The sequence below is a fragment of the Molothrus ater genome, chromosome 5 (genome assembly GCF_012460135.2).
Source record: "Molothrus ater isolate BHLD 08-10-18 breed brown headed cowbird chromosome 5, BPBGC_Mater_1.1, whole genome shotgun sequence".
NCBI classification, from domain to species: domain Eukaryota; kingdom Metazoa; phylum Chordata; class Aves; order Passeriformes; family Icteridae; genus Molothrus; species Molothrus ater.
In genome coordinates this window covers 48656789-48769922 of record NC_050482.2, presented here as the reverse complement: position 1 = coordinate 48769922, position 113134 = coordinate 48656789, and the positions used below count along the sequence as shown (strand labels likewise).

Sequence of the window (113134 nt, the reverse complement as noted above, 5' to 3'; positions counted from 1 at the left end):
GCCTGTCCTCAGGAGCCATGCCTTACCTGCCACACCACAGGGGACAGGCTGAGGGTCTCACATGGGATGAAGCACTCTGTCATCATCCTCCCTGTGCATCATGGCAATCTGATATTTCAGGCTGGAGCTTTGCACAAAAAGCTTCCCACCCCATCGAGGGTGAAACACTTGTGTGTTTTTCTGGGGGATGGATTTAGAGGATAAAATATCCTTTCCCTGTTCACCAAGCCTGAGCCCTGCAGGCCCCCGGTTGCTTCCATCTGGAGTCTGGCAAAAGTCAAAGACATTGAAAGCATGGATGAGGAGAGCAGCTGGAGCCCGGGACGTGTCCATGGGTCCCAAGTGCCTCAGCCTAATAGAGATCCATTAGGTAAGGTAGCTTGTAGCCTCCAGAGCTTCCTGAAAGAGATAAAAATCTAGTGAGGCGGAAAAGCCACACTTTCCCTGCATCTCGGAGGACTCTCTGATGAAAGGCCCCATCGCCTGGAAGTTGCAGACATGGGGGTCGTTACCACTAATAGCCGAAAGCAGCATCGGCCTTGAGAGAAGCTGCGCAAGCAAAGTTTGCGGCTGCCCAGGTAACGCCAGCAGTCGTTTCCCAGGCACCGGCTGATCGCTCCCGACGTGTGTGCGAGCAGAGTCGCCCCGGGGGCCCGCAGGGTTTAACAGACTGTTAACAGTCAGAGCGAAAAACTGGCCAAAATCGGGGAGTTTGCTGGAAAATGGTTGCCTGGCATGACCTGGGAGAAAGGGAACGGTTTTAAGGAGCGGGGGAGGGTGTTTACTGAGTGTGAAGCAACCGATTTAAAGGGTCTCTGGGAGCGAGAAGGAGGGAGGAAGAGCCGCTCGCAGGCGTTAGCTGCGTGCATCAACCCAGAAGGAAACCAAAGCCAAGGGCATGGTTCGGAGGAGCATCCTCCCGGCACGTCCCCGGCGCGCAGGGCCGGCCGAGGCTGGCTCCGTGCAGTGCTGGCACCAGGGGCTGCAGCCCGCAGCCCCGCTGAGCCGTCAGCTCATCTTTGTCAAATAAGTGACCCAGCCTCTAGCTGCATCCCCAAAGGGAGGGGGTTGTGAGAGGGAAATCCTGCAGCTTGGCACCTACACTCTCACATCACCGGGAAGCAGCGGCAGGACCCGCAGGAAAATTCAGGTCAGCAGGGACCACTGGAGAAAAATCAAAGAACATGCTTGCAACGTCCATGGACACTTCTAGGGACGGGGATTTGGGAGAAGAGCTCCGTTAGACTTTGACCACCAGCCTTGGAGGATGTCACAGAAATATTCCCTGTAGTGACAATGCCACCCGGACTACAGAAGGGTGTCTCTGTGCCTGCAGAAATAGGATATTCGGGCGGTTCAACACCGAGTGGGGAGGGATGCGCCGAGCACTGACACTGTAAACAGATTGTTTCTGGCAGGGCACGGTGATCTGGAGAAGATCCTTTCTGTCACAGCCAGAGAGCCCGACAGACCCAGATCCCTGCTGATCATGGGGGTGCAAGCCTAGCAGAGCTGCCAGGCCCTTGCCCGAGGAGCAGGAGGAGGAGGGAGCCATCACCATCATCAGTGTGAAGTAAAGCCCTGGGAGCCTCCCTGAATGTGGAAGGATTTGGGGTGCAGTCAGCTCCTGAGAAAAGCTGGCAGTGGATGTTTGGAGCCCCAAAGCTACCCAGCCAGCTCCCCCTCCCTCCCACCCAGAGAATCAGAGACACTTTCCTCTCCCAGAAAAGTGATTTTTACCATGTAGAACTGAGCCGGGCTCAGGGCCAAGGGGTGAATGAGGGAAAGGGTGCTGCTGTGGGATGATGCCCCATCTTGAAGGGCTGTGCTGCAATAGGAGGGCTCCAGCACCTCATGTTTGTGTGCTGAGGAGTGCTGCCAGAGTGGGTTTTGCTGCTTGCAAATCAGCAGCAACACCCGACATCATCATCTAGGAAGAGCTGAAGGCGAAGGAAGGCTGTCAGGAAGAGCTTCCAGCATGCGCTGCGACACTGTCCCCTGCCTGGAGGCAGAGGAGAGGCAGAGCTCCTGCTACTATCCCTGGGGGTACACGGGGTGTGTGCATCCCCCCACACCTCCCACCATTCCCCAGGATACATCCGAGAAACGTGGTTCTCTCGAAACTTTAGCTACTGAAGCTGGTTCTGTTCCAGCCAGGGCTAGAGCCAGGGAAAAGTCTCCCCTTGCCTTTGTCTCTGTGAGGGAAATTTCTTTGGCCTGTTCGTAAGTCCTGAGTTTTCTAGATCCATTGTCTAGGACTGGGATAAGGGACCCCTGGACTGTGATTAGGGATCCCTGGGCTTGAGTGCTGGCCTAATGTGCAATAAGATGCTACTCCCCTCCTCACATTATCATAGGCTCAATGGATTAGGGAAACCAAAGCAGATCCTTGGCTACTGGCATTGGAAAACTAAAGCAGGGAAAAGTTAAATGCACTGGGGCAGGCACAGAGATGAGGTGGCTGAGCCCAGAGCAGCCACCATCCACCCTATTTCCAGCACAATGTGCACAAGGATTTTATTTTCCTGCCTGTGCTTGATGCTCTGGCTGTAAAATGGCTGTAAAAGAACAACTGTGCCTCATAACGGCTTATAGAGAATACAGAAGCATATGTGCTTTACCATTACCATCATAACTGCAAACATTCAAAAGTTGAGATTTGCGAGCTTCCAGCTTCCCAAACACGGCTGGATTCGAATCCAAATGACATCCAGAAGAACGAGGAGAAAATCAGCTCAAAGCAAGGGCTTATTTTTAATTTATGTTGCCGTATGGGCAAGCAGGATCTGGGCTGGAAGCCCGAGCTCCCTCAGCTGCCACTGTTAGAGGGCAGCCATGCCTCCACATACAGCACAAAGGTCCATGAGCATCAGCTGTGACCCCCCAGGCCCCCAGGCTGTCTGCATATGGACTTCGCATTTAGGATTAAATTGGGAGATGCTGCTGGTAAATGCTCCCCCTTTGCAGGCACTCGGTACCCATCAGCTCGGTACCCATCAGCTCGTTAGCCCAGGGGTTTTGCTGGAGCAGTCTGGAGGTTGTGTTGGGGATGGCTCCAGAGCCTTTGCAGCCCTGTTTACACTCATCTGGGCTTCAGGGCAGTCAGTTGGACATTGACCCAAAACTGTCCCCTCACTGGTGCCTGCAGGCTGAGCAGGAGCACCCCAGCCACAAACCTCCTTCTGTGTTGGGCTTGTGTGGCAGGTCCCTGCTGCTATCCTGGGTGGAGCCCGAGTATTTTCTCCTTTCCTCTTCAAAATAAGTTTCTACTAGTTTTTCAAGCATTAAAAAGCCATATAACACCTGGAAGCAGTAATGCACAGCCCAGCTTACTCAGCAGTGCAGTGGCATCTCTGGCTATGCTCCCTCTCTTCACCCCCTCCCCTCTCACCCCTGACCACCCTTCCTGATTCAAACCACATTCATTTAGGGCAAAACACACCCAAAGAGAGAAAGAATGAGAGCAGCCATTGCAGCACAGGGCATCCTCAGGGCTCAGTGTAACAGCTGTGTGTGAAGGGGGTCTGCTGCAGGGAGGATGGGAGGCAGCAGGGCCAGCCCCAGGCTGCTTTAGCCAACTGTGGAGCAATAAAAACCGGACCGTGGTGGCAAAAGGGACCCAGCGCTTCCCCTCCCGTGCTTGAGCACCTGAGGTGGTGGTGGTGGTGGTGGTGGCAGTGAGCTGTTGGGGTTTGCTGGGATGGGGGATTTAGGGTGCCTGTTCCGGCGGCCGAGGCAGGGTGTGCAGGAGGAGGCCATATGGCCGGGAGCAGCGTGCTGCGTGCTGCCCCGGCGTCAGACCGGCAGCAGCGGGCACAGCCTCTCCTCGGGAAGGGCGGCCGTGCCAAGCGCAGACTCTGGCACAGGTGCCGGCCGGCTGCCAGGTACACTCAGGTGCTGCGGGCAGCTCAGAGCCTGCAGGGCAGCACGGCATGGCCAGCAGGGCAGGATGCCTCTGTGCAAACCAGCTGTCCCTCCTCATCTCCTCATCCCCTGGAACCAGGAGACGTGTAGGGGCTCACGACCCCCACACAGCAGAAGTTTGGGTCAGGTGGATGTGACTGCGTGTGGTTGTGGTGGGGTATGAATGTTGATGAAATCTTTGCTTCTACAAGACCAACATTTTGATGTGGAAACAGAGGATGGATGACTGGTGGAATGTCGGCAGCAGGAGCACATCCACCTCACCCTCTGCTAGCTCTTTGTGCAGGGGGACAGTCTCTTCCAGCAGAGACTTGAAGGGTCTCAGCACACTCCTCCTCTCATGATAACCCTTTTCCAGTATTAAATATTAAGCCCCGAATGTTTCAGGGTGTGTCCTGCCTGGCTTCATCTGGCCTTGCTGCTGGACCAAAGGCGGCAGCTGTGGCGTTTTTCACCCCAGAGATACCTTTGGCTGGCTAGGTGCTGCAGCTGGGCGCTCAGAACAAGTCCAGGCAAAATAGGAACTCAGTTTACCTTTGGTGGAAAAGATTCAGGCAACGGTGAAGAGAAAAGGAGCGGGTTCTGCCGTGTAGCTTAGATCCAGAGTTTATTGTAGCATGGTAGATTTCTGAATCTGGCAACAGCTCCAGACAGCCAGAGACGGCAGAGCCAGAGACACGGCAGAGACCCCGCCTGCATGGTCTCGTGTCTTTTTTAGCCCCGGGGACAGGGGGAGGGGACGGACAGGTGAGGGCCAACCAGGTGTGAGCAGGGGAAGGGTCAGGGGATGTGGACACTAGGACAAACCAATGAGCCCAGGCCTGGGGGCATCTGCCAATCACACAACGCCTTGCTGGAAGGTGCCAGGCAGGAGGGCAAAAGGGGAGGGTGAAAGGTTGGCACACCTGAGGGGGATGGCATAGGTGAGACAGGAAATGGCGACACACTGCAACATTCCAGCAAAGGCTGGCTCTACAAAAGGCTCCCAGTCCACTGGGCTCCTGCCCTTTCTTGAGATGCTAAGGGGAGAAAAAAAATCAGGGATGTGTCCTGAGAAAGAGGAGCTTCAGGTAGATACCAGGAAAGGCTTCTGAGCAGAATGGGACAGGGAAGACCTTTAATTAAACCCAGGGAAGGCCCAGAGAGTCAGTTTTGCTTTTCCAATGGAAGAGAACAAGGGTGAGAAGGTAAAGAGAACACAGAGGTGTGGATGTGCAATGCCCATGCACCACCTCTGCACAGAGCAGCGTGCTGTGCTGCCTTTGGGACCATCACTTTCCTCCACCTGCCCTTCCACAGGCACTGGTATGTGCCAAGCTGCCTCTTCCCCTCTGTAGCAGCAAACTGCTGGCTCTCTGTGCCCTTGGCTTCCCAAGAGTGTCCCAGGATGGATGTACTTGTCCTTTGATGTCTCTTTTCAGTGGATTACAGAGGAAGGAGAGGGCTTTGCTATCAGAGGGCTGGCTGTGAGCAGAGCTCCCTTTCCCGCCGGGATCCTTGGGCTTTTGAGCCAACCTCATTTTGGCATGATCCGCCTTTGCGAGTGAGACCTGCTGAAGATGGCCCAATCCTATTAGCGGCAGGGATTTGCTTCAGGTCTCCTACCATTACCCTGATGACATTTTGTTGTGCAATAAGCCTCTGTCTTTTGGGAGACTAAATATCAAGCGTGCCTCTTTCCCACATAGGAACTCTCCCTCTGCCACGCCAGCAGCAGCCTTGCTGCAGCAAGCAGGAGTCACCTTGGTGCTCCTACTAGCAATGTCATTTTCCTTCTGCCTCCCAAATCCCAGCCCAAGGACAGGACAGATGCCACCAGCAGCAGAGCTTTAGGTGAAACAAGTCCTGTGTTTTCTACACAGGAAGAGCAAGTTAGTGAGTACCTTTGAGACTAATACAAGGACACATGGTGGGTGCACCCACCAGTTCCCCCAAGGGGAACAAGGGACCAGGGCGCACTGAAAACTCCTGTGACCAGGGATGCAGGAGGATCTGTGGCAAATCTTGGGGAAAAGAAGGGAAAGGGAAAAAGGCAAAATATTAGCTCCCAACAAATAATTTCTGAAGGTCTGTGGGAGGTTTGCAAAGTGCTGAGGCTGGATGAGAGGCTCAGTAACTACCTGCAGCTCCACAAAGGACAGGGTAAGGGGCATAGTATACCATGAGGGGAATAGGAGTAAATTAAGCAGAAGAGGAGAAAAACTGAAAATCCAGACAGAGAGATGTATGTGGCTATAGACAGGCCTCGGACTGGAGCAAGAGAAACACCATTAAAAACATGCCAAAAGCAGGAGAGAGGGATTGGGGTGGGGGATGTGACAGGTCTGCTCTCACCTCTGCCGCTGTCTGAGTGCGGCACCAGGGTGCAGGTGGAGGGGACTGTGAAAACTCCTGTGAGTTGGCTGATACTGTGGGCAGGGAAGGCGTGTGACCGAGTGAGGAGAGCTGTGTTCAAGCCTCCCAGGTACTAATCCTCACTCATCACTCCTCTTGGAGGACCAGTTCACAGTCTCAGTTCCTGCAGAGGCAGATGCCCCTGATGTCCCCCAACTGGAGCTCTCACTGCTGGACATTCATCTTGTCACAAGAGCCCTTGTGACACACTGTGTGGTTGCCCTCTGGTGCTGCTCTTGGCCTCATCCTTTGCTTTCTGCCCCTCATGTTCTGTTTCAATATGTACCATCAGCCTTTTGCAGTCAGAGAATGATGATGGCCCTGCCCTGGCTGGAGATGGGATGTGGCTGCTGGAGCAAGGGAGGTAAATGCAGGGATGTGGCTGCCCCGATCATTTTTAAAACTTGCCAATATTTCTAACAACTAGTGGAGGTAATTGCAAATATGAGGAGAAAAATAAACTCTCGGCATCTACCAGCAAGTGGGTTTCTGCTCTACCAATGGCAGCATGGAGAGCCCAGCAGGCTTGGGCCATGTCCAAATTAAGTGCAAAAACTCCCATCCACCATCTTTTTTAAGGATGGAGTGGCTGGCAGGCACGGGGTAGATGCTCCTGACACCACTGGAAAAGGGAAGCCATGTGCTGATCTGGGAGCTGGGAGAAGAGTTTGGCCAGGGGACCCCTTCCCCAGGGTCCTGCCTGGAGCATGGGAAGAGGGAACCACACCCTGGCAGAAACCAAGCTGACTCAGGAAGCTGCTTCCCAGCCTGCCCCAGAGATTCCACGTTAGCACAGATGTGTCACTGAGCACAGCATGACCAAAAGATCTCCTGATTTCTGCTCCCTTAGCATCTAGGAGATGAGACCAGACCCTGGGCCTCTAATTTTGGGAGGCATGAAGGATGCAGAGTGATAAAGATTCGCAAACATGGGAGCTCTCTTACCTCAGTTTGTCCCTCTTGAGTGAAGGCTGGAGCCCCTGTTTCATGGGGAAGACTGACAGCTCAAGGCTGCTCTAGGTAAAGTACTTCCAACACTTCAGGAGAAGGAGAAAAGCCCAGACATTTGCACCTCCTGCAGTGTGAAGGTAGTACGTGCATCAGAGATACCAAACGGCTCTTTGGAGGGGCAGGGGATGTTTTAGTATTGATCTCACATTTAGATGTTTAGCTCACATTTCCAGATTGTCCTTCAGCTCTGAATAGGAGCTTGCTGGCTGCGTGGTGACAGTGGCCACCACCAGCCTGCCCTCATCAGGCAGCAGGACCAGTGGGAGAAGGGGTGGCTGCGTTGGTGGTGGCAGGGAAATGTCATGCCTTGCTGAGCAACAGAACTGCTAAGACAAAAAAAGCTCGGTCTTGAAAATTAGCAACACCTGAGTGGCCCTTCTGCTGTCTTCCACATCATCGCCAGAGACATTTCCCCATTGCACCAGCTTTACCTCAGGGGATGGATGCCACTGCAGGCCATGCTGCCCTCACTGCCACTCTCATGCCACTTTCCCCTCCCTGACCTGCTAGTCAGGCTCTGTAGCTTTGGAAATCAAAAGGGCTGGAGCTCCAAAGGCTCTGCCAGGTTCCCCACCCACCAAAGTGCCTGTGGGGCTCTGCCTTCATCAGCAAGGTGTGGGTTTCTAGTCATCCTTCTCACAGAGAAAAGACTTGAAAAGGTAAAATGAGTGTAGCCTAGAGGCTCAGGAGCCTGAGATGAAATAAGAAAAGTTCCAAATCTTCACTTTTTTCCTTCTTTCTGTTCCACTCTCACAATCTTTATGCCAGTTTTTGGCTTTCTGCAGGCCTGGCTCCTGCCCTGAGGTGCCTGAGGGTAACACTGTGTCAGGGCCCTTGAGAGAGCTGCTGGTATACTGGGAGGGCTTTGCAGTCTCTTCCTGCAGCAAAGATGCTTTGCCCCTGGAGTGGGAGAGGTGGCTGCTGGCACCCACCCCACTCCCCCTGCATGTGCTGGGGGTCCCAGGCAGGCTGCCAGCCCCTCACTCTCCATCTGGCTCACACCAGGGTGAGCAATCCCTTGTGCACAGTGAGCCTGGAGCTGCGGCTCCTCTCTGGGACATCTCCCGATGAGCAGGTCCCCCTCCCTTCGCCTCTTCCCCAGGGCAGCCAAGCCGCGTGGCTCTGTGCAAGTGCAGCAGGAGGACAGATCTGAGGAGACAGGAGGAAAACGAACTCCCTTAAATGTGATGGAGGCGACTGCCTGGTTCTGTCAGCCATTGCCCCCTCTGCCCCCCTCCTCCCCACACCCAGCTTGTCTCCTGCTGTTTTTCTCTCTCTCTGGCTATAAGATGTCACAAGGATTAGGCCCAAATCTCCCTGGGTGCTGCACTCACCCCATGCTCATCTCTTGAGGTCACCTTGAAGTTGAGTGCTGTCCCCTCTAAGCCGGGAGTTGGCCACAAAGGCGGCTGCAGTGGAAATCTCACCCTTGAAACGCCGGGCAGGAGGGAGCAGATGTGAAGTTCTGTTGTCACCCTTCAGGAACAAACCATTTTAAATGGTTTAAATGGTGGCCAGCTAGATTTGCTTCTGGAAGAGGGGATCACTGGTCCCTCTGCCCAGAATCAGCTGAGCTGCACCAGCACAGTGGGGCTGGAGACAGCAGAGTGCTCAGGCAGAGCCCTGGTTCTAAACCCTTCAAGTTTTGCTCCAGTTCCCAGGATGGTCACCAAATGGGAGTTTGTGAACCATGATGCTGGCACAATGATTGCGAGGTGCACAGATGTGTGAGGCAGTGAGCACTGGGAGTCACAGCAGTGGCTGGCACTGTCCAGGCAGATCACCATGGCTTTGGGGTCATTGCTGTCAAATGATGTCATCGAGTGTCACATCTGCTCCAAGACCTTGCTGGCAGCAGATACAAACCTTTTGGACTCTCCTAATGAACCTCATCTCCTTCACAAAATGGCTCAGAGGGGCCATACCTGCGCCCAATGCCCCAAAGCCATCCCTGCCACACTGTACCCATGCATCTGGGGCACGTGAGATGGATGCAGTTTTCCTGCTGCCTCTTTCTGCTGCACATCTGTCCACCCCAACACACTGCCTCTGCCACCATCAGGGCAGCCACTGTCCTGGGAGACAGCCCTTGCTGTCCTGGCACGCAGCAGCTCTGCAGTGGGGCTGCCTTTTAATGAGGAGTTAATTGCAGCTGACAATGCCTGGGCCAGGGAGTTCTCTCCTGGGTCTCCATAACACTTGCCCAGGATGGAGTGCAAGAGGAGGAAGAGTCAGTGCTGCCAGTAAATGTGCTCCAAGACAGACAGCGAGGGAGCAAGGGCTGCTGCATCTTTATTCCCTGTTGACCCATTTAAAGCAAGCACCGGTGACTAAGGGAGCTGGCAGGAGGATAAAAATACCTCCCACATGTTCCCTAGGAGGCCAGGGACAGAAATAGGGGTGCCATCACCTCTCTGGTGAGTGGCTGGGGTCACACAGTGTTTTGCAATCCCAAAAGTGGAGTCTCCAGCGTCTCTCACAGCAAACACAATCACAGTGGGGTCTCCTCTGCTCAGAGCATCCTGTCACACACTATCCCAAGAGTCAGTTCCCTGGCAACCTCCCTTTCCTTTCTTGGGGCTGAAGCAATCAGAAGAAAAACAAGCAAACAAACAAGAAAAACCCCAGAAGCAGAGGTTCTCCCTCACTTCCAGCAAAAAGAGGAAAACATCACACAAGGAAATCTTCCCTGCAGACCTCAGCCATGCAGGTCACTGCACTGCTGCCAAAATATCTGTGTCACTGTACTGCTCACTCTGTTGGGGTCACATCCCCGTGGAGCTATGTCCCACTGCAGCCAGAGCAAACAGATCCTGGAGTCCTCCTTACCTCCCTGGCATAAACTCCTCCAGACACTGTATTGCCACCTCATGGGAAAACACACACGATTTTCTGGGTTGGCAGCAGGGATCCAGTGCTGCCTTCCTGGCCCCTCCACACTGGCACACCTGGGAGCTTTTGCACTTGAAGTGGGCTCAGTACACAGTCGTTTTGCTAGCAAGATGCTGGAGACCAGCAACCACACCTGGTACCTGGTATTTTATTTGGTCTTCTTCAGGTCACGCAGCTGCCTGCTGCTTTATTAAACCTTGAAAGACATCTTTTGCAGGCAGAAGAATATTGAATCAACCTGGTTTATTAGCAGACCAAAATGTCTCAAACCAAGCAAGTGGACTACAGCAGATAACCCATCCACTTGACTGCATTTAACAATTCAGCAAGGAAGAAGAACCCATGCAGGAGAGTGCTGTGCCTGGGCTCACAGAGGGCACCAGATCTCCTCACATGGGATAGCACAGAGAGGTGTCACAGGGAGGTATCAGCCACCTTCCCTACCTGATGGGCACAAAGCCCACTGGCCAGGCATGGGAACAAGGGTGGATATGGGCCAGGCATGGGTTCAAACTTGTGGAGTTTGCTAATAATTTGTTCATAAAAAGATGGGGGCTTGGGGTGAGTTACAGCACAGAGCTGGCAAGCTCTGGCCTTCTCCCTCTTCACTCATCCCAAACTCCCTGTCAGGGATGGAGAAGGCTTGCAAAACAGCAAGCAAAAAAGTCTCTCTTGCCTATGGGTTTCATGGACTGATATATCCCCAAAATCTGGGTGAGCATTAGCAGGAGATGGGCAGAGGTTGAGGCAGAGGTTTATGAGCACCAGCCAGTTGCACAGCATGCTGAGTGGGCAGCACCAGAACCCAAACAATGCTGTCCCTGAAGGACTTGCTTGCTGAATTTATCCACCCATATATATAAGTAGACTGTGTAGGGCAATGCCTTAATGCTAGTGAGGGTGTAAATTGGTCCCCTGTAGAGTTACAGTCATTGGGAGAAGCAGTATATGCTGAAATAGGCAGTCCTGCTTACTAAATCTGTAATTCCAGCTCTGGCTATATTTTCATCTTTCTAATAATATGTGCAAATATAGTAAGGATGAATCACAGGCTGCAGGCTTCAGGGTTTTTTTCCCATCCTTTCTCTGCAAATCCATCATGTGGGGGAGAGGGGCTGATGGAGAAAAGGAGCTCAGACCCAGGGGAGATCCTGTCCCAGCCAAGCCTAAATCCATCCCCTTGTACATCTCTGTGCTGTCAATCCCAGCCAGGAGCAAGCGGTCCCTCCCACTCTGATTGCCTCCACCATTTCAACCCTGCAGCGTAACATTCCTTCCCAGGACACTCCTGAATCATTCCCAAACCAGTGGACCTGTCCCATCCCTGTCTGCGTCCCAGGGCTCGTACATCCCCACATCTGGATTTGCCTGCTGGGAATTTGTTGCTTTGTTGCAAGGACCTTTTGCAAATGTTAATGCTTTCCTTGCGCTGGAGAGCTCTTCGGCTGATCTGCCAGAACACATTTCACACGCTTCTCCTAAAATTATGCCCTTTGCTTTTCCCGGCGTTCAAGCTGCAGCAGAGCCCGGTGCGCCAGCGGCATGCAGGGAGCGCAGCGAGTCGGCCGTGCCGGGCTGCGGGGGCAGCAGAGCGAGGGGTTAAGCGCTGCCCAAGCGAGCGTTTGCTGCCTGCTGGCTCCTGGGCAGAGCGGGGACAGCAGGGGTCCGCACGGACCCACCCTGCTGCTTGGGCTTCCTGAGTGCCAGCTGGATCACAGGATGCCTTGAAGCGAGGCAGGCTTCAGCATTGCCCCTGTGACAGCGCACACAAGCCTGGGCTCGAAGCACGTCACAATTTAGGCATGGGCATTTTAGCTGTGGAGGCTCTGGATTTGGGCAGAAAGCAAGGGATGAGCTAAAGACAAGCTCCTCTTAACACCTCCAAGGCCAGGAGTTCCCCCACAGTTTGTCTCTGCTGGAGCCCACCCATGCTCGGGTGTACACACTCCCTGCACAGCATTTAGCCATCTCCTGCATTGCCACTGCTGCTCTTTGGGCCAGGAGCAGGAGAACTGGATGTGCCCCAGCAGGTCCCTGTGGCTGAGGAGCAGAGGGGACTTGCCATGATGTGAGAGGCAGCAGGTGGAGAGGTCAAGGAGGTCTCTCCTGAGCATGGGGTCAGTGCTCAATTGGCTGCAGTGGACACTCACTGGCACAGGGATGTGGTGTTTAGGGGGCTCTTTCCCTGCTGCTCCCGTGGCCATTTGGCATCACAGCTGGAATGGGGCTCAGGGGGGCAGGGGAGTGCTGGGGCAGAGGGTTCCCAGCAGCCCGCTGGCACAATCTGCCCATGTAGATGGAGATCCCTCTACACTCCCTGCATCCTCCCAGTCCCCTCTATCTTCTTCATCCCTGCGTCTGTTGTATTCCTCTGTGTGCTCTGCATCCCTCACCTTCGACCACATTCCTAACCTTTTATCACATCCCCCACATTGCTCTGCATCCCTCAATTGCTCCCGCATTCTTCCATCCCCTGCATCCCACCACAGTTTCTATAACTTCCCACATCCCCTACATCCCCCACATCCTCTGCATCACCTCATTCTGCCACCCCAGAACATATGAAACTTACAGGGAGCTTGCAATTACCTTAGACTGTAAATGAGGACATTTAGTGTTTACTGTCCACCAGCAGGGTTCCCCCCAAACATCCCTGTTGGGAAATGCCATGCGGGGATCCGGATTCTGTCCTGCCCCTGGCCCTCTCCAACCAATGCTGGCTGTAAACAGTTAGTCATGACTGTCGTCTCTGTGGTTGGAGCTGCTTAAGTGCCTCTTAAATGACTCACTGGGGAATTTTTATTATATTTTTTAATAACTCATGGTGTCACTACAGGGCATGAAGTTTGCTTTGCTGAGTTTGTTTTCCTGTTCCCTTGCAGAGATAAATAATTGAGGAGCTGAAGAGCAAACCCAGAGAGACCACTCCTGGGAATACACTGGGAAATGTGTCACCCCAGAAGCATTAATAGATTTAATTTTTATATTAGTGGTGAGGGACAGGAAGAAAGACAAAAGGGAATTCATCAGGAGTGTATTAAGGGGGTAGAGAGGCTGGGGCTGTGGCTCTGAAAGGGGTTTGGGAGGGAGTTAACAGGTCTCTCCTTCCCCCTCATCTCAATCCACTGCTCCAGTTCTTTCTGACTGTCCATGACAGGATTGTCGAGTGACAAAATGATGCTCCCTCTTATTTGGGGAAGGAAATGTTTTTATCAGCTCACATTGCAAATAAACTAGGGCCACCATCAAGGGAGGGCAGTGGTGGCCATGAAAGGCCAGCGAGGGTGACCAGCTGCAGCCTCCCTCATGTGCTCATTCTTCTCCAGGAAAGGAGACTGGATCCCTTCTACGAGGGTTGAGGTCCTTGTCACAGAATCATCCAATCAATGAGGTTGGAAAAGACCTCTGAGATCATCGAGTCCAACCTGTGACCGAATGCCACCATGGCCAGATCATGGCACTGAGTGCCACCTGCAGTCTTTCCTTAAACACCTCCAGGGAGGGTGACTCCACCACCTCCCTGGGCAGCCCATTCCAATGCCCAATCACCTTTTTTTCTGAAGAAATTCCACTTAATGTCCAACCTAAACCTCCTCTGGTGAAGCTTGAGACTGTGTCTTCTTGTTTTGTTGCTGGTTGCCTGGGAGAAGAGACCGACCCTCACGTGGCCACAGCCTTCTTTCAGGTATTTGAAGAGAGTGATCAGGTCACCCCTGAGCATTCTCCTCTCCAGGACAAACAATCCCACCTCCCTCAGCTGCTCCTCACAGAACTTGTGCTCCAGCCCCTTCTCCAGCTTCATTGCCCTTCTCTGGACACGCTCCAGCATCTCAGTATTGTTTCTAAATTAAGGGGCCCAAAACTGGACACAGGACTCAAGCTATGGCCTAACTAGTGCCAAGTACAGGGGAAGAATCACTTCCCTAGTCCTGCTGGCCACACTATTCCTGATACAGGCCAGGATGTCATTTGCCTTCTTGGCTACTCAGACATCTGAATATTCAACCAGAACCCCCAGGTCCCTTTCTGTCTGGCTGCTGTCCAGCCACTCTGTCCCAGCCTGTAGTGCACAGGGAGTTGTTGTGGCCAAAGTTCAGGATCCAGCACTTGGTTTTGTTCAACCTCATATTGTTGGATTCAGCCTCTCTATCCAGTCTGTCCATGTCCCTTTGCAGAATCCTCCTGCCCTCCAGCAGACTGATATTCCCCTCCAACTTGGTATCATCTGCAAATTTGCTAATGGGAGATTATTGGACATCACTGGAAATGCTAATGGAGAAGGCAAACCTTTCAGTTAAGGAAAACAGCTTTTTTTTTTTTTTAATTATCCAAAAACTTTTGCAGTGCTGAATTTAAATCACCAGCTTTAAAATTATCCTCACTTCACAAAGAATTAACAGCCTTACCAAATATTATTATTGTCACAGAATAAGAATGGCAATTATTTTTGGCGGAGGAGGAAGATGATCTTTTGTGTGTCACCCCCACTATAAAACCCTATTTAAATTGCCATCCTGAGCTCAGTCTTGGCCACAGTTTTTGGCTGCAGGTGCCTTCATCCTGGAGTTTTGCTACTCCACAAAATGCCGGCACTTCTCGAATCAGGAAGTGACATCTGGGTAGTGGGACCCAGTCAGACTGCAACCCCCCGTAGGGAAGGAAATGAGAAAGACATCTGCATCACTGAAACCTTACAGGACAGCAGAGTGTGTGTCTTGGGGGGGGGTAGATGGGGGAATCTCCTGAGAAATCCCACCTGCTCTTCCCTGCCTGCAGCCCTCCTCCCAACATGCCTCCCATGGCTGTCACCCAAACCCCCACACTTGCCCATTGATCCAGGCTCAGAATAGCTCCTGTCAGCAGCAAGGGAGCTGTGGCCAGCTGACACTGGAGACAGCAGTGAAGGACATGGGGCTCCATCTCCATAGCACCCCACTGCTGGTGACCTCCTCCCTCTGCACCCCTGCGGCTGCACCCTGGGCTCTCATCACAGCCCCATGCTCAGAAAAAGAGGGAAAAAAGAAGAAATAACATACGGCAGGAGAGGGAGGGGAGGATGCAATGCAGCTTGGAGCAGGGCAGTCTGCACCATGTGTTTTAGCTCTGGCACCAGCCACCTTGCTGCCCAGATGACCCTTTTGAGGGGGGTCCAAAACTGGATCCTTACTTTTGGGGTTCTTCCACATCCTGTGTCCACTTCCACAGCCCTTTGGGAATGCCAGTTTCCCAGCATGAGGAGAGCCCTGCATTCCTTGGAGGTGTCCCTGTGAGAGAGAGGGGTCAGTCCCTGTCACAGCGGCACCTTGAAAGGAGTGCAGAGGCTCTCCCTGCACAATCTGCCTGTCACCACCGATCACTTCAGGTGTCACATGAGGTTTGTGTCACTCGGCAAGGTTCTACTCGCCTTGCTAGCTGTGGCCAGGATGCAGAATGGGTTTTAGATTACCCCATTTGCTGTGGGAGAAGGAGAAGTTGCCCCCCCAAAGCCCAGGGGATGTGCAGGTTTGCCCTATGCCTGCCTTGGGCCTTTCCTTGGAACATCCCCTGAATGGGGCCAGGCTGATGCCATAGTGCAGGGCTGAGCATCCTCCTCCATGAGGCTGAGTGTCTTCCCTACCTAGCATAACTCTGACCCTGCATCCCCAGGGTGCTCTGGGGAATGAAGGTCCTGGGCATCCTGAGAGCATTTGGGACAGCTGCTAAGGGGCAGGAGGGGGGGTTTCCCTCACAGCCCAGTATCATCTCTGTGCACAGGTGCAGCTGCAGTCTGGCAGGTAGCTCTGGAGGCAGGTGGCATCACCCCAGGACTTGGGCAGAAGGGGCTGTGTGAAAGGGTTTGGAGGGGGTTTTCTGCAGGTGGAGTTTCCTGCAGGTGGGGTTTCTCCAGGCAGGTAAAGCTGAGTGCATTGCAGTCCCTGTCCAGCTGCTCTGGTTGCTGAGGTACAGTTTTGGGTGCTCCCTGGAAAGCCCAGTGTTGTGTCTTCACTTCACAGTGATGGGGAGAATGTGGGGCTGTCCCTTGGCCAGCTCTTTCTGCCAGGAGAGCTTCTGTCTGCTCACCACAGCTACTCAGGTGGTTTTGGGCCGTTCCCTCACTTGATACCCTTGGGAAGCTGCTCACTGATCACAGCCAGCAAAGCCGGGAGCCGTGGGGGCGGCCCCAGGGGAGAGCGCCAGCCCACAAAAGCAGTGAGGAAATCCCCTCCGTGCCAGGTACCCAGGCAGGCACTGCGCCCCCTCCCACAGCTGCCTCGGCACTCGAAAATACCGGCGGTTCTGAGTGTGTGTGTGTGTGTGTGTGTGCAGATACTGTGTCTGAAAATGACCAGGGCAACTTCTCTGCCTCTCCCTGGTGTGTCTGTGGACTGAAGTGATCCTGACACTAAGCAAAGGAAAAGGAGGCTGATCGAAGCTGAGTGGAAATTTTTTTCAATCTTTCTTTAAGTGCGAACACCATCTGTCTCCCCCAACTCCGTCAGCGCTTCCAGTCCCCAGGCAGCTTCGTTCTTCCTAATTACTGTCATTAGGCACTGGGTAGCAATTAGGGAGGGATGCTGATGAGCAGCATCAGGAAGGCTGTGGTCTCCTGACAGCATTGCACAGGGAGCTGGCCAGCCCTTTCTCTCCAGCCCTGGCCTTTTCCACCTGAGGAGCTTGTGGCTAGCACCGTATTTTCCTTTTTGGCAGGGACTGACAGGGAGGGGATAGAGAAGAGAGGTGCTGGGTGGCAGGTCTGTGTCCTGGAGAATGCTCAGAAAGGTCTGACAGCACTGGGAATGGGCTGCTCAGGGAGCAGGGCGATGGTCGAGGTGCTCAGTGCTGTTGCGGGATGGAGCAGCAGCTCTCTGTGCCTCTGGTTGCCCCACAGATGTCCAGCCACCAGCGACCATTTCTCCTGGGCAGCCCAGAGGCTGTGTGGTCGCACAGAGCCAGACCCCGCTGTCACCCTTCCGTCTGGCCCAAGTGGCGCTGGCCACAAGCCTGCCTGGCTGTCCCTGGTCCCCCGGCAGTCCTGGGGCACAGGCCCTGCGGCCTCTCCCTGCGGTGTGTGGTGTCAGTGCCACCTCGTGGCGGGCGCCCCGGGACCGCTGGCCTCTCCTCTCCTCCCGCAGCCTCCCACGGGTGCCCCCCGAGCATTGCAGGGGCACCCACGTGTGGCTGTGCCATGGCTGGCGCTGGGAATGAGCGATGGGAAAGGTTCCTGGGGATGGGATGAGATCCATGTTCCTCAAGCAGACGATGGGGTGGCCCCACAGCCCAGTCCTTGCAGCAAGGAGGAGATCAGAGGCTGCACCCAGAGACAGACGGACCCTGTTGGACGTTTGCCATCGGGGCATTACTTTGTGTATGGGATGAAATGGTGCCCACCTGCCCTGCCTGCCCTGCCTGCTGTCAAGGACTGCCCAGGGAGGGGCAAGCTGGGTCTGCAGGGGCCTGAGGGGGATTTAGGCTGGAGTAGTTTGGCCTGTGGGTGAACCATCAGGAATCTACACTGCTGGGTAAACCAGTAATGGGAATGGAGAGGAGCAAGTGAGGGAGGAAAGCCTCACTTTGGAGTCTGGGGAGCCTATGGGATTGAGAAGGGTTTGGCAGACATGAAGGGTTTGGCTGCAGAAGACCTTTGGCCAGGTGTTCCCTCTCCTCAAAGGGAGAACACTGCCATGTTCTGTTGGCCAAGCTGGCTCCTGCCTCTAGGACCATGGACAAAACCAAACCCATGTCCATAGGGACACCAAGGCTTCTTTACCACCAGCATTTTTGGTGAAACTTGCAGGAGGTCAGATATGCTCATGACCTCAGGGGAGGTTGTGGAGTTGAAATGTCTAGGGAGATACTGAGGTGATTCTGCAGTGAGGAGGGTTTTAGCCTCAATTACTTTCTCTTGCCCAGGGGTTTCCTCAGACTTTCCCCTGGCTCCCTCTGAAGCCTCATGGCCCTGCGTGCAGCCAGGTGAAGCCCAGCTTCACCAGCCTTTCAAGGCAGTTGGGCGGGCGCTGGGGTGAGTGCCAGGCTGAGGAGGAAGCACAGCTCCTGCCTCACAGAGGGAAGTGAGAAACTGCTATGGAAAGTTAAAGACAGGCAACATCCCCACACCACCCCCCAAATAAAAGACTTTCCCCAGTCCTTGTCCTCATGGCCAGCTCCTGGCATGGCTGTGGGGAAATGCAGGTGGCCATGCAGGTGGCCATGGATAGGGGATGTGTTGATAAAGCCACTGCCAGGGGAGCCTCTTCAACTCAAATCCCTGCTGTACCCCAAGGACCTGTCATGCTGGAGACCCCTAAAGCCAGGAAAATGGGGACCCCAATCAGAACTCTGAGCATGCATTGACAATGGATTCACTTTATTCTTTAATTTTCACTGCCATATTGTTAATCTCTATTCCCTTGGCTTTCCATGCAGACAAAATGGACAACCCTGTGCCCTGTACGTAAGGGTGGAGAAGTGCACAGAGCAGGTTACAGATCCCTCCTGGGCAGAAAAGGAGCACTGCCCCACCACACCTGGCAGTCAGGCAGACATGATGCAGGGAAGACACCTCACATGTCATAACAGAGAGGAGATCCAAGGGCACTCACTGGTTGAGGAATACAGTGTGGATCCAATTGTCACTCTGCGTGCTGCAAATGCCAGTGGCATCCCGTACAGGGAGATGTCCATAGGGCTTAAGCTCCAGCAGAAATGAGAACAGAAATCCTTATCTGAGTAGAAAGAGGAGCTTTTTCAATAGGATTTGTATGGGGTTTCTTTTTTAAATTCCTAGATCATCTGGGGTGGGCAGTGCATCCACAGGGCTGGGCTGCTGCTGTCACTGGGAAGGAAGTGGTAGTGGCTTCTGACAGTTCTGCTCAATTTCTGTATCACCCCCATCTCCCCTGAAACAGGTTGCTCTGTCTCCCAAAAGCAATCCTCTAGTGACAAATCTAGTCCTTCTAGTGACAAAACATCTCCCAAGCTGGCTTCGGCTCTTTTCCCCACTCCAGATACACAAAGGTTGTTTGAAGTTACTTCACAGGGTTGGGTGTGGAGCATGGATGAGGAGATGAGGATGAGGATAAGGAGATGTCTGATTCACGCCGTGGCAATAGCTCCTCTGCAAAGGGCAGGATGGCTGGTGTGGTAGTGGGAACACCAGCCTTTGAGCCTCCAGTTTCTGCCACAGGTGTCTGGAGCCCCAGGAGACAGTCACTGGGCACGTAGACCACCTCATCCACCATCCTCAGCCCCAAGGCTGAGATGGGGATCCATCCCACCCTGGATCATTCAGAGCCTCAGTCAGATGAGGGTTCACCTCTGCCAGTCTGTTAAGATCTGGGAGAGGAATTGTGGTGAGGAATTTTGGCCTTGGCACTTGTGGCAGTGCCTGTGGTTGCCCTTATGGGACAGATGCCATGAGTCTGGCAGTGGTGCAGAAAGGGGAGAAGAGAGGTGGTCCCCCTTCAACAGTAGCATCTGTCCTGCAGCCCCAGAGAGAACTCAGGCTTGGGCAGGGAGTCACCTTCCCATCATCAGAGGGATATCCCCTCCACACAGTACCTCCAACTGACCCTACTGGGAATATGGCATTCGGTGGCCCATTAGTGCCTGGTGTCAGTGCCCCCACACCTTGCTTGTCCAGCTCTGTTCAGTGTCCAAAACTTCCCAGACAAGGAAGCCACCTCATCTAAGGAAGAGCAGACCCAGAGATGGTGCTTCATGTAAATAACCCCTCAAAGCACTTCTAAGTGACTAATCACCTTCTCCAGGGGCTCCTCACCCAACCCAGAGTCTCTGTTCAGCCAGTGGGCATCAGCTGCTGTAATTACTCAGAATCAGCAATCCCACACTAACGAGTTCATTTCCCAAAGAGAGCCCTTCCCGTGCAGTAAAGCCACTTACAGGCGGGTGAAGAAACCCACCTACGGGGAAATGCCTGGGATCAGCAGCGCCGGCCAGCTCTGGCACACAGGCAAAGCCTCGAGGACACTGTCATATATTAAGTCATCCTGCCTACGCTCACATCCCTCCCTGACTGCTTTTGTGCAGTGTGGAAGCATTGATCCCAAGTGACACACGGTATTTCTGCAGCGACAGTGAGCTGGAGTGACGATTGTCTGGGGCTGTAATGACACATTCAGGGAGCTCCTCTGGACTAGCTGTCTCCACTGCCTGCCCCTGGTCCTCCCTAACTTCAGGGACTACAGGTCAGAGCAAGGACAGATTTTTTCCCCTCTTCACTGCTTGGGAAGATGAACTTTTTTCCTATCCCCAGGGTACCTGGCTGTGGAGGGGGTTCCCATGAATGCCGGTGGATGCCTGCCACCATGTGAGAGAGCCCAGAGGGTGGGAAGACCTGAGTATCACAGAGTGCAGAAGAGAGGGTGGCAGGACTGTAAATGGAGTAGTTGCTGAGTGTGTCTTGCTTTGTACGGCCTGAGGTGTCCTTTTATTGAGGTCAGCAAAAATCAAGCTACTGCTGTGTGGGATTTGGTCCTAAAGTAACTCCCTGCTTCCATTTCCCCTGCAGTTTCTGGTGTTCCAGCCCCATGTTCCCAGCAATTACCCATCCAGCAGGAGACCTGTCCAGGCACAATGGCTGCCTTACAAATGGCACAGCAGTCCCTGCCACACTCCATCCTCACAGGTTGTGTCTCTGCCACCTCCCAATGGCTCAGCCATGGCAGCTGTCAACAGTTCATTGTAACTCAGCATGATCCACTTTGGCTTCCTCCAGCATTTATAGGTGTAACTTGGGACTCAGCACAAAAAGGACAGTCATCTTAAATGGCTGATCTTAGTCCTCACAGAGCTCAAACCCATGGAAGGCTTCACTTGTCCCAGGAACAGACAGTCAGTGTCCACAGGAATTGGCCAGAGCACTCCAGCTGCATTGCCCTTGCCCTCAGACTGTCTCCTCTCTGGCACAGTTCTGGGTGGTTTTGGTGGTGACCAGTGCTGTGGCCCCCAGCTCAGTGGCGGGCAGCGGGAAGCTGTGGTTGCATTCCTCAGGCCGGGGGTACACAGCAGAGAGCAGAATAATGTCACCATCAGCATCGCCCTGGCAGCACGGCCCCTGCTTTGCCCTGGCTTTCCTGGGTGGCCCCGGCATCTTCAGGCTCCCAGCAAGATGCAGGCATGGGGCTGGGTTCAGGGCTCCATCTCCCTCTGGCATGGCAGAGTCCTGGCTGGGCAGGGGGCTGGTAGTGTCTATGTTTTCTGGGAAGGGACAAGAAAAGGGGTTACTGGGCTCATGGAGTGGCTTCAGGCAGGTCCCAGGGAGATGGTCCTGTCCCTAGGGGAGAAGATGGATCTGGAACAGGAGGAGTCTGCAAGGTTCCCACATCTCTTGCTGCAGAATTTCTCCTGCTTACAACCAATGGGCTTTCCCCCCCACTAAAAGGCAAGAGGGAAGGGCCGAAACTTGCACTTCCACTTCGAGTCCTCTCTCTCAACCCTGCTGGCAGCAGAAGAGCCCAGCCCGTGGCAGCTTGCCCTCCCCGACTCCCTCCCACTTAAAAATAGATTTGTTTACACACTTTGAAAGCAGGCGTGTGCCTCCAGCCCCAAGCCTCCTGCCACTTCCCACACATCCAGTGCCACAGTGCTGGCCTGCTGTGGTGCAGCCTTGGGGGACATGGGGGATGTGGACCAGGGTATGCAACAGGAGACTGAGTAGTGCCTCCGACACTCTCCATAGTGGCCAGATCTCTCTCACTGCTGGATTTCTCCCTTCTCTTTCGCTTTTGGTATTTTTCCTAGGCATGTGCGTCACAGGCTGTCGCAGAGGACAAAGGCCCCGGGTAATGTCCCCCTGCTCTGAGTCACCATCCGGCAGTGCCAGAAGGGTGCAGGCAAGCCCGGGCACAAGGACCAGCTGCCCCATTGTGGACACCACCCGGGTGGTAAGGCAGTGGTGAATGCCAGCATCCCTATGTGGCAGCCCCTCTTGGGGGTCCTGGGCAGCCATACCCCCTCCTTGGGAATGGGGAGGGGTGAAGCCAGGCAAGACCACTTTGGAGAAGATTGTTCAAGGCTGAATCAGTGCCAGCGCAGGGGCTGCCAACAGAGGAAAGAGCCACCCCAACAAAATGGGCCATCATGGAGCACTGTGGCCTTACTCTCCTGGAAGTACCCTGCTAGGAAAGGCTCAGGCCCATTCCTTGAATGCCAGCCCTAATTTTGATGCACCAGATAACCCTGTGCAGTGCTGCAGTGTACTGTCAATGGGGCTGACCTTGACATCCCACTGGGGTCTTTGGGATGCATGTTGGAGGATGCTGGGCAGCTCAAGCACAAGAAGCAAGCTGGGTGGTTCACATGGGAACCCACTGCAGCACCACAGGGAGAGGCTGGCTGCCTCTGGAGCCATCCCCAGGTGTCCACCACTGCCCCCACTACTCTCTATCCATGCTCCTCTGGCTAGTGGGAGGAGAGGGCTCTCACCAGTGAGCTCACAAAGCTCCTACTTACCAGTGCCCCATAGGTGTCCCCTGTGAAGAGGGCATGGTGCCAGGACATGCTTTAAGCAAACAAAGGCACAGGGAGATCCAGCAAAGGGAGGGATGGCTCAGCAGGGTTGCACTGGCAGTCAGGTACAAGCATAGGTTCCCAGGGAATGCAGGACACTGTCACTCAGGCAGTGATTCAGATGCCCCAAAATGCCATGGGATGCCTGTGGAGCTGATGTTGAGTTGGAGGAGCTAGCCTGGGCTGTGCCTCAGTGGAGCCAGCAGTAAGTGATCCCACCTACCCCAGGGTCCTGAGGGTGTTGTGAGAGGGAGAGGAAGAGGAACAGGTCTCCTACCTTTGTCCTCTTCATCTGTTGCCTTCCTCTTTCTCCTCTGCTTTCCCTCCTTACAGGCCAGGAAGACACAGACGGCAGCCAGAACCAGGATGAGCCCCACCACCACCGGGACCCCGAAGATCAGGAAGGTGCTGCTCAGGGTGGGTGCCAGGGTAGGCTCTGCTGTGGGGTGAGACGCCGGTAGTGTCAGGAGGGGGAAAGCTGAAGGAGGAAGGAGGGCAGCAGCATTTTTCACCTGGCTGGCTGGCCTGCCAGCTGCGGTCGCAGGGAAGAAGTGTGGCACTTAACTGTGACCCACCTGCCACCAGTAACAAAATATCCCCCTGCTTTATGAGATCCCTAGGGTGGATCATCCAACTTCTCCCTACACCATGTTCCTCTCACTGGAACTGGCTGCCCTCTTCCCCTCTGCTTTAGGTGAAGGTGGTGCTCCATCCTCCATTGCCACTTCCATAGCCATCCTCAGGAGAAGGTGCCTTCCACCTGCCCACCCCTGGGGCACCCTCAGCCTCCTTGGCCCGCCACCACCCCGCCCTGGGGAGCTCAGACTGCAGCTGCCCTTGTCCTCTTACTTGTGTTGTCCTGGAACAGGTCGGAGCACTTGATGCACGACTTGGTCAGGGTGTCGAAGCACTCGAAGGAGAGGCAGGAGGGGGCAATGGCCGCTTTTCCTGATGAGGACATGGCAGAGTGGGAGTGAGAGCCCAGCTCTTGCAGGGCGTAGCAGTGACAGGGCCGCCGGAGTGTGAAATCGCAGTGCCCCAGGCCCCGTGGCAGAGGGAGATACAGTCTGTCAAGCTGCGTCTCTCCCTTGGGGCTCGCAATCACTGTGCTTGGCCTGGGGCGGATCTTCACCAGGGAGGAGGAGAGCAAGCAACCAAGCCCTTCCCCTGCCTGCCTTTGCAATGTGCCCTCAAACTACCCCTCTCCTCCAAAATATGCTGCCGAAATCCCTGCTGGCCCCTGTGTGCCTCAGCCTTATACCCAGGGGTATTGTGTCCCAGCCTGACCTCCTTGATCCTCACTCCTCCCCTGCCCACCTGTGTGCTGCCCCCAGCCCAGGCATGTCCCCCAGCCTGCCCCCTCCTTTGCTTACACTGAAATGACCCCTCCAATGTCTACAGGAGACTCCTGTGCACAGATCTTTACAAGACTCCATCCCAGGGGCACAGATCTGGCTTGGATTGAAAATGCAAAGGACCAGAGGAGAAAAGGAGTGAAAGGGCACTGATGTTTTTCCCCTTTTAAAAGCTCCCACTGCCCTGAGAACACATCCTGCCAGTGACTGCTCTGCAATCAGGCCAGCTGTTGTATGTTCTCCACCCCTACTGATGGTGCTCTCCATCACCTTGCTCTCTCCATCCTCTCCAACGCAGACCTAGACCTGTGGCTCCTCAGCCATGTCTCATTCTCTGGGGTTCAAATCTGGTTCTGCTCAGTAAATGTGCAGGGCACGGGCAAAGCAGGTCACACCAAGCAAGCCTGGTCCTCAAACCATTGGAAGGGACTAAAAAAACCCTTTAATAGTCTTGGGTATTCCTGATCAGGAGCAGGTGAACTATTCTGCCACCAATACCCACACATCAAAGCCTGATGGTTGAGACCCAAAGAGATGGATTTCAGTGCTGTAGGTGAATCTCTTCCATTTCTACTGAACAAAAGTCACATACTCTTTTTCTTCACTCCATAGGAAAGAAAGAGGCCAGCCAGAGTTGTTTGCTGGCTCTCAGCTGAGGGAAGCAACACTGGTAACCTGCCCTTTCCAGGAGATCCCTAATAGGGCTTTTTTGGAGTCCCATCCTTCCAGCAGCTACAGCATCTGGACTCCTGATAAGGCCTCTACTGCCCACTGTCCTGGATCAAGGCTGGGAGGGGAGGAGGAAAAATCTAAAGGGTGCTCTGGCTCAAGGTGACTGTTGGACAAACTGAGCCCACAGGCTCCACATCCCACCTCCTGAAGTTCTGAGCAGGATGCAGTCACCAGCTCCCCATGCTAGATCTCAGCCCAAGTGCAGTTCTTTGGTACCCCATTCCCTGCAGGGGAGGAGCTGCTCTACAGCACATCTCCCTCCCTGCCACTGGCATTTCCAGGGGATAGTTTGCATCATAGCAATGTCAAAGCAGCCCCAACACACTCTCAGCCCCACCATGGGCACTGTAGGACTCCAGGCAAGCCAAAGTCCCAAAAAAAACCTGGTCACTGCCCACCAGTTCCAAACCTGCCATGATTCCACATCCCCTTCCAGTCAGTGTGCCCAGGTGCTTGATCCCTCACCCCTGTGCCATGCCAGCAGGAATGGCTGCCAGAGGAGCTGTGAGAGGCTGGCCATTCTTGTTTGTGCCTGTGGCTCAGTTATTCCCACTCCATCTTAGTCAAAACTCCCCAGTCGAGTGGGGGCATGCCAAGCACTTCGCTCTCTCAGCAGAGCCCTGAGGCACAAATGGCACAGAGAGCTCAGCAGCCTCTGCCTCGATGCTTGCCGTGAGCAGGCTCTGCCCTGCTCGTACCTGCTGGGGGAGCTGGGTCAAGCAGCAGCACATCTCTCCATATCCCACTGCAGCTGACCCTCCACCTCTCACACAACCCAGGTGAGGACCAGGGCTGGGCTGCAGGCATGGGAGTTGGAGAGTCAAGTGTCCAACAGTGGGAAGGGATGGAAAGCTGTGATGCAGAGCCATGACCCACAGTAGGGGGGAAAATAAAATAAAAGCCAAGGCTCACTCCAGTCAACATCTGAGCTCCACAGTGGAGAGACCTGGCAAGGAGAGGGCACCTGAATCTTCACTGTCCCCAGTAGGCAGCTCTCAGAAGTGCAAGTTAGGGTCTAGGGCAAAGAAAATACCTTGCCTTGTGGGCTGGTGGGACTGGGGACATGCGTGTAGGCAGAGGATCCCCACAAAACATCTGGTGCTCTGTCAGGATACCTATCCCCAAACCACGTCCCTGCTCCAAAGGCTTTGCTGTTCCTCTTGCCCTGGGGTGTTTCCATCTGCTAATCTCCTTTTCCCAGAGGCATGCTTCTCCATCATCCCTGTTTTCCTCACCTCTCAAATGCCCCCACTGTACTTTCCCCATGTCAATCATCTCTCAGGAACCCCCAGCCCCTATTTCTGTGGGTCCCACCACAGGACTGTCACCGTGCCCCTCTTCCTCCTGTCTCTCCTCCCTGCTTGGCTTAAAGTGCGGGGTGAGAAGTGGTTCCTAGCATCTGCTGTACCATACTTACAGATTAACTCTGTGAGCCCAGTCAAACATACACGCTGGGGAAAGCCCAAACCAAGTAACCTACACAGGGCTTTCAACATGGAGGGCAAGATTTACATCAAAGCGCAGGAGCCAGCAGATCCCATTTCATGGAAAGAAAACTTGAAGTTTCAAACTCATGGTGAGGAGCCCAGGGATGGCAGCTGTCATGCTCCCAGGTCCTATTACATGGAAGGAGGTTGCAGCCTCATTGCTGCCACTGACGTTACCCTATTCCCCTCCATTTCTCATCCCTCTTTATCAGGCTCTACAGGTCTTCCCTGCCCTGCCCTCGTCCTGGCTTGTCCACCTCCTCCTGGGCCAAGAAGATATTTTTGAATTTACACATGATAATGCTTACTCAAGGAGAGAACCAGTGCTGACTATGCCAGCAGCACTCACATGTGGGCCTGCCCATGAGCACGGCCTGGGTTCTGGGCATCAGTTGTCCCCCTTTTCATCTCCCCCATCTTTGCCTCCCCTACCTTTCATAACTGTGGTTGATTGCTTTTGGAATAGCAAAAGTTAAAGCTTGGTGAGTAGTTCGAGCTGTTTGCATCTCAGCTGAATACGCTTGATAATCGCACAAATGCATAATTAAAGAGCAGAAAAAATGACTCACTGGATAAGGAAATGCGCTTTTCTTATCTCCTCTGCAGAGAAATGAAAACCCCAGGAGCCTGGGTCTCTGGCTAAGTCCTTTTATTAAACAAATAAACCAGAAAAGATATCAAATGAGCGATTCAAGAATTACGTCTTCATCTCAGAGTCAGACAGTTTGATTTCCAGTGCCATTTGCTCCCATCCCACACCTGGAGGGCTGCCTTTGGCTGAGGTCAGCTGAGATCCTTGGGACAGGTGGGGGACAGGGCAGTGCTGGTGCTCCAGGTGCGTGGAGGGCTGGCAATGGCCTGTGAGGGTTCATGCACACATGAGTGACTGGACTCGTGTGAGCAGTTCCTCTGGTGTCAGGGGGAGGTGAAGTGACTCACGCACGCACTTGCAAAACCGCGTGTAGCAGAAAATATCCCCCGAAAGTTCACCTTGTGCTCGTGCACACCGGAAACCCAAAGGCTTGTCGATCAGAGAAGCTGTGAGGTGTTTACTGAGCAGACCCAGTTACCTCAGGACAAACCTCTGACAGGATGCACCCAGCGCCCCGGGAACATCTCGGCACAGCCTGACACCTGCACCCTGTTCAGATGGTCCAGTAGAATGCCTTGGCTGGAGCCAATTCCCAAAGCCCATTCAGCACCTCATCCCAGCACCCTTTCACAACACTCCTTTGCTGGCTGGTAGGAGACATCCCTTCCCAAAAAGTACCACTATGGCTATTAGGACAGCTCCAGCATAAGCCTTCTCCTTGGGATCCACTGGGATCCTTCCTAAAGCCAGATGGGCTTAGGGACAAAATCTGGGAAGATTTTAGGAATAATATGGGAAAACAAAGGTTTAAAGAGATTCACAGTCACTCTAAATCTCAGATTCCTCTGTAGGTGCTTCCTATCAAGGGGGTTTGTGACACTGCTCAGCCACCTGCATGGGGTGTTTGGTGTGGGGCAGTGCCCCACCCTGTTGAGTGGAATTTGTCTCCCTGCTCCTTCTTTATATGTCCCTGGAGCTCTGCTTGTCTGCAAGGCTGAAAAAAAAAGGTGTCCTTGCCTCCCTCTGCAAAGGGACCGTGATAATGCTGAACACCCAAATTAGCCTTCTCAGTGCGCTGCCTGTTGAAGAACCCTCTGGGGTTACAGAAGGGTGAGTCAACCCTTCCTGAGCTCAAACTCCCTCTGCCCATGCCCCCTCCCTGATCCATGGAGCCCAAGAGGGACACAGCAGCACAGAGTACATGGGAAAAACCTCCCTTGTCTGATCCAGCCCAGAGGGGTTGAGCCCTTGATCTCCCCTGGTGGGGAGGAGTGAGGGCTGTTTCCAGCTGCTGTACTGGCTGCTTTTGCTGCTCTGCAGAGTTTAGGGGGGGACTCAGCGAGGTTTGGGTCCCTGGCACTGCCCTGGCTCTTGCAAGGCCCTCCCCCCTCCCCCATCATGAGCAACACAGCATTAGCTGAGCCTGGCTCTTCTGCCTGAATGTGAACAAACAGTACTCAAACTCTCTGCCCACTCTGCCTTGCAGCAGGGATGCTGTCCCCACCCCCATCCTGAGGAGAGCTGGCATCTTGCTCTGTCTCCCTTGGGCAACTGGGAACAGGGGGCAAGTGCCCCCCGAGTTTGTCCTGTGGCTGTTCATAGGGAGTGTTCACATACTGCAACAGGGCCAGGCAGCACCTCCAGCACCAAAACAGAAACCAGTGGCTGAGGGTGATGTGCTGCCACAGGACAAAACCTTAGGTTTTTCACAGGAAAAACCACAGGTGGGTTCAGCCAGGTCAGGCATCCTTTATGCTGAGGCAGAAATCTCCCCAGTACTCACAGTGGGAAGCCCTACCACTTCACTCTCAAGGCATGAACCTCCAGCAGATTACTCCAGAGCCAAAAACCAAAGCCACACTTTGCCCAGCACCTCTACAATATTCTCCAGCTTCCCACAGACCTTTAGGTTCAGCCTGGTGTAAAAAGGCCAGAGTGATTTTACTTGTACAGGCTTGAGTGCAGAGTAATGCTATGAATTTCCACGAGTGTATTAAGGATGCAATGTTACAAGAGAACTGACAGGTGGATTTGGCCTGTGCACCTCCTCTCCTGGCTAGCACCTGGGCACAATGCCTTGGCCATCCTGCCAAAGTCAGAGAAGAAACAGGAGTGCAACACACAGAGTAGGGAAGGAGATAAAGGGGAGGATGAAAAGCTGCTGCAGCTGCAGGGCTGAGGAGGTGGAGAGTGACTGCCAGCAGCCCTGTGCCATATCCACCATCCCTGAGGATGAACTCCAAGGAACCTGTGGGCAATCTCCTTTCAAGGGGAGAGCCCTCCTCACAGCTCGCAGGCATTCCCTCTGTAACAGCCACACCAGCTTCTGAGCCTTCGGGGCTTCAAGGCTCTAGCTGGAGGAAGGATGAGTTGCTTTGGCACAGGCTGTCACAAGAAGGGAGATGCCGTGGGGAGTGAACGGTTCTGCCAGGGCAGGCGGATAAAATCCCCCCTCCCAAGATCCCTTCCCCACTTCCTATCACAGTGTAAGCACCTGTATGGGAGCTGGTGCCCTTTGCCACAGTGCCCAGGGAAGGCTGCCTGTCCATCCCCTGGAAGATCTCCTGGCCAGCCCTGCAGAGGGCTAGACCACCAGAGGATGGAGGCAGGCTTCCGAGGGGCTGTGCAGCAACTCAGCGTTTCCCATCACCCAGCCTAAAAATGCACATTAGAGGCTGAGGGCAGGAACAGCTTTATACCCCCTAATAATCTTGTCTCTAAGCTAGATAACTAGGACTGCAAATCCCTGGTGATAATCACAGCCACCATGCCTGCAAGCTCTCCCCCAGACCATTCATCTGGCTTGATGATGCTTTAAAGAGACATCTAATGAGGATAATCTGATTCAAATCCCCTCCTGCTTTTGGGCAGCAGAGCAATTCAGGCCCCCTCAAACTCCTTCTTCCTCCATGACCGTCTTTATTTCCCCTTCTTATATGAATCACTGTGGGGTTTCCTTTGCTTTTTGCATTACTATTTAAAATCTTTGATATGACCACTGCAATCAAGCTTCAGTCCCTTTAGAACCTAATTAACATGAAATCAGACTCAGTTTTACTCATCGCCTTATAATGGGATGCTGGCCGCTGCTTCAGCTCTCACTTTGGGTGCAGAGAACATTGCAGCCTGCTTAAAAAATTCCCTCTTTACCTGATTCAATCAGAACCACTTACAGGAGATACACACACACATTTCAAGCTCAGCAAGAGTCAAGCTCTGGGAAGTGGGGAAGATCTCAATCACAGTCAGCTTTCAGTACAGAGCAGATGGTGAACATGCCGGCTATATAATTTATAGGACACCATCAATATGTATTAGTCCCATACAGTAGCTGAGCTCAGCCAAACCACAGCTCATGCACACTCAGGGGCTCTCTCACAGGTGATGCTCCACATGCAACCTGGGTAAGACCCAGGTTTGGAAGAAAGCACACGCTTCATGTTTCATCTCCTTTATAACACAGAGCAGAAGATGCAGCGCAGCAGCCCTTGTCCCAGAGGGTCCTCCTCTTCCCCCTAGACTGGGCAAAGGCTTCCCAGCCTGCAAACTTGTGTTTGAACTAGGTCTGTATTACACAACATCTGCGTGCAAGCAGCTCCCCTTGCCTTCCCTGTGAGCAGCTCACACAGCAGCATGATGGATGCCAGGGCAGCCCAAGGCCAGGTGTAGGGGCTTGTTTGCACTTCTTCAGGGCTGCCCAAGGCCAGGTGTAGGGGCTTGTTTGCACTTCTTCAGGGCTGCCCAAGGCCAGGTGTAGGGGCTTGTTTGCACTTCTTCAGGGCTGCCCAGCCATGCTGGCACAGCCTGGAATGCAGCGTGCTGGGGGTCACAATGCCCAAGAGAGACGTGCATCACCACCACAGCTCGATGTCGGCAGTGCCTAAGCCTCCCTTTCACCCAGACAGATACACAGTGTGTGCAGTAAGGGACCTGTAGGTCAGGAGGGAGAATTGCTCAGGGTGGCCAAGCTGGGTTGCAATGAAAAGGTAAAAAGGCAACCTCAGGTAGGGAAAACACTCCATCTGGAGCAAGGTGAGGGCAGCTCCAGCCTTGTCTCTAAGGCTGCAGAGTTTTCAATCCCCTGCATGGCTAAAAAAAGTCCTGGAGATAAGTGCACAAGATTGAGCCTTTACAGATGCCTGTGACACTGTGCTATCCCAGGGCTTCCCCAGCTCCAATGCCTTTGATCCTCTGCTGTTCAGCATCCTCAAGCTGCCTCAGCTCGAGGCACTGAGTCACCCCTCAGTCCCACAGGGGAATGAGGGTTAATTAGTTGATTCTGGCACCTGTCTTTAAAGAGAGATACTCCACCACCACACGAGCCACAGGTTGTTTCTGAGCTGAGGCAAAAGCAGCCCTGGCTTCACATCTGTGATCTCTGGAACAGCAAGAAAAAGAAACAGCAATGGGGGGAAAAATTGAATATTCACATTGGGGCAATGCCAATGCTGCTATCAAAACTAGGAGAGTGGCCAGCATGGAGGTTCAGGAGAGCTTTGAGCTGACCAGTGCAGACAACGATAGTGCCTCAAGGACTGCCAGCCCTCAACAAACACCCAAGATGTTCCAATAGTCCAAGCACAGGGCAGGAGCCAGGCAGGCTCAGTCACAACATGGCACTGTCACCTTGTCACTGCACAGTGAGCACATAGCAGGACCAGAGAGCTTTCATGGGAAGATAGTAAAGCAGTACTTCATGCTGAAAGAAAATGGGAAAAGACTCCTTAGCTTAATGCTGGCGGGGCTTTTTAGTTTTTTTTCCAGCACGCCTGAGCACAGGTGCTTCAGCTGGCCCTGGCACAGCTTGTTGTAGTGCCAAGAGGGTGTTGGGGTCCAGAGGCTGGAGCAGACCCTGCTCACCAGGGTCGTGTTTCCCAAGGGGAGGTGTTCTCTCTCGTTGTTTTTGTCCTTGCCCCACCTCGGTGCTCCCTCCCGTGACACGCAGAGCCCACGGGGCTGTGGTACCCAGCCCGCAGCTGCACCTGGGCCGGCGGGGAGGCTGCCTGCACGGATGTAAAACACGGGCTGCTGTCACACACCGCTGGCTCCCCCGGCAGAGGAGGCGGCGGGGCGGGGCACAGGGGCACCGTGCCTTGCCTGGCTCCTCTCAAAGTGCCCAGCGCACGGTAAGCTCCGGGGAACGAGGGATGCGACACGGCAGCACGTGGCAGCTCCTGCAAAAGGAGCCTGTGGCAAAGGAAACGTGGCCCAGCACGGGCTGGGAGCCCATGCTGCTCAGCTGCCAAGGAGTCTGAGCAAGTCACATCACTCCAGAGTCCCCCGTGCCCGACCTCTCTTGCAGGTCGGTTCTTCACAGCCAAGACAGCCCCTCCTGCACAGAGCTGACCCGAGGGGATGCCTTCCTGCCTGGCATCGCCGTGCCGTATTAATATTTAACAGCGAGGAACAGATCCAGAGACTTTGATTTCCCCGCTGGCCAATTCAAGGATAATTGAACTGTGCAGGGAATTTCAGCATTTCAGAGGGTGGTTTCGTTCCAGTTCACACCAAAACCTAACCATGCCGCAATGCCTTCTGAGAAGGATTGCAGCCAGTTTCAGGCAGCCTCCCTGCAGTGGAGCCAGGCATGTGAGCAGCACAAAACCAGCTGATCTCAGGAGGTGCCCAACCAGCAGGCCCCACTAAACCCTCCCCCAAAGAACTTGGGTAAAAGTCAAACTCCGCTAAAGAAGAAAAAAATAGTTTTCTTCGGAATTCCACCTTTTTTTTCGGTTTCCACTCAATTCCAATTTGCAACTCCAGAGTAATGTCAATTTGCCCTCCTTACACACCCCCAGTGGAGGCAGATCCTGCTGTAGAAGCAGAGCAAGCGAGGCACAGTGAATTTTCACTCGAGGCACAGTGAATTTTCACTTGCGTGCCCAGGGTGATGCAAGAAATCAGCCACAGAAGTGAAACGAATCCAGTGGTTTTGGCTCCTGCCTCTGGGCTGTACCAGCTCTTGCCTTCTCTTGCATATAAATCACTTTTCCCCACCAGGGAAGGACAGCTGGCCACTGAATGGAAAGTGGCCGTGGTTCAGCAGCCCACAGCAACACTGCACACCGGCTTAGGATGGGGAGTGGAGAACACCCAGAGTGCAGAGGGGACTGCCAGGGGATCTGGGCCAGCTGAATAGAAACAGAGCAGCTGGAAACCAGCCAGGGCTCCTGCAAAATCAAGACAAGTTAAAAACCCCACATGAGGAAGCCTCTTCTTTGCTTTTGGCAGCAGAGCAGAGCTGACTTCTGCCACAGCTCTGGCAGTCAGCTCCAGGCAGCAGAGCAGGAGTCCCTTCTTGTGCACCACTGCTGTGATGGTCATGATGAGAGCAACCAAGGAGCTCTTGCAGCTTGAGCACAGCTGCTAAGCACCACTGCTGACCCAAGCCAGCCACTCCCTTCACACTACAGGTCTTGGCAAGCAGGACATCCAGTTCTAACGAGTTCCAAAAGCAAATATCAGAGGTGGCCTTGAATCTAAAACTCTAGCACCAGTTTCAAGGTTTGGAAGGGACAGATACATCCCCAGGGTTGGATTTATCTCTGATCTTTATTCCAGGAACAGTGAGATCTTTTACTACAGGTGCCATTTCAGTGTGCAGACTTTCTCTCCCATTGGTATAGACTGAACATACAATGTTTTATCATGCTTAAAAGTTGGTCTGATTTAACTGCTGGTGCAGCAGAGTTAGTCTTAGAAAACCTGGCACAGCAGAGGGCTGTAATCCCACCAGGTAATGGCAAGCAAACTGATTTGTGCCGAATCTCTCACAGATCACCTCTGTGAGCTGTTCAGCTAGCACACTGAGGATGCAAAATCTCCTTCAAGGGACTGGATTGAAAATGAAATCCTGTGGGTCAACCTGCCATAGCAGAGGAGACCATATTACAACCTCATTTAGTTCCATCCCCCTCAAAAAGGCACTGTGAAGCCAAAGCTTACACCAGTGCAACTGGTATGAGCTCTTCTATACTAATTAAACTGCTTTTATTCTGATTTTGCTGACCTAACTGACAGAGACACATCCACAAACTGAAACAGTCAAACCAGCAAAGCTCACAGGTACTTTCACCACAGAGAGGGGGATTCCTCTTTGAAAATCTCCACAGGGATAGGGAACTGAAGCAAGAGAGAAGAGAAAGCAAGTAACTTCAAAATGTTTCGGTTAGTTTAGACTTCAGTCAGCTTGGCAAGCTCTTTCAGGAGGTTTGAACACAACAGAACCTGAGTAACTAGCCTTAACTCAGCTTCAGGCCTTCCACGCCTCTGATCCCAATTTTCACAAGACCTTTATCAAACATTAGCCCTGGCTACTCCATCCAGATGAAAGATATCCTCAGTTGCCTTGTCTCCTCTGGTAGTAAGGGCAGTGTTATGGCCTGTCTAAACTAATAGCTGACAGCTCCTAGAGGTATTTACTTAGTTGAAGATGTAGCTTCAGATGTGTCCCAACTACTTTGGGTTGTAAAACATGATGGACCTGAGACACAGTGTCATATTCTTAGATACGCTCCGCTTCCCCTGCCAGTTCTAGTAAATACTTTCTCCTAAGAGTAAGAAAAATATTTGCCCCAAGGTGAAGCAAGATGCTGCTCTTAAGGAACTAGATTTTATTATGTACCAGCTGAGATTCAGCCACCTGTAGGAAGCAAAACCAGCATCTTTCTTCTTTGAAAGTAGTAGAAGGAAAGAAATACCACATCTGAAACATAACAGTGGAAAAAAACCCTGCTTGAAGGTGCAGGAGTGGACAGTAGCACATGTGGGTTACTCCAAAGCATTCTGGGTGGACCAAAAAAAAGTTTCATTTTCACTAGTTAAAAAAAGCACAGTGAAATTACTCTTGAGGCCAAAGGGATTTAACCTGAGTCCATCTGTTATTTGAGTGAATTGGAGAGCAACCTAGGATATGGAAAAGTCTCCTTGCCCTATAGGAGTTGCAGAGGACACAAAAGAGTGGCTCATCTTACGCCACTTCCTTTCCTCCCACAGACTGCACCTGCACATCGAGAGCAAATTGAAACCAGCCTATTCTAAGCTATGGTCTCCTTTATTTTGAGGGACTCAAAGCAAGAGCAGGGCTGAGACAGCATAACCAACACAGAAACTTGTTTCTCAGCATGATTTTCCCCTCTCTGGTGGCCAAGTCCTGGTTAGTACCTTCAGGATGGCAAAGCTAGCCGAAAGTAGGGCATGCCCATTAAGCTTCCAATCCTCCTTACACAGCCATGACAGTTTGCACATGTCTTTCTCCTTTGGGTTTTAGCCAGAGTCCAGCCCTTTTGGGCATCATAACACAGCTGAATGGTTTAGCTCCTTTTGTTTCAGCTGACAAACACCCTAGCCCTCCCCCATCAGCAACAATACAACTGGAGCTGGGATTTGTGTGTCCTCTGAGCAAGGATACAGGCTTTGTGCCTTGCTGAGCTGTCTTTGCAAGGACTGCCAACACTCACAGCTGATTAAGCCTGCAGTGCTGCTTTCTGCTTTTCCTGCTCACAGACAGATGTCAGAAACAAGCTAACCGAAACAGTGCACACAGCTAGAGCTCTGCACCTAGGAACATTAAAGCAGACTATTAGGGATTAGATAAATTAAACCAGAGGGGAGCTTAACACATTCTCTCTAGGCTTAATTTCTGGGTAAGAAACGTCCCAGCATTTCCGAAAGCACTGTATTCTGGCAGGTGGCTCAACTCAATGAACAGAAAGGGCTGTATTTGAAAAGCTTTTGCCACCACCACATGGTTGAAGCCACGAGTGCAGCAAGACAACTAAGTGGGAGTTGGAGCTACCAGAAAGGACCAGCCTGCCAGGGCAAGCATTTGCAGGGTTTAGAGCCCATGTCACATGGCTAATAAAGAGCATACAACTATTACATATCACTTGTTTTATTAAATTAGAACTCTCAAACCTCAATGACTTGCAGTAAGCACAAGGCACAACTTACAGCTGGTCAGAACCTGTTAGTAAAGGGATTATACACAGCATATGCCAAACCAGCTGAGACAACCTATTTTCTGTGTGCTGCTATGGTCCTGGCTGCTGGGTTTCACCTCTGGTCAGCCCCAGAGGCTGCACTACTGGGGCTCTCTTTGGGCTTGACAGGTGGAGTCTTTTTTTTTTTGAGGATTTAAATGAAAGCTAAAGTGCTAGATTGTTTATCTTTAGTCCCTTCCTTCCCAATTAGGGACAGACATGGAAATAGTGAGTCCTTTGCTGGGCAGATGCTCACACAGCTGGATCATTAATTGGCAAGTGCAGTCTACCTAGAAGCTGCAGGCCAGCCTTCCTTCCCCATTCTTCTCTTGGTGGACAGACAAAACCTGGCAGCAAGATTTCACATTAGACTAAGGTGCTGCATTTCAATTGAAAGAAGGAGCCTGCTGCCTCTTCTCTGGTGCTTTGGAGACAGTAGCCTGTTCTTCTAATATTCTCTCAGAAAAACATGTAGCTCCTGGCCACTGGCCAAGTGGAAAAAACTCAAACTTGATCATGAAATGGGATTCAGATGTAATAATGGATCAGAATCCCCAATTCAAACTACCTTCCCTATCTGTTATCCATGGAATAGGAATCAAACTTTTATTGAGAGGTAAGCAACTAGGAACAGTTCTGGATGAGTGGTCATGACAAGTCACTCAAAAAAAGCTTCCCAATGTGATTCCAACTGCAGCAGCTTGAATGCCTGACGTGAAAAAAAAACCTGATGAATGTGTGTGAAGTATCACAATGAGAAGCTAATCATCATCAGACTTCCTCATCAGCGAGACAAAGGACAAGGCAGAAACTCCCGGTATGTGACCAGCACAGATCGCTAACATTCGCACAAGTCGTTGAGCAGTAGCAGCTCGAACGCCTTCCAACTGGAAACAAAATGGAGACATTATTTAATCAATACAAAAGAAGAAAAGCAACGGTAAGCTTTGATAAAAGAAAGAACCAGAGCAGGCATCAAGTGGCTACCTGCAGAAAACCCCAAACAGGCCCGTTTACTTCCCTAACGTTAAGGAAGGTACAGTGTTGCCAGGTAGAAGTGCTGAAGGGCTTGCCAAAGGCACAGATTCTACCTGCTGGTAGGGAAACAGTCTGTGAGCATGCAGAGACAAGTACACAGAAAAGTGAAGTGTGCTGCTGCTGAATGCCAAACTCTCCCTCCAGCTTTTTAGACCATGCAGGTAATTGGAAAGAGTGGCATATCAGATGGCAAAATCGTCAGAGAAGCCACAAAGTTTGGCTGACACAAAACATTACATGGGCAAGGGGGTCACATGGCAAATAACAGCTCAGGGGCTCCCAGGAAGAGAAAATGCAGCAAGGAACAAGTGTACCAATGCTTTGCATATCAAAGATGGTTTTTGTTAGCTTAGGCTTGGCTTCGTGAAGTTTTGAAGTTGCACAGGAAGGACCAGATTACTAGAAGACTCATTTCAAGGACAGCCAGACTCCTGTACCTCTACTGTTCTTGTAGACAGTCTGGTCTCTGACACTTATGAAGGCCAGCAGCATATGTATTTATTGTTACATGTATTTATTGCTAATATAATGTTTCTAACAATCCAGTTTCTAACAATCACAGAGCAGTGGAATTCAGAAATCCCATGAGATGTCAAATAAGCACCTTACCTCCAGCTCACAGAATAGCACAGGGCTGCAGTAGGTTTCTCCTAATTTACAGACAGCATTCGTCTCAATGCTGCAAGCATTCACCCTGCCAACTAAAAAAAAACATTTTCCCACATTACAAGCCTCATAATCAGCAAAGAAAAGTTTTAGGAAATTCCACATCCACAGAACAATCCAGAGCTGAGGATTGGATTGAGCTAATTTTGAGAGCATAATAGAAGGTAAGGCAACAGTGAGCAGTGCAAACAGAATGGTACAAGATTTGAAATGGAATTAGCACAGAAGTCTTTCATAATACTAACAGCAGGAATAGTACCACATCATTCTTCTTGTAACATTAACACTCTGCATAAGGGATCAGCACACCATCAGCTTCCACTCACTCACAAAAAAGGCCTCCTGACTCATTTGGTATCACAGAGTGGTCTGGTCTCCACGGAATTCACTTCAGCAAGAGAGCCATAATACAAGACAATGCTAAGACTGCTCTACTTCAGAATTAGGCCTCCAGACCCCCAAACTCCAGGGACACAGCACCTATATTCCAACACTGAGCAGTACAGTCTGGCCCCTCCAGTTCCTCAGAGCTGAAGCAGAGAGGGTGCACAGGAAAGCACAGGGAGACAGTAAGATTAGAGGCACAACACGGCCTCAGTACACAGCAGGGATTCTAGTCTTGTATTAAGACTATACTTGATAGTTTTGTAGCTCATCCACTTAGATTCACTTTATTACCACAGTATCATATGCTTCTCACTGCTCATTAGGATTATCATTAAGACAGATCTGCAAGAGCAGATAGAACAGACTTCTGGAGTGCCACACACACACACAAAAAAAAAAAAAAAACAGTAACACAAATAATATTCAGGGATTAGGGACAGAGAAGAGAGGTCTGACTGACAACAATAAAAAGGAAAGAGCAAATGAGCATGAGAGAACCGTGTTTTATCTAGGAAAATAATAACAAAGGCAGAGGAGTTCAGAAATAATTTAAACAAAGTTGCAACAAAGCCACTGGTTTCCTTTAGTTTGTTTCAAGTTAAGTCAGTGCCCTGTTTTAAGAAAACCAACAGAGCTGTGCTGCTTGAAGAGGAGGAAGAGGTGCCATACGTACCCCCGGTGACAAGAAAGCACACTTTCCCCAGGAAGAAGCGGGCATCCACATGAGCCAGGGAAGTTTCAACATTCTTCAAGCTGTCAGAAAAGTACAGGCAATCCAGTTGGACAGGGAGGTTAAATCAGTGCAGCATAAGGATAACAGGAATAATTTTCAGAAGCACAATTAGAAAAACAATGATGTTAACATCTGCTGATTTGTGAGCTCACAAAGTTCTGCTTTATGCTAAAAGCATGACATCAGAGACCTCTGTAATACCCACAGCTGTTTAATAACCCATAACATATCCTTTCTACTCAAGACTCAACAGTTAGAGTTAGTTTGAACAGTGTCCTCCATGATTTACAGACACTAAGCATCTGAATTCATTAATATCCAATGAAACTTCAGCACCACTTTGGCTCTTTCAGGAAGCGCTTGCCCACACATTTCTGCAGCACCATCTGTGCTCTAAGTATGCAGCTGGGCCTGTCATTTTTGGTAAATGAGAGCCCAGGATCATCAGTCACAAGTTAAGTAAGCAATAAAATGCTGACTTCTGTGCCATAGCAAGTCTTTACTTGTGGCTTGGGGAAACAAGTATCATTTCTACAAAGTTGAGCACAAGATGATAGAAAAAGGGATCCATCCCTGCAGACCTTTCTCTTTTGCCTAGAGATATCCATAGTGCTGATCCCACTTGACCAGGAGTGTCAGTGAACTGAGGACACAGACACAGCCACTTGCTTGTTGTTGGGAGGCACTGCCCAGTGCACATCAGACTTCTGCATATTATAGAAGTTCACAGCACCACCAGCACCTCCATCCAATTCTACAGACAGCATCTTTCCAAAGCTCAGTTTGTACTGTCACACATCCAGATCCAGAAATAAATTCTGCCTTCTCTGCTATGGCAACTTAATGCACAACAGGCATGTTATTGGACAGAGCAGTTCAGTCCTAATCCACTGCTGGAGGCCAGAAAGCCACTGTATACATTACTGAGTTCTTCCACCACAGCAAATCTTGGGTTTGAAACCCACTATTCAGCAATTCCAATACAGTAAAAATGCAGATTTAGCCATCAAAACAAGAAAGAATATTAGTCCCCCCCTCTCATCTTTTTGCCCTTCTCTTACCTGTACTTGCTCTTGATGTCAATCATAAACACAACCAGATCTATCCTGGGTCGAAGATGATCCCTCTCTGAAGGTAAGGGGAGGGATGTAGCAAGGTGACTGCAAGATAACAAATTTGCCAGTGTAACCAACTAGCTTGGCAAGACAGTACCCACTCACCCATAATCACACAACCTCTGCAGTTCACCCTGTAGCAAGTTACCAGGAAGCCTGCTAATTACTGAATCCGTGGGCACTGAAGAGGCACTGTGATTATTTAAGTGGTACTCTCATATCTTAGGCCCACTCACAGTTGCTGACAGGCACAATGGTAATTGCTAGACAAGGCTGGTTATAATGGGACGCTTATTAGAGCATAACAAGACTCACAGAAACATTTTCTCCATGCAGATCTCTATGGCAAGTCATTTTGTTTAATTGTTACAAAGAATCCTTTCTAACAAAGCAAACCTCAATTCCTTACTGGAATATTTTGCTGCCAGGTTTCAGTTAAAATGCATCAATGTTTTTCTGTCACATCCCAGAGATACTGCGCATATGCTCACACAGGAGAGGCAATATTTCCAGGTACAGAAGAACCTTAAACCACAAATTTGTCATATAGCAGCTTTATAGATGAGGTTATAACTCAAAAAGAGCTTCTATTATATCATTACCCTCCCTTTTAACCCTTTTGCTATGTCAGAAGCTACTAGGTTAGTTCAGGCAATGCAGTACTACAACTGCTAATTAGAGCTAATAAGTGTGGGGATTTTTGCATCTCTGCCCACTAAAAAAGCCAACCAACCAACAACAACAAAAAACAAACAAGCATACCAACCAACCAAAAACTCTACCAAAAAAAGGTTTCAGCAGTACATAACTGGATCTTCCACAGAGAAGAACATTATCAGCACTGCATTTTTGGAAGATCACCTTAATTTAAACTGGGCAAACAAACATCCCAGAAGTTCAGTCACTCTCACAACCCACTTCCTCTCTGGAAGCCAACGGAGAAACATTGATTCTGGTCTTCTTCAGGAACATTACTTCTAGCAATTCAGTCTCAAGGACTTTAAAGTTTTCTACAGCAGCCACAGACCATGGCACACATTCCCTTCTATTAATCCTACCTAGTTTGTAATTTTGTTTGCTAGTCTCCAAATAAAGGAGTTTTGTTTCTTCTATTTATGGGAGATATGATTTAACAAAAACATTCTGAAACTAACACAAGAGATGAGCAAAGTGAGCTTGAAAGACACACTGCTTATTAATTGAAACACAAAGCAGATTATTAATTTAAGGTGAAATTTAGGGAGACTCTTTGATGAAAGTATCAGATCTCCTTGGGGGAGAAGATAAAAGTGACCCAGAAAAGCACTGCATTGTTTGGAATTCTGTTATATTTAAACCAACATGACTAGATGATGACAGCAGCCTCCAGATATGCACTGCAGAAGCCTTTTCTCCCCCACCCAGCAATAAGAGACACAAAGAACCCAAGCCCTGTAACTCTTCACCCAACAGCTGTACCTCACACGTAGAGCTGTCAGATTAGATACTGTATTTGTTTGTAATGTTTACAATCCCAAAGCAACTCAGTGGGGGAAGAACCCCACTGGCTTTGCTTTCCTAGCAATATTTACACAGGGCTGTACCTTGCTCTGTAGCACGAGCACACGATTCTATGCCTTTGGGTAGTTACCCAGCTGTAGTACCAGCAGCCATCTAGTTATGGCACTCCACAGCTCAGCAGAGGCTGCAGGTTTCACAAAGAAAATGGGGTAATTCGTTTACTATTAGTTAGCACAAACATCCAAGATGCCACAATCAGAGCACTACAGTCACTCTAATTAGCCAGCAGAACATTAGCCTGGATTGCTTTTACTGCATAGCCATGGATTACAGCAGAGAAATAACACAAACACCTTCTGAAGAGCTGACTAAATTCATTTGGTCTTGGTAAAAGAGCTGTCAAGGACATTTTATCGTAAAAAGTTAGTTAATCAAGCTTTTAAGACAGGACATGTCATGCAGCTAAAGCTGAAATTTCAAGTGCATGTTAATAGCTTGAGGAGGAAACGCACATGTGTGCATACAAACCAGAAAACAGCTACAAAGAGCATCCAAAGCAATGGACATCTTTCAGAAACGCTTGTTCTCCTGCAAGTACTTGCAAGCGTTGTACCTGTCCCATTTTGTCCCAGGATGTTTAATTTCTGTCTCTCAGGCAGGGGAAAAAAAATGTGTTGCTCTCACACCTTTCCAATTTGGTAATTAAACATCTGTGCAACATGCAAAAGGCAAGGGTATGTGCACGGTGAACCTGAACGTGGGAAATGCTTTCCCCCGCCCCCCTTTCCGTTTCCAACCATGCCCAAAGTGCCTGCCCTGAGGACAGAGGGGTCTGCCCGCCGCAGATGCGCTCACATCTGGGCACTGGTGCTCTCTAGCGTTCGCAAGAGCGAAGTCTCTCTCTGAACCGTGTGCTCTACAGCTCCGACTCCTGCCACAGGGACGGAACCCACGCTTTTAACCAATTTCGGTGCATCGGGAATCTGAAGCGGAAGCTTTCCGTGAATTCGCGTCACAGCCGCTGGTTTGCGCCTCTTGGACCAGGTGACAGCGGGTCCCGTAGGGACCCGGGGCCGCAGGCGGCGCGTCCCGCTCGCCAGCACTCACATGCTGATGTTGAAGTCCTTCTTCTCCTGCAGGATCGCCTCCGCCAGCTGCCGCTGCAGCGCCTCGTCCGAGCCCACGAGCTGCGGGCACAGCGAGAGCACACTGCACACCGGGCCCGGACAGCCAACCCCCGCGCGGGGCCGGGCTGGGCCGGGCCGGGCCGGGCCCGACACAGCGGGGCCACGGGACGGGCGGGCGCCCACAGCGGGGCCGCGCCGGGGAAAGGGAAGGACAAGGGACGGCGGGGCCACCGCCGGGCCTACCAGGAGGACGCCGGAGTTGAGCTTCGGCAGTTTGTCGAAGGGCCGCAGCACCGCCATGCCCGCGGGAGACAGCGCTACCCGCCCGCCGGCCCGCCGGAATTCGAACGGCGGCCGCGCTCCGCCTTGCGCCGACGTCGAGCGGCGGGGAGGGGCGGGGCCTGCAGGGCGGGGCGGGGCCTGCAGGGCGGGGCGGGCGCGGTTACCGGCGGGCGGCAGGGGGCGCTGCGGGGCTGGCGGCGATCGCCTCACGCCTCACGGGCTGTCCTGGCTGGGCAGGGACGCGCGGGGATCGTCTCGTCCCGCTCCTGGCCCTGCACTGGGGTCACACCACGGGCCCCAGGAGCCCCAGCGGTCACAGCATGTGCCTGACAGCGTCGTTCCAATGCTTCTTGAACTCTGTCAGGCTGGATGCTGTGACCACTTCCCTGGGAGCCTGTTGCTGTGCACGACCACCACTTTTTCTATATCCAACCTAAATCTCCCCTGACACTGCTTCAGGCCATTGTCCTGGGTCTTGGCATTGGTTGCCAGAGACCCAGTGCCTGCCCATGCACTTTCCCTCATGAGGAGGTTGTGGACTGCAGTGATGCAGGGGTACAGCGTGGGGCCCCTTTGAGCACCACAGGGTCTGACAGACCACCATAAAACCCTGAGAAGCAGCACTGTTCCTGTGGCATCCAGATATCCCAGGGATCAGCTGGGCCTGAGGCACCCACAGGCAATACTGGAGGGATGCTGAGGGGAGGACACTGGCCTTGCCTTGGCGGTGCAGGGGGATCATGAACAGCCTTTAGCTTCTGAGAAGCAGAGCCCTTATTTCCAGGGCTGTGCTGCTCCCTGGCCCTTGGCATGAGCTGTTGCCCCTTTGTTCACTCAAGACTGAAAAAAAAAAAAAAAACAAACCACAGCAGAGGCTTCCATAAAATTCCACTGCCTCCTTACATTGCAATTTATAATGTGAACTAATACATGGAATCATAGAATCGTTAGATTGAGAAGACTCTAAGATCATCAAGTCCAACAATTAAGCCAACCCTGTCATGTTCCAAACAGCCATGTACCCATGTGACACAGCTTTTCAAACACTTCAGGGATGGTAACTCCAACACACACTTGGGCATCTTGTTCCACTTCCTGACACCAACAGTGCAGTAATGTTTCCTAAAATCCAGTGGAAACCACCCCTGGAGCAACTTCTCCTACTGCTTGTTACCTGGGAACAGAGACCAACCCTCACCTGGCTACAGCCTCCCTTCAGGGAGCTGTAGAGGGCAATAAGGCCTCCCCTGAGCCTCGTTTTTTCCAGGCTGAACAACCCCAGCTCCCTCAGCTGCTCCTCATAACACTTGTGCTCTGGACACTTCATCAGCTCCTTCTCTGCCCTTCTCTGGACATGCTCCAGCACCCCAATGTCTTTCTTGTAGTGAGGGCCCCAAAACTGAATACAGGATTTGAACTGTGGCCTCAGCAGTACCAAGTATGAGGGAAAAATGTTAACATAGTTAATACACTTCCATACCATAAAGACTGCTTGATAACATAGCTAGGGAAGGGAATTTCCCTAACGCTGTGTGGCAGTAGCAACTGGCTTTACACACTGAATTATTCTGTGTGAGGTTTTGCAGCAGCTCCAGCAGGCTTGACCTCCATCCTGCCTCTTCCTGAGTGCCTTCCCCCTCACCCCCCAGTCTGGTCAGCCTCTCCCCAGCCCAGTGCTCCCCTGTCTGTGATACAGGCAGGAAGGGGCCTGGGCAGAAGCACTGCAGTAACAGAGATAGGCTCAGTTTTTCTCATTCTGAGGTCAGAGCAGTACATCACACTGCAACAGAGGATGACATGCAGTTGTAAAACCTCAGAGGTCCAGTGTACCTCAGTGGCCTGTGGTCCACCTTGCTGCATCTCCTGATCTCTGCCTCAACCCTGAGTTTGGCTCCACCTTGGTGTGGAAGGAGGTCCAGAACCCATCCTGCTGCCTGCTGGTGCTGGCTCTCCCTGCCCTCTCAACCAGGGTACCTCCAAATGGCAGGAGATGTACCAGGGGAGAAAGAAGGTTGCAGGAGAATGAAGACACATCTGCCACTCTGCAACAGTCTGGAGAGGGGAGGCAAAGGGGAGAGAGACAGGGTTAATGAAAGCTGACGTCACATGGCCACTGTGGTGTTTTTGATCTTGACAAAGGCAGACGGTTTCCCTCATTGCCAGCATGAGACAAATTACAGGTGAAGCAGAAGAGATTACAAGATATTTCTGGCTGTTTTTGAGTTTGGTGGGGGGAAGGGAGGACAAATTCAGGGCAGACGTGTCCTAAAGATGGGAGACAAGCAGATGAAAGGCTGGGGGGATGTAGGGAGCAAATCGAACAATGTTCCTTTTGGGCTGCTGCAGGTGTGGAAATATGGTAAAAGCTCTGGCACCCACCTAAAAGGTGTTTGTCATCTTTCTGCCCCCTGTTACCTATTCTCTGGCCCCAGTGAAGGACCTGGGTGGCTCTAGGGTCTGGTCAGGGACATACTTGCTGTGCCCTGCTGCTGCAGGTTTCCATCTTTTCACCGTGCTGGTGTCTGTTGATATTCAGCAGATCCAGATGAGCTACCACTCATCCCACAGTTAGAAAATTATTTTTCATGATAAAGACATTTCATGGTAAGGAAGTGGAGACTGGTCTGGCACTGTGCCTGCAGCTCTTGCCTAGGTCTGTAGGTTGGCAAGGAGAGGAGGGGAGAGGGATGAGATGTGGCTGGTGTTGGAAGCCAGGGTGTATTTTTCATATCCCTGAGTAACTGTGTCAGGTTGTTTCACCTCTTGCTGCCCCCTTTCCAGTTGCAAAGTGCGAGTAATGAGTTGATCTCTGCTTCTGAGTGGTGCAGGAGAGCACAGATGAGTGTCAGTACACTGGCCCAGAGTGTAAGCAGAAGGGACAAGAGCAGAGCATGATATGGAAGGAGAGAGCTCCTGAATTTACTCTGTGGGCCATTGAACATTGCTCTGGTAGCACAAACCATTCCACAAATGGGTAGAAGTGTATTGCAGTCAACATGAAGATGTTCTGACGCTGCCCAAAAACCACAATTGACATAATCAAGTCTTGGCCTGGCCATCATGAGTGCTCCCTTGGAATGGGGCAGCTGCTCGTGCAGCAGGACTGCACCAGCCAGTACAAAAAATGTTTAAAAGCACACCTCATCCTCATGCATCCATGGCCAATTTGCTGTATGATTCATCCAGTGGCTGCATCTCAACATATTTTCTCTCTGATTTCTCTCTTGGTTCTCTCTGAGCAGCCAGAGGAGCAAAGGAGACGGGCTTTGGAGACGGTCTAGAGAGGAGCACTGACCCCAGCATGGTCCCAGCTGTCTCAGTGACAGCTCCCAGCTCCTGACAGCCCATTCAGGAGGAGCTCCATGAGATGTCACCCTCTCATGCATTACTGGCTCCAGGCTGACTTCTCACTGTCCCTCCTGGGAAGCCTGCAAAATAGAGCTCGTGTGTATTTGATTGCACTTGTTTTCTCACTATTAGACAAAAATTATATCATTTGCAGCAAGTGCAGATTATTAGAGAAATTAATGACATTTTCACATATGTTGCTGGCAACTTCTGCTTCCTTTGGCAAAGGCTCTTCACAGCTATATTTAGACCCAAAGTAAGTCAGCTTTTTTCATTCTGCTGTTTAATTTAACTCACTATACACATTTCCTTCATTTTTGATCAGCTCAGCAAAGCTTCTCTAATGTTTTTTTTTGGTTTTTTTTTTAAGTTGCAGTAGCACCAGAAGATGGGTTAGTCTGCTTTCCCACCAGACTATCCCCAACTGATGCCCCGCCATGCATCCTGTGTGCCTTCTGCATCCTGTAGCAGCTCCCTCATCTCCTGCAGCTGAGCAGGGAAGCATTTCTGTGACCCTTGCTGAAGTTTTGTCCTCTACTGCAGGCCTTGGGGAAGGCAAGTTTGATAAACTCCATCTTCTCCCATGCTTCTACCTACATTGGGAGAGTAATATTCGGAGATGGGTGTTGCTTTAAAGACATCGACCTGGGTCTGGTCATCTCAGAAGATGCTGATAAAAGGCACTAAAGAACTTTCTTTGTTAAGAAAGACTGAAATAACACTTAACCCGGCCTGGGATTAAGCTGAGCTCAGAACATTGTTTGTGCTGTGATTTATGGACGTGCTACAAGCAGGAAGTATGTGCCTGAGGTTGCCTGACCATCTCCTTTTTTTCCAGCCAAGGCTTATGTCTATGGTTTTGAGATGGGTTTCATGATTTCTGCTCTGGCTGGGTGGCCCTCTCACATCAAACCTGACCCCACGTTTGCCTTCATCATGCAGGTGAATTTGTGGTTACCCAGAGATATGGAGGGAGTCAGAGGCTTGGTGATAGGCAGGTGTCCTGGGATGAATGGCTTTGAGGGGCTCAGTGTGTGCACAGACACTCAGAAGCTTCTTGATAGCCAGGTGAAGGGGGCTGGAAGGCCCCAAGGCAGCAGGCAGAATGATATGCACAAGCTTATGCCAGGAGGACCTGAGTGGCACACAGCAGCCTTATCTGAGGTGGAAGCTGAACTGCAGCTGAAGTGTTTCCACGCAGATTGAGCTGCACTGGCACATCAATGCCTGGAGCTGTCTCGCAGCTTTAGCTCTTGCTGGAAACCAAAGGCTGTGACAGCACCTGAGAGCCCAGTCACAGGCAGCAAGCAGCTGCATCAGAGGCACGGGGTCTTCAAGCGTGTCCCAGCTCCAGCAGCACAAAGCCCCGTGGGTTTTTCTTGCTGTGTCCAAGGGTGCTTCAGACTCATCTGAGGGGATTCCTGCTTGAAGCAAGAGAGGCTGCCACATCATGACCTTGCCCACTGCTGTGGTGGCGGCTGCAGAATGACGTGATCACCATTCCTTGTCACGTCCTCCCAGTGTTTGCGTGGCAGGGAAGTGAGGCAGAGGAAAAAATGATCTCGTGAGTCAAAACTATTGCTGTTCTGGGGTTTTGGACGCATGAGTAGCATGCTGGCATTAAGCCTGAGCTTAAATCTGGGAACAAGTTGAAGACTGGCAGATACACACTGGCTCTGATGTGCCCCTGAGGTGACCTAGAACGGAGACTCGGGACAGTTGGCCAGGGACAATGGGAGGAGCTTACACATTGTGGCATGAATTTACCTGGCCTGGCAGGCTCTACTAAGTGCCTGCAGCTTCATCACTGACCAGTCACCTGGATAAATGGTCTCCTACCTTGTGCCAGCAACCACTGATCTCCCTCTCATTTTCTTTGCACACCTGGAAAGCGGTTTTCCTTTTGCCCTCTCAAATGGACTGTCTTTGCCTGCCCTAAAGGTTTGCTCTGAGGATGCAATAAACAATATCCTTCCAAAGTTATTTTTAAAAATCTTTTTCTCCAAACCACAGTTTTCTCTCCCAGTATGGTCAAAGCTGTGGGGCTTGTGTTTTCCACCCCCTGCAGTGGGATTATTGAAGCAGTAACTGTGCTGATGGTCAAGGTGTCATGTCCGAACTTCACTGAGGTTAAAATTAAGACAAAATTTCAGGCTCCACTCTGGCAATCATCTGGAGTGCCCACTTTACTGGGGCAAACCAAGAGGCAGTTAGCTAAACCTAATGGATCTGATCCTCCATGCAGATATCCTGCTAGGTACAGAGGGCTTGCAAGGCCTATACTCAATGCTTCTAAGCTGTTATGAAGTTACAACAAGAAGAAGTGAGGCTCAGGAGGACCTAAAGAGGATGAAGAGGAAATCACAGAGCGAACCAGTCAGTTCCCATAGCTCCATCAAAGCCTTGTCTCTGCACTGGTGGATGAAACCCTGGCACAGACCAGGTGACAGAACCTTATCATGCATTACCCTTGGAGCTGGCAGGCGTGCATGGGCTCTGTCACCATCCATAACTTGCCTTGGAGAGAGGATGAACTCCTTTGTACCTGAAACACAACCTACTGGGAATTGAGACCTCAAATCTCACAGCTCCTGGAGTGTAGCAGACACAAATTCAGGCCTCATACATTTCAGTGGATACTATTAATCCTGAAAACCTTTACAATAACCCACTGTGGCACATCTGCAGGGCTGTAAGTGTCAAAACCTAAGTGGGTGGAGTTGGACAGCACAGGCAGGAGAGCAGGCAGTTCTTCGTGCTGGAGCCAGTTTTTTGATTGATTTTGCTAAAACTCTTTTGTGTTAAACAATTTCTGGGTCATGGTGAAAATTTCCCTTTGTAAAAAAAAACAAAACAACAACAACAACAAAAAAACCCAAACAAAACCAAACCAAACAACAAAACAACCTCAATATGAAAAAAAAAAACATTTGCATGTTCCTATTTTTGTGCTGCTGAAAAGGTGAAAATGTTTCAACAAAACATCTCTTCTCAGCAGCAGCAATGACAGAACTAGATATGGATTCAGGAAAAAGGTATTTAACTGAAAGCAAGAATAGTACTTCAGACAGCATTGTTTTCCTGTTTCCTGATGGAAGATTCTTTTGGTCAAAGTATTGATTGGTTTAATTTTACATAAAAGCCCTGAAGGGAGTACCAAACCCCCTTTGTCTCTAACCCCCCTCTCTCTCTCTCTGTCCTCCATCCACTGATGAAAAACCACCAGCCCCCATTCCTTGGGCTGCGCACGCTGGTAAATCTGTGGAGCCTGAGCATTCTGTCCATCTCCATCAGCTCGAGCTCACACACGTGTGCCCCAGCATTCCTCCTCCTCCGGGGCTGCAGCCGGGCTGCGGATGATGCGGGAGGATGGAGAGCATCCCGCGGGCAGCTCCCTCGTGGCTCTGACCCGGGTACCATGTGCGGGGGAGCTGGGGATGCTCGTTGCCATAGCGACCTCTGCTAAAATGCTCCCCCCTCCCCGCGCCGGGATGCAGCCCTTTGCAGTAGTTCTTGCGTGTGTGGGGGAAGGCCGGCGGTGGGGTGCCCCGGGGAGGCTCGAGCGGGGCTGACACTGCCGGGGAGGCGGTGGGGGAAACCCCCGGGAGTCCCGCTGGGCAATGAGGCCACGCTGCTGGCTGCCCGTCCTTCCCCCGCCCGCCGCGGCTGCTCCAGCCATCCCTCCCTCCCTGCCTGCCTCCCGCCCATCCGCGCCTGTCGCCTCCCGCTGTCGCCCAGCTCTCCCGGCGCGGGGTCCCTTCTCCCTGGCACTGCCTGGCCGGGAAAGGAACCTGACTCATCCCGGCTGGCACCCGGCAGATGCCGGAGGGAGCAGTCTCATCCCGCCGCCCTGCACCCCTGGAAGAAGGTAGGTGACAGGTGTCAGGGCATGTAGCGGTGCGTGCTGGGGATGCGGTGCATGGCAGCGAGGTCATGTCTGGGTCCCCAGCGATCGGCAGCTGTGCCCCGGGCTGCCGCCTGCCCCGGGGTGCCAGGTCTGGGGGAATCTCCTGCGGTCGAGGTGAGCCCACGGCTTGTAATGCTGCAAAATGAGTTGTGCTCCCAGCCATGCACACGAGAGGGTTCTGTACCCAGATTCTTCTGTGAGCTGTTCCCAGCCTCCCCCAAGCAGTTTGTGCCCTGCCACTAACAACGTGGCCCTGTCACGAGTGTACCCACAGCACCTCGGGGGCAGTGGGAGGCGGCATAGGGGATCCACGGGTGACATTGAAGACAAGAAGCTGGAGTGAGGTGTAGCACAGGTTTAAAAGGGGTCAGACAGCTTATCTATATAGGACATGGTTTTGGATGGAGGACCAAGGACTCTTGTGTGTCTTTGGGGGGACATGGATGTCCCACTGCAAAATGAGGTACTGAAGATCAACTGGTCTGGCAAGGTTAAGGCACATTTAATATCTGCAGAACTGCTCCAGAAAGCTGACATCTTTAAATGAAACTCCATATTTTCAGTATTTGCAGCCAAAATCTGCTCACCTGCCTGACAAAAGTCAGTTGCTTCTGCAGACCAGCCCTGCAGAGGCTGGAGGAGGGCTTTGACGTTTCATCCAGCACTCAGCTTGGTCATGATGAGGACCCTTCATTGAGGGGGTGGGGATGGTGAGCAGCATGAGGACACAGCAGGACAGAGCTGCATAGCAAGTAGACTGAAGAATAGGTTGCTGGCGAGGAGCTAGGAAATGCTGGCTCTACTAGTGATGGAGGAAGGATGAATTGGGAAGTGTGTAGGGCTGCTTTTTATTGCAGTGCTTTTTTGGATAGCAGCTTCACTCACACATTTGGAAAGTGGATGATCAGGGAAGCAAATGAGGTTATTGGCTTTCCTCCCATCAGCCCAGGAGGTCCAAGCTGAACTCACCTTCACAGTGTCCCTAATCCTGCCCATTGCTGTTGTCAGCCAGGGACAGATAGCAGCTGCTGAGACACCTGAAAAAGGGGTGTGCAGCAGCAGCCTGAGATCCCCAGAATGTCTGCAGATGCAGCTGGAGGGTGCAGGGGGTGCAAAGGAGCTACTTTGACAGACTGTATAAGAAAGCTGTGCTGAGGGGTTTCTGGCCCAGAGTCCAGTCCCAACTCCCGTGGGGAGGGGTTTGTGGAAGGGGTTTGTGCCTAATTCCTTACATGGTCCCCTAAGGTGTTTTAAGGGAAGCCCCACAGCTCCTCACAACACCTCTGTGACGTTGTTGGAAGTTATGGTGGGAGCTTTCCTCAGCAGTTGTTCACCTGAGGAAGGCACAGGCAGCCATGAAGAGGCAGCAGCAGTGCCCAGATCAGATCCACGCCAATAAGTGGGAGGAAATCAGGCATTTTCTGCAGTTTCTTCTTATGGAAATAAGAACTGCAGCTTGTTTCAGATTTTACCCTTTGACAAAAAAGTTACTGTTACAGGCCCTCCTGGGACAAGAGGTGTCCAGAAGATAAACACTGCTGGGCACATTGGAAAAAACTGATGGCTGTGGTATTAAAAAAAAAAAAAGAAAAAGAAAAAAGTCCAGCCCCTGGTGTGAAAAAGGCACCAACCTTATGGGCCAGGAGCAGGGAAGAGGATGGAAATGCTCAGAGTTCTCCCCAGCTTCCTTTTAACCTGCCCTGTGCAAGGAATTTGGGGATAGTTTGTTATTGCAGAGGGATGACTTGGGCCATGGTCAGACATGACAGCTTTCATCTGTCTGGAAAAGCAGGAGTTTGATGTGGATGCACTTCAGTGTGTCCCCACTGAAGTCAATGGGCATTTAATCATTCCCGCCAAGGGGTGAGAGTTACAGAAAGCCCCCTTTCAGGACTGCATTTTTGTGCCTGAGCCTGGCACCACTGTGCTCTCCCAAGCCTGAGGGTGCCAGGTTTAATCCACCAAAGCCTTTAACAAGCAGCACATTTGCAGTGAAAACCCAGAAGATCTAGTGCCTGTTGAACTTGTAGCTGTGCTTTTTGTGTGGGATGTTTTTTGATCCCCTTTTCTGTCCTTGCATGATCCACACCTTGCCTGTCATTTTGGTGCAGAGCAAGCAGCAGAGCTGAACAAGCTGAGTACCTTTGCAGGTTGCAATGTGGGTTGCTGTCTCCCTCCCAAAGGATGGGGATAAGGGATGGGATCAAATGTGATGCCATTACATATTTAAATGGCCCTAAGTTAGGGTGCATGCCCTAAGCATGGCATCAGCAGGGCTGTAATGGTAGGGAGAGAATGTGCCAGGGCACCAGCAGGTTATGGGGCTGAGACCCCGTTTGTTCACCCCTCCATGGAACATACTAACAGAACAAACCACAACAAGCCCTGACCTCTGGACAAGGAGATGTTTGCTCCTTCCTGCTCTCCCATGTTTAGCACTGGCTCAGCAGCAATCACACAGTGTGGTGTTGTTTTGTGTTCCCCAGGGCAAGGCTGCTCCGGACTCACCTCGGACCCGGCTGGCCAGGGGTTCTTGGCAAGGCAGATCGGCTGCTCCTGGTGAGTGCCCCCTCTGCATAGTGGCTGATGTGGTGGAGGGATCTCAGGTCTGCTCACAGACTGGTGCTGAACCAAGGATCCTGAGCCCTGGCAAAGCAGGACCTGAAATAGAGGTGCAGTAAGAGAGGGCTCAATCCTGAGACAGACCAGCTCAGACTGGGAATTCAAAAGGGTAATGGAGTGTCAGGGGAAGCAGATTTTCCCTCAAGCAGGAGGTGAGAAGCAGCTGTATTTACTCACTGCCTACCTTTAATCACTGGCAGCAGGGCTGGGGGCAAGAAAGCTCAACCCTCTCTGTGGGGAGGGAGTAGGATTGACACTCCCAGCAATGACCCCAAAAGCATTGACCTCTCCCAGTGGATGAGGTGTCTTCATGTGCAACCAAGCATGAGCCAGGTGCAGCAGGGCTGTGAGGAGGGACTGGGCACTGCTGATGAGGCAGATGTCTTATGATCAGTCTTGGTGGAGGAGGTGGATTTGGGTGGTGAAGGTGTGTTTTGGGTGCTCCCACTGCATGAGCTTTCTCTCCTTTTCTCTGGCAGCCATGCCCCACTTCTTGGATTGGTTTGTGCCCGTGTATCTGATGATCTCCATTCTCATCCTGGTGGGCTTTGGAGCTTGCATTTACTACTTTGAACCAGGACTCCAGGAAGCCCATAAGTGGCGAACACAGAGGCCAATCATGGAGCGAGACCTTCGGAAGACGCTGATGATTCGGGACAACCTGGCCTTTGGGGTGCCTGAGGTCTGACAAGCTGCCCATTGCAGCTGGAGGAATCTCTCCTGGGTGGGCAGCAGACCACAAGCCTCACTAGGGATGGCAGTCCTGCCCTGGTAAAAGTGGGGCTGGTCTTCACTTTGCTCTCTGCTGATGTGGGTCTTGTACTCATCACTCAGCATTCCGCCCCATTGCTTCTTAGTCAAGATTTGTTTGGCTGGGCTTCCCATGTGCTCACAGCTCTTCAGCCAGCCAAGGACTTTGCTCCTTCCTGTGGCCAAGACTGACTAACCACTCAAATGAAATATCCCTTGTTAATCACTTGAGTTTGAGCTGCCTGGCACCTTGACAGGATCTTCAGTAGGAAAGGTACCAGGTTTTGCAAAGGGATACAGAACCTTGTACTCCTATTCCCTAGGTTAAATCTAACACAGTCTGTCTAAGTCCAAGGGGTATTTTGGGGAAAATAAATGGGGTTTCAATACAAATTGTTGCTTCAGCTGAGCTCTTCCCAGCACCCACTCTTGATGCTAGGAGGTGAGCTTGCTGAAGCTCTCTGCAGAGGGACTAAGGGCTCAGTGAGCCTCAGAGACTGAACGTCTTTATCCTTGCTAAATGCACACCCCTTCTGTGTCTGTTTGGGAGATGGAGAGCATCCATCCCTACATCCATTCCAGATGCACCACTCTGAAATTAAAGGTCTTTATTAAAGAGGTTGATTCAAGTCCTGTGTCAAGCTAGAACATTCTGCAGCTCTCCATGCAGGGGTGCTGCCAGACTTACCACATCAGCCACTCCTGATCTGCCTGACCTCCTGTTCCTCTGTCATGGAGGGAGATGGGATAGTCTGTGAAGCTACTTGCACTTGTTCACTGCACTGCAGAGCCCTTGGACAGGCACTCCTTCTTAACTGTTTCCCAATGAGAGCTGTGAAGCATCCCTCAGCCCTTTCCCCCCTGCATGTCTCTGAGAAGGAACATTGAGCCTGCCAGCTAAATGGGTCCATTGTACCACCTTTGCTTTCTGGACGCAAGCCATATAATGTGGGTCTGGCACAAAACCCCATGTTTATAGGCTTCCTGCACTGTCATGGGGATGACCAGCCACCAAAGTGCTGTATGAAGCTGTGACACTGGGCTGAGAGGGATGTCCCCATCCTCTCTCTCCCTGACAGCCCAGCGCAATGCCCAGTGTGTACAGGAAGGCTTGAGAGAGCAAGGAGCCTGTTGCAGGAGGTTGTGTCTCCTCTCCTCCCACCCCAACATCCACCCTTTGCAAGCATGTAGGTGCAATGGTGCTACCTGTGAATGCTCTGGACACCGAGGGATCCTGTGTGCCCCTCTCCTGCATTTCCCAGGTATGTTAGCTGGTGCCACCATCCTATGTGCATGTCTGTCCATCCTGTGCCATCACCTGGGCCAACCAAGATATTGGCAACCACATCTCCAGCGTTCTTCCATTGTTATGGCTCTGTGCTCTAGTCCCCAATGGCTCCTTTCAGCAGCAGAGTTCCTCAGGCCAGCTGTGAAAATCTGCCACAGCTCCTGGCTTGTGTCACTCAGCCTCACCTGTGAATCTGGGAGCAGGAAGTTTTCTCCTCCATTCCCAAAGAAAGAAGGAGAGTTCACTGGGCTGCTGTGAGTGGTTTATGCAGGGAAATGCAGTGAGTGGGATTACCCCTGTGCCCAAAGTTTTGCCTGCCCTGGCAAGGAAAAGCTCAAAGCACAGGTGCAGCCTGAAAGTTGGTAATTCTCTGGGGATCCAAGTTAATTTTTATCTCTAAGGAATGGATCAGGACATCCTGCAAATATCCTGGGTCTTCCTGGGACATTTCATCTGCCAGACTGCAATTGCATTGCCATTCTTTTCCACACCAAAACTAGGCACACTGGCAGGAGCTTTCTGGCTCTGTTTCAGACAGAGGACAAGTCAGAGTCCTTTCATTCAGCCAAGTGACATAGAGACTGTGATGCAAGTACCCTAACTGGGGAGTCTCCCTCAGCAGGGAAATGCAGTGAATAGGATTACTGCTGTGCCCAAAGTTATACTTGCCCTGGCAAGCAAAGACTCAAAAGAGCAGGTGTAGTCCGAAACAGATACATTTCTGTGACTTGGGGCTGTAAATGGAAATGACAAGGGGCTGGGTTGCATGGCATGATGTGCCACCCTCAGCTGCCTGGCTCACATTCCCTGCCCTCTGGCACATCACAGCCATATCTCCAAACACCAGCTTGGAAACCTGCTTCCTCTCCTCAACTCCCTGATGGGTGGGATTACTATGTAAATAAACACAACTGAGCTGTGTGGTAGCATAAAAACCTCTCCACTGGAGGTGAGGGGCTTAGAGCAGTCAGGAAGAAGTTGAACTGGAGGAAGGGGAGCCTGCACTCACAGGGGTCCCCTCTCCCCTGCTCTGTGTTCTCCTCTGCCTGCTGCTGTACCTGTGTGGAGCTCCTCTGCCCATGACTCAATGTAGAAACTGAGCAAAAGAAGACAGAAACTGGGTGAGGGCTGGATTAGAGAAAACTAATTGTTCATCTCCTCTGGCTTACTTTGTGTGCTGTTTAGCCCTGACACAATCAGCATTAAGCCAGGTATTTTCCATGGCTATGAAGGACTATTCTGTCAGCAGTGTCAAAGGCTTCCGCAGTGGAAGTGTGTGACAAACTGCTTGGTTGATGCTTTGTTTTCCTCTTGTTCCCCCTGGGAGCTGCCTCCCTCCAGCTCTGGGCAGGCAGCAAGGAGCAGTCTGCAGTGAGGTTTCCTTTACAACAGGGTAGGTCTCCATCCACCTGGCTCCTGTGCCAGCTACACTGCCGGGCTGTCCTGGAATAATTAAAGCAAATGCTGCCTGAAAACTGAGATTGTTTCTCCTCTGTGGGATCTGTGCAGCCAGAAAGACCTCAGGGAGAAGGAAATAGTCACAGATACTGAATTAAACTGCATAAAGAATCAGAGAAGATACTTATTGCTGGAAATACTACACAGTATCAGGTTAGTTTTTTTTCATGTTTTCTGTCTCTTTGCCCTTAAAGAAGCAGAGAACTCACACTGTCCTGAGCTCTGCCTTCCACCAGCATTCCCAATGACTTGATGTGGGTCATTGGATGGTGATTCCTCTTCCGCTTCCCTCAGCCCTGGTCACCTAAGGTCATGCAATCATTGTCCCTGCCACACTGTAGGTGCTGTGGGTGCCTGTCTCTCCTTCTCTTTGCTCCCATTTGCCCATGAAACCATTCATATTCTCATCCCATCCCACCAAAACACCTTTCTCCTTTCCTCCTTGTTTATTGTGTTGCCCTTCAAAACCCCTTACAGTGAGGAAGGTGTAAAGTGGCAAGCTGAATCCCTCTTGACCCTGAAAATGCCACAAAGCTGGCAAAATTAAGAAACAAACATAATAATGATGATAATGAAGAAGCAAAAGAAAATCAGAATAAGGGAATGAAGCAACAACTTGGACAAACATCCAAAAAGTGACCACTGAACTTGTGCAGTGGGATATAAATTGTTGCACTGGAATATGCCATTTGAGGGGGAGAAACTAAGAGAGGAAGGGAAAACATTTCAAAAATTCAAATATTTTAAATTTTTTTTTAATCACACCCAGTGTCCTTGGAAGCAGGCAGCACAGGCCTGACCTGACCTCTGCATCACTCCTCCACCTCCTGCCATGGGAGCCGGCCAGGGGGTCGTGTTGTGGAGCTGCCCATGCTGTGGAGCTGCTGGTGGCGGAGGTCAGGAAGGTGCTGGTCATTCTCAGGAGTGGCCATGGCACCCAGCGTGGGAGCGAGCCATGCCGGCCACAAGAGCCCCATTGTCCCGCTGGAGGCGGGCTGGCCGGACAGGGCTGGAGGTGGGCGCTCGAGCATGTGGGTGACAGCAGCCCCAGGGAGCTCTGCAGCCCGAGACACCACAGCCCTGACAGCAGGGACGGCCTGGGCCCAGCCCGGCCGGCACCCCCTGCCCTCGCACCTCCGCTTCCAGCCCGCAGCCAACCATGGAGGAGGAGATCGCCCTCCCTCGCAGCTGCCTGTCGGCCCCCGGCAGCCCCAGCGGCCCCAGCCGCATCCCGGGCCCCTCACGGCGGCGGGACGGCCCCTTGGCCGTGGCTGCCCCCACGAAGCGGAGCTGCCTCTCGGTCACGCTGCGCCGGGCGGCCGGGCCCGGGGGGCTGCCCTGGGAGCGGCTGCGGGGCCCGGCCCCCGTCACCCCGATCCCCCCGCGGCCCCGGGCCGTGGCGGCCGAGGGGCCCCAGCGACACCGCAGCTCTGACGGGACCGAGGCCACCCCGGTGGCGAAGATGGGGCTGTCCTACGCCCCACTACGCTCCGGTGGGTCTCTGCTGACGGGAGAGGCAGAGGGAGGGAGGGAGGCACCAAGGGGTCCCTTGGCGATGACAAGAGCCCAGCATGGGGCAGGACCCTTCAGGAGAGGTAGGGTGATGAGAGGGAGGACGGGGGCTTCCTCCCCTTGGAGGGATTTCCTCTTGACCCACAGCGGAATCAGGGGTGGGCAGCAGCTGGTGCGGGGACAGCCCGTGTGCTTGTGAGCCTGGCACCCAGCAGGGAGATGGGCAACTTGTGGTCGCCGTGCCAGGACATTTTCTGGGTGCCGGAATGCCTGCCTGCCTGCCTGCCTGCCTGTCTGTCTGTCGGAAGCCAGTCTGTCCACTGCTCAGCCTAGCTCGGGGTAACTGCTGACAATTACTTCTAAATGTTCCTGTAATCTGCAGTGGGTGCAGTTTTCTTTTTGTCCCATAGCACTGCAAAAACAGGAACCCCAAACCCCTGCCGAGTCTGCCAGGCATCCCACAGCCTGGTCCCCACCCAGGGGCGTTGTCTTGTGGTGGAGGAACACGTGGTGCTCCTGTCATCCCACTGACTGGAGGATCACAGCATTCCCAGGTGTTGGTGCCCCAGCACAGCATGACAGGGACACAGTGCCTGTCGGGGCCAGGGTTCACAGATGTAGGAGAAGGACATGCAAAGCAGGGAAAGGGCATCCCCCTCCAAAGATACAAGCAGCCAGAGGCAGCCACACGGCTCTCCAGGCACAGGTATGTCCACGGGGCACATGGAGGTGCCGGCCAGAGCACAGGGGGATGTGACCTGTGTACCCCAACATGGTCCAAGTGGGAGGACCTGTCCCTGCTCTCCACACGCAGGCACACACAGCTTTGTACACACACACACGCACGCAGAGGGGACAGCGCTGGCTCTGCCTCTGCGCCTTGGGCTGACAGCCAGCAATCACGGTGGTGGAGGAGAAAAGATTTCTCCCACCTTCACAGCAAAGCTGAAGGGCAAATCGCTTTTGATGAACCAAAACATTCTCAATTTCCTCCCTCTGGGAAAGCAGGAGATTTTGCAATCCCCTGATCCTACGAAATACCTAGGGGCAAAGAGCGCCCTTTCTCAGCCCTGCCGGAGCTAAGCTGTGAAGGGTTAAATATGCCCCTCCCTAAACAAGCAGAGATGCTGAAAAGGCTGGGGAATTGGGAGGGAAAAGGGCAAGAAAAGGCCTGGGGGGTGTGGGTGTGCAGTGAGGGCCCCTCCAGGACATGGGGGCCCCATCGGCAGCGGCCCCTCCAAGCCCGAGGCCATGCCCCCCCCCGCAAGTCAGGGAGGCTGCCGGGGGCCTGGGATGGAGCCGGGGGCCTGGGATGGAGCCGGGGGAGGGTGCGCGGGGGGAGATTTTGCGGAGATGTTTAATATTCAGGTCACATGACGATGGCAGCAGGAGCAGCACCAGCATCCCCGCTCTGCTGAAATAGCCGCTGGAGAAGGAAGGGAAAGAGAGAGGGGGGAGAAGAGGACACAGGGAAGAAAGACAAAGGTAAAAGCAAGTGGAGCTTTGTAGCCCACCGTGCTGCTTCATCAGCGTCAGGCTAGAAAAGTGGGGGGAGACCCACCCCCTTGGGAGAGGATTCGGAGACAAAGGAAGCTTCATGTTCAAAGGTAGGATGCTCCGGGCTTGGCAGGGCTGGGCAACGCCAGAGGGACAGCGCTGGGGCTTTTTGCGCAGGCATCCTCGGCCGTGCCCCCACGCTGCCCAGCTCTGGGCATGGGGGAGGGATAACCCCGGAGGGCAGTGGGGGAAATCGGTCTCGGCTTTGTCTTTCCTGTTTGTTCTCCTTGTGTGAAGAAGGAGCAGGGCTGATCGTGGTGCTGATGGGGAGTAGCTAGTGCCAGGCACTGCTTTGAAAGGAAGGGATAATCCAGCTGGGGAGTGCCCACAAACTCGGCACCTGGCTTATCCCTTGCCAGTGACAGGCAGTGGGGATGTCCTGTGCCTCTCCCTGAGCATCTGCACAGGAGCCAGCAGGCATGCAGGCAGGGGCACAGGCAGCTGTGGTGGTGTGGCTGCCATGGTCCAGGGGTGCTCAGCATCCTCTCGCCTTGTGATACAGCTGTGCCACCCAGGGGGTGAACTGGGACATGGGACAAGGATTGTATGGCTGGAGAGCAGCACCAAAGGCATGGCTGGGGCTGTGGTGGCTGGGCTGGGATGTGCCCAGCTCCTTCACCTCCAGCTTCTGCATCTCCAGAGAGGCTTTGGCACACGCTGCCCTAGATTTCACTGCAGCTGGGCTCTTGCCCAAGCCCTTTGCAGAGTGCTGAGGGGAAGAAAGGTTGCTGTCAGGAAGGCTGCAGCAGCCCAGAGGATTGGGGTGATCTTCAAGCCAGGCAAAAAGATCTGGTAAGAAGAATGGTTCTGTTCTGTACTCTGAGGTCACGCAGTACATCTGGCAGGGCTCAGCCATTGCACTGCACAGCTGAAAGAAATGCCCTGGGGTCATCATAGGAACTGAGGAGGGAAAGGTTTTTTCCAGTGGAGAGATGCTCAGTCCAGCACCTCTGTGGATCTGAAGCAAAGCAAGGAGCACGTCCTGATGGCCATGAGCTCCAGGGAGGCTGTACTGCTGAAGCAGCTGCTTGCTTTCTTTCCTAGGAACCTGGCATCACCCTTTGAGGGCCTGCTTCTGCCAGCCACCTTCAGGTTTTGAACCCATTCCTCCTCCCTGTTCCATGTCTACATGGAACAGGGAGGAGGTCCAGGACCGTGTGGGTGGAAGGGGCTGGGGTGAGATGTGAGTGAGGATCACTGCCTCCAGCTGCAGAGGGACAATCTTGTGCTGCACCAGAGGAGAGCTGCAGCGAGGCCATCCATGTGTTACATGGGGGTTAAATAGCTTTTCCTTGCTGGGAGCTGGTTTGTGGTGAGCACTGTTTGCAGCTCTCCCTCCCTCTTGCCAGACAAAGGATGGGAAGGCAGGGGGAGGGGATGCGACTGTATCTGGGTTATCAGGACATAGTAGATGTTGGTCCCCACTACCTGAGCCCCCAAGGGACCTGCAGGGCCACCTCTGTCCCCACACAGGTCCTGTGAACGTCAGAGCATGAAGGGTGGTACATCAGTAGTGGTGTCTGCTGCTGGCCACAGATGCCAGCCTTCCAGGAGGAGGTTCTGGGGTGGATCAGTGGCTGTCATAAGCAGGAGCTAGCTGGGACCATGGGGACCTCTCTGGGCACTCATTCTGGTTCTGCCTGTCCCTGCCTCAAAAGCTGTGCCGTCCCTTGATCCAGTCACATGGAGCATCTCCTGTGAGCCAGATATTATTCCCTAGTAGCCCAGCCCAGGGCCACCTCATACTGAATCTGGGCAGCAGGGGGGTATCACCAGCTACAGCCCTCTTAAATGAGCTTCTCTTAGCACACAGAACAAAGCAGCAGGGAAAAGGGGGGCCTTGTAAACAGCATATGTAAGTGGTTAACCTTGGCTAGCCCTCTATTCATTATCAGCTGTAGTGCCCTCTCACTCAGTCATTACAGGGAACAGCTGCAAGGGCTACGGGATGTGCCCAGGACACAGAATGCCACCCCTTGATCAGCCACTCAGTGTGCTCAGGGGGCTAGAACCATTAGCTTTAGTGCACATAAAACAGAGCCACTCCCAGGAGAGCAGGCAGGCATGTTTCATGTCTCAGGGACAGCTCTGGTCCTGGTTTTGCACACCCCAGCAGGCCGTTCCTCAGCTGGCTCCTTGAATTCATCTGTGGGAGGCAAAAGGTAAAAAGTCATGTGCAGAAAGATGAAACCTGGGCAAATTTCTGCAAAATGGGGGCTTCCCTTCCTGAGGCTTTATGGGAAGGAACCCCACACAGAGAAGAAGGCAAGTGACCTAGAGGAGAAAAGCAAGTGACTTTCTCCTGGTCTCAGGGTTTTCTATAGCTGCCCAAGAATGTGAATCTGAAATATCTGCCCTAGTCACTGCAAGCTCCTGGCTCCAGCACTGAAGCTTGCAAAGGAATGGTCTTGTACTATGATGTCCACAGCAGTTAGCAATATCTCCTTGCTCTGGGCAAGGCTTTCCTTGGTGAGATTGAGGGATGAATTATGAACCTCTTAGTGAGCCTTGAGGCTGACAGCAAATTCCCTCCTTCCTCCTCCCTGTGTAAGAACAAGGGTTGAAGGAATAAAGGAGAGGGCGACAGATTCCCTGAACACAAGCTACCACCCAGGCAGTGAAAGGGTCACAGTCCACATGGCCCATGTTCTGCACCCATCCCATGCAGCTGCTCAGCTGGGCTTTCTTCCCATCTTGACCTGTTCCCTTCTACCTTTGGAGTTTATTTGCCCCCATTTCTCCAGTAGCCAAGTGCCTCACTGGGGCCACAGCCCCCTGTCCCTAATTCCCTCATTGTTCTGTTTCTCTCTCTTCTCCCACTCTGAGGGCTAGGTAGGAGCCCAGCAGGGCTGTGTGTATGTGGGGTGTATGTGGAGAACGGTGCAACAGCAAAAGGGACACAGCACAGCCACACAACCATGATACAGGATATAGGTGATGCGGGCAGCCTGGCAGAGAACGAGTGAAGGGTAGGGTGCAGGAGAACTGGCTGGCCTGGTCCCCTGTGCTGTACCAGAGAGATGGGCTTTCCTGGCTCACATCAGCTTTGATAAATCTGAAAAAAGACAACGGGAGCCTCAAGGGATGCTTCGTCAGCAGGAAAGGCACATACTAGTTGTGATGGGTGTGAGAGAGGATTGCAGCTGAGAAGCACTTGGTGTGGCAGGCTGCCTCCTCCAGCAGCTGCCTGGCAGCGTGAGGTGCTCCAAATTGCCAGTCTGACTCAAGCCAATGGTCCATCTTGTGCTCTGGTTGCCCCAGGGTGCTGCTCGCTGCTTCAGGAGAGGCTGATGATAGTCCAGGGTGCCTTCACTCGGTGGGGGAAAGCAGGAGGGGGGCCATCCTGCCACTGACCTCTCCTGTGTGGGCAAGGTGGAACAGAGGTGGCACAAGAGCCTTCAGATGTTACCCACAGTGCTGTACATGAGTGGCTGTGCTACCATCGTCTCACACGGGGGAAAACTCCTTCTCCCAGTATAATATAAAAGACTTCCCAAGTCGTGAAAAGGAGCTGGGTGGAGGCACCCTTCTCCCTGTCAAGGGTGACCCTTCCACAATGTCTTTCCTTAGCACGTGACAGGGGGATATTGCAGCTTACAAAAAATGTAAAGTCTTCACTGTGTAGAGCAGCCCTTGTGTCAGCACCGGAGCTTTTATGTGGGAATGCCAGGCAGGGTCCCCATTCAGCCATGGAGCCTGCTCCAGCCTAACCCTGTCCTTGAACAAAATCTCTCTGACCTCTTCTCAGTCTGTCTCTGCCTGGCTTGACTAAGCTGTGACAGGAACCCCAGATTGGTGCCATCAATTTCACCAGTCCAGCGACTTCTGAGTCATTTTCCTTGTGAAGAGAGGCATGTGTCACCACCAAATGGCAGTCGCCTGCCTAGCTGCTCATGTTCTTCTCTGCTGCCAGTGGATTCTGATAAGTGGAGAAAAAAACCTCTGCCAAAATGATGGAAAGGGATAATTTAGTGTGAGATACTTGAACTGAAGCGGCATCCAAAACAAATGAAGTACTTACCAAGCAAAAATGCATTCTGTCTCTATCCTGGAAAAATAACCCTCTAATGAGACAAAGCATGGGGGAGTCAAGTAATTAGAGTGGGAGAACTCTAGTTTGCAGCTGGCTTGTATATGAAAGGTATTTGATTCCTATCCCCTTCATCTTCCTTTCCAGATTCATCCCTCACGCCTGCCTTCCCCACCAATTAGAGCTTTTCTTCCATGCCCTGTCCTCTCCCAACCTCCGCTTCCTCCCAGTGGGTGGGAGCTACTCATTAATGAGACAGAGATAAATGGGTGAGGCCTGCCCCTAGCAATGTGTGCCATCACCCAAGAAAAGGTCAGGGAGGCTGGAAAGGCCTCAGGGTTTTCTTTTTACCCTATTGTTTTACATGGAAGAAGTGAGGAAGCAGAGATGAGGAGGGACAGATGCAGATAATTAATTTTCTGATCATGATGATTAGTTTCTTGAGTATGACAAAAACCATTGGTCTATGGGTGGGAGGCAAGCACAGAGATTATGGCCATGCTTTCACTTCCACCACTGTCTTCCTCTGAGGAACTCAGCCTGTGCAGGAACACAGCCAGTAATGCAGCCACCTCTGGCAAGGGCCAAGCATGCAAGTCCTCGTGGTACATCCCAAACTCTGTTTCAATGCTAGGACTTGACACATAATTTTTTAAGTCTGTTCCATCACAAATTTATGGTGAACTTGGAGGGGCAAAATGCTGATGATCCTATTGAGAAGTGGGAGATGAAAATAAGGAGATGCACCTGGAACTTTGGGCACCCAATTATCAGCCCAGCCATCCTTGCTGCCCCTGCTCCTGCTGTTTAGAGGGAGCCATCAATTCGCTGCATTCCCAATGAAACCCCCTTCACCTCCTCATCTGGAGTGGGACACAGAAGAGTGTGCTGGAAACTCAAGTAGATGTTGCTCCGTGATGAGCCTTACCACTAAAATCTTGACATTCAGTTATCCTCAATAGCTCTTGAAAAGGCTGCCCAATGCTGCCCTCAGCCACTGTGACAGGTCAGCAAGGAGGCTGTTGTTACACCTCAATGATGATTTTTCAATCTTTGTCCCCGTGCAGGACCAGTGGACAGCAAAAACGAAGCAGCCATGTCTGAGCTGGTCCCAGAGCCACGACAAAAACCAGTCGTACCAATGAAGCCCATGGGCATCAACACCAGCTTGCTGGGCTACATCGGTATCGACACCATCATTGAGCAGATGCGCAAGAAAACCATGAAGACAGGTTTTGACTTCAACATCATGGTTGTAGGTAGGCAGAGACCAGCTGAGGAACTGGGAACCATGGCCAGGGACTGAGGCCAGGTGGGAGAGCAAGCCCTGCTGGGAGGGCACGAGGGAGCAGGCAGAAGTTGTTCTGAGGGAAAACAGAGCCTGCACAAGGCAAGGAGACACCTCCAGCCCCTTCCCCTCCCAGCCTGGCTCTGTTCCTTGGGCCTGCTGTCATCACCAGGCTGTGGCAAATGCAATCTCTGCAATCTCTTCCTCTCTGCAATCTTCAGGTCAGAGTGGACTGGGAAAGTCAACACTGGTAAACACCCTCTTCAAATCCCAGGTGAGCCGCAAATCTTCAGGCTGGAACCGGGAGGAGAAAATCCCCAAGACAGTGGAGATCAAAGCCATTGGGCATGGTAAGAGCCAGGCTGCTGGGGTGGAAGCAGTACTGATGTCTCGGCATAGCCTTGCAGAAGATCCCAGCAGTCTGTGCAAAGAGTTCTTTGGTATTAGGCAGCCCTTTCTCCATAGGAAGCTATAAAGGACAGTTTAGACGGCCTCAGAGACAGACAAGGCTCTTCTTAAACTGATAGGCCCCTGTTGCCACAGCCAAAAGTGAGGGGTAGACAAATAGAGACTTCACTAAGACATTAGTCTGCAGTTGTGGATTAAGCCTTGCTGTAAGTCATGTTCACCTGCAGTTACATTTGATAAGCTACACAAGTTGCATTGTTGGTTCTCATCCCAAGCCTGGTAATGCACATCTTCTCACAAAGCATCAGAACAACTCCTGTGGTGGTGCAGGGTAATGAGCATCATCTCAGATTCAGGATGATGCATTAGAGGGGAGAAGTTGTGTTAGGGTAGGTACTCCCTTTGGGCCACTGACTGAGCACAAATCCATTTTCCTGTGACAGAGTGGTGTAAGGTGGCTTTTGTGTCGATATTACCAAAATTTGGGGTCAGACATGGAAATGAGGGTCACAATTGTTGAGGCATGACACAAGCTGGTCTGATTATGCTTGCTGGGCAGGGATGAGGGCAGAGCTCTCTTGTTCCCTTGTGGGACACAAAGACATGTTTCATGACAGAGCATGTCCCCAGGGAGGAGTATGATTGTTTGCAATTTTCCCCCAGTCATTGAAGAAGGTGGTGTCAAAATGAAGCTGACAGTGATTGACACACCAGGATTTGGAGACCAGATCAACAATGAGAACTGGTGAGTTTTACAAGGTCAAGGCCTTGTGTCTCAGAAAGGGCTGAAGTTAAGATGGTATATGAGTGACTGTCATCTGCTTGGCCCTTGAAAGCATCTGGGATCCTATTGCACTTGGGGACTGATAATGGGGCTGTGGGACTGTGAAACCATGGGTCTGTGTGTGTGACTGGGGGTATGCACATATTACATGGTGAGTGCTTATTTCTGTGGCCAGTTACAGAAACTCTTAATCATCTGTGCTGATGGCGAGATGCTTCAGGTGGATTTTTTTTAATGCCTGAGACTGTTTTGCTCCTGTCAGAGCTGGGAACACTGTGGGCAGGAACACGAGGAGATTTGTACCAGTCTATTCATCTCTCTTTCCCACTCTAACAGCTGGGAGCCTATTGAGAAATACATCAACGAGCAATATGAAAAGTTTTTGAAAGAGGAGGTGAATATTGCAAGGAAGAAACGAATTCCAGACACACGCGTGCACTGCTGCCTCTACTTCATCTCTCCTACAGGGCACTCGTATGTACACTGTCCCTTGTCCTTCCTCCAGCCCTTGGTGCCAGCCCTCTGTGCCAGATATACACCCTACACTGCTGCACCTCAGACATGGATCCAGCAGGACTGGGCACTGTTTAGCCTAACTTTGGGAGCTGTGGGGCTTGAAAGGGTCTAAGATTACAAGAGCGGGAGAAATGCCACTGTGGTTTTTGGGAGAGGGCAGAATGGATGGGAAGAAGGAGATGAGAACATGGTGGCAGCAAGCAGGGTATGTACAAGGGAGGGTTCACTTGTGCCCTGGCTCTTGGACAGTCATTAGGATGAAAAGCTGGGAGGGTAAAAAGTGACCCCTTCCATCTTGTTCCCTCTTGGGCTGCAGCTTGCGGCCTTTGGACCTGGAGTTCATGAAACATCTCAGCAAGGTAGTGAACATCATCCCAGTTATTGCTAAGGCTGACACCATGACCTTGGAGGAGAAGACCGAATTCAAACAAAGAGTGAGTATCTCCTCTTCTGGATGGGATCCTTCCCAGCCCTGGCTTGGAGGTGGGAGAAATGGGTGGTATCCTTCTTCCTGGGATTGCAGTGCAGTCCCCAGGGTGTGCACAGAGTCCAGTGCTGGGTTGCTGGGTTAAGTCCTAAAGATGCTGCTGTTTATATTTCTGAGGGCATCTGTTAGAGAAGGAAGAAATGTGTGTATCCTTGTGATGTCTTGTGATATGTTCTGTCATGGGAACTGGAGAGCCAGGCAAGTAACTGAGGTTGGGAAACAGACTCATCATTGCTGCCTTGTGTTCTCACTTTATTGTGCACTTCCTTGGGACAATCCCTCCAACTTCTGCCCACTGGAAGGATGTCCCAAGATGTACTTGCCAACTGCCTTCCCTTCAGGTTTGTGCTGCTTTGTGCTCCAAAATGTCTTTCTGATTAGGTGCGCAAGGAACTAGAAGTAAATGGGATTGAGTTTTATCCCCAGAAAGAATTTGATGAGGACTTGGAGGATAAAACAGAGAACGACAAAATCAGGGTAGGAAACATTTTATTGTGGGAGGGGAAGGGTGGATGAGGAGGGCACCACATTTTGTTCTGCACTTCAGCATTATTGCCCTCACATATAAGAAATAAACTGCTTTTTAATCTCCATTCCTGTGGTAATTGCAGTCTCTTTCCAGGGATATCTGTAAAACAGAGTAAAGCAGCAGTGAACAGCTGCACAACCCTATGGATCACAGAGTCTCCTGCACTCTGTGCTCTGGAAACAGATAGTTTCTCCCTGTGCTTAGAGATATCTGGGTCCCCAATAGCTTCACCTACTGTCCTACTTCCCTGGAAAGCTGCATACTTACTCCATTTCTGGCTTTCCTCGGTATATTTCAGCCATTAAACTTGATGAATGTTCATGTGGCTTATGGGGAAGGATTATTTGAGTCCCGTCTTTCTATTGTAAAGAACTACAAATCTGTCAAGAAATACTCACCTTGAACTATCCATATGAGCAGCTCTGGGCTGACAGATCCTCCTTCTCTGGTCATTCCCCTCCTCAGAAATGCTGGAGATAGGTGCAGAAAAGCTCTGCCCCAGCTCCGGAGCCCTTGGCACTGCTCCAAGCTACCCACACAGCTTGCTGGGGTGCAAGAACACCTGGAAAGCAAGAGTCCAGAATTCTAGGGATAGCACTGAGGGGTGAAAAGGACAGCCAGTGAAGTTTTGCTCTGGAGAATCTCTTCCCTTGGAGAAGGCCTTGTGTTTGTTGAGTTGAGAGGTGGAAAGGTGGATGGGGAACCATGGTGGTGCTTGTCTCTGGAATGGGTTCAATGGATCTTTCCATGTGTCTCTCCCCAGCAGGAAAGCATGCCCTTTGCAGTAGTGGGCAGTGACAAGGAGTACCAAGTGAATGGCAAAAGAGTCCTGGGCAGGAAAACACCTTGGGGAATCATTGAAGGTAAAAAACCTCTTGCTTATGGGAGCTGAAAGTATTGTCTGCATATCACAGTAATAGACAAGGGTCCAGATAGCATGTCCTGTGGCTACCTTCCCATCCCATTTGTGACAAACTGCTTGAAACCAGCCAAAAGGAGAATTCTAAAATACCTGTGCCAGGAGGGAACTGCCATGGTCTACATGGTGCCACTGTCACCACCTGGCAGAAGCTGGAGCCACTCTGAACACCATGGTGTGTGAAGCTAAGCTCCTGAGGTTGCCTTGCTTTTCAAATGAAAATTCATGTGTGACTGCTCAGTATCTCTTAGTGTGTCTCCCCAGTGCTCCACAGCGTGGCGTTCAGACAAGTGTCTGTCCTTTCTGAAGCATGCAAGCTCTACCCACTTGGAACCTGCCCCCATGGCAGTGACTTTCCCATGCTCTATAACCACAAAGGGGCTGTTAAAAAATCAAATGTAACAATTCCTTGCTTTCTTTTCAGTGGAAAACCTCAATCACTGTGAATTTGCCCTACTTCGAGATTTTGTCATCAGGTAAGGTCATGGTCATGCACCAGTTTGCTTTTGATGTGCTGGGAGTCTTCCTGAGATCCAGTCAGAATGAAATAGCCCCTACTAAAAGGGAAATAAAGTAAATTTCAGGCAGTGAAAGCTTATGTGGTATAGGGTTGGATTGAGTTAAAGGGTAGATATTCTAGTGCCTCTCTTAGTGACACTGTGTCAGGTAGGTGCTAGTTTTCATGTATGAGCTGGATGCCTGGAGAAAAGCAGGATACTACCACCCCTCATAAGGTTGCAAAAACTCCCATTAAGGGAGTTTAAAAAATCCCATTAAGGTTGCAAAAACTTTTATTTGCTGCTGACAACAGGTCAGTAATAAAGAGGTCACTACCACATCCTAGATTGTTTCCTTCCAGGTTGAAGGATGTGCTAGAACATATGAGCTGGAAGTGAAAAATCTTCATATTTCAATTGCTTTCATTGTCCTGTCTTATTTCTACTCTGTTTCATGAAGCTGCCTCAGCACAAATTCTGCAGGAGAGCTGTAGATTCAGGGTGACCTCTCTTCCCTATAAAAAGAGAAATACAGTTCAAAACCAAAGCCCTGTGGCTATTTCCACTTGTGGGTATGGTGCTGTTGAGACATTTGGCCAGGTACAATGCTTTGACATCACCCTACTTTCCTCTTTTTGTTTTGTAATACCTTCTGCAGCAGAGGTGCTTTTCCAAAGTCTTTCAGTAAAAACATCCTACCCAAATGATCATCACAAAGCCTGTAACAATCCAAGCCCCCAAGCTGTGTGTGGAGGTCAGGGATGATGCTCACAGCAGTGTTCTGCAGCTTATGATCTGCAGTGAACCTGATACACCTCCTGTTGCTTCCTTGCCTCACCACTGCTTCAGATAAGCCCCAGTCTGCTCTGACACACCAGGAGGGCCAGTGGCTGGGCCAGTTGCACAGGTGAGAGAAGGGCAGAGCACTGGCAAGCACAGCCAGGAACTTCAGCCCGTGTCCTGCATCCTGCCTGTGTGTTCTCAAATGCTGATGCTCTAGCTCTCAGTTGTGTATGATGGCACCCATGCTATCCATGCAGAAAGAGGGGCAACAATAATTAGCTAAACTGACTGACTGAAAAAATCTTCCATCTATTTTGGGAATAAAATTATCATCAGAAGAATAATACTTACTGTGCTGATATTGGCTATCATATCCTCTTTCTCAACCTACTTTGTCCCCTTTAGGACCCACCTTCAGGACCTAAAAGAAGTGACCCACAACATCCACTATGAGACCTACAGGGCCAAACGGCTGAATGACAACGGAGGGCTGCCCCCCATGACTGTGGAGACAGAGGAAAACCACGAAAGTAACCTGTGAAAGAGCCTCCCCCTCCACGGTCACCTGGTGACTCTGGCCAGACAACCCGCCCCTGCTACCCCGGCTCAGCCACGGGCCTGTCTCTGCAGCACGTGGGAGTGAGAGGATGCGAGTGTGAGTGCGTGCGGCGTGCGTGTGCCTCCCTGTGTGCCGGACAGGGACAGGGCATCCCCCCGGCCCTCCCAGAGTGTCCCCATCCTCGGTCTGTTTGTGCACAGTGCACTGTCCCCCAGCTTCCCTGCTCTCCTTTCTGTGTCTCAGCTGTGTATCTTGTCTGGGGGAAATAGTGTTGGGGGGGAAGGATTTCTAGGGGCGTGGATTTTGGAGGGGGGAGGTGTGGGGCATGCTGTAGTCCTGTTTTTATCACTTGGACACAAGGCAAGGAGAGACTCTGGGAGAGATGGTCGAGTCAATGCATGTATGTTTCAAGAGATGTCAGCAGAGATTTCTCTTGGATCTTCCCTGGGTGTAAAGGCAGCTGGTTGGTCTGAGGGCATGGTGGCCTGGCAATTAATCCCCTTTTCTTGCTGTGGCTTCCCAAGGGGAAATGGCAGCTTGGAACAGGGTAGATGAGAGAAGACTGGCACTGTTTTGTGGTTCAGAGCAAGTGACTGGTGGGAGGAGACAGAATTAGTTCTTGGCCTGTAGCATCTGTTTGAGAAGCATCAAAGTACTTGGGGAAAATGGATATATTTTCCAAAAGAAGCAAAACCCCGGGGGAAAGAATGTGTTCCTGCTGCAGAGGGTGCATTTGCCCTGCCCAGCACGAAGGTCAAAAGCCACGCTTATGTCACAGGCATTCGACTCTGTGCAGATCAGACCAAGCTGTGCTGGGGTCACCCCAGCTCAGGGAGTCACCCCATGGCCCTGCTGCAGTGGTCTCTCTCCAGCAGCACTGAGCAGGTCCTGGCCAAACCCTTCCCCACAGATGGCCCCTCTGCTGTGTGAGCACAGGGAGGACAGTGCCACAGGGAGTCCCTGCTGGGACCTCCCCCAGGGACAGCTCCATGGCATACCACCTTGGGGATCTTGGAGGAGTGCAAAGAGCCATGCATTGAGAAGCACTGGGCCAGGGTGGGGCACAAGAGATACCTCTTCCCCATTCTCCTCATTGAAATGGCTGCATTTGCTACTGTAGCAGTGCTGTTCCTCTGCTCTCTTACTGTGCCATGTCCTCCTCCACTCCTGTGCTTTTGTCCTCATTCCCTTTTAGCCCTCCATAGCTTTCTTCCTTCTTTTCTTTCCTGGTTTTTATCCTTTAAGTCTCTCCTTCATTTCTCCAAGTACTTGAATATTCCTCTTCTCCAGGCTGTTTCCTCCTTCTCCCAAGCTCTCACACCTTCTTAACAATGTGCTTTTGTGTCCTGTTGAGAAGCTGTTGTTTTACCTTTCCCTGGAGGGGATGGGGAGGGAAGGTAAAGACCTGTGAGCAGAAAGAGGCACAGTCTGGGTGTCCCTGAGCGAGGTCAAAAGTGTCAGGGCTGTCTGGGCAGAAGGAAGGAGGGGAGAAGACCAGAGATGTCCTGAGGCTGGCAGTGTCTGCCTGTCACGTGGCTGGCAGGGGCTGTCCCCTCCAGGAGAGTTGCCAGCCACACTTAAAACGCACACTTGGAATGCCGTGGCCTGGCACTCAGCAGGGGGAAGTGCAGGGCTTGGGATGGGGATTGGAAAGGCTGGCACTGGAGGGAGGAGGAAGAAAACAGCAAATGAGCAGCAGAGGATGACTCAAGTCAAACTTGATGTTGGTTGATGGAGCTGTGTGGGGGCCAGGGCTGGCAATGGGGTTCTCCAAGCCTTAGCAAAACTGTCGGGAGCGTGTGTCCATCGTGTGGCTTTCTCTGGTGATGTCACTGCAAAGCAAAGGTTCTCTTCACTCTCACTCCCACCTGTCCACACAAATCAGCCATTCTCAGCAGCACTGGGACATGAGGGCCATTCCAGCACTTCCTCGTCCTTTCCCCACCCACGTTCACAGCTCCTGGTGTTCCTGTATGCAGTGTGTGCATGTAGCCTTGCACACCCTCCCCCTGCACCAGGCTCCTCGGTCCTGCAGGGAGCAGGAGCCTTGTCACTGGTGCCAGCAGCCATTCCATGGACCCCTGCAGAAACCATGTGGCCACGCTGCCACCCATGCTGCCATACAGCTGGCCCTGCTCAGCCCAAGGACATCAAAGATGTGAACCTCGTCAAAGACACTGCCAGGGCTCTGCTTCTTCACAGCACTGAAGCATGAAGCCATGTCTCATCCCTTCACCCTGGGCTACAGAATAGTAATCTTTATGGCTTTTGGGCCCAGCCAAGGGTTAGGGTGGAGATGCAATGCTGCCCTGCTTAAAGAAAGCAAAAAGCAAAGCAGACCCACGCAACAGAAGAGAGAGACTTTCCTTTGCCTGCAATGTGGATTTCAAGGACAAGGTTGTGTGTTTTGCCCTATAGGTTTAGGAATTTTTATTTCTTTGTAATAACGTGGTTTTTACACCCTGCTCTGTAATTTCTTGTTGGATCATAGACTACTTTTAAATGATCCGTAAAACCTTGTGAGAAAAACATGCTCAGGTACTCCTCACTGCCATCTGCTCATGCCGATATCCTACCAGGAAGTCTACAAAGGGCAAAAACAAAACAAAAAAAAAAAAACAAACAAACAAACAAAAAAAAAAAAGAAAAAAAAGAAAAAAAATCCCACGTGGCATGACAACGGGAGATACTGTTGGGAAGAAGCCTCTGTGAATGGATAAGCTGGGAAAAGTCTGAATCGAGCGCCACCAGCTGAGTTCCAGGATAACCACAGCAAGTCAGCTCTTCCCCTGAGATATCCCGAGTGATGCTGCAGAGGGGAAGAGTCTAAACCTTACACCAGAGAGGCCCGCTCAGCACATTCGGAGGCTCATAAGCTGTTCAGCACAGAGGCCGATCGCCAGAAAAACTTTGCCAAGCCCAGCAAATGCTGGGCAACTTCCACCAAGGCAACCACGGCAGCGAACAGACGTGGTTGCCCTGAGCAGAGAGAGCCAGAGGAGCGAGCAGGACTACGTGTAGGCACCAGTGTCTGTGGTTCGTTGTGCGGCCCGGCGCGGGGCCAGGAGGGGCCGAGCGGGGCCACGCCTCAGAGCCACCGGCCGCCATTAAACCAACACGGCACCGCCTCTCACTTCCGCCTCGCTTCCCTCTCACTTCCGCCTCGCGCGCGCCGCGGGGGGCGGGGCCAGCGGGAATGCGTCCCCGGGGCGGGGCTGCGCTGGATGTGACGTCACTGCCGTCACCGCGTCAGGGGCGGGGCCGGCGGGGCAAAGATGGCGCTGAACAGGAACCACTCGCAGCAGGGCGGTGTCGTCATCCCCAATGCCGAGAGGTACCGGAGGGTCGGGCGCGTCATCCTCGCCCCCTGTCCCCTCAGCAGGGCCGGGACGGCGGGGCCCGGTGGTGGGAGGTTCCCGCTGGGGCGACCCCCGTTGCCTGCTTGGCCGCGCAGGCCCGGCTCGGCCGGGGGTCTGCGTTACTGAAGGGCTCCCTGGCAGGGCGGGGGCGGGCAGTGTGGGGCAGGCTTGGCTGGAATCCGTAGAGCTGCCCCGACTTCACCGCGGAAGCTCCGGCGTCCTTAAAGCCGCTCCGGCGGGCGTCCTGGGTGAAGACTGCGGCTACCATTGCTTGTACAAGTCAAGGAATTGGGGTTTTGTAAGGTCATGCACTTAGTGACGCCAGAGAGGCAGAGACTGTTTAAGGTAGGAGTCTTGGTCACTTGAATTCGTAAGTGAGGAACTTGAATTCAGAGTTCCTCTGCGGGAGAAGCGCCTCTCCGTGGAAGCCCAGCCTGCCTTGCCCCGAGCGGGGATTGACCGACCAGCTGAACAGATTGGGGCTTCAGTCCGGTCCTGCTGGGTGCTCCCAGCATCCTGGCACGAGAAATCCTAGAAACCCGAGGCCCAGTAAAGGATCGAAGTAAAAGGATCAAAGGAGTTGGTTTGGGTCTGGTGATCAATAGGAAAATTACACTTGAACAATATGCTCCATCTTGAGTTTGAAGCTGACTCCTCATACTTCAGCCAGGAAGGTTCTCTGACATGTTGAGCTCATGTTAAAGGAGATTTTTCTACCCTTTGAATCCTGGGGCTGCACCAAAAGCAGCGTGGGTAGAAGGTCAAGGGAGGTGGTTCTACCTCTGTATTCCACTCTGGTGTGACCTCACCTGCAGTGCTGCATCCAGCTCTGGGGTCCCCAGCATAAGAAGGATATTAAACTGTTGGAGCAAGTCCAGAGAAGGCCGTGAAGTTGGTAAGAGGAATGAAGCACTTCCTCTATGAAGGCAAGCTGAGAACATTGGGGCTGTTTAGCCTGGAGAAGAGAAGGTTGTTGTGGAGACCTCACTGCAACCTTCCAGTATCTGAACAGGACCCACAGGGAAGGCACAGAGGGACTCTTCATCTGGAGCTGCAGTGCTAGGACAAGGAGTAATGGGTACAAGCTGAAAGAGGGGAAATTTAGGCTAAACTTCAGGAAGAATTCTTCAGTCTGAGCGTGGTGGGGCACTGGAATGGGTTGCCCAGATGAGCTGTGGCCTTGGCAGTGTTCAAGGCTGGATTGGATAATGCCTTGAGCAAACTGATCTAGTGGAAGGTGGCCATGGCAGGGAGGTTGGGACCAGGTAATCTTTAAGATCCCTTCCAAGCCTTCACATTGGCTTGAGATCATAAAACCATACATTCTTTGGGGTGCTGCTCAGTCACAAGTGAGGGCAGTGCGGCTCCACAGGGTGCACAGTCTCTGTGACAGCCCTGGAAGGCATGCAGGTGCAGACTGGTTCAGCAGCCTCATTACTCTCTGTGGTGTGGCTGCATGTTATTTGCTTGTGTGAGTAGCTGCAAAGCAGTAAACATTACAGTGACTGCATAGAAATTCTTCCCAGTGAGGCAAAATTATGTGAAATGCTGCTACAAGACATGGTTGAGGGAGTGTTCTGGTAAGATTAAAGCTGTCAAAAAGATGGTTGTATTTAGCTTAGAATATGTGTTTCCCCCTTGCATTTTGGAAATGGAAAGACCTCTGCTGTCTCATAAATCTGTCCCTTTCAGCAAGTCTGAGAATCTCCATCTAGCTCAGCTATGAAGTAGTGTTCCAGTAGAATTTCTTGGTCAGGTTGTTTTTTCTCATCAAAGCTGGACTTTTCAACATGTTTATTCTTGAGTAGCTGCATTTTTCATATACATCTACAGTGTTCTTCTCTTCCCTAAACAGCAAACTACTTGAGACTATGGGGCTTTTGGTTGTTTTTCCATATGGTGGCCCTGAAGATTCCTCCCTTCCCCAAATAATTGCACAGTTTCCTGACTTTATTTGACTTCTACAGTATGCTGAGCAGAATTCATAAGGATTATTTTAGATCCAGCCCATTCAGGCTTGTGTTGGTTTAGGGTTTTGTCACTTGGTTTTTCATGCTCTTGAACCATAAAACACCTGGGAGTCTTCTGCCACTGTAACACGCTGAGGGTTTATCACCCTCAAGGTTCTTTTGTTTATTCTGCAGATTTTCTTACTATGTGGTATGTTTAGATCTGCACCATAGACTCAGTGACGTGCTTTCCCAAGATGCCTCATTTTTTATGAAAATATATTTACTTTTTCATGCAACTCTATATCCCTGACCCTGCAGCATTCACAATTCTCATTTGGGTTTGTGTCATTAGGAAACTCTGCTACTGTTCCCGTAGATCTCCAACAGTATTTATTGCTGACCCTGCTGACTCATTGCTTCATTCCTTAACGTGGTACTGTTTACTACAAAAGCTTGCTCAAGTCACGTGAGGCAGGGTCAGCACTGAGGCTTCCAGTGCAGCCACTTCCTCAGTTTGCGCAGTGGGTGTGGTGTCACATTTCCCAGTGCAGTGGGCTTGACTTGAGCATGGGCTGGGGAGGGAGGAATGCGCTGAGATTGCACCTTGGCATCAAGGGGATGGTTTCTGACACCTCAGCCCTTTCTGTGCCCTGATCTTTGGGCTGAGGGTCTTCGTGTGTAGAGTGGAATTCCTCAGTCTGACACCTTCGGAGACAGAAACCGCCCTGTATATTAAAGGTGCCCTTGTGGAAGGAGGGGCAGGGCTTGTCTCAGATGAGAGGATGGATTCTTCCAGTCTGCATAAATCATCCCTCTCTGTTCAAAGTCAAAATGGCAGGGGCCACAGCAGGACTTCAGGATACTACTCAGATTCTGTTGTGCTGTTCCCTGCCCTGTGTGATGAGGGTATGTGTCAGAGCTGTCACCAAGTTTGTCTCTCCAATCTGTCTGATTTCTTCCTGCAGTGTCCTCAAACAGTGCAAAGATGTGGAGCTCTCCTTCAGTGACGTGACAGGCAAGCCTGAAATCTTCAAAGGCACCAAAAAAGGAATGCTGTATCTCACCCCCTACAGGGTAAGTCTGATGCCAGTAGGGTTGCTTCTTTCTCAAGGGATTATGTAAACTTTAAACCAGAAACCTAGTTGATGATAGAAGAAGGGATTTTTGTTGTGGAAGGGACCACTGACAGCACTAGGTAGGAGAAGGAAAGGTGGAAATGGGATAGTCCATACCTATGCCACAATCCTAATCACCTACAAAGGCACGTGCAATCCTGGAAATCACTATCTAGAGAATATATTTCATATAATGTGTCAGTCAATGATACTTCCTTTGCAAACTCTCATAGATTATCCTTACAAAGCAGAGCAGTAAAACTCAGTAAATGTCCAGGTGTGTTTTAAGTGGTTTATTATTTTGGATTGTACATGCCTCAGGTCAGTGAGCCATGTGCCATCAAATCTGTTGGGGATCCCCAGTGTTAAAGCTGTGAAATAATTCAATGCATACTCATACTAGAGGTGAAGTCACTCTCTTTTTGGATGCTGATACAGTGAGAGCTCCATCATCACTCTCTCTATGGAACTCAAGTAATTCAGAAGCATTCCCCGCTCTCTTGCAGATGATCTTTGTGACCAAGGGCAAGGATCCTATGCTGTCCTTCATGATGCCGTTCTATTTGGTGAAAGGATGCTCCATCGAGCAGCCCGTTTTCTCTGCCAATTACATCAAGGGGCAGATCCAGGCTGAGGCCGGAGGTACGTGCAGTGCTGTGCAGGTTGAGCTCTTCCCAAGCATCACGGGCCATTTTTGCTGAGCACCAGACCAGCTTATGTGCACAGGAATGGAGAGTGGCCATGGTGGTATAGCTGGTGTGTCCACACTGGGCTAACTCCCCTCTCCTGCACTTCTGGGCACTGCTGCCATGTTACTTCCTGCCCTCAGGCCAGGGACTGACTTGCCCAGGATGAGTTCTGTGTGATTCTTTAACTCCTGTCTAGCTTTGTGTATCGTGTTTACTCACTTTCCCGATGTGCTTGTTTTTCTTTGACCTGAAAGCATGGACTGGTGCCTTGGTCATTTACCCACCCTATTGATACACAGAATTAGAATTAGCATCCACTTTTGGTTTTTTGGAAGTCAGGAGCCCCTGGGGTGTGGTTTGCATGGATCTGGGAGTCTGCTGTCCATCATTGATTTAGCTTTGATCCCAATTTGATCATGAAGGCACAGTAACACTTAACAGAGGTCATTTATGACCACATAGGGAATTGCAAAAGATAAACAGGGATTGGAAACATGGCTTTTGGTTCAAATTTCTTCCCTTTTCAGCCCTTTCATGTGCATTTTCATGGCATATGAAGTGTTTATTCTTTTTGCTTTCTGTTTGTAACAATGTTTTAAAGGTGATTGTGGATCAGCCCACTTTCTTGGGCTGAAGTCATACTAAGACAGTGATTTTATAGAGGTGAATCTCCAAAGGAATGACTTTATCCATGATGGACTCTTTTGTTATATTTCTATGCTTTATTTCTACTTTGTCCCCAAGAGACTATCTCTCATGATACTAATTTAATTGTTAGACAAGGAAGATAAATCTTATATTGAAATGACACCTATTTTTTGTTAAAAACACCAAAATTCAAAGCACCCTCCACCAAAAAAATCCACCAAATCCCAAAAAGTCCTAGGAAAACAAAGCACTCTTACTTGCCTTGCAAGACATTGCCTACTTGATTTTTTTTCCCTGAGAAATTGCTTTTATACCTCAGCATTTAACAATCTGTCAGAGCTTCTATGTGTCAGTGAGATTAAAGATGTTGCATTTGATTTAAATCCTGGCTTGAGTTGCAGATCCTGATCTGTAGTTCACTGAGGATATCAATAAAACTTCATCTGAGGGCTTTCAGTTAATATCCTCAGTGAAATAAATGTTCCATCTTTACACTGTTCTTTATTACGTTCCGTTAAACCTTTCAGGAAAGAACAAAACAGCCTTGTATCTAGAGTAGGCTGCTTCTACATGACTGTACCTTTCAAAGGGTAGAACAATAAATTCATGATCCTCTTGAGATATTATTTTGGGGGACATCTGATAGCAGTGCCATGACTCCTTCTTGTAATAGGATGCAAAATAGTTTTGAAATAAAGAAGAAAATAATAATTGAAGTATATACAGAATAATAATTGAAGCATAAAATAATAATTGAAGTATAAAATTTTGCTGGCTTGGATTCAATTCTAATTCTCTCTCCTAGGTGGCTGGGAAGGGCAGGGGACATTTAAACTGACTTTCAACAGCGGAGGAGCCGTTGAGTTTGGACAGCTGATGATGAAAGCTGCTTCTAGTGGTAAGGGATTTTCAGATCCTGTGGTTCCCCCATGGTTGGCTGAGCTTGTAAGCAAATTGTGCTTGTTCTGAACTTCATGGGAAGAGGGGTACCCTAGGCCCTCTTCCACAGCAAAGTATTTTTTTCTCTTTCCAGGGGAGCTTTTGGTTTCCCTTTCAATCCTTTTTCTTTATTTCTACTTAGTGCTTTGTGCAGTCAGAATGTTCTGGGGTTTGGGCTCCTGAGGTGACCACATTTTTCTACAGAGCCTTACTTCTACTGGAAAAAAGTTGAAATATGTGATGGTGAAAAATTGCTTCACTTAGCTGCTCTCAGCTCAGTTCTAAACTAGTGCAGTAAGATGGGGAAAACTAACATGCACATTTGGAGAGGGGAAATATAAGTTTTAAAAAACAATTTCTTTTTAAAATTTTAAAATGGAGGAACAAGAACTCTTTTCCTGATGAAGTTTTCTTTTTTAAAAAAATGTGTGTTTTAAAATATACTTGTTTTCAGAACGAAAGTATATTAAAAAAAGGAAAACACGCTGTACTGCTACTTGCTTTAGCGTGGTGTTTCCTTCAAGCAGTGGGAGCTCTGTGGTGGGACTGGGACCTGTGAGGTTGTATTTTTGCAGCTGGCTTCCTTCAGCACTCTGTGACTAACGCTTTTCAGGCGCAGTACTATGCCAGGGACTATATAGTGAATCTACATAAGGGGAAACAGGAAAATAACAGGGAAAAAAATAACAGAAAACAACAGGACTATTTTCATTCTATTCTCTACATTTAGTTTTAAGAAAAGATGTCTGGCTTACTAAATGTGTGTTCCTTAGCTTCCAGTGGGGTTCCTCTGCAGAGCCCTGGCTATGGATACACCCCTGTTCCCGGAGGATACGCCCCTGTGCCCGGGGGCTACGCGGCGCCTCCGCCCCCGAACGGAGCCTACCCCTATGCACCGCCTCCAGGGAGCGCCTACGGACCGGCTCCACAGCCCATGGGCTACCCCTACGCCCAGACCCCAGGTTTGCAAGCTGTGTATGGTGACTGGCTCTGATGTTAGCTGTGAAGAAGCGACAGTGGTACAGTGAGGGTTGCTGTAGTTTTGTCTCCATCGAGGACCCTTGTCCTTGCAGAAATCTGTCACATGCTGTTGATCACACCCATGTTTCGCTATAGTTCTAGCTACATGAAAATGTGGTTTGCAAATTGTGCTGCTGCTTGGTAGGGAATGATTGCCTGCTGACATGACAGGCATTAGCAAATTATCAAATCTGTCTGCCTCCCTGCCAAGCCTGGAGAGCTTCCCTTACCACTGCTCTTGTCCCAGCTCATGTGCTGTCAGGCCTGTGAGCTCTCTGTCCCGTGGTCTGTGGTCCAAAGTATCAGCCTGGTGTTGTCTTTTTCAGGTATTTACCCACCACTTCCAAACATGAACCCCATGTACATGCCACCTCCACCACCCTACTCTGGGGCACCTCCTGCAGAATCCTCAGCCCCCTCAGCTCCCCCAGCCTGGGTGAGCCCAGGAATGCCAGGTAAATGGGATTAGGCAGTTGCCAGGGTCTGGGTGCAAATGGTGTCTGGGGGTTTGGGCACAGCATGGGGTGGAGAAGCTGTTGTTGCAGTAGCTCCAAGTCTTCTGTAGGGAGCTGCTCTGCCTTGCACTGCACAGCTTGTGGTCAGCTCTAGCCAGCTTTCCTGAGCTGCTCTGAGTTCTAACCCAGCTTGCTGCAGTTCCTCTTGGCTCCTTGGGCCTTTGTTGCCTGTGAAGCTGGAGAGAAGGCTCTGGGGCTAGGGCCATTGCCTCGGATATTTAAGGTAGCTTCTTTTCCTTCCTTTCCAGGAGGCAGTAAGGCCATGGAAGCAGCTTCCAGTGCATATTACAACCCTGCCAACCCACACAACGTGTACATGCCCATGGTGAGTGCCATGCCTGGTCTTCATGTGCCTACTCCCTCCTCTGGAACTTGCAGAGATGGTGCTTTGCTTTCTTACTAAGTCTAGCGTACCTTCATGTTGAACATGCACAGGAAGTATGCATTTTTATGGGAGGGAGGCTCCCGTGAGGAAGACTGGTGAATTTTTCAGTTAGGAAAGGAGGAAGGCCTTAAGATTGATCCATTAACAGCCATTTACTTCCTGTCTTACTCCTAAAGGCGTAACAGACTTGCATGGGCAAAGAGGAAACACAGAGCTCTCTGCATCCATTGGGCCTGAAAATGAGCAGAGTTAAAGAAGGATAGGTCACTTAAGGATGATGGCATGTGGGTTTCTGTTTTGGTTTCTTTCTGGGCTGCACAGGGACAGGGAGGTCTCTTAGTGTTCAGTCAGTGGCAGCCAGTAGGTTGTCTGTAGCCTCCATCTGGTACATGGCAGTCTGGCTGTGCCCCTCACTGCCTTGCTTGGCTCTGGCAGGCTGGAGACTGATGGAGGCAGCAAAGCTGGCCCTCAGCCCAGGGTTTGCTGTCTGCTGGGTCAGAGCTATGAGCTTCAACAGGGACCAAAGCCCTGGAAAGGAAGGGAGAATGGCATTTAAAACAGATTAAATGGTCCATTTGCAGTAGACCATTTGTTACCTGGTTTTGAGGGGACTTTTCCTAGAAATGTTATGGAGACAGCATGTGTCATGGAACACAGCTGATACTAGAGAGGAATGGTGTGATGAAATGACAGCTTAAAGCATAGAACTTCATTCTGTCTGTAGCTCACTGCAGGGCACTCATTGCTGGTGAGCCAAGCCTGGGAATGCCTGGAAAGAGCTGGTAATAAAACAAGCATGCTTGTTGACTCTACTGTGTCTCTTTCCAGGATCAGCCACCTCCTTATGCACCTCCTGAGGATAAGAAGAACAACTAGCAGAAGGAAATTGCAGCCAGCCTCCCACATTCTCTCTCCCTGAAGACAACTTGGCTGTTAATACCCCTCAAGTTAGCATATCTCTAGATCTCTGTTTCTCTGCAATAGATTAGTGCTGGGCAGCTGAGCACCTGCCCTCATTAAACATTGAGTCAGTGGCAACACAAGGCAGGACAACAGCACTTTCCTACTTACTTGCTTTATCTCATGGGGTCAGAGGACTAATCTTTTGCCCTGCCATTGGCTTGAGGAGAGAGATGGACTTATCAAACTGTATCACATGACTAATCTAGGACTAAAATGTGAAGGCTCTGGGATCTTGTTGGAGTGAAACAACTTGGAATGCCAAACTTTTGACTTCTGAAGCACCATCCAGGAGGAAATGTGTAGAGAGCTATGAGATTCCCTGCACAAATCCTCTGGTGCCCTAGAAAGGTGTTAAATGTCCTTAAATTCTAGGGCAGTTCAGTGTGAGATGGGACTTTGGACATGCTGTATTGTGTTGGAAGTGTGTGGCATTCTGGACTAACAGTTGAGGGGTCGTGACCTTGGGAAGTGCATTCGAAGAGATGCTGAAGCATTTGGCTGTGAAAGAGGGAAGGGGATGGGTCCCAAACAACCTGCCTTTGTAGCCATTGAATAGAGGAGCAAACAAAGGTGTGCCTCAGGGCAGTGAGCTCACAGACTGGCAGGCCTGAGGATCAGTCTGTCTTTTCCCTATCCAAGCAGATCCCGTATCTGTGGAAGGATCCTGTGTCAAGCAGCCTAATGGAGTCAAGTGCTGCACAGGAGGCTGCCTGCCTTGGAGCAAAATATGTTACATTAGGCAGATGACCTGGCAGTAGCCTTGTCAGGAGACAAGTCCTGCAGCCCTGGCTCCCTCTGCTGAGCAAACTTGTGCTGAGTGCTACCTCCACAGGGGAAAACTGGCCTTCATCTTTTCCTTCAGCTGCTGGAGCCAGCTGTGTGTGCCCACACCTGAGCAGCCTGGGCAGGTGGGCACTGTAATGTCACAGCTGGTTGCTCACAGGTGCAGTGCCCTCGGCTGGGAGCTGCTGTCTGGGTGGGAGTTTCCAATGCTTGGCTCTCTTGCAGAGACTCTGGCTGCTCAGCCACAACCTCTCCTTTTTCCTTAGGACATAGTGAAGTTAAACCTGCTCTGAAGAGAGTCTCTAGTCTGGTGGAGACCCTTGTGATCCTTTACCTTTATCCTAATAGGGTGACTGTACTTCTTCCTACAGCCTCCCTACCTTCACAAGGAGGGGAAAGGAGTGTTTCCCCTCTTACTTCCCTGTATGGCAGGGCTCACCTGCAAGTCAGGTTTGCACAACTTAAAAGAATGAATTCTTAAAGCAGTTCCACGTGGGGGGGAAGTAAGTTTCCTCATCTATAAACACTTTTTCTGACTTAGAGATATTCTAACAACTCTGTATTTAAAAAAAAATCAACCATGAATGTTTGTAACTTTTTGAATTGCACTTTAATACAGGAGTGTTGATACCTTTATCTGCCAGTTCAGTGGTGTGTGTGTGTGTTGTGTTGACCTTAATTCTTGCATACTCCACAGAAGGCTAGAATGAACTACAGACAATGCTGCTGTTCCCTTGGGTCACCTGTGGGTCAGTACATCTCTCTCCCTGGTATGTGGCTAAGCTGGACCTGGAATCAAGTAACTGGGGGGAGTGAAGAAAGCAGGGCTTATCCCCTTTCTGCCTGGGAAGGGTGGAAGGCTGGCTGGGGCCTGTGGTTATGCCCAGGTATCCAGAAGTGGCACATGTTCCTGTCCCATCACTGCTTGTAGGAGGGGCCGTGTCACCACGCTGCTGCTCATTACAGCTACAGTCACAGCACCTCTTCTATGTACATTACACCAGAGGGGACGCCTTTAAAGTCCTTAAAAGAAACTCCTCAGCAGCAATTTTTTTTCCAGCAATGGAAAAATAAATATATAATAAAGAAAATGGCACTTGGCTATAGACTGTTGTGCCAAGGAATGCTGCTACCCTGCTGAACATGATGTAACGACCGGAAAGCCACTTCCTACTCTGCATCACTGCAGTTTCTGACAGGAAACCTGTGGTGGTGTTCTCAAGGGTCCCAGGACAAGGGAAGAGATGAGAATCTTGACTCCATGTTTCAGAAGGCTGATTTATTATTATATATATAATATATATTATTATATATATAGCATTAAAAGAAAATGATATATTAAACTGTACTAAAAGAATAGAAAGAAGGATTTCATCAGAGGGCTAGAAAAGAAATGAAGGAATGATAGTAAAACCTCGTGACTGACCAGAGTCCAAGACAGCTGGACTGTGATTGGCCATTAATTAAAAACAACCACATCAGACCAATCAAAGGTGCACCTGTTGCATTCCACAGCAGCAGATAGTTATTGTTTAGATTTTGTTTCTGAGGCCTCTCAGCTTCTCAGGAGAAAAGATCCTAACGAAAGGATTTTTCATAAAATATGTCTGTGACAAAAACCAGTTCTATTTCCTAGCATAGTTGTTCCTGTTTTGAGGTAATGACCCTGTAATCCTACATTAACCAAGCAGGTATAGCTAGCAACACATGAAGCAGAGTCTATGATCTACTTCACTTTATTTCAATCAATTTGCCTCAATCACTCCCCAAGAACAAAGCCAGCTCCTTGTTTTGTTGGCAAGTCCTCCCTTATTAGAACTGGAAGTGTTCAGTATCTTGAGCCTGCACATCAAAGTTCCTGGAAGGATTCAGAATCAACCGTTTGGTCCTTCAGGAACCAGAGTGGACAGATGACCAGGAACCATCCCACAGCTGAATAGAAATAGAGAAATTTTTTCCTAATCTAAAATGTGGTATTTCCCCAGTCTGAGGCTTAATCTTGTGTCACCTAGAACTCTTCCACGGGTAGTCTGCTGAATGAAGGTGGAGCAGTTAAGGGCTTTAGAGTGTCCTGACACTTCCAGTTTATTAGTGCAGGTTCCTCCTCAGGATAGAGCTGTGGATACAAGGGCCCTTGGAAGAAGAAGCCTTTCCCTGAGATACCCTGAGTTTTCAGCCTGCTGAAGTAGGATCTGATCCTCCTTTTAGCAGAAATTTCCTTCTAGAGAAAGAAGGATGCAGCTTTCAGCTTGGAGGCATCTGTGACCAACTCCCAACCCAAAAGACTACCTCAGCTGAGTATCAGCATCTTCCTGCCAGCACTCCCACACAAAGTGCTATGGCTCTGCAGTTTTTGGTGTGTACCACAGCATGGCTCCTGGGGTTGTGCATGGCTCATGGAGATTTTTGCTCTGCTGTAAACTTCTACCAGAAGGGCTTTAATACAATGCTAGCACACACACTAGGGTGCAGTAGTGCTGGCCCCTAGGATCCTGGCAGCAGGATTCTAGAGGCCAAAGCCTCACCGCACAGGGCCATTATGCCTCCAAGAGCTCTTGGTCCTGGTGGGGATACGTGGGAGGGATGCAGCCCAGCTGGCAGCTCCTTATTCTAAACCAATCTGATTATAGCAAAAGAAAGAAGGTGACCAAGTCTGATCCTTGAGGTTAATGCCATCACACACCTGGGGGAAAAGGGGATGTCTCAACCCTAGGAAATACTAAAGCACCCAAAGCCTTTCTACAAGTGTAGTTCAAACAATGCCTGCAGCATCCAGTAATACCCAGCTCAAAGCAATGAAGTTCTCAGGTGTCAGAGCTAACAAACTTCAGTAGTGGTGGACTCTACTTGTATGGCATCTTCCACAGGAGCATCTGAAAAGGCTTTGCAATCACTGAGGCACTATGCTCTGCACACCCTTAGGCAGCGGGGTAACAACAATTCCTGGTTTATGCAGACGGAGCAGACATTATCAAGCTGGTACCAGGGGATGGTCACTGCCCAGCACTGCTGGGCTCACCAGCAGAAGGCACTTGTGCAGTGAAGAGCCACATGCCTTGGAGTCTCACAGTTCACCCTGGCACTGGTCCACATCCACTGGGCCCTGTCACAGAAGGGCTGGGTGGAAACCCTCACCAGGGAGTTGCTGTCTGGCAACATGCCAAGGCTGTACTGGAAGTGCCATGGGATGGAGATACCACATCACCACCCCCGAGGGGTTAATAACGACTGAGAAGTTGTCTGCTGTTCTTAAGGCCCCAACGATCTTCCCAACATACACGTCTTGTACCTGAAAGAGAGATGGAGCTACCAGCAATTCCAGACCTTTCATCTTGGGGTCCAGCTGTGGTCACGGACATGGAATAGCGGGAAACGACACAGCAGTGGGCAACAGAAGAGTGACCCAGTGGGCAGCTGCCCCTTCATCCCAGAGGCATGAAGTGAGAGTACTCCCTCTCACCCTCCCAGATCGCATAGAGATCTGGGAAGAGGGGGGATCCATGTGCCATGGGACTGCCCTGCTATGCAGTGTCAGTGGGGCTCACCTCATACACAGCATCCTCAGGGAAGTGGAGCTTGGCCAGGCTGGTGGTGTAGCGGAAGGGCATGTCTGTCCTCCGGCTGAAGAACACAAGGGCGCTGGCAGCCCGCGACAGTGGGCGCAGAAACACCTCAATCTGGGATTTCTCCTAGGGGTGGGGATAGGTGGGTGAGGCAGAGTTGCCAGGAACAGTGTAACAGAATTCTGACTTTGCCCTGTGGGGCTGCTACACCAGCAGGCCCACAACTCCCACAGCTCTCTTGCTCCTGTTTCTCTGCATCGCTTCCCTCTCCCTCCTTATTCTGATGCTCTGTGCTACTCCTGTCTGCTCTCCCAAATGCATCTGCTTTCCCCCTAACCTTGACAATCCTGCGCCCCTGGATTCCCAGGGGGTCCTGGTTGATCTGGATCATCAGGCGGTTCTGCAGGATCTCCTTGGCACTGGGGGAGATGGTGCGGAGATCCGTGGACATGAGGAGCGGAGCTGCCATCACTGTCCACAAAGCCATTTGGGAGCGTGACTGCTCGAAGCTAAGGCCAAAGTTTCCAATGATGAGCTGGAGAGGAGACAACGAAAAGATGGAAGTAGCAGAAAAAGGTTAGAAACTTGTCTGTTTGTCACCTGTGGTGATGCTGCTTCCTGCTGGGAGGGAATGCACAAGGGAAACCTCACACACACTTTTGCTTCCTCTTAAGTAGTCCACCACTGCCATAGGAGATCTCATCCCTGCTAGCAGCATACACTCATTAATACCCTTTGCTTCGGCACTATTTGCCCTAAGTCTGTGCAGGGAAGGACAAGAACACCTGAAGAACTTGAGAGGTAAATTCAAGTGATGAAGGGTTCATTGCAACCACAGTGGTTTTTCCCACATCTTAGCCAAGGGCAACACCAGCTTTGCCTCTGCAGCAACAGGGCTCCTGCTCCTGGAGCTCTTCCTTTGCCCTGCCCCTAGAAGGGGATCCCTGGAGATGCTCATCCCCAGACAGGGTCCAAGCACCCATCACCCAGCCACACCATGTCCGGGTCGTTCCAGTGGCCGGGGCCAGCTGCCGGCTGCAGCACATCCTGGTTTGTGAAGAACCAGTCCACGATGGAAAGGACGCTCTCCCAGGAGTCCTGGATGTCGTCATAGTTACGCCACAGGTTGCAGATCTCTGCCAGGATGGTGTAGTTCACCTGACAAGGAGAACAATGTCAGGCAGGAGACAAAAAAGAGCTGCTCTGCAAGGTGGGGGAGGAAGGGGCAGCACTGTTGAACTGTTGAGAGCTGCACTGTCAAGCAAGTGTGTGAAAGACAGAGGAATCTGGAGAAGGGCAAGGAGGGAAGGGTAAGGAGGCAAGACAGAGTCATATCCCACTATGTCTGGGCACACCCCAGTGCTACAGGATGTCTGGCAAAACAACCACAGAGGCCATGGGTGGAAAATCTGGTAACTTATCAGCTACAAGAATGAGAGCAGCTCAGGACTGACTCAATAAGTGAAAGAGGAAATATGTGAGAGCAACCAATTCTCGAGAAACATATACTAGGAAGATTATCCTATTTCAAGCACTGAAACCAGACAAGATTGTTTCACAAGAAGACTGTCGGGACCAACCCCACACCATCTGATTAGAGTGGGGAGGATACACTCCAGAGCCTTCTTCCCACAAACTCCCATCACCTAGCCGTATTGGGACCCCCAAGTGTCCCCAGGTGCCTGGCAGGAAGACCACATTCCCTCTGGGACCTGCAGCACCATCCAAGGGTGGAAAATTAAGTGGGGTGTAACACCCTGTTCCTGGTGCTCCAGCAAGAGCTCCTCCAGGGCACAGGGGACATGGGAACTTGCCAACAGATGGAAAAACCCCTACCTTGGGGGGAAGACCCCCCTGATATGCTGGCCAGCTGCAGGAGTAGACAATGGGGCGGCCTGTGGCGTTCAAGGCCCTCGCCATTTCTGGGTATCCTTAGGGAGAGAAGATGACAACCAGTGAAGGGGTTGGCAGCAGCCCATGTCCCAGTAGCCTTTGTCCCAGCCCACCCAGCACGGGGAATACCAGGCTAGCCTGGCTTACTTTCTTATACCAGCTCCAGGGCACACAAACTCCGGCCTCTTTTCCCAACAGTTGCAATAGGAGGCACAAGGGAAGAGCTGGCTGGCCCGGTGCTGCTGCAGAGGGCCAGCTGCCCCACCCCAAGCAGCAGGGAAAGGAATGCCAGAGGCTGGTGAACTTTTACCCTTTGCCTGCTCCTCTGTGGACGAGTAGCACCCATCCAGCTTCAGCATGTCTACACCCCACGCTGCAAAGGTCTGGGCATCCTGCTTCACGTTTTCCAACGTGGTGCCTGGGTAGCCCCCACAGGTGAAAATGCCCAGGTCACCATAAATGCCCAACTTCAGGCCCCTGGCATGGACCTGTGAGGAAAACAGAGCTGCAAGGAGCAAATGAAGGGATCCAAGGTGTCTCCCAGGTACCAGAGTCCTCTTTTCCTTCCCAGCTCTCCCACCATACTGGCATGGGGACAGAGATCCCCAGTGGCCTCCAGCAGGCACTCACATAGTCAGCCAGAGCCTTAATTCCGCTGGGAAATCTCTTGGGGTCGGGAACCAGCTGTCCGGCTGCATCCCGCTGCTTAGCAGACCAGCAGTCGTCAATGTTGATGTACTCGTAGCCCAGCTCCCTCCAGCCATCCTCTGCCAGCCGGTCTGCCATCTCAAAGAAGAGCTGCTCGCTGTGGATTGACGAGGCATGGCAGGCTGAGACCCTGCGACCCTCGTGCCTCAGCAGGTGAGGCAGGCAGAGGGATTTGGGGTTAACTGGGGGCTCTGGAGGGCTGATCCGGGCCATAGGAGGATCTCCAGCGCTCCTATTTAAAGCCTATCCGTGTTTATTGACCTCACCGAGGGGGAAGCGTTTCCCCGGCTGCCTGAAAAGCCTGGCCACATCCTTCAGCTCTGGGGGCTCTCCGGCCCAGCACCGGGGCGTCTGAGCCTCCCGTCTCCCATGCACCATCCCCCGCGGGGTCCCAGAGACCCAGACGGTGCCAGAGCCATCCCGGGCCTGAAGTTCGACCTGACCGAGCCCCATCCACTGACCTGATGCAGTTGTGGGGATCCCCCTGGCAGTCCACGTTGCAGCGGAACCTCTCCCAGGACATCCAGCCCATGGGGGGAGTGCGCGCCAGCCCGTTCTCCAGGGCCACGGAGGGCAGCGCCAACGCCAGGGCCAGGGCCAGCCCGCTCAGTACCACCGCCTCCATCGCTGCTGCTGCTGCCGCCGCGGCACGGAGCATGGAGCGGCTCTCCCGGCCCGGCCCCGCTCACATGATGCCGTCCGCATCAGCTGACGGACCGCCCACGCCTCCTTCCCTCCCGCCCGCCCGCAGCTACCGCGCCCCGCCGGTACTGCAGCCCTCAGCCGTGCCGCCCCATTAATATCGCTCTCCCACCTGGACCCTGTCCGTGCTGCACCCCACTGTAGCTGCACCCCGTAGCCGGTGCCTATAGCACTGCGCCCAGCCCCTACTGCACCCCACTGCCGCTGCACCGCGTTGCTGGCACCCTGTCACCGCCGCCCCCGTGCCTGCTGCACCCCATAGTGACTCGGAGCGGGGGTTTAGGTCCCCCCCAGGTTGCGGCCCCGCAGACGTGTCGGGCTGAGCGAAGGGGTGCGGGAGGACTCGGCTCCGGTCTGGCTGCGGTGTCCCCGGCCCCCCCGCTGCCCCCTGGCCGCTGGCGGGGCGGTGCTGCCGGCGCGGCGGGACGGCCCCGGCAGCCGCAGGAGCCTTCCCCGCCCGGCCGCGGCAGGGCCGGGGCCCCGCACCGCCGAGCAGCAGCGGCCGGAGGTGAGCCGGGCCGGGCAGGGGCCGGGGTCCCGCCGTCGCACGGGAGGCGCTGGGGAAGGGCCAGGTGGCGCCGGGGCCGGGCCGGGGCAGGGCGGCGGCGGGGCGGGAGCGGCGGCGGGGCCGCGGGGGTCGCAGCCACACGACGAACTCACCCATGGAGGGGCACAAACACTCACAAAGACACGCAGCCCCATCGCACGGGCGTGCGCCCGCACACAAAGACAGAGCCCAGCACGGCACACGTGGGACCCCCGCAGCCCCCCCGCGTCAGGGCCGGCCTGCGCCGCCCCGGCTGTCCGCAGCCACAGTGTGCCAGGCTGGAAGCTCCCCAGGGCAGAGCACCTCCAGGGAACAGCCTTTCCTTGTGTCTGATCGGGGTCTTGGGCATTTTTCAGCGGGGGTCCGTGCCCCCATGTCCTCAGCCGTGCCCCACAAGCCCTGATGGGAGAGAGGGGCTCCAGGAGGGATTCTGGATGTTGCTCAGCAGTGAGGAGCTCCTAGCGCCCAGATCTGCCCTGGGAGTGGTGGCTGTGGTTTGTTTTCTGCATATTTCTATGTGTGGAGTTTTAGCGGTTGGAAATCCTTTTGCAATTGAACAAAGCACAAAGGTTTGTGCTGGCTCTGCCCCTCAAGGCTCTATCCTCCTTGACTTGCTGAGTTGCCTACCAAAGGGCCTCCACAAATGGGGCAGTGACAGCTTCTGCAAAACATTTATTTTTTTCCTTTAATAAACCCAAAACAAACCCAGGAGCCAGAAAACAAACCCACAGGAGCACTGGCCTGAGCTGGGATAGGGCTCAGGCTTTGAAGCAAGTGCATGTTCCCCCAGTTTTGCTATCCCAGTTTCCAGTGCAGCTTGCCTGCGCTGAGGACCCTGGATTCTGAGGTGGGAGTGACACAACACTTAGCTCTGTCAGTCCCAAACTGTTCTGGTTCATAACTCCTTCTTCTTCATCCTTTTCCTCCACCAAAGATGGTGCTCATCACGCCAAAGCCTCAGACACCCTCAGCTAGGGAGCAGCCTGGCCAAGGAAGACAGCGAGGGTTTGCAGTCTGACCTGCACAGCTGGTACGGCACCTTGCATCCCACTGCTAGTGAACCTGCTGAAGCTGGCAGTTCTTCCAGGAGGGCCGGTGGGGGTGGGTGGTCCTGCATGGAGACAGGGAGTAGGGAAAGGGGACAGAAGTGTAAATTCCAGAGCCCTTGGGTCTGAAACAGCCTCCTTATCCTGCCTTCTAATAGAGAGCAAAATGAGTGCCTTGCAGGCAGAGAGGCAAATTTCTTTGATGTGCCCCATTAAAACCAGCAAAGTAGGTCACCTGTGGAATAAGAAATTAAACAGCGGTGTTGGCATTCACAGAGAAGGCAGGTGTCTGGGTGATGAGGCTCTGGTAGTGACCTCCTCTTTGCAGCAGCGAGGAACCAGCCTGCCCTTTGTAGGGTACCTGCTGGGTTAGACGCTGTCCTGTGTCAGTGGCTGCTGGAATGGGGGCTGCTTTTCCCTGGGAGCAGGATCAGGCCTCTTCTGGTGGGGCCAGTGACATGCTCCTCACACCAAGACAACCTCTTCCCCCTCTCTCCTCTCCTCCTAGGTGGGGCGATGAAGCTGAATGAGCGGAGCGTGGCCCACTACGCCACCTGCGACTCGCCAGCCGACCACACCGGCTTTCTGCGCAAGCGGGTGGAGCGGCACCACCACCATGGCACCTCCTACCAGCGCCGCTGGTTCGTCCTCAAGGGCAACCTCCTCTTCTACTTCGAGGAGCGGGAGAGCCGGGAGCCCATGGGGCTGGTGGTCCTGGAGGGCTGCACCGTGGAGCTGTGCGAGGCCGCTGAGGAGTTTGCCTTTGCCATCCGCTTTGATGACGCTGGTGCCAGGGCCTATGTGCTGGTGGCTGACGGGCAGGCTGCCATGGAGGCCTGGGTGAAAGCACTCTCACGGGCCAGCTTCGACTACATGCGGCTGGTGGTGAGGGAGCTGGAGAAGCAGCTGGAGGAGGCCTGCAAGAGCTTGGCTGCTTGCCGTAAGTCTCCAAGGAGGTCCTCTTCCTCTGGCAGGAAGAGGCATCTCTCCAACCCTGCCTTGCAGCCTCTCCAGGAGAAGCCCACCACCCTGGAGAATGGCTACTCCACATGGAGTAGTGGTGGTTGTGTCGCTGGTGGAGCCACCTGCCCTGACTACGATGGGGGGCAAACAAAGCCCCCGCCCCTGCCTCCACGCCGGCGCTCGGCCGCCAGCAGTGCCACAGGATCCCCAGCACCTGGCCTCTCACCAGCCATGCTGGAGAGCCCAGTGCCACCAGAAACCATCTGCTTCTCCAAGCTGCACAACTGGTACGGGCAGGAGATCGCAGTGCTGAGGCGGGAGTGGCAGGAGAGGCAGAAGAGGGGACACCCGTGACTGGGGGCACAGGACACAAGTCACTGGCCAGCTGATGCCTGGCAGCCTGTCCTGCATGCAGGAATAGTAAAGTGAGGGACACTGCTTGCCCCCTGCCCTCCTGAATGGCTGAGTGTGATGTGTGTGTGCTTCACTTGGGAGGGACTTAAATCTCTAAACCTCACATATTAATTTCCACAAGGCTTTATACAGCCAGAGAGTGTGTAACACCGGGAGCCACCTTTACTTAAACTCTCTCTGCTGGAAATAGGAGCTGCCCAAATCAGCAATGAACCTCAGCCAACAGGCTTGGCCACTTGCTGTCCTGACACGGTGGATGCTCCGGGTGTTTCACCCCTACCTCTCCTTCACCACTTTTTTTTTCTTGTTGTTTTTGTTTTGTTTCTCAGTGTGGAAGTTTGCTTTTGGTCAGTACTTATTACTGTCTGTAGTCTTGTGCCAAAGTCCTTCTGCCTTTGTTCTTTTGCTGCAGATAAGGCTGGGCTCTTGTGAAGTGCCTCTGACAGGCCACTGGCCCCGGCGCGTGCCTCCAGCCTTGTGCCTCTCTCACTACAGGACGTGTGAGCCTCTGCAGCTGTTGCTGGCACAGCAGCTGGGGCTTTTGCATAGTTTTTTTTTGCTTTCATCTGCACTAACCCTTATTTCAGCTAAATCCTTCAGGATGTGGATATCATGGTCTTGCAACAGTTCTCTTTATGTGCTCATACTCAGCAGCAAGCCTGAAATGGAGACACAGAGCTTGGCCTGAAGCCTCAGAAGGACACCAGGATCACCCCAGGGCTGATCTGGACTCTGTCAAGCGGTAACCAAGCCTGCCAATATCTCTGGCTCAAGGTTTCCCTGTTCCTATACAGGGATGCTAAAGCCTCTTTGCCTGGGCAGGAGTAAATTTCTCAGCATTTGTTTAGACCACAGCCCCTGCAAAGTGCCATAGAGGGCTCAGTCAGCTCATGGGGCTGCTTGCCCAAGAGTGTCCAGAGCCACACTCCTGCAGGGCCTCTCTCAGTGCTGTGGCTCTGCCCAGCTCCTGGCAGTGCTGCACAGTTGGAGGAGAGTCTTTGAAGGGTGGGGAGGGAGAGAGGCCTGGTCTCAGGAGGAGAAGTGAAGGTGTGGGAGTGTCCAGGCTTGCCTCTCCAGTGTCAGAGCCATTTTGTTGCCTTCTACCAAGCCTGCACCCGGCCTGCCGGCGCTTCCCTCTGATTTCATGTCAGCATTGCTTGGCTGATCTCTGCAGCACATCCTGTCCTCCCAGCGGGCTGGGAGGGCTGCAGGGAGGGCATGCCTGTCACCTCACTGTGGAACCACACTTGTCCATCAGTAGGTCACAAACCTTGGCCACAAGGCACACGGTACAAGTAGGTGGGTGCCAAGTCCAGGGACTAGAACACCCTTGGGATGGGGTTTAAAAATCTCCCTTATCAAGTTGCATGCTTCCCATCTGAAAACATTAAACCTGTTTTTATTGTCCTTTTGTATTAAGAGCTTTGCTAGGAAAGCAAAAGCCCATTTCAGATCATGACTGGCTGGAACCTTTCTGGACTTAAACACACTCAGCTTCCTACTTTGCAATGGCCTGTAGAGATAGCCAATGCAGAAATCAAATTAATTCTGTTAACTCTTGGTGCCTTTTAAAATATGTCTCTGGTAGTTTTGGATGATGAGCTTCCAGCCTCCTGCCTAATTATAGCTCGATGGTATATTAGAGGAAATCAGATCTTAAATTAGATCTTACAAATGACTTTGGGCAGTGAGAATGTAACCTTCACTTGGGAGTAACACAATCCAGTCCTCTCCAGTTCATGGTTGTATTACTTCACAGCAAGGGTCTTTAAGTTTGGGAGGATTCTTTTTCTTTGGCTTTTGTGAAAATAGTTCAGAAAGATTGGGAGCAGGTGGCCATGGGGCAAGGCCCTGGCTTCCTCAGCACCTTAGCTGGTTGGACATAGGGGCCATTTCTGCCTCCCTATCCTGCTGGTTGAAAAGTTCGGTACTGCAGCATTCCTGGCTGCAAATGTGTCCCTTTTCCCATGCCAGGACAGCAGCATCAGGGGATTGCACTACCTGGTGCCTCCTTGCTCTGAGCATGGGTATTTTGGGACCAAGGTCAAATTTGTTAAGCATTTTCCTGTGGTTATATTTTTTTAATGTAATACAGAGAGAATATTCCTGATGTCTCAGATTAACGTAAGGCAGATTGACAGTAAAGACCCAACTTCCAAAACAAATCAAAATGTAGTGGCAGTTCCTACATGAGACCCAAGAATTGGGAGTGACTTGAAAGGGAAGATAAATTAACAAAGCCAGTTCTGTCAGAACTGAATCTGAGACAGTATTATTCATTTAAGGGCAGTTTCACTTTTAAGAAGCTTAGTGTGTTTTAATAAGCCAGGATTGTGCTCGTAACACTACTAAAGAGCTTATATTTAATGCTTTAATCTGTCCCATTCAAACAGCACAATTTCCACGCTACCTACCTTTGCGTTAGCCCATATCCCAGCTAAATCCCAAATCCTGCAAATGAGGCACTGCGCTCTGCTTCCCATCTCATTGTGTTTGGAATCATTCTGTGTTTAATTCTGCAATGCTGACAAGAAAATGGCTGAATCCCGATCCACATTTATGCTCAGCCCAGCCATCCATGCCTGGGCCTTTTGATGGACTTGATCAGGGTTTCCTTACCCTCCCACTGTTGTAGCAGCCATGTTGGAGCCTTGCCCAAATTTGTGTAGGAGTACAGGTTTTTTAATGATCACTGCCACTTGCTTCATTAGTCAGGAAGCACCTGAGTGCTGCTGTGCCTCCTCAGAGATGGGGCTATGGAGCCAGCCCAGCTGAATTGCTTGTGCTGGCAGTGTCTTTGAAGCAGCCCCCAGGCAGGAGGTCGGGATTTCAGCTTCCTGGGGTTGAACATTCAGCTGGCTAATGGAGCAGCCTGTCTGTCTTTCTGCAGGCAGAGGTTGTTACAGGAAAGGCAGAGAGTTTTCATTGCACATTGTCCCTGCCAGCAAAATAAGGCTGATTGCCACCCAGGGTTTTTCTCCAGTCATTCAAGTTTGGACTGTTTCATCTCCTGCCTCCACTTTCCCTTTTTATTTTTAAAAGTAGAGAATGTCTATCTAAACAGGTACCTAGGCAAAGGGTGAGCTGAAGTTGAATGGGTACTTCACTTAAAGTACTGAACTAAGATCCTTTTCTAAGAGTTTTCTTTAGTGCACAGGCGATGAGAGGAAGATACTGAAATTTAAAAGAAATTGAAAGAGGAAGGGCAATTCTGACATGGCCTGCTAAAATAGTTGACTTAATCCTTATATTTTTCTGAGGCTGGCATTTCATATTTGAGCCCATGACGTATAATTTCTGCACATCTTTTATTTTATTTTTAAACTGTGCTGTTTTCCACTGAGTCTAGGTGAAGAGTAACCTGACGGTTACCCTTACCTGAAGGTGGCCACTCTTAGCCATGGGGTGGACAATCACGACCAAGGCGTTTTGTGTCACAGTAGCTATTGCACTAACAGTGCCTGGGGGAGCTACCCCTCAATGTTACCTCTCTCGGCTGCCTTTGAGAGAAGCTGAAAAAAAGCCCCACTGAAAGGCACGGGGGCGTCTTTCACCAGCAGCACCGAACTCGTGTTCTCTCCGCACAATCACCTGGAAAACACTACGAGCCAATCCTGCCTTTCCAAGTGCTTCTGTTTTAGGTAGGGCGTGTTCCCTGTTTTAGGAGATGGTTTTGCATGCGCCTGTGTTTTACACGCGGAACTTGTATTATACATTGTATTACATTGTTTAGAGTTTGTTTTACACGCGGAACTTGTATTACGCATCCCATTACATTGTTTAGTTTGTATTTTATGCCGCGAAGCCGAATAAACCGGTTTGATTTGTAGCCCGTGCGCTGTTAATGGATCCATGGAGCCCCTGGCGTGTCTGCAGGGCCTGGCCATTCCCCCGGCCCGGTTTCCCCTTGCCAGGAGGCGGCGGGGGGCGGCCCGGACCCTCTCTGCCTCCGTCCCCCGGGGCACCGAGAAACGCCGCCAGCCCCCGGGTGGCGCGGCCTCTCCCCGCGCACAGCATGCGCAGTGCTGATTTCACCGCCTCCCCACAAGCCTCGCGAGATCCCAGGTGACGCCTGGGCTGGGCCGCGTCTCGGGGCAGGCGGGACGATGGCAGCGGCAGCCGGGCGGCTCCTGGCGGCTACCGTGGTTCGCTCGGGGCGTGCGGGCTGGAGCGGGCCGGGCCGGGCCCCGGCCCCGGCCGTGCCGCTGGTGCCCTCCCGGGGCGCCACCGTAACCCGCAGCGGCGCCATTTTGCCCAAGCCGGTTAAGGTGAGTGAGGGGCGAGCGGGCGGAGGCGACAGCAACGGGCGGCAGCGGTGGCCAATCGGTGCGGGCGCAGCTGCTGTGGGTGGGACCGTGGAAGTGAGTGACAGTGCCTGGGACCAATGAGCGGGGGACTGCGGGCGGGGATGTGGAAGCACTCGGCAGCGGGAGGGAGACGGGAGCGGCCCCCGAGCGTGCGGGGCTCGCCGGGCCCGTGTCCCCCACGTCCCCCCGAGCCAGGCAGCGCTGCGACGCACGGGGGACATCAATACCCGCCTACGCGCCGCCCTTTGTCACCGGCGACCGCCCCCCCTCCCTAAGCCACGGGTGTTCCCTGCCCGCCCCGGGCTGCCCGCTCGCTGGTGCGGGAGTGTTTGTAACGCTATAATTAATGCGATCATAAAGCGCGGTGCTTGGCACTGCGGGGACGGAAATCGTTCTGCGGGCCGCTCCCCGGGCCCTCCGGGTGCCTGGGGAGCCGGGAGTGCGCCGGTTCAGCCACAATGCGAGTTGCTTGGATGTAAAGATCCACTTTTTACAATCGACTCCTTACAGACGCCCTTCGGCCTCCTCAGAGTGTTCAGCGTCGTGATCCCTTTCCTGTATGTTGGCACTCAGATCAGTAAGAACTTTGCAGCCTTACTTGAAGAACATGATATCTTTGTCCCAGAGGATGACGATGACGATGATTAAAGGGTATGTCATTAACTACACCAGCAATCTAATTTGTGCTTCCCGTTTGGCTTGGGGCAGGGAGGAGAATCTCAGACAAGGAAATACAGCCAGCAACAGCTTAAAAGATACACTTGCAGTTAAACACATGGACACGGATATGCCTTTGGCTATGAAATTTTTTGTTTTGTACCAGAGTAGGCCAGACTGGTATCTGTGCAATCTCCATGCCAGGCATTTCTTAGAGACTGAAAAAAGTGATGGTGTTTTAGATCTTGCCAGCTGAATCAGAAATAAAATGTAGTCAGTGAGGTATCTGTACTGCAGACAACAGAGAGACTTCAGTGTTCCTACATTACACACCCAAAGAAGGACAGCAGAGCTGCTGAGTCTGAAGCACACCTGCTATGAGGAGTGGCTGAGGGAGCTGGGGCTGTTTAGCCTGGTGAAAAGAAGGCTCAGGGGAGAGCTTATCACTCTCTACAACTACCTGAAAGGAGGCTGCAGCCAGGTAGGGTTCAGTCTCTTTTCCCAAATAACAAGCAACAGGACAAGAGGAAATAGCCTCAGGTTTTGCTAGGGGATGTTTAGATTAGATATTAGGAAACATTTCTTCAGGGAAAGGGTTGTCCAGCATTGGAGCAGGCTGCCCAGGGAAGTAAGTGGTGGAGTCACATGCCCTGGAGGTATTTAGAGAAGGTGTAGATGAGGCATTTAAGGACATAGTTTAGCAGTGGACTTGGCAGTACTGGGTTAGCAACTGGGACTCAATGAACTTGAAGGTCTTTTCCAACCTAAAAGATTCCATTATTTTGTTTTACTTGTTTACCTGTTTAAAAGTCTTCTCCTAACACAGAGAATGACTCTTTTAAAACAGAATCATGTACTGTCTGAAATTCTGATATAGGTGAACAATTTAAGAGCATTCCAGAACCCATCAGAACAAACTGTCTGCTGGGTGTTACAACACTGGAGTAGTTGGACCATTCAGACGTATTGCAGAAAGGAAGAATGGAAATAATTCACCTTTATCTGCACTGTGCTACACTTTCTACCATTTTCCATTATTCTGTTTAGCTTGCTCTTGTGTAAAGATTTGAGTTTGGGTGTATTTGATTCTTTATAGAACAAAGAAACTGTTTTAAGAGAAGTTGTAAATCATGTAGATTTATAGTCAGTTTGGTGGATGTATTCCAGTTGATAAAGGGGCTTTCCAGCATGCACTGTGCAGCTAAAAGCTAAGACTTAAAAGATTGCAAAGACTGCACTAGCCTGTTGTTAATTCCCTTTATGTAAACCCCATCTTGTGTAGTTTTGGGAGGAGGATGCAGACTGCAGCTCAGTAGTGTATCTTTAACACCTTGTTTTTCTATTTGCAGCACTGGAACAGAAGAACAGAAAGTAGAAAGCCATTGACAAAACAATGGTTCCAACATCTGTCACCTGTGTTTTGCCCTTCCAAAAGGGGACAGGGGGCTTTGTATCCCCTTTTGCCAGTGAGTGTCCTGCACATCTCTGTATGCTGGAAATCTGTAATCAGGGTTGAAGGAAGTACTTGATAGGCCCTGCATCCTTGCACACACATGCTCACCTCATCAGAGACTGCTTGGGATGCCTTTAATTAGCAACATGGGAAACACTTTAAATTAAAGACCCAGAGATTGACATGTGCAACTTTGGTCCTGTGTTTTTATACATTATTTGCCTATGTCCTAGCACTTCTGTCTTAACCTTTCTATCTCTGGATGTGTGTTCCAGTAGGGAGGCTCTCTTCATGCTTATTTTCTCTTTTGAGGCCTTTCAGTAACTCAGTACTGATCTACAGGACATGTGGAATCCTAGGGGAAGCAGCAGCCCCACAACACAGCCCTGTTAAAGAATGGAGTGCACATTGACAATGGCACTGTTCCACAACCTAGCAGCTGTATCTGATGGGGACTGTATCATGAACTTCACCTCACTGAAGATGAAAGATGTATTATCATCACAGAGTTAAAACTCTTGAGTGGCTTTGGTAAAAGGTTGAGTTCACAAGTTGCAAATGAACTTGTTCATGTGTTTTATAGCATTTAATCTCTTAACACTGGCTCCAGGTATCTAATATTTCCTAGGTAGTTTAGTACTTCCTTCTGAAAGAGCCCTAAGGTATTTGTTTTCTTCACTGTATGAGCTTCAACTCCTCTTTTCATAAAAGTGTTTGCTATTGCACTTAAATCCTTGCATCATAGACTTAAAAGGTCTTCTTTGCTGTTATGGCATAGGAAGAGTATCTTTAGTCACGGCAGACCAGCTGTTCTCTCAAAATGAAACCTTGAGAGGTTGGTCAATTTATTTTTCTTAAGCCAGCATTGCCCCAGTGTCTCATGGTTTCTGGTGACTAGATCTGGCCTCTTGATTGCCCACTTCTTCCTTCCTTGTTGGTGTTGCTGTTGAATTGGGAGCAGTGTATAGTTCCAACACCACATTTGTTCCCTTATTCTTTGGCACAGCTTCTAATGTTTGCTCAATTACTCTCCAGCATGGCTACTAGACAAAAGGGAGCCTGTAATCTGAGTAACCCAAGAGCTGCAGCTAAAGGCAGCTGTCAGGTTCTTGAGTCACTTGGTATCTGAGTTGCCCCCTCCTTGCCCAATGCCACCTGAGAAGCAGTTGTTCCAGTTTATCTGCTCTTGGGAGCCAAATATGTACCTACTTCTGTTTTACACGCTGCCAAAATCCTTTTCACTGCTTTGTCCCTCCTGGGCCCCTCCTGACTTCGTCAACCCTCTTCTTAAAAACATGCCAAACCTGGAGCCCCAAGGTAGCTCTGTACACATCCCTGAGGAGTGCTGTGTTACAGTCCTCATGGGGAAGAAAGCCCCAGGACTTACAGGATAAAAAGATGTTTATTTAGGCTGGAAAAAAGAATTTTGAGTGTACTACAAACATCCAGTGCTGGGCACATCTGGAAGAGCACCCAGTTACTTGCTGAAAACCTGTTCTCTGCTGAGAGAATAAATTCTCCTTATCCCTCTCAAAAGGGAACTAGTAATTCCTGATTCAGTGGATGAGGTGATGGCAGGACACCTTCTCCTGCTAGGCTTCAGAAGCTCTTACAGAGCCTTCCTATTCTAGAAAACAGTAAAAATCCCCTTTTTCCAGGAAATTTCATTTTACAGCAGAGAAATGGACTCTGCTGATGTTTTATTGCACAAGGATTTATTTGCCTACCATTAGGATATTTTCTCTGTGAGAAATGAAGGAGACTAATGTCCAATAAAAAACACAAGGTCAACAAAGTCATAGGATGAAATTCCAAGACACCGCATAAATACACATATACCTCAAGCACAAGAACATTTCTGCCCTTTTCCTCACAGAGCTAACATCTACAGATGGGGCTGCAGGCTAAGCACAAAGACCAGCTGCCAGGCTGTGTTGTGGTTATTCAGCAGACAACCCAGGGCAAGTGATGGGATAAATGCCATCCACTGAAAATACACACTGACAAAACTAGGAAATGACAGCTCTTCAAACAGATCATAACGGCTTGCACATGCTCTGGATTCGCCTAGTCATTAGGCTCTTAAGATGCTAGAGAATCTTGTATAGAACTTTATTTGTAATATAGGGCAGGAAGACACAGAGTCAGTTCCTCAGGGATTGTGGCCCGCATAGAATTTGGACAGAAAGTCTTTAGGTTGCGGGGTTTCCGTCTCGTGGAAGTACCGCATGACATGAGTCCTCTGCTTCCAGACATGAATGGTTTCTTGAAGCTCCATTTTTCCCTGCACACACACAAAAGAATTTTAGACTAGTTGGCAGTTAGAGCCCAAGTCTAACCACGCAGTACTGTGAAAGTTATTTGAGTGAACTTAAAAACACCTACACAAATAATAGCTGCATCAACAGTTCTGTACCCCTACAGCCTGCGTGCATCACCTGCACTGTGACACAAATATATTGTTCCTGCCTTGGTACTTCCATGGATTTCTCTGCAGCACAGCTTCCCAGCCCTGTGAAAGAGGCAAGAGACTCTGTCTCCTTCTTAAAACCTGCTTTGTTTCTTTCCTGACCCGCACCTCCCATAAAATTCTACACAACATTCCTAACTTTCGAGCGCCTCTACTGAATTTGGGTGAACAGTAACACTTCAGCTGTAAAATTAACTGCTGCCAAGTGCTTTGCACCAGTACCACTGCCACTGAGACATGCAAATTCTTCACAATTTCATTGTTTTGTACTCGTTTTATAGGATGGTAGCACAGAGCAAAATGAGACTGCCTAGAATTGCCACCTAGCATACTATCTAAGATTTTGTTTCCAGATTTTTTCATCTGTAAAGTCAGAGTAATTGTCTTGAAATGCAAGAAACAAAACAGGTGAGTTTTGTTGGCATGGCAGTCATTGTTTGGAAGCTTTCTAATGCATTAGAACTGCAGAGGTGTTTCTGTTGCTCAGACACATTTTCAAGCCTGAGGTGCTGACTATTGCTTTGAAGCAGACAGGTCTCTCAGGCCTGTAACACCATCAGATGTGTTACAGAGCCGGAGTGTTCTGCCACCCAAAACCAGCTTCCCACCAAGTACTGACACTGTAATATGTTTCAGAATCAGCGAAAAAAACTATTTTCCGATCCAATGAAGGACTGTAGAGGGAAGAAAGTTCATTTTTAATAGTAAACTAGTGAGCAGCACCTATTTTCCCTTTGTTGTTAAAAAAAGGGCGAGCAAGCAAGCAAGCAACAAAAAAAAGGAACAAACTTAGTGTTTTAATTGTCGCATTGCTTGACATACACTTGCTGAATTCTAAAGCCACCCAATCCCTTATCAACAGGTTTGCTGACATAGATATTACCAATCCAAGTGCAAGAGACAACCACTCCATAGACAGGCTGGTACAAACTTGTTCCTCTCCTCCATCACACTCACCACCATCAGCCACGTTCTCTGCAGCTTCAACAAATCAGAAGTAACTGTGTGTACCTTAATAACCAGCATGTCTATCACGCGTGGATCCGTAACGTGGGCGTTCTTCATGAACATCTCCCGCACCTTGTTCCGCCCCTGTTTCACCGTGATGTCCAGCTGGTACAGGTGCACTAAGAGAAACACAACACCTACTGCGGTCATCCACGTCGTTCTGCACTTGTTCCACCAGCAACGCGCAACTCAACCCTAAAATCGCTACACTGTCACTCGTCCGGCTGCACCAATGTCACTAAGGCCGTTCCGACCTTGAGCCCGCGCGGCAGGCCCCGTGTCCCTCACCCACCCGTATTGGGCACCTCGCGGTACCAGGCCCGGTACAGCTCCCTGACGCGCCGCTTCGCCTCGCCCAGATCCCGGCTGAAGATCGGCTTCACGGCGGCCGACACCACTCCCTTGCCAGCCACCGCCATCTTGATGCCGCTGCCACCTTCCCCGCCGCCCGCGGGAATGCACAGGGCAGGGCAACTGCTCCTATTGGCCAGCTGAGCTGTCACTCCAGCCTTTCGGGCTGGCCGCCTCCTATTCGATTGGTCGGAAGAAACGCCAATCACCCAATCACCGTGCAAGGGACTGAGCAGCTGCTGGCTGGGGCCACACCGGGCCCCGCCTCCTGAGGCCGTGGGTCTGCCCCGCCCCTCAGAGCCCGCTCCTCCCTCAGGGCAGGGCTGGGGCTGTGACTTGGAGCGAGCCATTTGTTCCCTTTGCCCTGGAGCGCCGCCATCGGCTGCTGTTCGGTCGGTCAGGCAAGTGGACTTTCTCTCAGTCACTCTTGCGTGCTGGAAAAGACACTCCCTACTTTAGCTATACCCACGTTTTATCCAAATAAGCGAGTGCCGGGACCTCTCCAAAGTTAAGTTTCCTTTAAACACATTGGGGTATGTGCTGGCCCCTATAAATCCGAACACATGCACTTCGGTGTCACTGAACAGACCAGAAAAGTAACACTGAAATGATCTTGAAAGGCGCAGGTGCTGGGTGTGAGGAGAGAAATCTCAGGTGAGTATCTGAGGCAGGAGCACAGCAGGACTGAGACAACCACAAAGAGGAGGGGCGAGAAAGGAGATTTCACATCACTTTTATTCTTTCAAGTTATTTTGTTGATGAAAAACATAAACGTGCAAATGTGCAGTTCCTGCTGAAGTTCAAATCTTAATTTTGTTAGTAAGTATATGCACAATTCCATAACTTTCATAGCTTCCAAAATTACTATTACACAAAATTACTACTGCACACGTGCACTCGATTTCAGATTTATTTATGTTTTTTTTAGTGGCGGTTATAAGTAGGAGCTCCTTTGTGCTACTGTCTCTTTAGACATGGTAAGTGGGCTACTCCTAATTTAAACATCAACATATCTTTATATCTTGCAAACAATTTGTCAGGGATATTGCAAGAAGAAAGAGAGAGGCAGCTCTGAAATCTATGGCCATACAGTTTCAAACAGTGTTAACTCCATCCCCAGGTGAGTTCCAAACCTGCCCAAGAGCTTTTGTATTTTTGGCATTTATGTAATGCCAAAAATAAAAGAAAAATAATTGAAAGAGATAATAAATCTAAACACCGGGATTTCTCTTTAAATGTATTTATCAAAATTTCTGTATTTCACAAATGACCTTCTTCTGTGGCTAAAACACCATCTGGATTATTTATGTACTCCTTGGTATTTACTCCTACTGGAGACATAGTGTGACATAAGGGCTGTCAGGATTAAAACTTACTTTCTTTGAGGCTAGAAATGAAGACAGTGCAGTATTTGTTCAACACACAGAAGTGTGTAATAAACAGGAAGGAATGAAGGGGACATGAATATCCTGGATGGTAAGATTTTCCAGAAGCACTACGCTGAAACTACATTGTAATGTCACCTTGTTGTTGAAGCTGAAGCTCTCTTGTCTGATTCAAGAAGCACAACTAGAATTAAGCTCAACAAGATACTGGCCTAGATCCTTACTTTACACAGCTGTGGCCTTCTGCACAGACTTGAGATTGAGCATGGCATGATCCTGCCTAGATCTGCAATGTTCCTGACAGAGTTTGGGCGGTGGTGGTCTGTCAGTGGAAGGGGAGTGGTGTGCACCTATCTTGGGAGAGCTCGCAGCAGGTATGGGTGTGGAGAGTTGGTGAGTGCAAAGTGACCGTCCTCCCGTGGCCTGGACTGGTCCTCAGGGAGCACAAAAGTGAATTTCTGCAGGAGAGTGGTAAAGAAGAGAAAGAGCTCCATCCTGGCCAGCTGTTCTCCCGGGCAGGCACGGCGACCTGCAAGAAAGGGAAGAGGAAATGTGTCAGAGAGGGCAATAATCGATGCTGGAATTGCCGCGGGGGGAGCCAGTCACCCTCCAGCTGTGCTTCTGACCTGCAGCTGGATCCTCCCCTCAGATTTACCTGCTGAGAAGGGCAGGAAGGCCTCTGGTTTCACAAAGTGCCCCTTTGCATCCAGGAAGTGTTCGGGGTAAAACTCGTTTGGTTTCTCCCAGACTGTCTCATCCTTCAGCACCGAAGACAAGTTGGTGATGATTGTGGTCCCCTGCACTCCCCCACAAGAGGAAACAACTTAAGTGAGAACTGCAGCATTATCTTGGCACAACAGAACAGTGTTGGTTCCTCTTTAGTCCCTGAATGCCAACTAAAAGCACCCTTTTCCACTTCTGCATCTTATTTGAAGCAGAGGTAAAGCAGGGCCCATTTCCAATGGCATTTTGTGCCTGCCCTACACTCTGAAGCACCCGAACTTTTGCAATTTGTAGCCTTACAGAGGCTGTAGCGTGCAAATGCCAATTTCACAGTTACACAGTGGAAACAGCCTCTGCTTCTCAGATCCTCCTGGACTTGTTTTATAGCTGCAGAGAAAAAGCTGACTGACAGACTTCAAAGCCCAACTTTTGCAGGGACCAGGGAAAATCACAAAGCTTTCCTGTTTCACATGTCAAAGTTCTAAATCAGAGGAGATACCACACGGCTACAAAAAATTACAAAACTATCTCAGGCTTAAATTCTGCCACTGCTGCCAGGGCAGCTGCTTGTCACAGTGAAACTGGTCTGAATGCCAATGGCAACTGAGTAGCTTCAGAGATTAGATTTCACTACTAGCATCTCAGGAAAGCCAGTAAGCTGGTGTTCAGTGCCTCCAGAGAGTCTGTTAGGCTGCTTCTGACAGGCAGTGAATATCACGGCTCATTGAGAGGAAAGGAAACCTTTGCGCTGAGCTGCCGCTGCAGTTGTGTTCCCATACAAGAATTGTGAGCCTAGAACACAGATGTGACCATCTGCCTGAATTTAGCATTTCAAAGTGTCCCATTTTAGTGCTCAACAGTGACTGTAATTGAGGCTGGAAGTGCAATACTGCAGGGTTGGATGGGATCATCCCCACCTCATGCCTGGCAGTTGCAAAAGGAGAGGTTGCTGTGTTGCTTATGTGGTCACGGTCACCTTGGGAATAAAGAAGCCTTGCAACTCGGTGTCCCGGTACGTCATGTGAGGTAACCCAACAGGAACAATATCCCCACAGCGTTGCACTTCATGGATCACAGCATTAGTGTAAGGCATGCTTGCTTGGTCCATCATGCTGGGGGGTCTCTCTCTGCCAATCACTCTATCAATCTCTGCCTGGACCTTACCTGAAAGCAGAAGAGATAAAGAATTAGAGGACTCTTAGAGGACCAGAGGCAGCTGGTACAAGCTGAAGGAAGACTGGCTGCATGAGATTGTAAGCACTGTGTGAGAACAGGACAAGCAGTTAGAGACAGGAAGGCATTTTTCAGTTGATCGGTGGCTATGTATAACTGTTCTTTGCTCATAGCACCCTTATCAAGGCCTTGCCACTTGATATGCTACCTTACCCCTCCTCTATGCAGCTTGAAGGGTAGCTGGCCGAGTGGCATTAGAGAATTTAAACCAATCAGCATCTATTCCAAATATTGGAAGAGCCTACACTGACCACAGCCAGTCCCCAGGTGAAGCCCTCACAATGAAGGCAAGAGCGAACTTGCCCTTCAAACTCCAGTCTTTTTATCGTGGCTACCCCCTGCCAGAACAGCTGTTTGGGAAGTGTTTCTCCTCTGTTTCTGCTAGACCAACAATCATCAAAGCAGTTCCTCATTGTGTAATCCTTGTGAAAAAATGAGTCTTGAAGGGAAGAGGCTACATTTCCGTAGGTAAGTTTCTGACTTACTCTGTATTTCTGGGTGGAGCAGCATGTACAGCAATGCCCACCGGAGAGTGGTGGAGGTGGTCTCAGAACCAGCTGTAAACAAATCTTGGACAACCAGACGAAGGTTGTTATGGTGGAAACCATTCTCTTCAGCTGCCTTACCCTGTGGAGAGCAAAAAAGTGGGTGATTGGAGCTGCGGTATTTGTTGGGGAAGAAGATCACTGTCCAGAGAAGTGCTGAGAAGCACTGGATCCATTTTTTAGGATGCATTCCTGCTTTTTATTGGAAGAGTAGAGCACAGCACAAGCAACAGTCTGAGCATGAGTGATGTACTTTGTAACTCTGTTCCCTCCTGTATTTGAAGGTCCTCAACCACCTCCAGTATACTCAGAGAAGAATGCTACTCCTGCCTTCAGGACAGAAGTAAACACCTTGTGCCTTCAGCTCAAACATCCAGCAGGCCCTTGCCACTCACTGTAACATCTTCCCCCAGAGGAGCACAGTTATTCAGGTTTGATCAGATGATAAAAGCCACAGAGTAGAGAGGAGGCTGCATTGATGTGGCAAATGCAAAATTAGCATTTTTTTCAGGGGGTTATCTCTAGCTATGCATTACAGATTCTCACTGCTCCTGCCCTGGTGTTTTCTTACTATTGAAAAATAAAAGATCAGGGCTATCAGGTTAAAGGATTATTGCTTCCTACTAAATCTGCAACACCACTTCTAGCAAAACTGGTCTCTCATCCAAATGCTAATTGAGCTCAAATTTGTTAGCATATGAGATATGACAAGCTCTCTGCATGAGTTCATCTGCTTGTCTTTTCTAATCCTCTGTATACTTCCCTTTCCTAGGGACTAGCTTCTGTTAAGTTATTCTGTATATTTAGATGCTGTTGTAATATGGATAGCAATTAATAATGCATTTAAGACTCAACTGTTATTCCAATAAATGATCTCAGACAAGGGAGTTTGGGATGGACTTGACCCAAGTTAACTCAGGAGAGGGATTTATCAGACTGGCTATCAGGTGATGTTAGTGAACAGAAGAGGGATGTGACAAGAGACAGCACCCACCCCCAGGCTGTACTGCTCAGTGCAGAGTAACGTGGGTCACGTTGCTCTGCCCATGGGCTGGAGGTGCCCGACCCCCACAGCATGGCAGGGTTTGTAACGCAGAGCAGCAGTGCAGTCTGAGGATTTGGATGGGGGAAGTGATTTGCAAGCAGAATTTGGTAATATTGATCATCTGGCATTTGAAATGTAGTGAATCCATGTGCAGGAACACATGGCAGATGGACAGGCTGACCCAAATATCTTTGATTTTATACTGACTTTGTGCCTGACTGAATTCAAAGAAAGACTCCTTTTAATTTCAGTGAAGTTCAGAATTTAGGCCTTCCTCTGAGATCTAGCAAATGAGTTCTTAGCAAGCAATTCAAAAATATATATATCCCAAAGAAGACACTGGTTTCAAATCATATCTTGGTTTAAAGGCAGGCTGCGGATGGGGCAATGACTCCAAAAAGTCAATCCGTTGCTCCAGTTTTTGACTGATCTGGAGGCATCAGTCATTGAGGCACCGACATTACACAGAATCGTGCATGCTGACTTGTTCCCTGGTGCAAACTTAGGACATTTAGCGAATTCTCAATTATTGCCTTTTAGAAGCCTTCATATTTCTGTAGGCTGGAAAGAAGGAAGTTCCTAGATTCTGAAGGAAGTGTGAAGGCAGAAAATGCAAACAAGAGCATCAACAGATAACATGGTGTCCTAAGACAATAAAAGAGGTTCCGGCATGAAGAATACCTTTCTTCTCAAGATAGAGCATGGAATGAAAAAGTAGGAAATTAGTTGGTAAGAGGTTTTGTGCAGCTCTAGGAAGAAAGTCAGCTTCACAAGCTTGAACTGGCAAAGAAACTACTCCTGATCCTGGAGGGTCTGCTAGTATCAGCCTACCTTCTCCATTTCCTTTAAAAATACATCCGTGATATCTCGGGTGTAAGCAGGGTCCCAGGTCTTCACATGTTTATCTATGGCCACATCTATGAAGTCCATTAACTCCCTTTGTGCTCGAAAAAGCTTCTGTGCCACTCCAGGGACCCGCACCAAAATGGGCACCACGTTAAGAAGCTGGGGTGTGAGAACCAAAGAGGGGACAAAGAAAGAGAGAGGAGATATTACATGATGCAAAAAAAGAAAAATGAGGAAAACTAAATTCTCTCAAGTAATAGAGGGCAGCTTCTTACAGCTTGTGGCTTACCTGAGGCAGGAATCCAGTTTCCTGATCCAAGGAGTTTTGAAATAACTGTGACAGCTTCTTGAATGTCTCATCACCATAGTCAAAACGGTCTCCAAAGACAATGTTGCAGATCATGTTGCAGACAGCATTATTTAAGAGAACGTGTATATCAAAAGATTTACCTGAAAATGGAAATGGAGACCAAGCCATGAAGCTCAGCAACACCAAACTGCTGGACCTCATGTGTCAGCAGTGAGAATACACAAATGCCACCTTGATGACGCCAGGAGAAAAAGCCCCCAGACCACTCATAGCATCACACTAGGAAGTGAAATAATCTCGTTCTTACTAATATTTAGTTGCTCTATCTTTAAAGAAGAAAATTCCCAAGAAAAACTGAGCTGTTGGGGCTGTTCTGTGACTTGACAGGTAACACTTTGTTCTGTGTCTGGATGACAGGCTGTGAACTGTCAGCTGCACTTTTATTGCATGTGATAATATCAGTATGTTCCACTAAACTTTATCAAGTTAGAGTTACTGAGCTCTGGGAATAGCTGTGTTTTACCTCCCTATTTCTAATTTCCTATTTGTTTACTGTTTCAAATGGATTAGTGTTACAGTAGCCCCGCTGTGCAAAGCAGAAGAGGCTCCAAGGAGGGCACATAGACTAGGAACGCTGCATTTGCAGGGGAAGAGAGCCCTGCATGCAAACAGGAGTGGCTGTAGCATTACTTCTCTCTGCATCACTGTATGGCCTTTTTCTGTGATTTCCCCATCCTTGTGGATGTCACAAACCTTCTTCAGACTCGATTTCAGAACAAAGAAATCCAGCTTCCTCTACCACTCGCTCCTCCAGGGATTTCTTTCCCATGCCAAAGTTCCTCAGTGTAGAGAGTGAGAATCTCCTTAGCTCCTTCCAGACGTGTCCATATCTTGCTACAACAATCCCTGGAATTGTGGATGAGCAAGAAATGTCAGATATGTGGCTTGTACATCAAGTGAATGGTGCTAGAGAACAGCAGTTGTGAGTCTGGAGGTACAGGTCTGTATGGACAGATGAAACAGTCTGACCTTGTGCAGCTTGTTCAGACAGCAATTCAGAAAGGGATCACTGCACCTTCTAAAGCTTGTGCATGGCTGGGCAAAGATGTAGGGGGATTCAAAGGGAGCAACAAGGGCTGCTAAGGATAAAGGAATCACCTCTCCAAAACATTCAGCATTGTTCCCATAGCTTGTGTGAAGTGTGTTGCAGCTTGTGCCACCACACAGGAGCTGAGGATGTGATGTGGGCAGGATGCAGCAAAATACTCTGTCTTGAATTAAAGTTATCATATTTTTTGCAACTTACATGTACCATTTTCCATAAGCATTTTGTCTTACATAAGCACCATAAGTACTAATTTGTGGCTGTTGGGAGCTGGCAGAAAGGTTGTACCATTTATAGTGTCCTTACACAGGTGAAGAAGTGTGTGATTGCTGGAGCTGTACTACAGCCATGAAGGGGAGCCCCCATTTAATCAAATCCAAGTTTAGCACCACCAAAGGGTGCCAGACATGCAAGGAGGTTGACCAGGGGGCCACACCAAGGTGCACTGCACTGAGAAAATCTTGCCTCTACCCAATCCTTCTCTTGCTAGTGCCATCAAGGAATGTCCATTGTCATGGGACTTGCCTTCACAATTCTTTCCGTAGCCCATGTGTTCGTATATTGGAAAGTATGGCCGGTCAGCAAAGTCCTCTGATTTGTGGACCAGGGCTTCCTTCACTGTTTTATACCCATTCAGCACTACCACGTTGGTCCAGCAGTTCTGGAGACTGAAGATGTTTCCAAACTTCTTCTGAAGCTGCCAAGATAAAAAAGCATGTTCCTGAAAATGAACTGAGTGTAAAGTCAGAAATATGAGCATATCCTTACTGAGCGCATTTACTACTGAGTGAACTTTGAGGTACTTTTATTCAGAGATATTCAGCGGATCTTTGACCTTGAACTTTGCAATGTAACAGCTCCAAACAGTGCCAAGCAGCAGCTGTAGCAGGATCAATGCCCTGTAAGTGGAAAAATTTAGAATACACCTGTCCTGGCTAATGGTTCTATTTATTTTGATCTGAAAGACGAAGTAAGTTCTGAGTTAGTCTACTTTTGCTGAAGGGAATATTGATAATAAAGTGATATGTAATTTCCATTTAAAGATGTGTTTGTACCTAAAGATCTACTCAGAGCCAGGTTTCCAGAAACATGGCTGGGAAAGGCAATTCCACACTGGAGTTCCAGGTCAACTTTCTCCCTAAGAGGAGTGTACACATCTAGTATGACTGGTAACTGGAACCCTACATCTGCTGTGATCTGTGAGCCTCATAAAGCTGAATCAGGATGGCTGCACAGGTAATCCTGTCAGCCATACACTCTCCATGGGAGCTGGCCATGGAGCAAAGGCTTCTCCAGGCAGACAAGCCCTTTAATGGGACACAGACTTGTGGGCAGGCAGGTCAAAGCTCCCTTGCTAGTCAGGAACACTGAGCAAAGCTCAGAAGCACATTGTTTAAAGACAGTGCAAGAGTAGCAATACCCCGCAGTTTTCTTCTACTTTTTTTTCCTGTCTTTTTTTCCTTGTTTAAAAGCTAAGATTCTTGATTTCTTCACTGTAGCATTGAAAGGAATTGACGTACTTAATACTGTATTTGCAGTAGGGTTGAAAAGGGGATTAGCACTTCACTGGCACTAGAAATACATCATTAAAAATGATTACTGGTCAAGACTGTGGTTAGTATGATCTGACGTGATATGATTTGAAAATGGGAAGCTTTTGAACTACATACAAATGCTAAATTTAGTTTCTCCACTTTGCAGGTTTTGGACAGGCAGCTGAACAGTGCTGTCCTGGAAAAGAGGCCTTTAGAGTTTGCAAGCTGAAGCACAAAACACCCATGGTTTATCTGCTGCGGGCTGTGAAGGCCCTGCTTTCCCTTTGAGAAAAGGTAAGCCCTGACTTTAAATAGGGACCTACTGAGATTCTGGGCATTGCTGCAGGGGCAAATCCCACAAGCTGGTCTCTTTAACTGAAACTGTCACATGCCTGCAGGCATGCTTCAGTAACTCTCAGGGAAGCCTGCCATTCCTGCAGCCACATTCCCAGCCCACAGATATTTGTTTGTCTTCCCTTCTTTGCACAACTCCCTGCTCCTTTGCCTCCAGGCCTGCCCACAGGTCAGGCTGGCAGCCAGCTGTACAACAGCCCCTGTCACTAGGTGCACAGTATATCCAGCCATCTTTACCATCCAGTGTGCATACTTTTACATTCCTTTACCTTTTTTTGCTAGTTAGTCTTAAAGCTCTGTCTAGCAATTTCAGGGGAAAGGAAAATTCGTGTTCTCCATGTTATGTACCTGTAGCTGATGCCAGGGTGTGACCCAGCCCTCCTGGGCCCATGGTGGATTGTATGTGGAGTGTTTTGCTCAGGGGCTGCCACTCACCTGGCCAAAGGAGTGGTGGGGGTTGTGGAAGTCCACGGAGAACATGGTCCCGATGAATGGCAGCGAGGCAGGGCCCGGCGGGTAACGGCTCCACTTCTTTCTGCGCTTCATGAAGTCAAGCAGTAAAGTAAACACTGTAAGAAAGACTCCCAGTATAGAGATATTGCTCCAGATGGATGACAGCTGGGACCCCAGCCACAGGAGCAATGCCATTTTGTAGCCTGTCTACTCCTTGTTTTTCCTCTTTTGACCCAAGACTGTTGCTGCCTCCTTTTGCCTTTTCTCTTCTCCTCTCTCACGTTCTTGCCCTTACAGCTGCTCCTTTCTCCTTGCTTCCTCCTCTTCCTCACACTGCCTTTTTCTGCTGCTCCTCTCTCCCTGCACTTGCTGGCCTTTGACTGTGAAACTTGGCTCTACCTCCAAGCTCCTCCTCTGCTTGGCTCAGCCTTAGGGGAGTGGTGATGAGGGACATCCCTCCTCCTCTTCCTCTTCCTCCGAAGCCGAAGCCCAGAGGTCTCCATTCCTGCTGAACGTGGCAGCTGGTGCTAGCAATGCCCTCAGTGGGGGGGCTGGCTGAGCCCTTGGCTCTTCTCTCAGACTGCAACCAGTCTTGCTGCTGCCATGTGGCGTTAGTCTCTGCTCCTCCCTCACTCGCTGGCGTCAGCACTCGTGTCTCGCCTTCCCATCCGGCACAGCAGCGCACACCCTCATCTTAGCCGCTTGCTACTGCAGTACCAGCTTTGTGTGCCTCAACTAAAAGAATGTATGACCTCACAATCATAACAACAACTCTTCTAGCTCCTATGTAAGTTAAGTGCCTTAAGATCAGTTCTTCTAGAAGATAGATCAGGTTATCAGACAGCTCACTTATTTCCTCTTTTCCTTATCATCATACTCACTTTATTAGTCTTTTCAGTCCCATGTTTCTAGGATTAAAAATTTTTATCAAACTCCAAGTGTCAGTCAGCACAATGAGCTCAGCTTCTGTAGACCACAGCTCAGCTTCAAGAAGTCACATGTATTACAAGGTGCCTCCAATGTCCAGCCTTTGGGGCAGTAGTAATGCCAACACACATTATGGAGTCAGTCAAAGTATTTCCTAAAGTGTGCATCCCTAAATTTCCAAAGTATTTCCTGTGTGCTCCTGGCATCCCTGCCATTGGAGATCAATAAGCCTTGCTCTTAGGACAGTCAGCTCTAGAT

At 50.9% G+C, this 113134-nt stretch overlaps 10 protein-coding genes across 13 annotated transcripts; 5 read left to right on the top strand and 5 right to left on the bottom strand.

Annotated features, from left to right (window-relative positions):
* Positions 1–21103: 21103 nt before the first annotated feature.
* On the bottom strand, positions 21104–23689 carry TNFRSF13C (TNF receptor superfamily member 13C). The gene is made up of 3 exons (XM_036400230.1): positions 23578–23689; positions 23006–23260; positions 21104–21417 (listed from the first exon to the last, which is right to left on the bottom strand). Exons 1-3 carry the CDS (start codon positions 23687–23689, stop codon positions 21104–21106), a joined length of 681 nt encoding a protein of 226 aa, XP_036256123.1.
* A 12082-nt stretch (positions 23690–35771) lies between these two features.
* CENPM (centromere protein M) lies at positions 35772–42768 on the bottom strand. Its single transcript, XM_036401047.1, has 6 exons — positions 42685–42768; positions 42422–42501; positions 39761–39859; positions 38640–38719; positions 37523–37614; positions 35772–36762 (listed from the first exon to the last, which is right to left on the bottom strand). The coding sequence occupies exons 1-6, from the start codon at positions 42739–42741 to the stop codon at positions 36637–36639; spliced, it is 534 nt and encodes a 177-aa protein (XP_036256940.1). The 5' UTR covers positions 42742–42768; the 3' UTR covers positions 35772–36636.
* A 6834-nt stretch (positions 42769–49602) lies between these two features.
* Positions 49603–53966, top strand: SMIM45 (small integral membrane protein 45). The gene is made up of 3 exons (XM_054515000.1): positions 49603–49939; positions 52465–52537; positions 53080–53966. The coding sequence occupies exon 3, from the start codon at positions 53082–53084 to the stop codon at positions 53286–53288; it is 207 nt and encodes a 68-aa protein (XP_054370975.1). The 5' UTR covers positions 49603–49939; positions 52465–52537; positions 53080–53081; the 3' UTR covers positions 53289–53966.
* Positions 53967–58187: 4221 nt separating this feature from the next.
* Positions 58188–70271, top strand: SEPTIN3 (septin 3). 4 transcript variants are annotated; one of them, XM_036400855.2, is made up of 11 exons: positions 58238–58314; positions 58977–59093; positions 64263–64454; positions 64705–64833; positions 65555–65636; positions 66012–66149; positions 66508–66625; positions 67060–67155; positions 67971–68070; positions 68551–68602; positions 69812–70271. In XM_036400855.2, exons 3-11 carry the CDS (start codon positions 64292–64294, stop codon positions 69945–69947), a joined length of 1014 nt encoding a protein of 337 aa, XP_036256748.1. In that variant the 5' UTR covers positions 58238–58314; positions 58977–59093; positions 64263–64291; the 3' UTR covers positions 69948–70271. The 4 variants fall into 4 exon arrangements, with proteins under 4 accessions (XP_036256745.1, XP_036256744.1, XP_036256748.1 ...); XM_036400854.2 differs by having other exon boundaries at positions 58977–59215; XM_036400852.2 differs by lacking the exon at positions 58977–59093 and having other exon boundaries at positions 58188–58314; positions 67974–68070.
* A 2920-nt stretch (positions 70272–73191) lies between these two features.
* On the top strand, positions 73192–82969 carry WBP2NL (WBP2 N-terminal like). The gene is made up of 8 exons (XM_036400856.2): positions 73192–73299; positions 76242–76350; positions 76898–77033; positions 78534–78626; positions 79441–79629; positions 80014–80142; positions 80451–80527; positions 81416–82969. Exons 1-8 carry the CDS (start codon positions 73241–73243, stop codon positions 81461–81463), a joined length of 840 nt encoding a protein of 279 aa, XP_036256749.1. The 5' UTR covers positions 73192–73240; the 3' UTR covers positions 81464–82969.
* Positions 82970–83597: 628 nt separating this feature from the next.
* Positions 83598–89180, bottom strand: NAGA (alpha-N-acetylgalactosaminidase). The gene is made up of 8 exons (XM_036400850.2): positions 88959–89180; positions 88420–88594; positions 88100–88277; positions 87733–87827; positions 86893–87054; positions 86234–86431; positions 85879–86022; positions 83598–85622 (listed from the first exon to the last, which is right to left on the bottom strand). The coding sequence occupies exons 1-8, from the start codon at positions 89153–89155 to the stop codon at positions 85440–85442; spliced, it is 1332 nt and encodes a 443-aa protein (XP_036256743.1). The 5' UTR covers positions 89156–89180; the 3' UTR covers positions 83598–85439.
* Positions 89181–89300: 120 nt separating this feature from the next.
* Positions 89301–95998, top strand: PHETA2 (PH domain containing endocytic trafficking adaptor 2). The gene is made up of 3 exons (XM_036400857.1): positions 89301–89707; positions 90681–90776; positions 91301–95998. The coding sequence occupies exon 3, from the start codon at positions 91309–91311 to the stop codon at positions 92107–92109; it is 801 nt and encodes a 266-aa protein (XP_036256750.1). The 5' UTR covers positions 89301–89707; positions 90681–90776; positions 91301–91308; the 3' UTR covers positions 92110–95998.
* Positions 95999–96242: 244 nt separating this feature from the next.
* Positions 96243–98777, top strand: SMDT1 (single-pass membrane protein with aspartate rich tail 1). The gene is made up of 3 exons (XM_036401225.2): positions 96243–96437; positions 96987–97127; positions 98483–98777. Exons 1-2 carry the CDS (start codon positions 96276–96278, stop codon positions 97122–97124), a joined length of 300 nt encoding a protein of 99 aa, XP_036257118.1. The 5' UTR covers positions 96243–96275; the 3' UTR covers positions 97125–97127; positions 98483–98777.
* Positions 98778–100279: 1502 nt separating this feature from the next.
* NDUFA6 (NADH:ubiquinone oxidoreductase subunit A6) lies at positions 100280–102528 on the bottom strand. Its single transcript, XM_036401224.2, has 3 exons — positions 102357–102528; positions 102068–102183; positions 100280–100870 (listed from the first exon to the last, which is right to left on the bottom strand). The coding sequence occupies exons 1-3, from the start codon at positions 102481–102483 to the stop codon at positions 100739–100741; spliced, it is 375 nt and encodes a 124-aa protein (XP_036257117.1). The 5' UTR covers positions 102484–102528; the 3' UTR covers positions 100280–100738.
* Positions 102529–103132: 604 nt separating this feature from the next.
* LOC118698351 (cytochrome P450 2D17) lies at positions 103133–112315 on the bottom strand. Its single transcript, XM_036401573.2, has 9 exons — positions 111932–112315; positions 110133–110304; positions 109256–109408; positions 108482–108642; positions 108178–108351; positions 106242–106383; positions 105500–105687; positions 104456–104597; positions 103133–104329 (listed from the first exon to the last, which is right to left on the bottom strand). Exons 1-9 carry the CDS (start codon positions 112142–112144, stop codon positions 104151–104153), a joined length of 1524 nt encoding a protein of 507 aa, XP_036257466.1. The 5' UTR covers positions 112145–112315; the 3' UTR covers positions 103133–104150.
* Between the last annotated feature and the right edge of the window lie 819 nt (positions 112316–113134).

Excerpts from the sequence above, each read along its gene's own strand:
- LOC118698351 (XM_036401573.2), bottom strand. The coding sequence starts at position 112,144 with ATGGCATTGCTCCTGTGGCTGGGGTCCCAGCTGTCATCCATCTGGAGC. Across the intron at positions 110,305-111,931 it reads CCCACCACTCCTTTGGCCAG|CTTCAGAAGAAGTTTGGAAA; the intron begins GTGAGTGGCAGC and ends TTATCTTGGCAG. Across the intron at positions 104,598-105,499 it reads AAGGCTTCTTTATTCCCAAG|GGGACCACAATCATCACCAA; the intron begins GTGACCGTGACC and ends GGGGGAGTGCAG.
- SMDT1 (XM_036401225.2), top strand. The coding sequence starts at position 96,276 with ATGGCAGCGGCAGCCGGGCGGCTCCTGGCGGCTACCGTGGTTCGCTCG. Across the intron at positions 96,438-96,986 it reads TTTTGCCCAAGCCGGTTAAG|ACGCCCTTCGGCCTCCTCAG; the intron begins GTGAGTGAGGGG and ends GACTCCTTACAG.
- SEPTIN3 (XM_036400851.2), top strand. The coding sequence starts at position 58,239 with ATGCAAAGCAGGGAAAGGGCATCCCCCTCCAAAGATACAAGCAGCCAG. Across the intron at positions 58,315-64,262 it reads ACACGGCTCTCCAGGCACAG|GACCAGTGGACAGCAAAAAC; the intron begins GTATGTCCACGG and ends GTCCCCGTGCAG. Across the intron at positions 65,637-66,011 it reads CAGATCAACAATGAGAACTG|CTGGGAGCCTATTGAGAAAT; the intron begins GTGAGTTTTACA and ends CCACTCTAACAG.
- PHETA2 (XM_036400857.1), top strand. The coding sequence starts at position 91,309 with ATGAAGCTGAATGAGCGGAGCGTGGCCCACTACGCCACCTGCGACTCG.
- CENPM (XM_036401047.1), bottom strand. The coding sequence starts at position 42,741 with ATGGCGGTGCTGCGGCCCTTCGACAAACTGCCGAAGCTCAACTCCGGC. Across the intron at positions 39,860-42,421 it reads AAGGACTTCAACATCAGCAT|TCACCTTGCTACATCCCTCC; the intron begins GTGAGTGCTGGC and ends GTTATCTTGCAG. Across the intron at positions 36,763-37,522 it reads TGCTATTCTGTGAGCTGGAG|TTGGAAGGCGTTCGAGCTGC; the intron begins GTAAGGTGCTTA and ends TTTTGTTTCCAG.
- WBP2NL (XM_036400856.2), top strand. The coding sequence starts at position 73,241 with ATGGCGCTGAACAGGAACCACTCGCAGCAGGGCGGTGTCGTCATCCCC. Across the intron at positions 73,300-76,241 it reads GTCATCCCCAATGCCGAGAG|TGTCCTCAAACAGTGCAAAG; the intron begins GTACCGGAGGGT and ends TTCTTCCTGCAG. Across the intron at positions 80,143-80,450 it reads GGTGAGCCCAGGAATGCCAG|GAGGCAGTAAGGCCATGGAA; the intron begins GTAAATGGGATT and ends CTTCCTTTCCAG.
- NDUFA6 (XM_036401224.2), bottom strand. The coding sequence starts at position 102,483 with ATGGCGGTGGCTGGCAAGGGAGTGGTGTCGGCCGCCGTGAAGCCGATC. Across the intron at positions 102,184-102,356 it reads CCGCGAGGTGCCCAATACGG|TGCACCTGTACCAGCTGGAC; the intron begins GTGGGTGAGGGA and ends TGTTTCTCTTAG. Across the intron at positions 100,871-102,067 it reads TAGACATGCTGGTTATTAAG|GGAAAAATGGAGCTTCAAGA; the intron begins GTACACACAGTT and ends GTGTGTGTGCAG.
- TNFRSF13C (XM_036400230.1), bottom strand. The coding sequence starts at position 23,689 with ATGTCCTCATCAGGAAAAGCGGCCATTGCCCCCTCCTGCCTCTCCTTC. Across the intron at positions 23,261-23,577 it reads CCTGTTCCAGGACAACACAA|CTGGCAGGCCAGCCAGCCAG; the intron begins GTAAGAGGACAA and ends CTGCGACCGCAG. Across the intron at positions 21,418-23,005 it reads AACAGATGAAGAGGACAAAG|AAAACATAGACACTACCAGC; the intron begins GTAGGAGACCTG and ends GTCCCTTCCCAG.
- NAGA (XM_036400850.2), bottom strand. The coding sequence starts at position 89,155 with ATGCTCCGTGCCGCGGCGGCAGCAGCAGCAGCGATGGAGGCGGTGGTA. Across the intron at positions 87,828-88,099 it reads CACAGAGGAGCAGGCAAAGG|GATACCCAGAAATGGCGAGG; the intron begins GTAAAAGTTCAC and ends TCTCTCCCTAAG. Across the intron at positions 85,623-85,878 it reads CTGAGGATGCTGTGTATGAG|GTACAAGACGTGTATGTTGG; the intron begins GTGAGCCCCACT and ends TCTCTCTTTCAG.
- SMIM45 (XM_054515000.1), top strand. The coding sequence starts at position 53,082 with ATGCCCCACTTCTTGGATTGGTTTGTGCCCGTGTATCTGATGATCTCC.